Source organism: Rhinoraja longicauda, chromosome 7 (assembly GCF_053455715.1).
Source record: "Rhinoraja longicauda isolate Sanriku21f chromosome 7, sRhiLon1.1, whole genome shotgun sequence".
NCBI classification, from domain to species: domain Eukaryota; kingdom Metazoa; phylum Chordata; class Chondrichthyes; order Rajiformes; family Arhynchobatidae; genus Rhinoraja; species Rhinoraja longicauda.
Window position 1 is genome coordinate 36,235,642 of NC_135959.1, and position 144,179 is coordinate 36,379,820.

The 144,179-nt window shown below is 40.8% G+C and overlaps 1 protein-coding gene and 1 long non-coding RNA gene across 4 annotated transcripts; one reads left to right on the forward strand and one right to left on the reverse strand.

The window, feature by feature from the left end:
* Positions 1–8,343: 8,343 nt before the first annotated feature.
* LOC144595172 (uncharacterized) lies at positions 8,344–101,425 on the reverse strand. The gene is made up of 3 exons (XR_013547463.1): positions 99,778–101,425; positions 96,794–96,954; positions 8,344–8,671 (listed from the first exon to the last, which is right to left on the reverse strand). It is a non-coding gene; the product is annotated as an uncharacterized LOC144595172 (long non-coding RNA).
* On the forward strand, positions 100,022–107,791 carry slitrk5 (SLIT and NTRK like family member 5). 3 transcript variants are annotated; one of them, XM_078402326.1, is made up of 2 exons: positions 100,022–100,874; positions 102,748–107,791. In XM_078402326.1, exon 2 carries the CDS (start codon positions 102,799–102,801, stop codon positions 105,403–105,405), a length of 2,607 nt encoding a protein of 868 aa, XP_078258452.1. In that variant the 5' UTR covers positions 100,022–100,874; positions 102,748–102,798; the 3' UTR covers positions 105,406–107,791. The 3 variants fall into 3 exon arrangements, with proteins under 3 accessions (XP_078258452.1, XP_078258454.1, XP_078258453.1); XM_078402328.1 differs by lacking the exon at positions 100,022–100,874 and adding an exon at positions 101,301–101,508; XM_078402327.1 differs by lacking the exon at positions 100,022–100,874 and adding an exon at positions 101,301–101,504.
* The last annotated feature ends 36,388 nt before the right edge of the window (positions 107,792–144,179 follow it).

The following is a 144,179-nucleotide window of genomic DNA, read 5'->3' on the forward strand; positions in this document are numbered from 1 at the left end:
GCGTCTTTTAAACTGATATCAGAGAAAACTTAATTTAGTGAGGTAGAAAGCAAATCAGCAAAGATGGTCAGAGATAATGAAGACTAATTTCTATATACTGCGGTAACATAAATGATTTGGAAACCAATTCTTGAATTTAAGTAATTAATTTTAACTTTACTTAAAAATAGAGAGAAGGAATAAGCTAAAAAAACGTGTTTCACGGTTTTCCATTCCTACAAGACACATTAACCTATTAATTGTGAACATATGCCCCATGGAACAAATCACACTGCACATATTTGCCAAACATTTGTTTTGCAAAATGGACTCAGTTCGTTCAGTCCCTGTTTGTGCTGTGCATGCTGTTGCCAACAGAAGTGTTAATCAGGGTAACTACAGAGCTCAACACTTCAGGCACAGGATGAATTGACTCTTCTGCACATTTAAAGGTATGACAAGAGAGATGTGACATTATTTGCCAAAATGATCAAGATTTATAGGCTTAAATGAATGTAAGTAGCATATAGTTTAACTTGGTATCATGTTCGGCATAGTGTTTGTGGGCCACAGGACCTGTTTCTCTGCTGTACTGTTCTATAGTACCCTGGACCATATAGTAACAAGCACCAGAGCTGAGTGGGAAGGAACTGCAAATGCCAGTTTACACCGAAAATAGACACAAAATACTGGAGTAAATCAGTGAGTCAGGCAGCATCTCTGGAGAAAAGAAATAGATGATGTTTCAGGTCAAAACCTTTCTTCAGACTGAAAGTCAGGGCTGAGGACTTGGTTGAGACCATTTTTAATGGATTCATTTGGGTCCCACAAAATTAGACTTGCTAACTTTAATTGAAAGATACAGCATAGAAACAGGCCATTCGGCCCACCGAGTCCATGTCAATCATCCATTCACATGAGTTCTATGTTATCCCACTTTCACGTGCACTCCCTACCCACTAGGGGCATTTTATAGAGGCCATTTAACCTACAAGCCTACAAACGGAAACCAGAGCACCCAGAGGAAACCCACGTGGTCACAGGGACAACAAACGCATACCTAAACACACCTACACTTACACATACACCTGAAACCTGCACGCACACACCCAGCACCCAAGGTAAGAGTCAAATCTAGATCTCTGGCGCTGTGAGGCAAGTTCTACCAGATGCGCTGCTGTGCCATGCTTGTTATCATATGCAAAAGGGCTGGTCCCCCTCACTATCTCATGGTTCTGCATTTGTTTTTCAGGTGAAATGGGTGAGAAAATGTGCTTGTCTGACAACATTTAAAGGCAGCCACTACTTTGTGAAGAAGTTAGATATTCTAGGCATACATCACACACCAAAGAAACTTCAAAGTAGATGCCCAGCAATGCAATTAAGGCTATGAGCATAAAACATTCTGATATTGATTCGGAAGGATAGATGGGAAAACTGATATGCCCTGGACACAGATATACTCTCTGCAATCAATACCCTCACATGTTACATTTAAAAAAACCCACTGAGGTTAATTATAGGTGTTTATGTCCAGTTTAATGTCGTTAATGAACTCACCAGGGTTAGCCAAGATCAAAATCTTACTTTTATATCCTCTGCTCATACTCACAGCAGCTACAGCTTAACTACTTATTACATTTTCTTCCCTTCTCTTTACCTTCCTTCAATAAGTGCACCACACTTTGTTCTCTGCCTTCTCCTCTTCACCTATTCTACGTATTGTACTCTCACTCCAGGTTGAGGCTCCTACTTTGTTCTATATTGCAGGGTGAGTGTAAACTGCAGATGAAGATATAAATCACTTTTAAAGTAAAAGTTGGTGGTGATGATGAATGTGGACAGTAGCTGTCTGAAATTAACCTTAAAGGAACATTGGAATGAGTACCCAAGTAAACGTTGCTGCTATAAAAGCTCTGATCATGATTATCTTGGTTAGTAAAGAACTCGGAGTGCTTGGAACCAGGTGAAGAAGGCGGAGGTGGTGTTAGTAGTCAGATGGAGCCAGGTAGGGACGATGGAGCAGAGAGGTTGGGGACAGAGGATGATGGATGATAAGGGGAACCAGATAAGGGAGTGATGATAGGTAGATGGTACTGTGGGTGAAGGGATAGAAAGGATAGTCCAAGGGGGAAAAATCCTTGGTGGACAACAGTGTGGGTGAAGAGCAGATAGAACCAGGTGGGGTAGGGTAACAAACCCAGGTATCCCAGTGCTCTCCCTTCCTTTGTTTACTTTATTACCCCCCTCCCCCCCCCCCCAACCTGGTTCCATCTGCACATCATCACACAAATCAGATGATTCCACCAGTCACCTACCAATCCTAATCTCACCCCCTCCTTCTCATCTCTTTAAATGTGTTACCTTCCCTACATACTCTTCCAATCACACCTTTGCAGGTACACTCCACTGTGTATTAGATCATGAATGGAAGGCAACAAATAAAAATAAAAAGTGAAGCAGTAATAATTAGATTTGAAATTCTGGGAAATTACTGTCATTGGAGATACCTGAGATTGTTTGAATTTACAAATTTCGGGGGAAGAACACAAAAGCAAATTCATCACCAGATTTTTCTTTGATCTGTAGAATATTATTTCATTCTCCTTCCTCTCCTGAATTATTTTCACACGCATATTGAAACCATTGTTTTCAAATGGCTGAGCAGAAAACAGCTCCCAATTCTTACACCAATAATAAAGGGATGCAAAAGAAAAACTTGAATCACCTGATGCACCACTCTACCACTGAATGCAATTGCATTCCATATCTATTCATGGTGCTCAAAGCCGTGCAATTTCCAATAATCTTTTTCTAAATTTGAATATATGTTCTTACTGTAATGTTTGCTGGTTTATTTTCACTATCAAAATGAATACAGGGAATGAACAGTGCATTTTCCTTATGGTGTTTGTTCATTGCTCGGATCAAGAGAAGTTTCTGCATTAAATAGAGTCTCTCACGGAGGCTCTAACAGAGATGTAGAGGAGTAACCCAGTGATTTTCCAACAGACTGCTCTGTATTAATCACCATAGAACATCGTATCAGTACAAGATTACAAGGATTCATTGAGAATTATGGCAGACAATTTAAGTAGAATGAAAGAAAATTGGATACACGCAAGCTCAGCTCAGCTCTGCAGCTGGTGTAGTCTCTGCTGCATCAATTACCTTCTATCACAATGAGCTAAACACATTGTGCTTTTTCAAAAAGGGGCTATCTTCTTCAACTCCTAAATAAATGCTTTAGTAACTTAGTTTCATTGAAAATAAGAAAAATAAGAAAGAAAAGTACATGATCTATTTCAAACATGATCTGCTTTAGTCAAAATGCCATGCCTAAAATGCACTAACTGGATGCTAGCAATGTCTCCATTTGCTTCTTAAATTGTCCCTTGGAGTTGAAGACGACCTTTTGGTGCTCCAGTTATGTTGGTTCTGAGATGGCCGAGGAGGGTAGTATGGGACCTGTAGAGTCTTGCTTGTGAGGTGCATGGTGCATAACAGGTGAGTGCATGGATAAGTTGAAAGATGGTGCACATCTGCGCACATCACAGTTTATGCTGGGCTACTGTGTGATGCCAACATATTGGCGGAGGTTCTCCATTTTATTCTGAATGTTCCTTCTACACTTTGAGTGACCATGGGCCAGTGATTTGCAGGAGTTGGTTGGGATGTTGCACTTCCTCACGAGCTTCTGAAAACATCTTTGACCTTAGCCCTCTGTTCATCTGCTAATCAATATTTTTTTCGCTCCATGACAGACAAAGTCTGGTATGGATGTGAAATGATAAACAAACACTGAAAGAACTCAGCTGATGAGGCAGCATCTGTGGAGTCAAAGGTGGATGTCAAAATTTCTGGTTCAGACCCTTCATCAAGACTGAGAAGGAAGAGGAAGATTACCTGTTTATAGGGGGATTGAGGCTGGTAGGTGATAGATGGAACTACATGAGGAGCAGGAGTGGGTGTGGTGGGTAGATAGAAGCAGGTGGGGTACTGGGAATAGGAAATGTGAAATAAGGGAGAAGAAATCTAGATGGACTTGTATGAGAGAAGAACTCCAGAGGTGTGGAAAACCTAAAGTTGGAAAATGCAATGTTCACAACACTGGACTGTAGGATACCCAAGCAGACTATAAGGTGTGTAGAAAACAACTGTAGATGTTGTTTTATAATGAAGATAGACATAAAGTGCTGGGGTAACTCAAAGGTCTCGACCCGAAACGTCACCCATTCCTTCTCTCCCGAGATGCTGCCTGACCTGCTGAGTTACTCCAGCATTTTGTGAATAAATCAACAGGTCAGGCAGCATCTCTGGAGAAAAAGGATGGGTGATGTTTTGCGAAGGAACCCTTCTTCAGAATATGTGTTCTTCCAGTTAGTGTTTGGCCTCATAACAGTATAACAGTATAACAGAGCTTTATTCGGTACCGAAGTACCGAACGAAACTACATAGCAGTCATAGAAGAAAAAAAAGAACACAAGACACATAACCCCAACACAAACGTCCATCACAGTGACTCCAAACACCCCCTCACTGTGATGGAGGCAACAAAACTTCCACTCTCTTCCCCACGCCCACGGACAGACAGCTCGTCCCCGACCAACCCGCACAGTCCCCGCACCGGGCGCTGAAACGTCTCGCGGCCGAACCGGGCGATGAAAGGCCCGCGACCAAGCCTTGCGCAGCTAAGTCCCGTGGCCGAGCCGCACCAGCGATGTAAAGCCCCGCAGCCGAGCTGCACCGGGCGATGTTAAGTCCTGCAGCCGAGTTGCACCGGGCGGTGTTAAGCCCCGCAGCCGAGCTGCACCGGGCGGTGTTAAGCCCCGCAGCCGAGCTGCACCGGGCGATGTTAAGCCCCGCAGCCGAGCTGCACCGGGATGTAAAGCCCCGCAGCCGAGCTGCACCGGGCGGTGTTAAGCCCCGCAGCCGAGCTGCACCGGGCGATGTTAAGCCCCGCAGCCGAGCTGCACCGGGTGATGTTAAGCCCCGCAGCCGAGCTGCACCGGGATGTAAAGCCCCGCAGCTGAGCTGCACCGGGCGGTGTTAAGCCCCGCAGCCGACCCGCACCAGCGATGTAAAGCCCCGCAGCCGAGCTGCACCGGGCGGTGTTAAGCCCCGCAGCCGAGCTGCACTGGGCACTGTTAAGTCCAGCGGCCAAGCCGCACCGGGATGTAAAGTCCAGCGGCCGAGCCGCACCGGGGGATGTTAGGCCCCGCAGCCGAGCCGCACCCCGCGCCGTGAGGAAGAGAAAAGTCCCCCCCCCCCACACCCACCCACGCCACCACCCCCTCCCACACATACACAACCAAAAAAATATATATAAAAACCATCCCAACACCGACACACAACAAAAAAAGGAGAAAAAAAAGACGGACAGACTGCTAGCAATGGTGAAGGCCAAGGACAGATGGGTCATGTAGGAGTAGGAAGGATAGTTAAGATAGTGTGCAACCAAAACTTTGCATTTGTCCAGATCCTCTGTAAAGCCTTGCCTTCGCTTGGTTTCTTCAAAGCATAAGGGGCCAGGTTGTGACCACCAAATGCATTAGAACACATTGTGGGAGGTACAGGTGAATCTCTGCATCACTTAGAAAAGGCTATTTATACACCTGGATGGTGGTGAGGGAGGAGGTGAAGGGACAAGAGTTACACCTCCCACAGCTGCAAGAAAAGAGCAAGGGGAAGGGGAGTGCTGGGTAGATGGGGATGAGCTGCTAGCAAAGTGCTGGAGTTTGATCAGGATTATGCACAGAGGTGCCCACAGATGGAGGAGGATGTAAGGTGCTGAAAGGAAGCAGTCTGATGAATGTGGGAGGAGATTAGAGGACAGGTGTAGATGAATACATAGAGAAGAGACTCAAGGACAGGGACAATTGAAATTGGGGAAGTCAAGGGTGAGATGGGTGGGTGGGGGAGGGTTGCAATGAGAAAGGATGTTGATGTCTGAGCCCACTGCTCCGGTATGTGTGCATGGGTGCACTTAATGGTATTTATATATATTTGTATTGTGAGCATTCATGCATGTGTGTCTGTGCGATGTGAGTAAATAAGTGTGTATGTGTATGCGTGAATGTATATATACGATTGTACATGGGTCTGCTTCTATGTGCAGATGTGTGTGGTGTGTTTGTGCATATATAGTGTGTGGTGCATTTGTGTTTATGATATGCTTGTGTTTGCGTGTATTCATGCGAGTGAGGTGAGTATTAATACCTTTGCAATTTTTGTCATTGTTCTCTCTGTCAATGGATCAAGACCTTACTCAATTAGTGTTGCAGTCAGTGTGCAACAGCTATCCTACTTTAAAATAAATCATGCACACGTAACCTCCACACCTCAAATTAACAATGTAGCTACCTCAAGAAATATTTACATTAAAAAGATAGGGTGGGTAACTCACGTGATGTTCTGTCTTTAACCTTTCCCATCCAGATATTGTGTTTCTGCTACTTTGTTGTTTGGTCAAATGTAATGGTCAAGATTGGTCAATATCCAAAATGCCTAATACTCGGGTTGAGATTGAAACACTTTATCTTTTGAGACAAATGGAATAACCACAAGCTGGTATTGCTTCCTACTTTCTAGCGATCACAAGTTAGGGTAAATGCATCTGATATCCTTTAAAATTGAATGACGAAAAGAGAAACAGGACACCAATTTCATCGCCCATAGCAGAGAAAGTCATTGTTAAGATGGATAAAAATTACCTAGTGATTTGAATCCCTCTTCTTAAAATAATATCCTACAAATGTTTTACATGGATGTGCAAAGCCAGAGAAGGTGGTGCTTTTTATATAATGCTTCAGTTTCATATAATTACTTATTTGACATTATGTTGCAGACAAAATTGGACCATAAGATTTTCTTTACTGGTCACAATGACATTTGCAGCAAAATGACGACTTTAATGCCTCAATATGAAGGGATGTGTATTACAGGATGGATTTATGAGAGTCATCTTATGATAAATGTAAGCACAAGATTTATAATTTTTTTAAAACTTTGACTCAAACATGCGACAAAATATATGAGCAAAAAATAACGTTTTGGGTGCAAGGAACACATTCAAATGCAAGAATGGTGGCTGCACCTCACTTTACAGAAAACGTGGGGTAAAGCTCATATTGAAATCTGCTGGACCTGCCAGCAACAAAGTCTGTAATTCAGGGAGAATTTTGTTAGTGAGGCAAGTGGATTTTAACTTCTTTCTGTCTATATATTTTGTCAGGTCCTGTTTGATCTTGAAGTTAGTAAATGTCAAAGAGGAGATTGACGGCTGGTGAGCCTGAGGGAAGAATCTTACTAGGTATCAAAACCATTCTCTCAGTGCAACCAGTCAGAAGTGCACTATACTGCACAATCTTGAACATAGTTATGTGTAATATAGTCAGTAATCACCCCATCCTCGCTCAAACGTGGCATCATTAATCCTCCAGCCTCAGCCTTCTGTCTGAAGGACCTAATACTAGGCCTATATTAGTATTCAAATTTGCTGTTGTTCCACATCCCAAAATGCCAAATAGTATCAGAATGCCTAAAGACAGGCCAGTTAGATAAAGCCAGTATTTTCAAAGTTGATGGATACTGGTAGGTGTATTCAGCCAGAGTGTTGTAGCTCAAAAGTTAATCCCACTATTTACTTCAGCCCAGTTAAATTCAGATTACTATGCACATTCAATTTTATGTACATTATATGCTATTGGGTTCCATTCTTCACAGAAAACAAGGAAAGTTCCGTGTTTCTGAAACTATTTGGTCCCTTGAAATTGTAAGCCCGATATTAGCTTTTGCTGAGGATAGTTTTACAATATCTGTTCTTAACTTGTCAACTCTATTGGGGCTGCTATAGATTTTGAAACTTTCTTTTGGCATTTTAGTGTTTTATAGGTCAGCTCATATTTTTATGAGCCGTTAATGTCATTACCAGAAACTGGAACAACAGAAATCTGATGCTACCTTCAGAAAAAAAGCTTAACTTGAATCAGCCAATTTTGCTTATGAAGTTACATGATAAACCACATGATATGACTTTTAAATGAGATTCAGATGTATGTCAGGTATTGTTTTTTATGTGCATTGCACATATACTGTATAGTTCCAGCCTTTGTGGTTTTTTTCTTTATAACACTAAAATCTATGAATAACTGGCCATTAACCTTATTAAATATGCAACATGTTGCCATGTTGTTTATTAAAATTAAATACAGCTTTTGATGGCATCTTTCAGTAGCTGCTTAATTTAGATGACACATATTCTACTGATCACTGATTCACGTATTCTCAGTGGTTGTTCACCACATTGAAAGAACAGGTGCAGAGAAATGCAAAGGAAAAATTGGTTTTAATACTTAGGTTTGGAATCAGGAACAATAAATAAGAACTTTTATTGTGAAGCCAGCTATTATGCTTTTTTTCCTTCTCATTATTAATGCCTCCTTTTTTAATTTTGTCTGAATGGTAAGTTCTGCGTTTTTCACTTCTTTTGACTGGTTACGATTCCAGTCTGAACTATTGGGTGAAAGTAATTTCTCTTTGCTTTTATAATGGGCTTATGTAAATCATGTTCCAGCAGCTGTAGGACATTTATTTTCTTCAATGCACTCTCACTGCGTTATGATAAGTGTTGATTCATAAATGAAGCTCATCATCCTTTTTTTCATTCAATTATCTTCTCTTCATGGGATGCCTGCAAAACAGTAAAACAGGTGCTATTCATCCATCTAAATGAAACTAATACAATTGAAAATCAGAAAACTGTAAATCAACTGAGGCAATAATATGAGTTGAAGCCTTGAAAATTCACTAGTGTTTGAAAACTTTCTCAACGTGGCAAAAATTGGAAGATACAAAAGGACTCGGAATTAGCAAAGGACCCATGTTCAATGAAACCTGGCTTCCATTGTAGCATCCGAGAGACACTGGAACCACTTATTCCAGAAATACCATTAATTTCAGAGTAGCTGGGAAACAGTCTGCAGATATATAAAATGTCTCAGCCCAATATCACAGTAGCTTGATTTGGTGGAAGATTTTCTTTATTCTTGTGTAAGATTTGTCACCCCACTTTAAACAACATTTAATACCAATCACAAATCACACTCAAAAAGGTGCTGCAGAGCTGCCCACAAGAATCACTGCAATGGGTGTGCTGAGGAACTTGACCCAGTCCTCGTGAAGGTATTATGAAAGATTTCAACGACAGCATGGAATGTAGGAGAGGAATTTGCGGATAGAATTGCACTAATATGCCTCTGCTGCTCTTGTCATGCTGGACAATTGTCATAGGTGCAATTGTCATAGGTAGGTGCAAACAAGGAACTCGGCACGGTGGCGCAGCAGTAGAGTTGCTGCCTTACAGCGAATGCAGTGCCGGAGGTTCGATCCTGACTACGGGCGCCGTCTGTACGGAGTTTGTACGTTCAATGAAGGTAATGACATCTGCAGGCAAGAGGTCTTAGCAAAACCAATAGTGACTTTCAATGAACAAACTTCTGATGTTAAATTGCACTTGAAAGCACTGTTGACAACATTTGCCAACACTTTGCTGATGACTGAAAACAGAGTGGGGGAACAGTGATTAGCTTGATATTACCTGACAATTGTCCACATCGCTATGGAAATACAAGAATCGAAGATGTGCTCATGAAACATGTTGATGCACGACGACTTCCAAGGCACTTTTGTTACTACATCCAGAATGTTAGAGCCCATTCATATATTACTCAGCTATTACTGGTGAATGGTGATGGTTAAAAGATAAGATTTTGGGTATGTGAGGCTATTTATTGATAGGTCAATGCAAAAAAACACACAATTTTGGATAATATATTCAAATGCAGAAAAAATCTGATTACCTAAATGAGCCCCTTTAGTTTTAGTTTTAGAGATAGAGTGCGGAAACAGGCTCTTGGGCAAATGGAACCCGCACCATTGAGCGATCCCCTCACACTAATGCCATCCTACACACTGGAACAATTACCACTATACCAAGCCAGTTAACCTACAAACATGCATGTCTTTGGAGTGTGGGAGGAAACCGAAGCACCCAGAGAAGACCCACTCAGGTCAAGGAGTGAACGTACACTCCATACAGACAAGCACCCATAGTCAGACACAGGTCTCTGGCGCTGTAAGGCAGCAACTCTACCGCTGCATCATAGTGCCGCCCAAACTTGAATCATCAAGGTAAGAAGGTTACGGATCAAGTGCTGGTGATTACATAAAATAGATGAATACTGAATGGTTGGCATGGACACGGTGGGCCCATATGATCTATGTCTGTATAAGCTGCTATGCAACCATTCAGAAATCCCATTGCTTTGGCATTTGGCTCACAAGGTTATATATGTCATGTTCCCTTTCACTCACTAAGACCCTGGTTTCAATACCCCCTTTAGCCAAACCTGCTTCACTGGAAAACATCGAAAAACATTTTTTTAATGTGTGTGGTATTAATAGAAATGACATGCAATATTCCAGAGCATCTGCTGGTCTCAAACCTGCCAGTTTTTTCAGAATGCGTAGATGAGACTTGGTTGATTATACTTGTTCATGTCCAGATCCAATGCTTGTTACACCAAGTCAATTCTTCAGGGCTTATTTTATTTCCTTATTTTACCTTTCTGGAGTAGTTTGGACATTTGTTTGTGTAATTAAAAAGAATCACAGGGCCAATTCAAAGTCAAACTCTTTTGCACATAAACTAGGTTAGGTAGTGATGATTGGTTTCCTTCCATAAAGGATATTCGTGAGCTTTAAAAGAACTTCCTACAATATATTAGATGCATGGACATCTTTAATGATCTGATTCCAAATTGCTTTAATTAACTGCAGCAACTGTAGTAAATTTGATCATTTACTACAGTTAGTCCAAGCTTCTGAGATCATGAATCGGGTAACTTAACAGTTGTGCCAAGATTCCCATTAACCGAAAGAAAAGGAATGAAAGAACAGGAATTTATAGCATAGTACACCCTGAAAAATGCTTCACAGTCAGTGAAATACATTTTGTTATGTAATCACTTTTGTAAAGTACAATTGTGCACAGCAAAGTCTGACAAATGATGATAAGATATCAAATGATTTGATTTTTGATAATTTGGGCTAAGAAATATATTCTGCTCAGGACCATGGGGGGAAGTCTCTGCTCTTCATCAAATTAATGTTACAGATCTTTAAATCAATTTTAGAGAATATACCATCTCATCTGTGAGATAATATCCCCAATAGTGCTCTGTAATTCAGTACTATAAATTGCCCGGCTAAAATATTGAACTGCCACTGCGAGGGCCACAGTGGCGCAGCGGTAGAGTTGCTGCCTTACAGCGCTTGCAGCGCCAGAGACCCGGGTTCAATCCCGACTACGGGTACTGTCTGTATGGAGTTTATACGTTCTTCCTGTGAAGGCATGGGTTTTCTCCATGATCTTCAGTTTCCTTCCACACTCCAAAGACATACAGGTATGGAGGTTAATTGGCTGGGCAAAAATGTAAAAAAATTGTCCCTAGTGTGTGTAGGATAGTGCTAATGTTCGGGATCACTGGTCGGTGCGGACTTGGAGGGCCAAAGGGCCTGTTTCCGTGCTGTATCTCTAAACTAAACTAAACTAAACTGAAATGGGGTTTGAATTCACATAGACCAGACTCAAAGGCAAGATTGCCACCATTAAGCATGCCACCTGAGGAGCACAAGGTTAACTAAACATTTGTATTATTGGCACAGCTTTAAAACTCTCGTCTGCCGTTTTAGACCTTTTAGACCTGGATGCCTCAAACTCTTGTAGAACGTGCAGTAACAATTTCAATCATTAAGTAGCTAGCTAATTTTTTCAAAATCTTGACACAGTTAAATCTTTAATTCAGAGCTGATTCATGGAGGGTTCGTCTGAGAAGTAAAATAACACACAGATTTAACAGGCAGCACTCCATTAGACAAGGACTAGTACATGTGCATTGAAAACTAAAGAGCTTCACCTCAAGCTGATGTGACATATTTTATGCTGATACAATCTGTCTCTAATTAATACTTGTGCCATTTTTAGCAATGTCAAATCATGCCCAAATATGCAGGGAAATTCATCATTAAAGGAAATAAGCCACTTTAGGATTTTCGAGCAATAACTTTGTCCATCAGTATTCAAAAAAATATAGTCAAGAGAGACATTGATAGATTTTAAGATATTGAGGGAGTCAATGGATATGGGGTTATTGCAGGTCGAACATCAATCATAATGGTACTAAATGGCAGACCTAATATAAGGGGGGAATGGCCAACTCCTGATTCAATTTGATATGTTGTAATGTAATGTAATTTTGAAATATCATGTTCAATTAGAATGTTAAAGCAATATTCTGGATTTTAAATTTCACACTCAACAACACAGTAACAAAGGTTGCCTTTTTGTAAATTAATTCACCCAAACTGCTTTGGGTTGTCTAATCTGCTTATGTTTACTTGAACACTATGGATGTATTTCCCCAGGTGTTCTCTTGACCATCTGGTGCAATTTCAGCAGAGGATTATAGAAAATGTGATGAGGCGCTATTCATATCATGTCTCCTGGGTTTTGAGTCTATTCTCCTGTTGTTATACTGAATGAGCAGCAGAGGTCATTCATTTATTCTTTCTCAATGTTCAGTATCTCCTTGCCAAAACTGATGACAACATTACTGAACACTTCAGCATTTACTCTCAAAAAAGCTCACATATTTTAAATTGGCACCTTTTTAATTTAGATATGATCAAAAGGACATTGCAATTTAATCTACTTCATTGTTTAGCAAATGATCCAATTCTGTATTTTAATTTTGAAATGTTCTTGCTACTGTTACCAGACTGAGACATCAGATAGGGTTACAATCAAGTGTTCTAGGTAAGGGGAATTGTTTGAGAAGTTGGAGACTTCTCAATAACGACTACAAAGCATATTGAGCCTAAAAACTTTGAACAGTTATTCACGAAATTAGAGCAACAGATTGCCTCTGCTGGCTACTGGAGTGTTAATGAGAATGCACAAAGACGAACAAAATAAGGAAGGATAGAAAAATCAGTACAGAATGATTGTTTGGCAAATATTTTGAAATATCAAATATTAGTAGGAGTAAGAATGAAACTGACAGTTAGGATTTTGTAATTCTAATTACTGATAACGTAGAGAATTGATGGTATCAGTATATTTGCCCTAAATCTTGCTATTCAGGTTTATACCTTTTTCAAACTCAGTGAAAGCATAAATCCAGCACAAAGACAGTTTTGAAAGTCTGATATCAGATGCAAGCTGTGCCATGTCAAACTGATGGAGTGCAGTGAAATCTATTTATCTTTTCAGGCCTAACCCCTGGATGTTAAGATTCAAAAGGTGAAAATGTACAGGGTCATGTGACAAACTACTGACAAGGTGGTAATTCTGAGTACCACATTCACTGAAACATCTTGTGAACTATGGTGTTAAGAGTTACACTGTAATATAACAATCAAACTAGCCAAACATAGATGGACGCAAGAATGATATACATTTCCTTCCATGGCTGATCTTGGTAAAAGAAAATTACCTTGTATTAACATGGTATTTTGAGTTCCCAGTCCTAACTATTTTCTTTCCTTATCCATTTTATTTCTGTCCCATATAAAAAGGCAAAAGCATCACTCTGCTAAATGTAGAAGAGTAGGTTTCTTGACATGGTTTCAAATCTAATTGAAACTTGAGTGAAGAAGAACTTTCAGAAAACAACTCTTTCTGTGGTGGATTTATTTTTCTGTTGTTGGCTAATCTTTTGGAGGCTCTACTTGCAGATTGAAGAACAATGAGCACAACTGAACAATAGTGCAGCTTATTTTCCTGCAAATTCTTTTTATTGTCAGAGTCAGGAACATTTCAATTCTTATGCACAGATCTGATTTATCCATTGAACAAAGATTCTTGCAGGGTGTCTCATTAAGAGATCACATTGCTTCCCCATCAGCAGTATTGATTTATAAAATTGCTGCTAAGGAACATAATCTTGCAAGTATACCTTAAAATATCTTCATGTGAAACTATCTCTCTTCAAAAGTATGGAACAAAAATCAATACAATCCAGTTGAAGTTATTGAAAGCTAATGCTTTTTATCCCGGCTAAACTGGTCCAAGTAATTTTGTGGTCCCAGAAGTTGCCAGCTTTACTTTTATCAGTAATTGCTTCTTCCTACAATTACTAACTGCAAATTTTGATAAAGTTATAAATGAATAATTAAGTCTAATGGCCATTGATTTATCAAAAGAACAAATACCTCGGATGGTATCTGCTTCCCTATTAACAAATCTAAAATAGATTGGAAACAAAGTCTACAGCTTACTTTGTACCACACAAATAAAATGGACATCTGTGGAAGTGATCTCGAACCCGGAAATAACCCATTCACAGAAACCCATATGTCAGGTAAAGAAACATAACTTTCTTTGTGTTCAGGTCCAGAACCAAATTGGTTGAACACTAAAATGTAAAGAAATTAGCAAGATTCTGAAAAATCTATTCTTAAGATTGGTTTTATAATTGTTTCCATCATTTTATAATTGTTGCTCATTAAATAGCTATATTTATTATTCATGTGTATCTTGTTGCAGTATTAAGCAACGAAAGGAAGCATTCTGGTGCTTCTAAAAGCATGAACCTTCGGGTGCCCGTGCATCTATTAACGTGTTCATTCTGTGATACTGATTGGATCGGAGAACCATACAGTTTGCCTTCTCAATAATGCACCAATATAACAGATATTCAATTTGTGCCAACAACTTTGAAGTCTCAACACATAAATAGTTCACATCTATCGCTATCCCTCAAAATCTTTGTGAAGACAATATCCAGTCGGTTACTTTGCCATTCATCTTCCATGCACCCTGTTATTTTTCATTATGATGTTATCAGTTTGCACTTTCACCAATGTGGTTGGCACGTATTTTTTAATTTTGCTTATTCATTCATTGGGTTGTGCCTAATTTATTGGCCATTGCTAATAGTTCTTGAGTAGGTGATGGTGAGCAATGTGACAACTAATATTTGAACAAAGCTTAAATCACCAACCTTCCTCTTAATGTGAACACTTAATGGGAAAACTACATTTACAAGACCATCAAAAATGTTTTACTTGCAGGCCAGCTTGTCTCTGACCTCTAAACCAACATAGAAATCAGAGATTAGCTGGAGGTTGGAGGATAATGCATCCGTCTCCTCACTCTTCCATTGGACTCAATTCAAGGAGCTGAGGGGCCGCCATGTTGAATGTTGTTTGAGTTGTACTCAGAGTGGCGCAGTGGTGCAGCACAATGATTGAGTCACTGCCTTTTCGCACCTAAGGACTGGGTTTGATCACAACTACAGATGCTGACCGTACAGTGTTTATGTATTCCTGTGATTGCATGGGTTTTCTCTGGATGCTCTGGCAGCAACTCTAACGCTGCACCACCGTGGCGCCCCAACGAGTGTGCGGGTGATCGATGCTCGGCATGGTCCCTCCCTTCCCCTCCTCCTTCCCAGATCTCCCTCTATCTTCCTGTCTCCACCTATATCCTTCCTTTGTCCCGCCCACCTGACATCAGTCTGAAGAAGGGTCTCGACCCGAAACGTCACCCATTCCTTCTCTCCCGAGATGCTGCCTGACCTGCTGAGTTACTCCAGCATTTTGTGAATAAATCGATTTGTACCAGCATCTGCAGTTATTGTCTTATACTAGATGCAGGAAATATGTTCCCAATGTTAGGGGAGTCCAGAACCAGGGGACACAATCTAAAAATAAAGGGGAGGCCATTTAATAGTGAGGTGAGAAGAAACTTTTTCACCCAGAGAGTTGTGAACTTGTGGAATTTTCTGCCACAAAAGGCAGTGGAGGCCAATTCACTGGATGAATTTAAAAGAGAGTTAGATAGAGCTCTAGGGGCTAGTGGAATCAAGGGATATTGGGAGAAGGCAGGCACAGGTTACTGATTGTAGATGATCAGTAGACCCAGGATTTTGCCATGTGCCATAAGTGCCTTTTTATGCCTTTTTGGTGATTTCAGCAAGATAATGCCCTTTTCACGATCGAGTGCCTAAATCAGTCTTTTTTTGCCGTCTTAACGTAAGTTACAAGAAAATTTCCACCACCGGGGCAAAACCGTGGGCACCACCATTGGTTGTTCATTCGTGGGTAGTGGACGAGGCCCCAGTCTTTTGCAGTCAGGCTGTAAGTGGGTGTTAAGTGGTGATTGGAGAGGGGTGGGTGGGGAAAAGTCCAGTCAGGCTACGAGTAGGTGTGAATTGTTTGTTGGGGAGGGGGTACCAGTTTCTGTTTATCGAACCTGCAGTAGAACTCGTTCAGGTCGTTGGTCAGTTGACGATTGTCCAAGGAGTGGGAGGGGTTTCCTCTTGGAGCTTGTGATTTCTTGCAAACCCTTCCAAACTGAAGAGGAGTCATTAGCTGAGAACTTGCTCCTCAACCTCTCAGAGTACCTTTCCTTGGCAGCACTGATCCCTCTTCTCAGCTGGTACTTGGCCTGCCTGTGGAGGTTTGCATCCCCGCTTCTGTAGGATCTACCCTTGCAAGCGTCAAAATGCCTAAAGTCAAGTCAACGCGTAAAAAACAGAAAGATTTGGTGAGAGTGTACGGGAGTGATATATTCTCTACAGACAACTGTGTGCTGTTTTGCAAAGCATGTGAGAAAGCAGCAAATCATGATAAGAAATATTTCATCTCCCAGCATGTACAGACAGCTAAACACAAGTCGGCGGCAGAGAAACTGAAGGTGGGAAATACGCACGCTTGTCTCCTCACTACATTTACTGCTGGCTCCAGTCGCAAATCTGAGTTTTTGAATGATCTGTACAAGGCATTCATTGATGCTGGAATTCAACTGTGGAAATTGGAAAACAAATCTCTCAGAGGTTTTTTAGAGAAACACACAGAGGAACATATATCAAGCGGGTCATCATTACGGAAAAATTATGTTGACAGCAATTTCAACATTGTTGTGCAGAAAATTAGAGATGAAGTTGCATGCAACAAAATATGGATTTCAATAGATGAGACAACCTATGCTGGCTGGAGATATGTTGCCAATGTGGTCATCGGTACACTGGAGGCAGGTCAACAATCAAAGGAGTATATCGACATGAATACAGAGTCTGCAGCTTGTTTCGGGTATGCACCAGTGACCTCAGCTGGGGTAGAAAGAAGTTTTTCAGAACTGAAACATATTCTGTCTGGCAGACGGCATAGTTTAATACCAGATAATTTGAAAAAAATGCTAGTAATTATGTGCAACCAGGCAACTTTGGTAATTTAATGTAGTATACCTTTACATTATCATTTTTAACCATATTTTGCTGGTGGAAATACATGCCTTTTATGCCTTTTTTTGTCAATAAATGCCTTTTTCGTGCCTTTGTAATTTTATTATGCCTATTTGCCTGCCTATTTCAGAGATTTTTAGCGCCTAAACATCCTGGCTCTAATGATCAGCCATGATCACAATGATTGGCGGTGCTGACTCGGAGGGCCAAATGGCCTCCTCCTGCACCTATTTTCTATGTTTCTTTCTCTGTTTCTATGTTTCTAAAACTAAACTAAAATATATAAATGGGCAGTGACCAAACCCACAACCTCGTTCATCAAGAGTGAGAAAATAGCAGGCGCTTAGAAACACCTGCATCTGCAGATCTTTAAATCAAACACCATCCTAGTCTGGAAAATACATTACATGTGCTTCATTGCTTCTCGGACTGCAACAGCTGAAGAAAGTGGCTCATCATCACTCCCCAGGGGCAATTAGTAATGGGCAAGAACTTATGGCCTTGCCGCTGGTCCCCACATCCTGAAAGATGAGTATATTAAAAAAAATCCCAAACTTAATTCATAGGATTGTTTGTAAAGTATATCTTTAGCAAAGCTGACCACCTTGGTGCTGCACCAAGCCTGGTGATGGAGCAGCAACCCCAGCCCACTGAAGAGATTGCCTTGTCCATCAGATTAAATGAGAGAAGGTAAGCAATTCTAATTAACTATTTTCCTCACTTTAATTTCCTTTATTTATTTTTTATTATCTCTGTGTATGTAAGGGGTTTACTTAATTATTTTATTAATATTTTTAAAGAGATGTTTCTATTCCATTACTTAAATTAATCTTAAGACCTTTTAAATGCTTTTGAATATCAAACCCATTTTTTAAAACTTTGAAAAATCAGTCTGCTCTGATAGAAACCTGGTCTCGATATGTTTCTACCCTCACTTTACTACCTGTCACAGATTAATCAAGGTTTCAGGAGGCAGATCCTGAGTCCTACACTAGTTCTGAATCTGTGAATGTAAAGCAATCCTCTATCCCCGCAGTTGCAGTGCAGCAGGATATTGGTGTCACATTGGTGTATCTGCAACTGCGTTATGTTGCCAAGAGAATCGGAAACAGGACACTCTTAGGACATGGCCTCTTTCCAAACGAACATTCCAACAAACAATTTGTTCAAACTAATTTTTGTCCATTGATGGTGTAAACAGCAAATCACATGCTGTTGGCTCTGAACTGATTTCTGCTGTTTGCAAGACATTGCATTCTCATTCATTCTCTTCTCCCTCCCCTCTCCCCTCTCCCCTCTCCCCTCTCCCCTCTCCCCTCTCCCCTCTCCCCTCTCCCCTCTCCCCTCTCCCCTCTCCCCTCTCCCCTCTCCCCTCTCCCCTCTCCCCTCTCCCCTCTCCCCTCTCCCCTCTCCCCTCTCCCCACGCTGACTGAAGATGATCAAATTCTACACTCTTAACACATCGCGGTAAAGGCTAGGCAGGTCTCGTGTGGCGGGTGGACTGATGCCCGCCACCGGGAGCCGTGAAAATCCACTTAGACAACGGCCCTGGCAGAAAGAAATACGTGGCCAGAGCGTGCCATCTGGGGGAGGTGCTCTGTGTACACGTACCTCCGCAGAGTCCTGAGACGGAGCAATGGGTTTCTGCAGAATAACAAGGACTGGCCACCCTCCTCTAACGGGAGACTCAGGACTGCTGCAGAGACCCAGTGCTTCCTATCTCCCCAAAATAAATCCACTAGCCTCTTCTGTATTGTGGTTACGAAGATAGACGGCGGGACAAGAGTGGCCAGCCAGTACCATAAGATAGAGGCCACCCACTGATTTATGACCAGGACCCTACCCTGGAAAGAAAGAACTCTAAGCAAGCCTGACCAGCATCTTAGCCGGGCGACAACTTTTGTCTCCAGCTCCTGCTAGTTCGCCGGCCAAGCATCCTCATTGGGTCTCAGGTAGACCCCAAGGTAGAGGAGGTGCGTGGTGCTACACGCATAAACTATCATCTCCTCTGGCAGGGAGTCCACCTGTCACTGGCCCACTAGGAGTCTAGAACACTTACTCCAGTTGATCCTGGCGGATGATGCAGCTGAGCAAACCTGCTGGCATTCACGCATCCTCCGCTGCTCAACAGGGTCAGTGAACATAAGAAGCGCATCATCGGCATAGGCTGAAAGAACCACCTCCACCCCCAGTCCTGGTAGAACCAGGCCTGTCAATCGCCTCCGAAGAAGACACAGGAATGGCTCCCCACAGACCGAGTACAACTGATCAGACATGGGACACCCCTGGCGTACCCCCCTCCCAAAGTGAATGGGAGCCAACAACGCACCGTTAACCTTCACGAGACACTCCACTGCAGTGTACAAAAGCCGGACCTCTTGTACACTGGGTGTACAAAATGCGGTCCAAATCTGAACGCTTGCAGCGTCCCAGAGGTAATCATAATCCACCCTGTCAAAAGCCTTTTCCTGATCGAGGGACAGAAAAGCAGCTGACTAACCAATTCCCTGGAATAGATGAATCAGGTCCCTAACCAGGTGGATGTTATCCTGGAAAGAACCGGCCAGGGACTGTATAGGACTGGTCCGGGTGGATCAGTTGGGACAGCACGGAGCCCAATCAATGAAGGTGGGAATGTAGCTCAGTAGAACCGGTGTCACGATAGACACCCACGGTTCCACCGGTACAAAGGTCCCCCCCACTCTGGGTCCCTTCTCCAAAGCCTGGGCCACATCCTACTGTGACCTTAGGATAAACTGACATTTCCCCCCTCCAACCTCGGAAGAGGCAATTTCGTTCTTCTGGAAAAGTGGAAAAGATCAAGCAGACCCAATTCAATTTCCACTTTGGTCCACCGGTATCGAATTTGGACCGTGATCCCGTGGTTGATCACCCAATCGACATAAGGCTCCCCCTCAAGTGTCCCCGAAGCCGCAGTCGAAACCACAGCTGCGTAACTCCAAACCCGAGCCCGAGCCGCCGCCATCCTGACAGGGGTACAGATCAACATCAGAGACAACAGCAGTCTCAGCTCAAGAGCAATCTCAGAGTCAGCCTCAGTCTCTGTTTAAAAGAGCAGCAGAACCAGTTCTCCCCAGCCGAGCAAGAAAAAACTCCCCCTCTTAACTTCACTGCTGAGAGCAGCAGCGTAAGGTTTTTTCAGGCCTTACGAGCCTCCGGAAACTGCCAGATTCGAAAAGTGCCTTCTCCTTGTTGAAGCCCGGGTGACCTGGTCTGAGCAAAACGGTATGGGATCAGGGTTACGGTGCTAGAAACAACATAAACACCGCCTCTTTGAAACTCCCGGAGTCCAAGTACAATTGGCAATCCGCCAGTCACTGCCGCTCCCACAGCACTCCAGAAAAGCACTGAAATTCCTTATTAAGTGGAGAAATCCTTTAACAAAGGAAAGTTTCCGCAGTCCGACGTTGTCAAACTTTGAAATCTCACTGCCTCTGTCCCTCTTCCTTCGACGAAAATCTTTAAAAGGGTTGCTTTGAAGCTTCTCGCTGTCGGAGCAGAGAGAGACACTCTCTCTCTCTGTCTCTCTCCCTCTCTCTCCCTCTCTCTCCCTCTCTCTCCCTCTCTCTCCCTCCCTCTCTCTCTCTCCCTCTCTCTTTTTCTCTCTCTCTCCCTTTTTCTCTCCCCCTCTCTCTCTCTTTTCTCTCTCTCCCTCAATCTCTTTCTCCCTTTTGCCCACAATCTGTTTACCCTCTTTGTCTCTGTTTTTTGCTGTACCTGCTTCTTTCCCCTTGGTGATCATGATCATATTTGTTTTGTGTTTATTTTTCATCTTTACACAAATTCTTCCCTTTCATTCGCATCAATGATACATTCTATTTTGTAACACCACCATCAAGCTAAGCATTTCAGCACTGAGGTCTCAGTTCAAACTGAGCAGAGATTAGAGGCTGATCTATGCTCAGTTTTGAACTGAATCAGCAATCAGTAATGTCAGGGCATGTCATTTAGCTCACTCTATCATTATTATGAAGCCAATTCTGTTCAATAAGTGCAGAAAATATGCCAGGAGCAGCACCAGATGAACCTAAAAATTAGATGTCAACAAATTGAGGTTGTAAAGAACAAAAGTGGCATGCAATTTCACTGCTCAGTAATCTTATGAAAATGAATCACATCAAAGCGCTTGTGTTTTGCCACATCCAGTCATCACTGGTGGTGGACAATTAAGTAGTCAACAAGAAAGAGCCAACCATCTTTTAATTTTCAATGATACCAGAGAAGGGGCAAGAGAACCCACAACGAGACATATTTACAATCATTTTTAGACAGAAATAATGAGCTAATGAAAAATCTCAACATCCTGTTGAGGTCTCTACATTTGCAAAAGCCAGCATTATCCAATTCTATCCATTCAACGTGATACAAAGATTAGCCACAAGAACGCAGCACACTTAACACTATGGGATCAGATGATGCTGGCTTCAGCACTGAAGAGATGTGCTTGGGACAGACTGTGCCAGCACTTGTAACCTGACAATGATCCAACAGTAACAACCTCAGATCTCAATCAGTATAGATCAGTAAGCCAATTAATCTACAAACTTGCATGTGTCTTTGCAGTGTGGGAGGAAACCGGAGCACCTGGAGAAAACTCCGCGGTCACAGGTAGAATGTACAAACTCCATACAGACAGAACCTGCAGTCAGGATCAAACTCTGGTCTCTGGTGCTATAAGGCACCAACTCCACAGCTGCGCCACAGGAGAGAGATAGATCACCTGGCTGAGCGGTGTTGCAATAGCAACCTTTTCATTCAACATCAACAAAACCAAGAAATTTATGCTGACGTCAGGTTGGGAAAGTCAGGAGACCATGTGCCAGTTTTCATTGGTGAGTCAGCAGTGAAGAGACCTAGAAGCTTCAAATTCGTAGACTTCTACATCTCAGATTGTACATCAGCATCTGCAGTTATTTCCTTTCGAAAAGGGCACTACTTTAAAATCAGACCCGTCAAGAAAGGAATTGTTCCCCTATTTCTTTTCTCAGAATACCTATCTTGGGCCAAGCAAGCATATAGAATCATGAAGAAAGTGCACGAAAGCCTCGATTTGATTGTAAGTTTAAAGAGATTCTGCATGTCACTGAATAATCCAACAATCTTCTACAGATGTACTGAAGAAAGTGTCCTCACTGGTAGCATCGAGGCCTGGTATGGCAATTCTAGTGCATGGGAATGCATGAAGCTGTGGAGATTGGTTAGTTCAGACCAGTCTATTAGTGGCCCAGATCTTCCCTCCATCAAAAGCATGTGCCTGAGGTGCTGCCACAAGAAGGCGGCATCTATCAGCAAGGATCCCTACCATCCAGGCCATGCTCGCTTCTCACTGCTTCACTAGGTGGGAAATACAGAAGCCTGAAGTCCCACATCATCAGGCTCAAGAATATTTAATTTTCTGCGCTCACCACCTGAACAATTCTAATCCTCTCTCAACATTGAGATTCAACGAACCACCACCTCATGGACTTATTTTCTAATTGTGCTTTTGCACCGAAGTCTTATTTTTGCACAGTCTTTTTTCTTTTCACTGTTTTATATAATTTATGATTTGTATGTTGGTTGAATCTAGTACCTGTGTTGCTGCTATATACAGTAGCTGATGTTTCTTCTTCACAAATGCTTGCATATTGGGTGAGTCCGTGAAATGCAAAAAAATGATTATCGATATTGCACAAAATTTATCGTTGTTTCTCAATTGTTCACTATATATATATACATATCAATGATTTAATTAGCACTATAATTATTCACTGACAATAGGTTTGATGTTATAGTTTGTTGTACAGTCATTTGCAGAGGTTAAATGACTGGGCAAAATGGTACAAAGAAATTTCAGTACTGTTGTGTGTTAACGTCAATTAAAGGATACATCTGACTTTTAAAGTGACAAAAAACAATAATTAGCAGAGATTCATAAGTCCACGTACACACATCACAAAAACACAATGATTAGATGTTTAAACATTATCGATAATAAGAAGAAGTTTGATTTTTTTGGTCAATATGTTTGGAATATAAACCAGAATAAATTTGATCTAACTACACTAAACCACAGTTTGCCAATGTCTGCAGTGTGGCCTAGAGTTCTGGACTACATTTTAAATGGGATATATTAACCCTCAATGGCATCCACTGCAGCCGCAACAGAATATTAATAAAACTCGGGATTAAATTATGAGAAAGGATTACAGAAATGGATTTGCATTCCTTCATAAAAAGATGGTGATTTAATTAAAATTATTTGGATTTTGAATGGAATTGCAAGGGAGGCAAATAAAAATACTCTTCCACTGATCACAGATTCTGCGTCAAAAGGGCGCTACTTTAAAATCAGACCCGTCAAGAAAAGAATTGGGAAACACTTCTTCCTGCAAAAACTGATAGAAGAGGGGCATAAACATGACAGAATAATTCAATTATTACTTTTGTTGACAAGAAAATAGCAGAATATGGAGCCAAGGCAATTGAAGAATTAATGGATGAATGTAAAATGGGTATGAAATATAACCTTATTGAATGATGGAATTGCCTAAAGAGGCTGAGTCCTGTTTCTATGGATAAGTATGTGCTCATTTCTCTAACCCAAATAACGATGTGGTGCCAGCAATGTCTGCCTTGCCAACAGTCTGGCTATCCCTTCCTTCTTTTGTTGTTTATTTGACTGTGTTAAATGAATGTTTTTATTGTTCTTTAGCTTGTTTTATGTGGAGGGTGGGTGGGGTGGTGGGTGTTGAGGGAAACTTTTTCTAATCACTTACCTTGAGGGAGATGCGATTTTTTTCCATATTGTATCTCTGTCCGCACTGCAGCCTAACATCGAGGAGTTGGCAGCCTTTGCTGGAGACCAATTTCAAGAGCTCCACCACGGGGAGCCTACGGGACTTTAACATCACGGAGCTCACGGTCTCTGGCTAAAAACCGACTTTGGGAACTCCAAGCCGCAGGAGCTTCGAGCGCCCCGATGCGGGAGCTTCGATCGCCCCGAAGCGGGAACTTCGACCGCCCAGACGTGGGAGCTTCAATCGCCCTGACGCGGGAGCTTCGAGCGCCCTGACACGGGAGCTTTGATTGCACCGATGCAGGGGCTTCGACTGCCCCGACGTGGAAGCTTTGACCGCTGGCTGTGGGAGCTTCACTCGCCCCGACTGCGGATTGTTCAACTGCCTCGAACATAGGAGAATAAAAGAGGAAGCAGATTGGGCTTTATTGCCTTCCATCACAGTAAAGAATGTGGGGAATCCATTGTGGTGGATGTTTTTGTTAACTTTTATGTAATTGCGTGTCCTGCTGCTTTTTTTTAGTATGGCTGAATGGTCATTTGAATTTCACTGTACCTTAATTTGTACATATGACAATAAACTGACCTTGAAACTTGAAACCTTCAGGATGGCTTAGCAGCACAAAAAAATAGATTTGATATAAAATAGCGAGCTGAGCTGATGTCTCACAGTTTCAGTGACCCAGACACAATCCGAACATCCAGTACAGAGTTTGTAAATTCAATCATTGACAGTATGAGTTTCCTCTCACACTCCGAGAATGTGTGGGGTGATAGGTTAATTGGCCACTATAGATTTCAGCTAGTGTGTAGGTGAGTGATAAATTCTGGGATCTGAAAGAACCGTAGGAGAATAAAATAGGATTGGTGTAAATTGGTTCTTGATTGTTAGCATGGACTCAGTGGGCCCTATTTTGTGGTTTATGACTCGATCACTTTATGACAATGCAGAATATATATAGCGAAATGCAAGAAAAAACTCAAGCTACTACCAGAACATGTATGACTGAGTGTTCAACCAACTGACCAAGTATATTGTGCTCATAAACACATTATAAATATGGATGATATATTAATCATTCATTTACAATATGTTACACTATTTCCTTTTTCTGAAAGAAATAAGTAATTCACAGATCTACATTATTTACTATCTATATTAAACTATCACAGTTTTCTTGATTTGCTTTCATTTTCTCAGCGGAATTGTTCAGTTACAGTTATGTCCAATTCTTAAGGAAAGTATCACTTATTGACTCAAGTTAGTCAAATCTTGCATCATTTCTCCACTGGATAAAGTTATGAAATACATAACTTCTTATTTCTTCATATGAACTCCTCACATGGGCATGATATTCTATAAGGATGTGTGGTATCCAATATAATAATCATGCCAAGCAATTAATGAAGCTGACTTTTGTAGGCTCGATGGTTGGGGTGGTTGAATTTGTCATAGAATCATAGAGTCATTCAGCATGGAAACAGGTCCTTTGGCCCAACTTGACATGGATGGCAATGACATGGATATCCATAGATTGTGGTAAGGCTTGCATGCGATTCGTCTCTCCTTTGCCCCATTGTGGATATTGGATTTTGTTTATGGAACTGATGTGCTATAATGGGCTGCAATCCCATTTGCTCTATCGATTGCACTTGAGTTTGAACTGATTGTACCTCTCTGTAGTATATCTGATCTGTATCAATAACATGCAAAACAAAGCTCTTCACTGTACCTCAGAAGGTGTGATAATAATAAACTTAAACCAACATAACCATAACCTGACCAACAGACCCCAATTGGTGAGGACAGGGGACAAATCATCCTCTACAATAATCCTCAATACTGGTGCTCTGCGAGGATGCGTTCTCAGCTCCCTTCTTTATTCCTTGTACACACACGTCTGTGCAACCGCGCAAATTTAATTGTATGTAAAAATTTGCAGACAAACCAACTTTCTAGGCTGGATATCAAATAATGATGAGACGGAATCCTGGAAGGAGAGTGAGAACTTTGTGACCTGGTCTCAAGACAACAACCTTTCTGTCAATGTCAGCAAGACAAAGGAGATAGTGATCCACTTCAGGAGGCAATGCGGTACACATACCCCAGTTTGCATTGAATTGCAGTGTTGAAGTAGAGATGGTTGAAAGTTTCAAATTCCTAGGAGTAAATGTCACCAGCAACATGTCCTGGATCACCCATATTGAAGCAATGACCAAGAATGCATACAAACTCCTCCTCTTCCTAAGAAGGCTTAGGAAGATAGGCATGTCCTTAAAACTTAAGAAGTTAGGCATGTCCCTAACAACTCTCACTAACTTCTACAGATGCACCACAGAAAGCATTTTATTGGGATGCATCACAGCATGGTTTGGGAACAGCTCCATCCTAGACCACAAGAAATTGCTGAGAATTGTGGATGCAACCCAGACCATCACACAAACCAATCTCCCTTCCATTGACTCAATTTACACCTCATGCTGCCTCGGCAAGGCCACTAGCATAATCAAGGATGAGTCGTGTCCCGACCACTCTCTCTTTTTACCTCTCCCATCAGGCAAGAGGTATAAAAGTGTGAAAACTCACACCTCCAGATTCAGGGACAATATCTTCCTGGCTGTTATCAGGCAACTGAATCATCTTACCAGCAACTAAAGAGCAACCCTGAGCTACTATCTACCTTATTGTAGGCCCTCGGACTATCATTAATGGGATTTTACTGGACTTTATCTTGCACTGAACATTATTCATGTTATTCCTTATCATGTATCTGTGCACTGTGGATGGGTCGGGTGTCATCGTGTATTCTCTTTCCACTGACTGGTTAGCACGTAAACAAAGCTTTTCACTGTACTCTGGTACACATGAAAATAAAGTAAACTAAGCTAAACTAACCTAACCTAAATTAGGCTAAACTAAACTAAACTAAACTAAACATAAATTATAGAATCATAGTGAAATAGCATGGAAGCTTGACCTACAGTGGAGTCTGTTGACTATAAAGCAGTCAATTACACTGTCTATTAATCCCATTATATTCTTCCTGTTTCCCCCAGAATGTATCTCCCACATACACATTTTTTACAAGGCATTCCAGCGGCAAAAGCGTGGAAAATAAGAGTGAGGTTTGACTCGTGCAGAATTCAGATATATGGACCACGTGTACTGTAAGTGCTGTAATAGCAGTGTTTACTTCCTCTTCAATGGCTAATAATCTAGTCATACATTTATGGAATGTGAAGACAGAGGATACCTACCAGTCACTGGGAGAATGTGTGCACTCCATGCAAACATCACCGTATCTCTGTGTGTGGTTGATGTTTAAACAAATACCTGCGGGATCTAGGAGTGCAGATACATAGTTCCATGAAGTTGGCGTCACAGGTAGATGGGGTAGTCAAAAAGGCTTTTGGCACATTGGCTTTCATCTGTCAGTCAAAGTATTGAGCATGGGAGTTGGGAGGTCATGTTGCAGTTATATAAGAAGTTGGCGAGGCCGCATTGAGAGTATTTATTTAGTTCTGGGCATCATGTTATAAGAAAAATGGTGTCAAGTTGGAAAGGGTGCAGAGAATATTTACAAGTGTAGCGACCATAGAGAATGGTCCGGGTCGTCGAACCCTCAGATTGGCCAGCGAGGTCACGTGTGAACGTGACCATGAGGATTGGTCCAGAGAGCGACATCGCTGATTGGCCAACGTGGTCATGTGCGCTTTTGGCGCCCGAAATGTTCAGTTCGGCGAAGTCTTCGAAGAAGACAGTAAGTTTTTGATGGTTGTCCTTTACCTTGTTGTTTAACTCTGTATTCGAATATTGCGGCTGCAATAAACTTCTTCTACAACCAACAAGTTTTCGGACTCGCCATATTGGTGACCCCGACGTGATCTGGACGATCACCGACTATGCAGGGACACGACGCCTCGTTGTTGATTGCCGCGCCTGGCACACCGGAGTTAAGCGCGGTAAGCGTTCACCTTCCGTTGTTTTGGACACATTCACCGCAATCTTGGTTTGTCCACACCGAAGCTCAATTTCATATAAAGAAGATATCGGACGACTCGACGATGTATTACTACCTCGTCAGCGCTCTATCACCGGAGACGACCACACGCGTGATGCGGTTCATCGTTAATCCGCCTGCGGAAAGCAAGTACGAGGCCATGAAGAAAGTGTTACTGCGATCCTTCGGGTTTAATAGGCATGATTGCGCTGCAAGACTTCTGCACCTACCGGACCTCGGAGATCGACGGCCTTCCGTTCTCATGGCCGAAATGATGATGCTAGCCGGTGAGCATACGGATTGCCTTATGTTCGAACAGGCATTCCGAGAGAAGCTTCCTGAGGATGTCCGACTGCTGCTCACGGATTGTTCTTTTAAGGACCCCGAAGCATATGCAGCGAAAGCGGACGCGCTCATAGCGGCTAAAAACAAGGCCAGCGGTTCGATCAACAAGGTCTCGACATCAGTGACCACGCCACAGCGACATCAAGATGGCGCCGCGTCTCCCGCCAGTTCTCCGAAAGCCCGCCAAAAAGATCCGCACAAGCGTGGCTGGTGCTATTATCACCTACGATGGGGTAACGAATCCCGCAACTGCCGCTCACCTTGTACCTTCGCGGGAAATGCCTCGGCCGATCGTACATAGGGGCAGTTACGATTGGCCAGAACCGACGCCTCTACGTCCACGATCGATTCACGGACACAGAATTTTTGGTGGACACGGGAGCCATCGTCAGTATAGTGCCGCCGACCGACCTCGAAACCAGAACGGGTAAGACAGGTCCCACCCTCATCGCGGTTAATGGCAGCCCCATTCGCACTTTCGGTATATGGAAGATGTCCCTTGTGTTAGGCCTCCGCACGTACGAATGGCCATTCATCATAGCAGACGTCAGACAAGCGATCCTGGGCGCAGATTTTCTCTGGGCTTTTTCACTGGTCCCTGATGTCCGCGGTAACGACCTCCGACCCTCCGCCGGCGAGGAGCCCGTCGCTCCGACAATCGCCTCCCCGCCCAGCCCTACTGTCCAGGCCGTCGTCGCGGCCCCTGACTCGTATGCTGAGATCCTGGCGCAGTTTCCAGAGCTGCTCATCCAACGTTTTGACATGCCTTCGGCCAAGCACGGCGTGGTCCATCACATCCGCACCGAGGGCCCTCCCGTTTTCGCTCGGGCCAGGAGACTACCGCCAGACAAACTGGTGGTGGCACGGGCGGAATTTAGGAAGATGGAGGAAATGGGAATTGCCCGTCAGTCCGACAGCCCGTGGGCCTCGCCGTTGCATATGGTCTCCAAGGCATCTGGGGGGTGGAGACCATGTGGCGATTATCGGCGTCTCAATGCTGTCACCACGGCTGATCACTACCCCATACCGCACCTACAGGACTTTTCGTCTGGGCTGGAAGGAGCGGTGGTGTTCTCCAAAATCGATTTGGTGCGAGGATACCACCAGATTCCGGTGCGTCCGGAGGACATACAGAAAACTGCAACGATTACTCCGTTCGGGTTGTTTGAATGGTTGCGTATGCCTTTCGGTTTAAAGAACGCGGCACAGGCTTTCCAACGACTGATGGACCGTGTGGGTCGGGGTTTACCCTTTTTGTTTATTTATTTAGACGACATCCTGGTCGCCAGCCCCTCAGTGCAGGAACACCAGGTCCACTTGCGGACTGTGTTCCAGCGGCTCCAAGACCACGGGCTCATTATCCAACCCTCCAAGTGTCAATTCGGCCTCCCTTCTCTTGATTTTCTAGGGCACAGAATTACCCCTGCCGGCGCCTCCCCTTTGCCCGAGAAGGTGGAGGCTATCCGGGCATTTCCCAGGCCCACCACAGTAAAAGGACTACAGGAGTTCGTAGGCATGGTTAACTTCTACCATAGGTTCGTTCCGGCAGCTGCGCGGGTCATGCGCCCGCTTTTCCAGTGCCTTGCGGGAAAACCGGTAGAGTTGATATGGTCCCCGGCCGCAGAGTCGGCTTTTACAGCAGCTAAGGCAGCATTAGCAGACGCCACCATGTTGGTCCACCCGAGCCCCTCCGCCCCCACGGCCCTGACGGTTGATGCCTCTGACGTGGCGGTGGGCGGGGTCTTGGAGCAGCAGGTCGGTGGCTGTTGGCAGCCCTTGGCGTTTTTCAGCCGGCAACTAAATTCGGCTGAGCTGAAGTATAGCGCATTTGACCGAGAGCTTCTGGCCCTCTATTTAGCTGTTCGTCATTTCAGGTATTTCCTTGAGGGCCGCCCATTTGTGGCCTTTAAGGACCACAAACCATTAACATTTGCATTTTTCAAATTGTCTGACCCATGGTCGGCCCGCCAGCAGCGGCACCTGACTGCTATCTCCGAATTTATCACCGATGTCCGTCATGTCGCGGGTAAGCTTAATGCCGTTGCTGACGCCCTGTCTAGACCTGCCTTTTCCCCTATTTCGGCGGTGGACTGCGGGGTGGATCCCCAGGAGCTTGCGGAGGCACAGCTTCTAGCGGATACCACTTCGGCATACCAGTCCACCTCTTCGGGATTGAAGTTGGCTCAGGTAGCCTGCGGGTCGGAAGGCACGAAAGTCTGGTGTGATGTTTCTCTTCCCCGTCCCAGGCCGGTAGTACCGCCCTCCCTTCAGCGCCGGGTTTTTGATGCCATTCATGGGCTGGCGCACCCGTCCATCCGCTCTACCTCTGCTTTGGTAGCAGCTCGGTTTGTCTGGCATGGCCTACGGAAACAGGTAGCGGGTTGGGCGCGTTCCTGCGTTCCCTGTCAGACCGCTAAAGTCCAGCGCCATGTCCAGCCCCCCGTACAGGAGTTCGAGGTCCCAGCAGTTCGTTTTTTCCACATCCACGTGGATTTAGTCGGGCCTTTGCCTTCCTCCCGGGGCTACACCCACCTCCTCACGGTGGTGGATCGGTTCACCCGGTGGCCAGAGGCTTTCCCATTGTCTGATATTTCGTCAGCGTCTTGTGCCAGGACTTTGGCCCTCCATTGGGTAGCTCGTTTCGGGGTCCCGGCAGTTATTACCACTGACAGGGGGCCGCAGTTCACTTCGTCCCTCTGGGCCGCGCTCGCAGAACTGTACGGTTCCAAGTTACAACCCACTACTGCATATCACCCCCAGGCAAATGGACTTGTAGAAAGGTTCCACCGTCAACTTAAGGCGTCCCTCAGTGCAAGGCTTGAAGGCCCGGACTGGGTAGACCAGCTCCCCTGGGTTCTTCTAGGCATCCGGACTGCTCCTAAGCTAGATCTCGGTGCGTCGTCCGCGGAGCTAGTATATGGCTCGACACTTCGAGTACCCGGAGATTTGTTCCCGGACCCTTCAGACCAGCTGCCTACAGTCCCATCAGTGTTAGCATCTCTCCGGGCACGGGTGGGTTCCCTGGCTCCAGTTCCGACTTCACGTCATGGGTGTCCCATGGTACATGAACCGCCTTCCCTGAAGGACTGTGAGTTTGTGTTTCTGCGAAAAGATTCCCATCGCGCCCCGTTGCAGAGGGTCTATCAAGGGCCGTTCCGGGTTTTGCGTAAGGGAACGGCTACCTTCACCTTAGACATGTGCGGCAAGAGTGAGCTCGTCTCGGTGTCCCGGCTCAAACCTGCACACTTGGATCCGGATCAACCAGTCCTGGTCGGCCAAACCCCTAGGAGAGGCCGACCTCCGTTAGTTCCGCTCAGTCCAGGACCCCCCGTTCCGGCAGTTCCTCCAGACCCCCCCGTTCTGGCAGTTCCTCCAGGACCCCCCGTTCCGGCAGTTCCTCCAAGTCCGGAACCCCCGGCTCCTGTGGTTCAGGCTGCCCCTCTCCGTACTCGTTATGGTCGCGAAATCCGGCTCCCTGCTAGGTTCCGTACCTCGGGTTCTGGGGGGGGTCATGTAGCGACCATAGAGAATGGTCCGGGTCGTCGAACCCTCAGATTGGCCAGCGAGGTCACGTGTGAACGCGACCATGGGGATTGGTCCAGAGAGCGACATCGCTGATTGGCCAGCGTGGTCATGTGCGCTTTTGGCGCCCGAAATGTTCAGTTCGGCGAAGTCTTCGAAGAAGACAGTAAGTTTTTGATGGTTGTCCTTTACCTTGTTGTTTAACTCTGTATTCGAATATTGCGGCTGCAATAAACTTCTTCTACAACCAACAAGTTTTCGGACTCGCCATACAAGGATATTAAGAACCAGAAAAGGCAAATCAGGTAAGGAAATAGGGAATACGAAAAGAGGAGGGTGTGTGCTAAATGGCTGCCGCACTTTCTAAAGTATCACAATGGTAATGCTTCATAGTTACTTAATTGGACATAAACTGTAGAGGACTTAGTAAGGAATTTTAGAAATATGATTTTTTTAATTAAACTATTATTTTTTTTATTTCCCAGAAATATAGAACAAGCTAAGTCAATATAACTATCACTAAATATTTAATGTTAGGCTGTAATTCCAATCTTCCAACCTACCTCATAGCAAACCTTGCACTTTTTTCATCTGCACCCTCTCGGTAACTGTAATTTTGCAATACTGTGATGCTATATTCTGCATTTGATATTTTTTCTCTTTGTACTTCCTGTTGCACTTGTGTATGGTTTGATTGTACTCATATATGGATTTGTCTGGATAGCGCACAAACAAAAACTTTTCACTGCAGCTTACTACAAGTGACAATAATAAACCAATACTAAAACAAATACATTTATACAATTAAAGCGAGTGTCATCAATTCTCTCAGTCAAAGTACTAAAGATTGGGCAATCTAATATGAAATCTATGCAAAAAATAATGAAATATATCTGTATTGGAAGGAACTACAGATGCTGGTTTAAACCGAAGATAGGCACAAAATGCTGGAGTAACTCAGTGGGACAGGTACTATCTCTGGACAGAAGGAATGGGTGACGTTTCAGGTTGCGACCCTTCTTCAGTTATGAAAAGCTCTTAATGTTTTTTGTCTTGAATTTTCCATTTTTCAGTCTTAAAACTTACTGTTCATTTTTTTTGTGACTTGTGAACTAAGCCTGAAGCTGAAGCTGGTTGATATAAAAGTTTTCATTCATGCGGAGAAACAAACATTCTATTGAAGATCTTCTCGTTAAAATGTCCCAAACGCAAAGTTCATCCAGTTTTTATAATTCTAAGATCAAAGATAACAGCAGGTGATTCAATTTCAATAGCTTCAACAATTGGTTCTTCCATATTTTGTATCTGATAAAAGGTTGCATTGAATTACACATTTACAATGGGAGCTTACTTTAACTGACAAGACATTTCTGAATGATCAAACACCTTTGCTGGGACAAAGTAATTCATATGGATTGCCAGGAAACTTCTGAGGGCAGAATCCAGACATCCAAAATAAGCCTCTTTTGCGATGGTTAAACGATTTGTTAACACATGAATTGGCAACAATGCTTTCCCTGATCTCTCTCTCTCGCTTTCCCCCCCTCGACCCCTCTCTCCCTCTCTCTTAGTCTTTCGCTCTCTCACTCTCTCTCTCTCTTTCTCCTAATCTAAAAACATTTTTCTCATGAACTTCACTAGGGGTTTGAGATTAATTTCTCATCACACCTTTATTTTCCTATTTCATTTTTTAGTTTTATTATGCTCTATTATTACTTGCTTTTTCAGATTCTTTATTTCTTTTTCTTAGATTCACAACCTTACTTGATGTTATTGCTTAATAATAATCCTTTCCTAACAAAAAATATGCATTTATTCTATTATTTGCCTTTGGATGCTTTCTTTACCCCTCCTCCTTGCATTTCATATTATTATGATACCTAATCTATTTCTGATAATCTCCTTTGTACTTTTATTAATTTTCGAGGTTGTTTCAGAAATTTGTAATTTGTTCCTCTCTGCATCTTCAGTATTATCTCTTTTCTTTATTTATTATTGTGGGTTTTTTTTCTCTCCAAGACATATTGGCTGTTGTGCCTTACAATGCAATCACAGACTTTGGTTTTATTCCATTATTTCAAATGTTTTTACTGGTAGATTTAATATCCTTTTGCTTCTCAGTTCAATTGCACTGGTGGAATAAATATGGTGTATAACTAAACTGTGCCCATAATGCTGCAACCTTTATTAGAAGACACAAATCATTCTTGATAAAATATAAGGGCAAAACATTTGCAACAGAAACAAAGTCAATAGTAAATGGCCAATTCCAAATACATGTTAATTAACAGCAATAGATTGCTTTTGGTGTGAAATTGCCTGGGTTAAATTGTCAAAAAATGAAGAATGAGCCTTTTTTCTCAATGAACCCATTATATATTGGAAATTTAGGGTACAAGCACATGGTAACCCACAGAGCTTTAACCACAAACATTGTTAAAATCTGATATAAATATTGAGACAGCTCTTCTGCTGAGCTGAATTGTCTAGCCTCTTGGCCTTGGGAACAATGATTTTCTACAGCTTGGTCAGTAGGATGTTAGCCCCCAGCACCTGGGTGAGCTCCTGCACAAGGTTTTGTAATTTTGCTTGTAACTGTTCTGCAGGATCTCTGAATTTTGTGAATGTCAACAGACTCACATCACCCTGGCCATGCCTGTACATCACTGCTACCATTGCAAAGACAGTACAAGGGAACCATTACCGCCGGATTCAAAAATAACATTTCATCATCTACCATGCTTTAGAACAACCCCACACAACCCTCATCACAACCTTACCACAGCAGCAAACTGCTATGGACTTTGCATAAGTTTGCACTATGTACTTCGGCTTGCATTATAATGGTCTGGTTACTTAATATAACTGAAAATTTATTGTATTATTGTTTATTATATATTTAGATTTCGGTTTACTATTGTCATGTGTTCCGAAATACAGTGACAAGCTTTGCTTTGCCTGCTATCCAAAGAGATCAGATACACCATACATAAATACAGTCTAGTCACATTCAAATACAATAGATGGAGCAATATAAAAGATACAGAGTGCAGAATATCGTTCTCAACATTTATTTTGGTTTAGAGATACAGTATGGAAACATGCCTTTTGGCCACTGAGTCCACAGTGATCATGGATCACACTAGTTCTATTTATCCCACTTATTCATCCACTCTCTACACATAAGGCACAATTTACATATGCCTATTGACCTATAAATCTGCATGTCTTTGGGTTGAGGGAGAAAACTGAAGGACCAGGGCAAAACCCATGCAGTCACAGGGAGATTGAGGAGCTGTGAGGCAGCAGATCAACCATTGTGCCACCATGCTGCCCTTTGAAGCGCATCAGTTCCAGAGTCAAAGTCCAATGTCCAAAGTTGGATAGAGGTGAACCTAGCTTATAGAAGGAGCATTCAGAAGCCTGATAACAGAGGGAAGAAGCTGTCCCTCAGTCCAGTAATGCACACGTTCAAGCTTCTGTATCTTCTGGCAGACAGGAGCAGGAAGCAGAAGGAATAACCAGGTTGGTGTGTTTATAGATGTAAAATTCTGGAGTAACTCAACAGATCAGGTAGCATCTCCGGAGTAAAAGTGTTTCATGCGTTGTTGCGTTAATATGCCAATAAAGCTGAAGCAAGTAAGAATATAATTGTTATGGTTCCGGTGCACCTGACAATTTAACGCTCTTGACTCCTTAAATAGCAGTGACAGCTTTGCCAGACAGTGAATCTGAAGGCAGGATATAATTGGCTGTCATAACAGTAATGCCATTGTGGTTAGCCATGTCAGCTGGCTTCAGCCAACATGGGAATAGCCCAGACCTGGGCTTAACCAATGACAGATCCCAGTGGAAGATCTGCCCCATTAGATATTGCACTTCTTGAGTTTGGTTAAGTCCAATCCCAATTTTGTCATTAAACTTTGACAAGGGCATTGTCTTGTTGTTGGCAAAATTACATTTATATTGAAGAAGGTTAACATCAACTCATGGACTCCTCCTTAAATCTTCCTCTAATCTATCACCATGCCATCAAATGTCAAGACATAATTTCACAGATGGTGACTGACCTGACCTGCTCTTTGGAAGCTCACTCCACAGCTTTCAAGCTGCCCATTGGAACCCAAATTAGACAATCTCCTTCTACGTTTTCAGTATGATTTACGGGCTGGGGTATTCCAGTAGACTGATCACTTCATTTCAACTTGTTTTCTATCATCAACCTTTCTTACTCCCTTGTCCTATGTTTACTCCCCCACGGTTCCATTTAACCCCACTGGAACATTCAACATAGAAAAATAGGTGCAGGAGGAGGCTCTTTGGCCCTTCGAGCCGGCACCGCCATTCATTCTGATCATCCACAATCAGTAAATCCGTGCCTGCCTTCTCGCCATATCACTTGATTCCGCTAGTCCAGCAAATTATAGGATCATGAACCTTACATCAATGTTATAGGAGCAATTGAAGAGGACTATTAGGGAGAGAATATACTTGCATTTGGAAAGTATGAACTTGGTAGGGATAGTCAGCATGGCTTTGTACAGGACAGGTGATGCCTATTGAACTTGATTGAGTTTTTTGAGGAGGTGACAAAGATGATTAATGTTGTCTACATGGACTTTTGTAAGACATTTGGCAAGGCTTTTCAAGGTAGACTGATCCAGATCATGGTAGGCTGATCCAGAAGATTAAGACACATGAGATCCATAGATTCAAAATTGACTTGGCCATGGATGACAGAATAATGGTGGAGGGAGGGTTTCACTGACTGAGAATTGATGTGTTCTGCAGTAATTAGTGCTGGAAAGCAGCGCAACATAGAAACATAGAAAACAGGTGCAGGAGGAGGCCATTTGGCCCTTTGAGCCAGCACCACCATTCACGGCTGATCATCCAGCTTGTCCAGTCCTTTTATGATTTTATATGTCTCTATAAGATCCCTTCTCATCCTTCTAGACTCCAATGAATACAAGCCCAGTCTTTCCAACAGTTGTTTATGCTATATATATATATAGATATACACACACACACACACACACACACACACACACACACACGTCCACACACACATATATTTATAAATGGATAAAAATGGGATGATTAATAATTTAATATTGTCCATTTTGATGCTGGTCAAAGACTGAATTAAAAGTCCTCTCCATTAGAATTTCTGTTTGGACAGTTGCAATTCACATTTCCAAGCCTTCACCCTGTTTTAGGATTGCAAAAAGTGGTGAATACCCAGTCCATCATGGGCACTGACCTTCCCACCATTGAAGGGATCTACAAGAGTCACTGTCTCAAAAAGGCAGCCTGCATCATCAGAGAACCACACCACCCTGGCCACACTCTCATTTCACTCCTGCCATCAGAAAGAATATATAGGAGCCTGAATAATGTAACATCCATGTTCAGAAGCAGCTTCTTCCCTACAACCATCGGGCTATGAAACACTACAACCTCCAAATAAACTCCAATCTACATAGATTGGGGCATTGTTTTTTTTCTCACTATTATTGTTTGTTTATATGTATTCAGAGGGGGTGAGATTGGAGCAGCTATGGAGAGTAGTAAAGTCAAGATGGTTGGAATCTCACTGGCAGTTAGAAATAAAAAGGTCCAGAGAGAGAAGGCCAGTAGGGGGAGTCCAAGATGAGCAGAGATGTTGGAGATGGGAGTAAAGGTTATCACTGGGCGGAGAGGACTCCTTCCTATGGAAAAAGGTACGTAGTATGTAAAAAGATATGGTATGTAGCCTGTGTGGTGACAAGTGAAACATCTGGGAGAACAACAGATCCCAGCCCTGTTTGGGGGACTTTGGTGTTGGGTGAACAATAAAGATATACCATGTAAAATGATCCAGAACATGGTTTGAAAAGTGAAGTGCATAATGTTTCTTTTGGTAAAATTCAGCCTTGTCTTTTTTTCACATTTGCCTAAAAATTGAAGTTCACCCTCTTTTGGTGTACTGAATATTTATTGTGTTTCGTCCCACACCGATCTCCCAATTTAAAAAAAAATTTGGACAAAAATGTTAAAAACAGCACTGTGGCATTTTAAATAGGCTGAAATTGGAATTTTTCCATTTTGAATCGATTGCATAGTTCAAGCCTGCCATATTGTGGACCACTGGAAAGCAAATTAGCTCTTAAAAGTCCATTCAATATTGCAGCTATTGTAGAGTGATAGGGAAAGCTGCCAATGGAGGGAAATAAAATGCAAGAGGGGAGGGATATGGCACTTTGTTGTAATACCTGAGTGCGTCCCCAAGTATTGAATTGGCCCAATCGATTCCTGTGTCACGTAGCCACAAGTACATCACAACATCTTGTAATAAGGTGCAAAACAAATTCTGCAATCATCATGGGAATTCTGCATGCTTGTGCATATAAATTGGCTATGCTTGTGCATATAAATTTAAACCAGAAAAATGAGTCTGGCAGAGCCTAAGACTGGAACATCAATGATGCCTCAGGGATCGTTTAAATGTTGTTGTTTTGCTGAACCTTGGAACTTTCTCCTTGCATTATTGTATTTAATAAACAAAACTAAAAGGTTGCACCCTAATGCACTGACCTTGTTAAGCAAAATGATTGTTCTGCTCGTGTAATAACCTACCGATGTCATTTGTTGCACAACTGAGGCCGGGAACATTTCAATCACACTACCAGCAATTGTGCCCAGTAATAGCCAATATCCCAATGATCACTAATCAAGCTGGAAATGATTACTGTGACCAATTTGCAAATAGGTTCAATTTCTGAAGAAATATTACTTATACTGTACTTTAACAGAATATTGCATCCACCACTTTTTCATAAGATGAGAGTGCCCTTAGGGAAGAAGTAGATCCTTGGCAAATACATTGTAACATTACTACAAGCTTTAAAGCACTTATTGGCTTACAAACCCACTGGGCGCACCATACCCACCTGGGTGATATTCACAAAAGCAGCTCAGAGAACATTGCTAATAAACCAGTTTGAAATTTTCCATTTTGTACAACAGCCAGCCTTTTATCCTCTCAGTATGAATCCCAATTAAGAATTGGATTGAAACAATCTTGCATAATCATTTTGAACTGGATTCATTATTGGATCCAGGAATGTTTTAATCAGAGGATTAACTTGTTTCCTCTTCCTCCTCCTTCAAATTCTTAAAGATGTTCTGCAGACGGCTTCCTAAAAATATTGGAACATTTGGAATGTGTTGTGTCACTTGGCTTGTTGAAGTTGTCAAATTTTGGTATAGCCTCAGCAAATTAAATGAGGCTACTGTTTTAACCAGCTGATAAAACAATACTTCACACATCATTGAAGTCCCTGGAGAGGCTGGTGCTCGCTCACCTGCGACCCCTGGTTAAACCCTACCTGGACCCCCTGCAGTTCGCTTACCAAACAAAGATGGGGGTTGAGGACGCCATCATCCACCTGCTCCATAGTTCCTATGCCTACCTGGATAAGCTGGGAAGCATTGTGAGAGTTATGTTTTTGACTTCTCCAGTGCTTTTAACACCATCTGGCCTGCACTGCTTAGGGAGAAAACTGACGAAGATGCGTGTGGATGCTCTATTGGTGTCCTGGATCACCAACTTACCTGACTGGATGACCACAATATGTCAGGCTACAGAACTGTGTCTCGGACATGGTAGTGAGCAACACAGGGGCCCCACAGGGGACGGTTCTCTCTCCCTTCCTGTTCACCATCTACACCTCAGACTTAACTCTGCAATTGTGGGCTGCATCAGTGAGGGGAGGGAAGCTGAATACAGAGATGTAGTCAACAACTTTATTGAATGGTGTGGGCGGAAGCACCTGCAGCTCATCACCGACAAGACTAAGGAGTTAGTGGTGGACTTTAGGAGGAGAGGAACACTCCTGTCCCCTGTCTCTATCAATGGTGAGGATATGTAGTTTACCAGGGAGTGCAAATACCTTGGCATGTACCTGGACAGTGAACTGAACTGGTTTGAAGCTATGTACAAGAAGGGACAGAGCCGGCTGTACTTTTTGAGAAGGCTCCGCTCCTTCAACGTCTGCTGTAAGATGCTGCAAAAGCTCTATCAATCGGTGGTAGCCAGTGCCATCTTCTTTGCTGCCAGTGCTGAGGCAGCAAGGCGAAGGCTGCGGACGGCAATAAGATCAACAAACTCATCAGGAAGGCTGGCTCCGTCCTGGGGGCAGAGTTGGACTCATGGGAGGTGGTCTTGGAGGGCAGGATGCTCCTCAAACTGCAGACCATCCTGGACAATACAGCTCAACCCCTCCATGACACACTGGTCATCCTGAGGAGTACCTTCAACAAGGTGCAGGACAGAACACCACAGGAGATCTTTCTTCCCTGTGACTATCAAACTGTACAACTCCTCCCCCCTCTATCACTGAGACTGCCCCCCCCCCCCCCCCAATCTTTGCACATCCCCAATCCTTTCCATTCTTCACTTTAATTTCCATGTTATTCTATTTTGTGTTTGCTATGACTTGGCAGATCAATGGGATAAATAAAGTTCTATCATATCAAATCGTATCGTAAATGATTTTCAGTCTACAGTGCACTCACTAACTAGCATTATAGAAAACAAATACTATTAAATATTATGAAATATAAGTTCAAGATGATTAATTAGTTTCATCCTAATTTTATGTGGCAAAAATGTTCCGCCATGGGCAATGTTAAAATATTTTGCAGGTCATTTTTGATCAACATGCAGAAATGTACAGCTTGAGAAACAAGATTAATGCTTCACTTTTCATGCTTCACTGGTTCATGCTTCACTCTTACAGAACGTTGTGCATTTTGGATACTTAGAAAATGTATAGCCAATGTAATTGCAGATTTGCATCAATTTACATACTGTAGCTCTGTGTCTAGTCTTTGACATGTGCTCAAATTCAGATACCTCCATAACATCATTTTAAAAAAATTAGAAGCCATGGTAAAACCAGGACTTACTTCTCATCCTGAAAATACAGTTGCTTGCCAAAATGACATGCCTGATTCTAATCAACTACATAAGTGTGGGAATGAAATTATACGTGGATCAGTCTGGGAAGCTACCTTTCCTAATGGACATTTCAGAACTATCAGAATTTAAAATAAATATAGCATCTTGATGGTCATTTAGGATTTAAATTAACGATTTTTTTTCAGATTCTGAAAATGAAGGGTCAGATTTGGATTCACTTTATCTGGATTTTTAAAATTAATATTCAGCATTTGGTAGTCATTGACAAGGCCAGCATTTATTATCCATTCCCAATTGTCCTTAGAAAGGTAATGATAAGTTACCTTATTTAACCACTGCAGCCCTTCTGAAGAAGTTATTCCCTCAATTCTGTTATATGAAATTTAGACCCAGTGACAATGATGGACCAGCAATCTTTTTTCCAATTAAGTATAACATTCAAGTTGGAGGAAATCTATAGGTATCAGTATTCCCATATACCTGTTGCCCTTGTTCTTCTTAGTATTTGACTTTACAAGTTTGGAAATGCTGTCAGAGGAGAGTGGGTGAGTAACTGCAGTTCATTATATGGATATTACAGTGTTCCAGAGATCACAAGAATAAATGGTTGGTATTTTTGATGGAAATCTAGTCAAGCATCTTGAATGGTGTTGAGCTTCCTGAGCGTTGTTGATGCTGCATTTACTCAGGCAGTATTCCATCACACTCATGACGTAGCTTATAGATTTCTTTAAATGTCAGGAGGTGTGTAATTTTCCACTAAATACATGCTTTTGATCTGATCTTGAAGATGTGTTATTGTGTGGTCTCTTCAGTTGGGGTTTGGTCATTGATGACTTTAGGATATTGATGCTGGGGGAAATTGTAATTTTTATTACATTGAATGTCAAGCATAATCTCTTTTATTGGAGGTGGCCGTTTTCCATGTCTTCTCTGGTGCAAATGTTACTTGTCAATTATCAGATCATGCCTGCATATTGTGCATAGGCTACCGCATTTAATGAGGAGTATGAATAGAAATGAACATTGCACATGTCAACCGAAAGCTGGAATCAAAACTTTGAATTCATCAGGAATGGCTGCATCGTGAACTTTGATTATGTTGAACGTGTGGGGAAAGGGGTGGAATGTAGGGTGAGGGTGGCAACGCGGAGGCAGGGAGATTAAATGCAAGACAAGAAATCAGCAATAATTGGAGCAGGAATATATTCCCTCAAATCAAAATACCTGACAGCAACAGACAAAGCTTAAAGGAACCTCTAGCCCTGAGGAGACTGATCAGGTTGATTTGTGCTCTGCATGGCATCATATTATTTGTGCTCTGCATGGTACTGTATTGAATTCGATAAGGCATGGGGAAGCTTTTTTTCCTGACAGTATCAGCATTTTGTACATAACATTATTTTATTTTTATCTTTTCATGAACCAGATTTTGAATTTCTTAAATACACACAATACAATGCATAGAGAATAAATTTAAATTATAAAGTTGCAGAAGCTAGAAGTTTGAAATAAATAACAGCTGGAAATTGTTAGAAGCATTAAGCAGATCAGGTGGCATCTGTGGAAAGGGAAATACCACATTAAATACAACCGGCACGGTGGCACAGCGGTAGAGTTGCTGCCTTACAGCGAATGCAGCGCCGGAGACTCAGGTTCGATCCTGACTACGGGCGCCATCTGTACGGAGTTTGTATGTTCTCCCCGTGACCTGTGTGGATTTTCTCCGAGATCTTTGGTTTCCTCCCACACGCCAAAGACGTACAGGTATGTAGGTTAATTGGCTGGGCAAATGTAAAAATTGTCTAGTGGGTGTAGGATAGTGTTAATGTACGAGGATCGCTGGGCGGCGCGGACCCGGTGGGCCGAAGGGCCTGTTTCCGCGCTGTATCTCTAAATCTAAAAAAAAAATCTAAATCTAAAAAGAAATTGCACCAGACAGCAACACAGGCAACTCAGCTATAGTATTTTTTTTAACATCTCTGTGGCAGAGCAGCTGGTTATCTTCATACCCAGCTAATTTAGATTTAGGTTGAGGTTTAGGTTTATTATTGTCAAATGTACAGTGGCACAGTGAAAGAATTTGCTTTGCATGCTATTCAAACAGATCAGATAATACTATACTGATTGTGGAAAAATCACATTTTATGTAATGCCAGATTTTATATGCTTGCTATGCCTGAGGAGATATGTATCCAAGTATTGAACAACATTTATTAACTCTAAGTGTACAGCCATTTTTGACTCTTCATTTTATCTCCTCCAATAGTTCACTTTAGGTTGCTTTTTTTTGTTCTGACTCCTGAAGCTTGCAAGGGAAGCCACTATAAACCAATCAAAAGATGACATTTCATATATAACATTATAATTGATAACATTTGATAAATAAGGAAACATTTTCATTTTTGGGAAACTCCACCTCTGTTAGAATATGTCATGGAAAGTGTACAAATACTGGAACCTGATAGATTCTCCCATGGACTTTGAAAATAAGTGAATAATATGTCCACACAACCCTTTTCATCAATTCAGTGATAATTTGTGAATTATGAAACTATACCAAACCTTTCAATTAAAGTTATTTAAACATTCATAAAAATAGCCTCAAAGAATGTCAATTCAAATCATTAAACACCCTCCATCATCCAACTCTAGACCAGCACTCAACTTATGTGAACAGCTCAAGTATCCTCAATTTCTGAGGATGTCAAATATATTTTCAACTTTGAAGTTTGATAAAAAGAATTGTTTATTGTTTCTCTAATCACAAGTTATCTTATTCTCTGGATAAATTCATTGATCTTGTGCTTACAGTGGAAACAGTTAATTTTGAGATGAGGTGTCAACATATTTCTGATTATATTCTGCAGTCTTCTTCTTCCAGATGGGATCATGGGGATCAATGGTTACTTGCTAATATCATCCTTAAAACAGCCTCACCAGTGTTTTTTATGATATGGAAGTTAATGCATTAACATCATCATCATTCATCCACTTAAATATCCAAAGCACTTGAATTGTCATTCGGTGATTCACCGCATCAACATTTGTGCTGAGTCCAAATTTCCTTCTTATTGTGTCATACCTAAAGGCACCAGAGCTCAAAAATATGCGAACAAGGCGTCTTAGATAACCAATTTCTATCACTACTGATCTTTGGTAATCTTTTGCTTTCAAATAAAATTAGACAATTTTCCACAGATTTACATGAATTGCATCCTTGTTCTTTCCTGATAAATACATTTGCATAGTAAATAAGTTTGCATTGTAAGTTTGCATTGTAAATAAATGATTCCTTCTGTTCATGGATGGCATCTGTAGCTTCAAGGTAAAGTTAGTGGACCAGGCTGCTGTTCCAGAAATGTGAATGCTAATCTCTAAACTGAAGCACTGCTACAATAACGAGTAGGTGCTGCAGCTGTGGTCGGGCGATTGCTCATTTGAACTGTCCTCTCAGGTGCACATAAAATGTCCCACTGTGCAATTCAGAGTAGGGAAAGAATTATCCCTGGAGTGTTTGCCAATGTGTAGTTCTCAGTTAATATTACTAACTGAGAGATATATACAAATTGATTGCTACATTTCCTTCATTATATATCAATGGCACACTTCAAAACTATGTGATTGATTGCAAACATCTTGAAATTTCATAAGAGGAATCAAAGAAAGTGTTTCTTTAAAAAAATATATAGACAGGTGCTTCCTTCAAAAAAAGTAAGATCAAAATAGTTTTAAAACTTTAATATTGAACAATGGCATCATCAGCATTTTTATTGAATCAAATGGTCTCCAGGAGTCAGTAAACAGAAATTACAAACCAAGCAAATGGATTGATTTTGATTTTAGTGTAGCAATGAACATTTGGATTCATAGGACTGCAAAATCTTAACATTATCACACTGGAAAACAATTGGATCAAGCTGACAAAATCATATCTTAAAGAAGACAATTTTAAAGAGAGAAAAAGATTTTCTGCGAGAGCTGACAGATAATTAGAACAGAGGTTTCCCCAATCCTGGTAGAATCCTTTCATTGATTATCAGTAACATAGCAGACATTTAGGTAAAAGTCTATCTGTTCTGAAGTGATGAAACTCTTTTTACAGAGCCTTAGGACAAATTATTTAGGCTGAAGATAATGTAGTTATTGGTTGTTATCTCTGATAATGACAATGGGAATATTGCAGAGAATGTAAACAAATTGGGATCTTCACATGCTGAGATACCAGTAGCAGGTAAATGTAGCTTAGATTCCAATAGTAGCAGATGGGGTCATGCAAGAGTTCATCTGCAGAACACTCCCATGATGACTGTTGTGACTGTGAATGAGCCTCACAGAGAGTGGATCTGCAGATGTAAAATTTCACCAGAAACAGGATTTTAGAGGTCTCTCTCTTGGAGACACCCTGGAAAAGCTCAGGAGATTCTCTCCCATCTCAAATCATATCTTTTTTTTTGTACTCTCAAGCACAAATACATCAGCAAGTATTGGACTACAATTTACATAGTTACAATGACATAGTTTATTTCAATATTTTGGGTGTAGATAAGTAGTTCCCCTAAATTGCATATTTATAAATGGAGCACATCCAAACAGATGAGATATCGCTGAATATTCAAACCTATTTGTTGGAACAAACGAATTCATATGGATGGTCCAAAACTAATTCATATGGCTCTGGAGAACAGAAATTAGTGTAGTGGAGGGCTGACTCTCTGGGAACACAAATATCTGGATGCTCCAGTTTCCTCTGTGAATTGTAAATTTTCCCTCGTGTGTAGGATTGTGTTTAGTGTACACGATGATTGCTGGCTGGCACGGACTTGGTGGGTCAAAGGGCCCGTTTCCACACTGTATCTCTAAAGCCTAAAGTCAAAAGTCTAAATCTGACAGCCTTTTTCTCCTTATCATCTTCAGCCTTTGACTAAGCATCTGTCAATCAAACCCCCTTCTTTAACCTAATGTGTTAATGAGTATCCACCTATTATCTGTCAGACATTGTCCCGCCCTCATCTCTTTTCCATCTTTCTCCCCGCAACTACATTCAGTCTGAAGAAGGGTCCTGAGCTGAAACGACGCTGACTGACTTGCTGAGTTACTCCAGCACCTCAGGTCATACTATTGTAGGGTGCTTATCTTTTTTGCCTAGGCTCTGTATAACTTGAACAATCACCCCCTGCTGGATGGTTCACCAAAGCAGAAGGTGACCTGTCCTAACAACACAGAGCCTCTTCCCACTCCTGCTCTGTCTTCCACAATGTGTAAGGCTAGGAAGGTATAGGTACACAACCCGAATAACCCTCTGCCATTGGCGAAATTGTTGTGGATGGGTAAGGTAAAACATTTTGAGGGACATTCAGGGACAGTTCATTTAGATTCGGGAAAACTTACACAGCTCGAATTGTCTTCACTGAAAATAAGAGCAGATGTTATTTTATTTTTCAGATAAACCATGGATGTCCAACCATGTGATTTGCTTGTTTTGGGCGGTTTTATTCTGGCAATTATACCAGATGATTGAACCAAAGCAAGAACATACCAAAGGTGCAAAAATGAAGGTACTTAGTCTGCTTTGCGTACTGCTGCTGCAGATATGCGCACTGCCAAAGACGCCAAGTGATGATTACTTATTTACAGCAAGAATTAGAATGTATTACATAATTTAGCTGTACACTATTGGTTAGAAATCTTTAAGATATACAGTAGTCCCCCAAGTCAAATGTTGTTCTTACTTTCGTAAATACTCAGGATGAAGACTTATTTTAAACAATCAAGAGCTCACAGGGTGTTAATCCAAATATTTTGCATCAACAATATGAGTCACTTGTTTTGCATGAAATAAATTTATAGGTATACCAATTAGCTAGTTGCTCTAATTAAATTCTGTTGATGAGATAAACAATTTAAAGAACAATGGTTCACAAGGAGAATTTAGATCACAAAGAAAATTACTGCAATATATATTTACCAAAAATGGTACAATTATATTTGCCACATTACAGATTCTAGTTTCGATGCAAATGGTAGTTCAGGTGTACGAAGGAACTGCAGATGCTGGTTTACACCGTAGATAGACACAAAATGCTGGAGTAACTCATTGGGATAGGCAGCATCTCTGGTTTGGAACAGTGTAGTATTATGGATTTTGCTTGTTTTTGGTTTTATACATACTATACAAGTTAAATAATCACATGAGCAAAGTTATGGCAAAAGTAAATTAAAGAAATGTCAGATCAAAAATAGCAGTTGATATTCATTGCACAAACAAAAAATATTCATTAGTAAACTGATGAATGGTGCAGGCAAGAGGAGGTAAAAACAATCTTGCTAATCATTCTTAGCATATGTGAGGATAAATTTATTTTATATAATATCAGCATGAAAAATGAGAGTATTTTTATTTTATTGTTCAGTGACAGGGTGAACAGGTTATATATATGTACATTACAAACAAAAGGGTAACTCGGGAGAAGGTAGGACCATTCAAAGATAAAGGATATAATTTATGCTTGGAGTCAAAGGATGTAGGCAAAGTACCAAATGAACACCATGTACCCGTATTTACCTAGGAGAAGAATGTGGTGGATAATGAGATCACTGCAGAGCATACCAAAATGCTAGAGGAGTTTGAGATCAAAAAGGAGTTTGGTTCTGGGTCTCTTGAAGAGCATGAAAGTGGATAATGACAGGATAAATCCTGGCAACAGATGGCCTAAGGGGGGGGGGGGGGGGGGTTCCCTGATGGGTAGATTGTTCGACAAAGACTAGAGATAAAACCAGGTATGAGCCCAAAAGCGAACAGTAAGCTGGTTGTCTGCCTGTCAGGGAACTCCCTTGCCTGAGGTCATCTGTTGCCAGACCTGATTTGTGCTGCCCCTTCTCTTTTCCAGTTTTTCTTTTCCCACTCCCCCCTGCAATCAGTCTGAGGAAGGGTCCTGACCTGACACGTTACCTGTCTATGTTCTCCAGAGATGCTGTCTGACCCACTGGGCTACTCCAACATGTTGTGTCTATATTTGGTATAAATCAGCATCGGCAGTTCCTTGTTATTACATTCCCTCCCCAGAGGCACATTCAGCGGTTAATATATCCGCATGTGATGCATACGTTTTTTTGTTGTATTTTGGTGGAGTTGAACCAGTGAGGAAGACTGTCTAAGGATTTAGATCAGCTGCAGAAATGGGCAGAGAAATGGCAGATGGAGTGTAATCTGAGCAAGTGTGAGGTGTTGCACTTTAAGAGATTGAATGACAGGGGAATACATACAGTTAATACCCAGTGTTGATATACAGAGAGATCTTGAGGTCCAACTATATAGCTCCCTAAAAATGGCAACACAAGTAGATAGAGTGGTAAAGAAGGTATATGGTATGCATGCCTTCATCTGTCGAGGCATTGAATATAAGAGTCAGGAAGTCACAGCGTCTTTCATCAAGTTGATAATGCAGAAAATATCCTGAGGGGACTGCAGCAGTGCACATTAAGCAGAAGGATTACACTGCTTTTCACAACCCAAGGCTTTTCCAACTCACTTCTCGGAAAGCTCTTTGTTAGATATACCCATTGTTATAACATCAGAATCATGGCAGTCAATTTATGCATCACAAGCTCCCGCAAACAGCAATGTGACAACAACAAAAATATTTTTCATAATGCTAATAGAAGGATAAATTTTGACCAGGAGATTAAAAATAAATTTGCTGAAGTATTTCACTAAATAATGTAATTGGACATGACCTCAATGCAATGTCTAATTGAAAAGATGGCATCTCCAAAAATGTGATGTCTCTCCATACTGCACAGGAATGTCAGCCTAGAACTTTTGAATTCAAAGCTTTGGAATGGGACTTGAATTCACAACCTACAGGTTCTAAATAAGAGCACTGGTAAACAAATCTGCCTGGCACTATTGCAGATTCTCCAATGATTCATGTTATAACTTACATTCACTTTTATGTTCAAGGGAAAGAGTTAAACAAAACAACACTGTACATAAGAGGTTTTACAAATCAGAAGATGTTTTTTTTGGCAAATATTATTTACTGACATGCAATAAATCATTTTTATTACCCAAGTTTAGGATTGCAATAGTAATAGCAAATTAACCAAATAGCAAAGAATAGAAAGCAAAAGATGACAAAGAGTGGAAATGAGCTGATGGAAAGGGAGAATAGGGACCGATCCAGTTGTGTAAGATTTTCATTGCTTTCACAAATGTAATCAGCTTGTATAAATTTTAAGAAAGGATTCACATGAATTTAAACTTCCTTTCCAATTGATGAGACAACTAAAAATGAAAGCACAGGAAGAGTTCTGGAGCAAGTTGCAGAATAACTAAGGAATAGCAAAAAAAAAGCTTAAGAATATATGACATTTGGAAAGCTTAAAGAGTTGGGATAATTAGAATCCATTTTTGGATCAGCTTGACCCCTGTCTTCCTCTTTGCGGCTTTTGTTTCCTGATGGATGTTGAAGGTTAAGGTACAGCCCTCTCTTTTTCTTAAGTAATTAGGGGCAAGGATGCGTTGCACAGAGATGCCACAAAATATAATCTTCAGGGTGTAATTTGCATTTTTGTTGACAAGGTAGATTGTAATAAGTGTTGTTTTAAGGGGTTTTGGATTATGTCTCCATTCCAGAAGAATGGTTTATCATTATCTATCTGCAGGTGGTCCTGGAAAATGCATGCCAATTTTTTTGAACAGATAATGATATGCATTGTGTTCTGGAGGATACATTACATTGACATGGTCAATCTGAAGCACAGTGAATAATAATAATAAATAATAATATATTCCTTTATTTGTCCCACACCGGGGAAATTTGCAGTGTTACTGCAGCAAAGTGGATAGCAAGAGACATTTATTATAAATAAAAATAGAGATAAGGATAATTGTCATCATTTACTGTGTTTTTCCTTTACTTCTTCTTGCATTTGAGGCAGCAGAAGTTATGAAGCTGCTTCTGCTTCTGCTGTCTCTGTTTGTTGTCATTCGCCTGACTGAGGTCAGTTGACAGGGCTCACCACGGGGAGGTCGACAACGTGAGCCCCTTTCCTTTACTGATACTGTTGACTGGTCTGTTGACTGGTCTGCTGGGAGTAGCGCTGGTTGTGCAGTCTCACAGCAGCGGGAAGGAAGGACCTCCGATATCTCTCCTTCACACACTTGGGGTGAAGGAGTCTGTCACTGAAGGAGCTACTCAGTGCAGTGACAGTGTCCTGCATGGGATGGGAATCATTGTCCAGCAGCGATTTTATCTTTGCCATCATCCTCCTCTCTCCCACCGCCTGTACTGAGTCAAGGGGGCAACCCAGGACAGAGCTGGTCTTCCTGACCAGCTTGTCAAGTCTCTTCCCCTCCGCTGCTGAGATGCTGCTGCTCTAGCAGACCATTCCATAGAAAATGGCTGATGCCACCACAGTGTTGTAGAAGGTCCTTAGGAGTGCCCCCTGCACTCCAAAGGACCTAAGTCTCCTCAGCAGGTGAAGTCTGCTCTGGCCCTTTTTGTACAGTGCATTGATATTTTCAGTCCAGTCAAGTTTATTGTTAAGGTAAACACCCAGGTACTTATAAGAGTCCACGCTCCCGATGTCCATTCCCTGGATGTTCACCGGTGTCGGGGGGACGTGGCTGCGCCTGCGGAAATCCACCACCATCTCCCTGGTTTTCCCCGCGCAGATTAGTATCACATATTAGCAGATATTTTCAGTCCTTACAGCCCAGAATGTCAGTATTGTTTCATCATCTGATATGCTGTGACGTTATAACATGATTTCATTTTGGCTGGCTGCTTGTCTCTAATCATTTTCTACATGGTAAATTAACATGTGAACTAAGATGAAATTCATACATTTTAATCACTGCTGATGATTTCATTTCTAGGCTCATAAGTTTATTTATTCATTTTCTGCTACACATTGTATTCTTTTGAAAGTGGAATGGTCCAAAGACAATAGAAATTAGGTCCTTCAAACATTTATTTCTGTCCTCGGTCTCCACCATTGTCAGAAAGAGGCTAAACGCAAATTGGAGGAACAGCATCTCATATTTCGCTTGGGCAGCTTGCAGCCCAGTGGTTTGAATATTGATTTCTCTCACTTCAGGTAGCCCCGGCATTCCCTCTCTCTCTCTATCCCACCCCCACCCAAGTCACACTAGCTTTTCATTTTCACCCTACAAGCAACTTACAATGGCCGGTTTCCTTTATCATCGCTACATTTTTGCATATCTTTCATTCATTATTCTTTATCTCTCTACACGACCATCTATATCTCTCGTTTCCCTTATCCATACCCAGTCTGAAGAAGAGTCTCGACCCGAAATATCACCCATTCCTTCTCTCCAGAGATGCTGCCGGTCCCGCTGAGTTACTCCAGCTTTTTGTGTCTATCTCTCAAACATTACACTTATTTTAGTTAGAATAGACAATAGACAATAGACAATAGGTGCAGGAGTAGGCCACTTGGCCCTTCGGCCATTCGAGCCAGCACCGCCATTCACCGTCCCCATGTCCCTTGTCTCCGCTATCATTAAGAGCTCTATCTCACTCTCTCTTGAAAGCTTCCAGGGAATTGGCCTCCACTGCCTCTGAGGCAGAGAGTTCCACAGCTTCACAACTCTTTGAGTGAAAAAGTTTTTCCTCATCTCTGTTCTAAATGGCCTACCCCTTATTCTTAAACTGTGACCCCTGGTTCGAGACTCCCCCAACATCAGGAACATGTTTCCTGCCTCACGCGTGTCCAACCTCTTAATAATCTTATATGTTTCAATAAGATCCCCTCTCATCCTTCTAAATTCCAGAGTATACAAGCCAAGTCTCTCCAGTCTTTCAACATATGACACTCCCGCCATTCCTGGAATTAACCTTGTGAATCTACGCTGCACTTCTTCAATAACAAGAAAGTCCTTCCTCAAATGTGGAGACCTAAACTGCACACAGTACTCCAGGTGTGGTCTCCTTTATGGTGTGACATGGTGTGACATGTGAAATGGTGTCACACCATTACGGTGTGACATGCCAAGATTTATTTTATACTTTTGTAACATGTCTCAGGTCAAGCCATGATTTTTAATTGTTCTATGTACATGTCATCTGCATTAACTCACCTTTCACTGAGGTATAAAAGTAGACCTTTCTTCCATACTTTAGACATGCAGCGTAGAAACAGGTCCTTTGGCCCACCAAGTCCATCGATCACCCATACACCACTTCTATGTTACCCTATCTCACATCCTACATACTAGGGCAATGCGAGAGAAGCCAATTAACCTATAAACCTGTGTGTCTTTGGAATTGGTTTTCGAATAGATATGGTGTAGGTCACATTGCCCTCCAAAGCCTAGGACAATAGAGTTGAGAACCCTTTTTCCAAAGTCTCTTGCCATTTGATCTCCATCTGTTTTCTCTCATTGCATTAGAAATCTAAGCACCCTCATAACACAATGTAATACTATCAAGTTCAGCAACAGCTATTTTCCTACAACTATCAGGATCTAGAACTAATCTGCACAGCCTTAATCATACCAAAGCAATGGAACACTATGAATTACCACTTGCACTATGGACTTGTTTGTTTTATTTTGTGTTTTGAATTAATGTTATGTTTATTGCACAATATTTATCTTCATCATGCCTTGCAAAACTTATGAGTCATTTATATATCATTTATGTTTATGTGTATCATTTGAGGTATGTGCCAGTGATGCACAAGATGCAAGTAAGATTTTCATAGTACCTGTACCTCATCACAATTGTGCATATAACATCAAACTCGACTTGACTTGACTTGAATTAACTATCTATTAATGCACTTATTTGGTCCTGGTAATGAAAGAGCAAGGGAATACTTTTCACACTTCCTGCTAATAACACCAAATGCTATCATTATGCATAGACAAATGTTAATGGTTGGAGGAAATACATTTCACTCACTTTCAATTAGCAGCCTGTGAGAAATGTGGCTGTGTACTTCAGCTTCTGACAATAATCAGAACCATCTGTGCACTTTCTGTACAAGGTTTCATTAATGCTTGTTTACAATTTGCAGAAAAGAAATGGATTGACATTTAAAGTCCCCAAATGAGTGTAGTTAACTCATTTTATTTATCTTAAACTATCATTATTATTTTCTGTTCAGTATAATCCGAGGTGAAGATTAGTATGTAATGGGAAAAATGATTCACATAATTTGTATGCAAAATTAAGATGAACGTTTGATAAATCAGACTAATGAAGCATAAGCAATTGTCTAATACATTTTTCACCTGTAAATTAAGGCAAGATTTCAATGAAATTTCAGACTATTATCAAAAATCCGCCAAATTATTTTTGGTGTAGACTCATGCAAAAGTCACGGAGTTGTATTACTTCATGAACCAATGGATCAGCATGCAGAAAGCACTCCAGGGAGAACTGCTTCTCCTTGTGCTAATTATTGATTTTAATAAACACACAAATTATATTGTTACTCAAGGATTATTTTGTAATCAAGATGGTTACATTTTATGAAGGAAATAATCAAAATCTTTAAGAAACCTCGTCAGATTTATTTGTGTGATATGTGTGTGTGTCTCTCTCTCTCTATATATATATATGTATATATATATATATATATATAGCTATGATTCTATTAAATCATTCATGAGGTGCAACCATAACTGGCCAAGCTAGCCTTGACGTTAGTGAGCTGTCTTTTTTAACTGCTTTCTTGAACTGCGATCTTTAAGATGAAAACACTCTTATGTTTCCGTTAGGGGTCGGGAATTTCAGGGTTTAGACATGTCTAAAATGTAAGGTTGAAGATTTATGTTTCAGTCAGGATGTTTGGTGTTCTAAAATGTGGCTCATAAGTGTTGAATAATTTTGATATTGCTGGATTGCATCTTGTGGATGGGGAACGGTACATCTTTGGTGATGATGAAACTATACGTTTAATCGTCAGGTAGGTTTCCAATAAGATTGCTTTGTTCTGAATGGTGCTGAACCTCTTCAATGTTGCTGGTATTATGACATCTAGGAGGTGGAGAATATAAACAGGCATCTAGGTTCTGCCCTTTAGATGGCAGAAAGGATATGAGGAGCCAGGCGATATGTGACCTGATGGACCAGAATCTTCCTCTGGACCAGCCACATGAATAATTTAGCTCAAAAGCAAGTCACAGGCTAGGTATCCTATAAAGAGTGATTCACTCCAAGAACTCTAAAGCCTCTCCATGATCGCAAAAGGTCACACAACAGGAATGTGATGGAATACTCTCAACCAGCTTAAATGAGTACAGTTCCAGCATCTCTCAAAAACTTCAATACCATCCAGGACTAAACAGCTTGCTTGTTTGGCATCCCTCCAACTGCCTTAACAATTCATCCACTTTACCACAGGCATGCAGTGGCTGCAGTGTGCACTGTTTTGAGAATGGATTACAATATCTTGCAAGGCTAATCTCACAACACCTTCAAAACTGCAACTCTCAAACTTGAGCAAGGGGAATATGTACGTGGAAACACCACGAGCTATGAGTACCCCTCTAAATCCTGATGTGGAAAGACATCATGATCACGGGGTTAATTTTTGAATCACCTAATGCAAAACAACGTATGAATACATGCATCAAGAGCCATTGCAGTTCAAGAAAGCAGCTCACTATGATTGTATGAAAATAATTTAGAGATACACAACAAATGCAAGAGTTGCCAGAGATGCCGATCCCAGAAAAAGAACAAATAATAAAACAAAATCTCAGATCTGGCCTTAAAATAACAATATTTATGCAGGTGGTGCAATAAATGTTAAATTATAATGCTATTAATTATCGATGTAGTGATTTAAAACTCCGTTTTTTCTAGCTCGTCATTGATTTGCACTTGTGTAATATGCATGTCACTACTTACTAATCACCTCTCCCTGAAATTTGGCCCTGTTTTCTCCATGCACATGGGCATGGAGTACCTCAAACTCTGGAGCAAATTGAACTAAATGCGACAGTCATCATCGAGCATCATAAATCTTGTCTTCTCAAGGGAACATTAGAAGATTATTTAATCATATCATATCATATATATACAGCGCGGAAACAGGCCTTTTCGGCCCACCAAGTCCGCGCCGCCCAGCGATCCCCGTACATTAACACTATCCTACACCCACTAGGGACATTTTTTACATTTACCCAGCCAATTAACCTACATACCTGTACGTCTTTGGAGTGTGGGAGGAAACCGAAGATCTCGGAGAAAACCCACGCAGGTCACGGGGAGAACGTACAAAACTCCTTACAGTGCAGCACCCGTAGTCAGGATCGAACCTGAGTCTCCGGCGCTGCATTCGCTGTAAAGCAGCAACTCTACCGCTGCGCTACCGTGCCACCCTAGAATCTAGAATACAGCCCTGCAGAATGTTTGCAGTAATATCCTGGGGCTGAGATGATTGGCTTTGAATAAGTGTGATTATCTTCCTTTGAGCTTGGTGTGATGGAAGCAGTCATTGGAGCCATTTTGAACTGATTTGTCAAGATTGCAATTGTATCAAAACCCCTGAATGCTACTTGTAAATTCCAACAATTTTCCTCCTTCATCCGTAATTGAACACACGCGTTGCAGATCAGTAAAGTGCAAGCAGCATGCAGCTCCTTTATTGCAGCACGGTAGCTAATGCACATCGTCCAATCTATAGACACTGTGATTACAGGGAAGTACACAGTATTCTCAAAGTGGAAACAATAACTTTACACAACATTAACATAATGGCACTACATCACACTTGGCTAAATTCTGCCTTGATGAAATGAGCAGTCACTCTCACATTACTTCTGGAATTTAGTTCTTTTCACCCTGTTTGGCTAATATAGTAATTATGTTTGAATTTCAGTAATCTTAACGGAACTCAAACTGAGCTTCTATGCTTATGTGTAATTAGAAAGAACTCTTGACCCTTTCCATTAATATCCTGATGAATAAGAGCAGGTTCATGGGAGCATGAAATAACCAAAATAGATTTGTCCTGCTTTCTCTGGATGGAACGTGGCTGGACAATGTTCCACTTTGCCAGTTGCTGCGCCAGTATTGTTGTAATATACCTGGAGCAGCTCAGTTGGAGAGCTTCTAGATCTAAAGCACATGTTTCGAGAACTACTACATATACAGTATATTGTCAGGGCACATGGTCTTATTTATACAGTGAGCTTTGAATGTAAACACATTATCACTGACTTTTTATTTCAGATTGATCTACTTCACAACATTTTCCTCACCTTGCTGCTGTTTTCCTGTTTCAGTTTATTCATCAGAAATTTATTATTTCCTGTCTGCTAGATTAATCAGATAATTTCAAATCTACTATACAAGTATACCTACTTCCTGTTTATTGATATCCTTATTTCTACTCTCATGTCTAGAAATTCTCCCGTAAGTCAAAATATTTCTGAACTACATAATTATATCAAAACTCAATCACCGAACGCAACTGAATATTTTGTGCACTTCCAGAAATGCAAACACATACAAACCACTGGGGAGACATAATATTATCAAATGGCAAAATGTGCTTGATTGACATTGAGTTTATGACGTTCCATGTGGATTCAAGGCATGAGAGCAGTATAGTACAATGAATTGGTCAGTTGGAGATTTGAAGTCTACTTCAGCATTAGTCAATATACCCAGCATTACTGAGCTACTGCCAGAGAGTTCAACTTCCTCCCGGGAGGACTCTACTTTATCCTTTTATCATCAGCAATCACAGCCCACTATTCCCTGCTATCCCAGTTCATTTTCCCATCTCAGACGAGCCAGGTCCCTGACTTACCCAATTCACTTGCCTGTTTGTGTCGCCAACACTGGCCCCAAATATATTTCCATGGAGCTCTACATTCTCTTCCACGCAAAGACATCTTTCCAAGCCTCATTGTTCTCCTTTCTCTGCCTCAAAATATCCCACCACCATCAATGTGGTTTCATCCTTTATAATCTACACATTCTTTCAATTCACTGCCAACCATTTCCCCAGCTCCATCTTCCTCCTTCAATCTTCTCCCAACACCCTTAGCCATCCCCAGTATCCCTTCCCTTTCCATGATCTCAAATCTGTATCTCAATATTTCCTTCTTAAATCTCCGCTTTCTGTGAATGTCTGCTGTATAATTTGCAATATGCATTTATGACTTCATTTTTTTGGACAAAAATGTTTGTTAAATTAAAATTATTGATTAACAAGCCAATAAAAACCGTAAGGAGTCATATTTTCAGAATATTTTACAGTGAACTTGTGTCAAAAATAGTAATGACAATTCAAGCCAAAATATTACCAATACATTCATTCGTCTTTATATAGATTAATGATTCATGCATTGCAACATATCAGGATTTCATTTCTCTTCAATTTTCCATCTTCAGGTCATTATCTCCCAGGCAGTATATGAGACCTCATGATCTCAATGGATCCTCCCTCCAAAAGTCCAGTTTTGGCCTTCCAGCCTTGTTCAGCACGCTTCTTTCTCATGCCCATGATGTATAAACATCACCTTCCTGAAAGACCTTTTGTTCCAACCTGCTCTTGCACCGTCATATTTCTTCCTGCCTTGAATCTCCCCCTTTCGTTCATTATCCTTGAGCAGAGAATCAGCCAATTCGCTTTAATAGACAATAGACAATAGGTGCAGGAGGAGGCCATTCGGCCCTTTGATCCAGCACCGCCATTCAATGTGATCATGGCTGATCATTCTCAATCAGTACCCCATTCCTGCCTTCTCCCCATACCCCCTGACTCTGCTATCCTTAAGAGCTCTATCCAGTTCTCTCTTGAATGCATTCAGAGAATTGGCCTCCACTGCCTTCTGAGGCAGAGAATTCCACAGATTCACAACTCTCTGACTGAAAAAGTTTTTCCTCATCTCAGTTCTAAATGGCCTACCCCTTATTCTTAAACTGTGGCCCCTTGTTCTGGACTCCCCCAACATTGGGAACATGTTTCCTGCCTCTAACGTGTCCAACCCCTTAATAATCTTATACGTTTCGATAAGATCTCCTCTCATCCTTCTAAATTCCAGTGTATACAAGCCTAGTCGCTCCAGTCTTTCAACAAATGATAGTCCCGCCATTCCGGGAATTAACCTAGTAAACCTACGCTGCACGCCCTCAAAAGCAAGAATATCCTTCCTCAAATTTGGAGACCAAAACTGCACACAGTACTCCAGGTGCGGTCTCACTAGGGCCCTGTACAACTGCAGAAGGACCTATTTGTCCTTATTTATCTGGCTGAACTCAAATCTCCCACTGAGAAACCTTCCCTTCAATTCCTCTCATTTTCTCCAGATTAAAGATGTAGCTTTGGGAAATCAAATGGGCCCAATGCTACATCTGTCTTTTTTTGGGGATACATTCACCCACACACTATGGGCAAGTAACAGTGGCCAATTAACCTACCAACCTACATGTCTTTGGAATGTGGGAACAAACTAGAGAACCTAGAAGAAAACCAAATGATCATGGGAGACAGCACGTGAGGTGAAGATTGAACCTGTCTCTGGCACTATGATGCAGCAACTCTCTGATCTGTGCCATGGTATATGGAACAGTTTTCCCTTCAATACTATTTGGGCCTCTTCACATCATATTGAATATAGAAACATAGAAACATAGAAAATAGGTGCAGGAGTAGGCCATTTGGCCCTTCGAGCCTGCGCCGCCACTCAATATGATCATGGCTGATCATCCAACTCAGTATCCCGTACCTGCCTTCTCTCCATACCCCCTGATCCCTTTAGCCACAAGGGCCACATCTAACTCCCTCTTAAATATAGCCAATGAACTGGCCTCAACTACCTTCTGTGGCAGAGAATTGCACAGATTCACCACTCTCTGTGTGAAAAAAAACTTTCTCATCTCGGTCCTAAAAGACTTCCCCCTTATCCTTAAACTGTGACCCCTTGTTCTGGACTTCCCCAACATCGGGAACAATCTTCCTGCATCTAGCCTGTCCAACCCCTTAAGAATTTTGTAAGTTTCTATAAGATCCCCCCTCAATCTTCTAAATTCCAGCGAGTACAAGCCGAGTCTATCCAGTCTTTCTTCATATGAAAGTCCTGCCATCCCAGTCCTGCCTTCACATCTAACTAATCTGGAGGAGTTATTCTGAGCTTTCAGTTGCCTTTTACTTTAATTCTCCATATACTCCCATGCAGATCATTCTTGGCCTCCAGTAATGTTATAGTGAAGCCCAATGTAAGCTTGAGGAACAGCATCATATCATCCATCTGCGCACAAAGCAGCCTTCCAGGTTCAATAATTTACCTACTCTGTCTACATAATAACCACCTGATCATTCATCTGTGATTTCCCTATCCACAGGACACATCTGCAGCCCTGCATTTCATAACTTTTATGTGTTGTGTCTGTTTTTTCTAACTTCACTCATTTCATTGGTTTTATGAATAAAGAACAATGTTCTCTCTCCTTACCTGCTCCTATTAACCATCATCAACCAGATGAACTGACTTATTTTCTCACCTCTCCAGCTTTAACTAAGGGCCTCCAGTTGAAAAGTTAGCTGCTTCACTTTTCACAGATGCTGCCTGACCTTCCGGTGTTTCTGGCATTTTTTGCCTTTATTCCATTTGCCAGCAACCGCCTTAATGAATATCCAGAAGATGTGAGTCATATTTCATTGGGCAAAGTCTGCGAAGTTGAACCAGAGGAAATGACAAGTTAATCTATCTATTCGATTAATTTCATAGATCTTCGTGCATATAAGCAGCCAGAAAAATTTGCATGTCTGAATCAAATTACAGATTCAGATCATCTTGAGTACAAGTATTTAATCTGAGCTGACACTTCTATTATTTGCTGCATTGTGAGAGATATTTCCTTAGAAATTTGAACTTTAAACATTCATTTTAGTGGTAGTCAATGGAAAAATTGACTTTATAAGGAGAGGAAAATGATGGTGTGACATACAGGAAACTGGCCAGCTACCTTTTATCAGGGTTCACACTGACACATCTGACACATTTTCAATGTCAGGCATGCGAGGAATGAAATCAGTTTTTTGCACCTCTCGAATCTGGGAACAAAATTATAATTTGACACTGAAAAAAGTACATTGCTGCATGCTCTACTGGAATGTCATTTAAAAGACTACTCAAATGTAGGATGAGAGGGGATCTTATCGGAACATATAAGATTATTAAACGGTTGGACACGTTAGAGGCAGGAAACATGTTCCTAATGTTGAGGGAGTCCAGAACCAGGGGCCACAGTTTAAGAATAAGGGGTAGGCCATTTAGAACGGAGATGAGGAAAATCTTTTTCGGTCAGAGAGTTGTGAATCTGTGGAATTCTCTGCCTCAGAAGGCAGTGGAGGCCAATTCTCTGAATGTATTCGAGAGAGCTAAATAGAGTCCTTAAGGATAGCAGAGTCAGGGGGTATGGGGAGAAGGCAGAAACGGGGTACTGATTGAGAACGATCAGCCATGATCACATTGAATGGCGGTGCTGGCTCGAAGGGCCGAATGGCCTACTCCTGCACCTATTGTCTATTGTCTATTGTCTATTGTCAAATGACAAGAAGAAACATATAGGCAGCTTCAGATCTATTTGGAGGCTATTTCCACAGCTTCAAGATTGCTTGTAGTCATGACAGATATTTCCACAGAGTTCTATTAAAAAAATACACTTGTTAACTTCTTACTATGAATAAGCTTCAAAGTGCAACCATGGAGGTCTGTGACATTCCAGGCCAAGCACATATCTGGATTGCTTTTCCTATGAATGTCAATCCTACAGTTACTCTCAATTTGCTAGTTTCAATATTATTTCAAGAGGTTGAGGATAATCTATGACATTTCTCTTAAATTGCAGAACATTGAAGTTAGGACTGGGATATATTTGGGGAACCTTTCACAGACATAAGGATGGAAAATGTAACCACACTATTTAGAAAAGAAAGGAGAGAGACGACACAAAACCACAGAGCAGTTAGCCTAACATCAGTAGTAGAGGTTATTAGAAAGGATTAAATAATATGACACTTGGATAATATCAACAGGATTAGGCAAAGTCTATGGATTTCTGGAATGGAAATTATGTTTGACAAACCTTCAAGAGATTTTTTTCTGAGGATGTAACTGGGTAGAGCAGATAAAGGAAAATCCAGTGGATAATATGTACTTACGTTTTCAGAAAACTGATAAAAGTCCACCAAAAAGGTTAGTGTGTAAAATTAAAGTACATATAGACATGGATTGAAAATTGGTTGACAAACAGGTCTTCTTGAATGGCAGGCAATAGTAATACCATAGGGATCCAGCGCTTGGGCCTCACTTCACAATTAGTATATATATATGTATATATATGTATATATAAATAAATTATTTGAGTGATGCAAACCAAGATAATATTTCAAAGTTGTTGACAATACATGGCTATGTGAGATTGTGCATTGTGAAAAGGAGATTTAAAGGCAAGTCGGAGATGCTGAGTGTGTGAGTATAAAGGTAGATCCTATAAATGATCCACCACCAACAAAACCAGGATGGTGGCATGTTATATAAATCCCAAGCAATCTCACCTTTCAGAATAACCAATCATGTGGAATCTTATCAAAGGACTTGCTGAAGGCCACATAGACTATATCCAGCATTGTGTAGTCATGAGCCTTTTTAGTTACTTGAAGTTTAGTCCATAAAACAAGACAACACAGGGACAGGCTCTTTGGCCCGCAGTGTCTGCACCAAACATGATGCCAAGTTAAACTAATCTCCTCTGCCTGTATGTGATTAAAATGTCATCATTCCCTGCATGTTTGTGCTTATCTATAGACCTCTTAAATGCCATTATCATATTAGCCTCCACCATCACGCCTTTAGAGTGTGTTCCAGGCACCTACCACTCTCTCTATCAAAATCCTACACATCTCCTTTACATTTTGCCCCACTCACCTTAAAGGTATGCCCTCCAGTCCTTGGAAAAAAAGATTATGATTGTCTACCCTAACCATGCCTCTCAGAATGTTATATACTTTTATTAGGACTGCTCTCAGCCTTCAGCGATCCAGAGAAATAATCCATTTTTTGTCCATTCTTTCCTTATAGTGAATACCCTCTAATACAGGCAGCATTCTGGTAAACCCCTTCTGCATTCTCTCCAAAGCCTCCACATCTTTCCTGTAATGCTTTATTTAGACCGCGTAAGGCTGTGGGGTTGACCTGATTGAGGTGTATGAATTTATTAGAGGCATGGGTGGAGTAAGGTGTCTAAATCATTTTCCCATGATAGGGTTATAACAAGAAGGTATAAGTTTAAGGTAATAGGAAGGAGTTTAGAAGGGGTTCTGAGGGAAAGGTTTTTACACAGAAAATGGAGCTCGCTGCTAGAGGAGGTGGTGGAATCAAATGTAATCACTAGGTTTAAGAGACATTTGGACAGACACTTAAGCAGATAAGCCATGGAGGAACTGGAAATACAAGCAAATGAGAGTGGGCAAAAATGTTGGCATGGAAGTGATGGATCAAAGGGTTATTTTCGTATACAATATCACTCTGATAATGATGTCTGAGACATAGAGAAAGAAAATATTGTTTTATTGTCAAGCTATTACATCCTTATTTTTGTGGTGGCACAGATGAATATGTGTTAGTTTAGGTGGGAGTAGTTGTGTACTGGAGCAGGTGAACTAATATGGGTTTATTTCGGGCCTTTATCGACGCGCTACAGATTACTCAATATGGAGAGATAGTTGTGAGAATGAAAGTCAGTTTGGGGGAAAAGGAGTATGTGTATGTGAAAAGGTGTTTGTTGACATTACAGGGAATATAATTGAGAAAAGGTTTTTAGTACTCAAGCACTCATCATCTCTTATCTAGAAAGACCATTATACTTTATCCGGTGTTGCTCCATGGTATTGTACTTGGGTAACTGGATATCTGCCACATTTTTAAATGTTTTTCATCAATGTCTGCCTCTGAGGGCTTCTGGCTTCCCTTGTGCATAATACCAGTGCTGGTTTTCATCACCGGTATTTCTTAGTTATAATTTTGACCTGCGTGGGTTTTCTCCGAGATCTTCGGTTTCCTCCCACACTCCAAAGACGTACAGGTATGTAGGTTAATTGGCTGGGTAAATGTAAAAATTGTCCCTAGTGGCTGTAGGATAGTGTTAATGTACGGGGATCACTGGGCGGCATGGACTTGGAGGGCCGAAAAGGCCTGTTTCCGGCTGTATATATATGATATGATATGATAGCAGGACTTGTTTTGACCCTTTATAATAATAATAATAATAAGCATTTATTTTATATAGCGCCTTACCAGAAGCTCAAAGCGCTTTACAAAAACAATCATAACATAAAAACAAACAGACAAACTATCCTAACAGAGAAGCGGCGAATAAACAACGCCAGCGTCCTCTCACGTCAGGGTCCGGCAGTAGACAACAAAAGGCACAGGACACACAGATATAATTTTTACACAAACAGCCATCACAGTGATTGCTCTAGGCAAAGAAAAGTCTTATCTCCTCCTCATTCTTCTCCCGTGGTGCCACGAGGTGATCGAGGCTCCCAACTTTTTGAAGCCCCCACCGGGCGATGGAAAGTCCCAGGGCCAAGCCGAGCAGGCCGATGAAGGTCCTGAGCCCCCACCGGGCGATGGAAAGTCCCAGGGCCGAGCCGAGCCGAGCAGGCTGATGAAGGTCCTGAGCCCCCACCGGGCGATGGAAAGTGCCGCGGCCGAGCCACGCAGGGCGATGAAGGGCCTGCGAGCGTGTCGATCGTACCTCACGCTTCGGGGCGGTCGAAGCTGCTACGGCTGGAGCTCCCAAAAGCCGGTCGCCAGCCAGGGACCTGCGAGCTCCCGATGTTGCGGTCTGCAGGGCCCACGGCCGAAGCCTCCGAGATGGTAAGTCCAGGCCCTGCGACCGGAGTCTTCAAGGTCGATCCCAGCTGGAGGCCGCCGACTCCACGATGTTAGGCCGTAGCGCGAACGGAGATACGACACGGTAAAGGTCGCATCTCCGTTGAGGAGGAGATTAGAAAAAAGGTTTCCCCCACCCCCCCACCACCCCCCCACATACACAGAGTTAAAAATAGAACAAAACGTACATTAAACGATGACAATAGACAAAAAAACAAAAAAAAGACAGAGAGACTGCCGGTGAGCCGCAGCTGCAGAACACAGCCACAGATACTTTTTGTTTCTCAAGTACAACCATAGTTTCTGTCGCTGCTGTTGGCTCATCAGGGAAAGGGTCCCTTTAAGGGCTGAAGCCTTTCAAGAGTCATGCTTGGCTATATACCAACAACTGCTTGAAATTCAAATAGAAAACAACACAGCATGCACTCTTCCCATACACAGAAGTGTTTCTACAAAAGAAATGCATGCGAGCTTTTTTTAACTAGGTGTAGCTCCCTCCAAGCAATCATCTAATAATGCTCCAAAAGCAAAGCAAATTAATTTCAAGACATCAAATGACATCTGTTTAGGAAAATATTTACGACAGTTTATAACTAATAAAATAATAAGTTTTCAACAGCAGATATTGCTTAACAAGCACCAGACAAATTAACTGGTCAGTAATCCAATGAATTGCATGTGGATCAAAGCTGTGTATGAATTAATTACTTTGTTTTCATTTATACCAATCATGCCGAACTTTGTACTGCAGGTTTGCTCTTCCATCAGGTCCAGCGAGCTATGCCGAGGCAGAGCATAGCAGTTAGCCTGGACAATAAGTCTTTATTTTGAACTTGCATCTCTGCCAGCCTTTTCTCACCTTTGTTGATGTCGTTTAACAAAAGAAATGCTGTGGAAAACTGAATGAAATCTCCATTGTATTGCATGTATAGAGCAACAAACCAATGCCACATATAGAGAACTTGGCCTGTGGGTAGTAACATTGATGTACGGTGTTCTTCGACAATAGACAATAGGTGCAGGAGTAGGCCATTCAGCCCTTCGAGCAAGCACCACCATTCAATGTGATCATGGCTGATCATTCTCAATCAGTACCCCGTTCCTGCCTTCTCCCCATACCCCCTGACTCCACTATCCTTAAGAGCTCTATCTAGTTCTCTCTTGAATGCATTCAGAGATTTGGCCTCCACTGCCTTCTGAGGCAGTGAATTCCACAAATTTCCATCTCTCTGACCGAAAAAGTTTTTCCTCATCTCCGTTCTAAATGGCCTATCCCTTATAATCTATGGTATCTCTGGCTTAGCCTCCCAGAACATTTCCATTTATATTGGTAATGAAACAATTAATCGAGTCAACACATCCCATTGAGTGCTTTGGTGCACTAAAAGTACAGAAGCCTGATTTCACAGCTTAAAAATATGGAACTCTAGTCAGGAAACAGCCAATGCTGCAATCTTGACATGACTACTCCATTATCTTGAATCATTATTGCTGTGGATTTTAACAATTCTATCTCCAATACAAACCAAGAATGCATCTTTTTTTTTCCAGTGGACCAGAGTTAGAATGGAGGAACACAACAAATTACAAATATTTCTGGGTTAGCTAAAGAAGTCTTCAATGATCCCAATGGAATTTGTGTTCAAAACATTATTTTCATTTTAACATTGATATTACAAATTATTACTTTAAGGTTAGATTGGCTCATGTTGAATGAGATTGTGGAGGGAGCATGAATTAATTTGTGTGTTAGGTGGTTATGACCAAGTGTTAGCAAAAAAAACCATTTATAGAAAGATTGATCCCTGGAGAATAATATAATTTAAATTGTTCGAATGACCTAAACATACTATTTTGAAAGATTAGCAAGGTCTAAAAACTACAGATGCATGAAACCTTAATATTACTTGATCATGAAGAGAGCCCGGAAAGAATCTAAAAACCTAAAAGAAAACTGTTTCACTTTCCATAATTACTGCCTGACCTAAGTATTTCCAGCATTTTTTTACACTTCATTAAGCATGTCGAAAAGAGCATTGTCCATTCCATGTGAAAGAAAATCTCAAATTGCATGATTTTAACTTTCAAACAATTTGAGTAAGAGTAAGTGTAGTGATCTATTATCAACAAGAAATGTATCTTGTTCAGTGTATTTTGGAAAAAGGGTTTTTAATATTTGCAAAATAAAAGATTAGGGACCCGTAGAAAGTCTAATTCACTATTCTACCTTAAACTGGCTACAGATGGATTGCTGTACTTGGTATTAAAATGTGGTGTTTATTATCAAGCAATGTTCACGATAATGAACACAGTCAGTCATCATAAGAGCCTTGAACCATTCAATCCAGCTTTTTGACACATATATGGAAAATTAATTTATGTAAACCTTCAATAAAATTTGAGCAGATGTACCAAGGTACGGTGAAAAGCTTTGTTTTGCATGCAATGCAATGCAAATAAATCAGATATACCATACATAAATACAATCAGATCAAACAAATACAATAGATGGAGAATTTCTCAGCATTGTAGTGTATCAGTTCCATAGACAACGTCCAATATCCTCAAAGGGTTAGCGGTAAATTGCACAGTTCCCTAGCTTATGGAAGCCTGATATCAGAAGCCTGATAACAAAGGAGAAAAAGCTGTTCCTGAGTCAGGTGGTGCATGCTTTCAAGCTTCTGTACTTTCTGTTGAATGGGAGGGGGAGAAGAAGAAATTACCAGGGCAGAACAAGCATTTGGTTATGTTGGTTGCTTTTCCAAGGCAGCGTGAAGTAGATGGGTCAATGATGAGCCGTCTGGTCTATAGTTTGGACTGGGCTACATCTACAGCTCTCTGCAATTTGAAGGTCTTTATTCATTCAAAGGACTCTAATTTTTAAGATTGTTGTATTCTCATTTTGACTCACTCTCCTTTTCATTTGCACACAACACAGTAGCTTGTAGTGTGTCAGTCATGGCTTATTGTTAGCACACTTAATCCTAATGCAAGTAACCTGTTTAAGTTTCATTCAAGAAAATTCAACAGAAGAGTCAGGCTGACACATCTGCGAAGTACCAAAGCATTTTACTCTATGATATTAACCGGAACTCCTTTGCTTACTTAGAAACATGTTATGAATCCTTGGAGCTATATTAAAATGAGCAGATTATTTCCCATGTCCTGCCTCAGTCAACACTATTTAACCGCTGTCAAAGGGAACTTACTGTATGCAAACAGACTGCCGCATTTACCTTCATAGTTATAATTACACCTCAAAGGCACTTATTTTACAGTGAACTGTTTTATGATATTCCAAGAATTTGAAATATCTCATTACTCTCTCAATTTTGTTAACATTATTCAATACCCATCTATTCCATTAATGCAATCCTGATAGTGCCAGATCACTTAATGTTACTACCTTGGTTCCACACACATTAAGCTCATGGCCTCCTGCTCTATCTGAGAAGTAGCTTTAACCCTTTCACATTGCCCCCAGGAAATGGATAAGCAGCAGAACCTACAGTTATATCCATAATTGAATATCGATCACACTTTAGGCAAAGCAATATTGACTGGTCAAGGCTTTTGAGAATTTCAAAACTAATAACTCCCATTGAATCCAATACAACATTTTTACTCAGTCTTTACTAGTGAGTTCTTAACTTTTCTATTATTTCTTGACATCTTCAACTTCTGGAATGCATCGGTATGTCAAATCTATCCATCTGAAGGGCCTTGACCCGAAATGTCACGCATTCCTTCCCTCCAGAGATGCTCCCTGTCCCGCTGAGTTACTCCAGCATTTTGTGTCATCTATCTATCTATCTATCTATCTATCTATCTATCTATCTATCTATCTATCTATCTATCTATCTATCTATCTATCTATCTATCTATCTATCTATCTATCTATCTATCTATCTATCTATCTATCTATCTATCTATCTATCTATTTATCTATCTATCTATCTATCTATCTATCTACCTACCTATCTATCTATCTATCTATCTATCTATCTATCTATCTATCTATCTATCTATCTATCTATCTATCTATCTATCTATCTATCTATCTATCTATCTATCTATCTATCTGTCTATCTGTCTATCTGTCTATCTGTCTATCTGTCTGACAGGGAGCATCTCTGGAGGGAAGGAATGCGTGACATTTCAGGTCAAGACCCTTCAGATGGATAGATTTGACATACCGATGCATTCCAGAAGTTGAAGATGTCAAGAAATAATAGAAAAGTTAAGAACTCACTAGTAAAGACTGAGTAAAAATGTTGTATTGGATTCAATGAGAGTTATTAGTTTTGAAATTCTCAAAAGCCTTGACCAGTCAATATTGCTTTGCCTAAAGTGTGATCGATATTCAATTATGGATATAACTGTAGGTTCTGCTGCTTATCCATTTCCTGGGGGCAATGTGAAAGGGTTAAAGCTACTTCTCAGATAGAGCAGGAGGCCATGAGCTTAATGTGTGTGGAACCAAGGTAGTCTATCCGTCTATCCGTCTATCCGTCTGTCCGTCTGTCCGTCTGTCCGTCCTTCTGTCTGTCTGTCTGTCTGTCTGTCTGTCTGTCTGTCTGTCTGTCTGTCTGTCTGTCTGTCTGTCTGTCTGTGTCTGTCTGTCTGTCTGTCTGTCTGTCTGTCTGTCTGTCTGTCTGTCTGTCTGTCTGTCTGTCTGTCTGTCTGTCTGTCTGTCTGTCTGTCTGTCTGTCTGTCTGTCTGTCTGTCTGTCTGTCTGCCTGTCTGTCTATCTATCTATCTATCTATCTATCTAATCATTCATTTCTGAGACCAAAATCAGGATAAATACATCTTGTGGGCTTCCTTTGAACTCTGGCTCTGAGGTTACATTTAGTAATTCTGACATTAAGTTCTGAGACTTCTCAATTTACATTGTTGAATGAACAGTCTCTGAAATAATTTTCCAAGTTTCACACTTTTCAGATTCTTCCAAAGCAAACTATCCTTCAGTCTCTGTGTCATTTTCAAGAGTCATTGAGATATAATCGTGTTAAAGAATTCTATCCAAAATTATTTTTTGTGTTGTCTTCCCTTCACACTTGATTAACTTTGGGAGACAAATTATCTTTTCAAATTGCATATATGTTCATTTAATTTCTAACTTTGTGATTATTGATATTTCTGCTACAAATGCCTACAATTACAGTGCCTTCTCTTATCTCTAGCGTTCAAAATGATCATGGTTGATGATGATCATGGAGAGGAATTGTCAATGTTTCCTTTACTCCCAAAGATCTTGCTCAACCCATCGAGTTCCTTCAGTAGCTTGTTTTTCAGTAACTCCTTCATTTGCGTCAATATGGACCTTTTGCACAGAAGTTTCTTTTTTTCTCAGTGGGAAGTGAATTTCTATTTCTCAGACAAAAATGAATTTCTACCGAAAACGATGCTGGCAGTCAGACCATTAGATATACTTAAGGTGGAGATAGATAACGACTTGAAAGATTGGTGACTTGAGGATTATGGAAAACTGGCATAGAAGAGGAATTGAGGACATCCATAGATTACTCAAGAGCCTGATAGCCTACTTCTACTCCGATTTCCTTGTACTCTTGACCTTTGACTTTTCACTTTCCATTTCCATAATGCTCTGTGGCCATTAGGTGATAGTCTTTATCTTAGAACCAGGAGGGCTACAATGCCGGACACCTCATGATCTCCTGAGCTAGGTTTCTACATACTTTGATATTTTATTTTCAACTGCTAGTGCAATGGACATCCCCTCTGAATACACAGTCCTCCAATACTCAACAACAATCCCAACATCTTCTCACCTCATCTACAGCAACCAGTATTCCTGATGTGGCCTCATTTACATCAGTGAGATCAAGTATAGATTATGCAAGGGTTTGGCCAAACACCCGTCAGAGACCCGGGTTTGATCATGACCACGTGTACTGTCTGTATAGAGTTTGTGCTTTCTCTCTGTGACCACATGGGTTTACTCTGTGTGCTCTGGTTTCAAAAAAGCATAAAATCATAAGTGCCAGGAGCAGACTTAGGCCATTTTGCCCATCAAGACTACTCTGCCATTCAATCATGGCTGATCTATTTCTCCCCCCAAACCCCATTAGACAATAGATAATAGACAATAGGTGCAGGAGTAGGCCATCTGGCCCTTCGCGCTAGCACTGCCATTCAGTGATCATGGCTGATCATTCACAATCAGTAACGCATTCCTACCTTCTCCCCATATCCCTTGACTCCGCTATCTTTAAGAGCTCTATCTAACTCTCTCTTCAAAGCATCCAGAGAATTGGCCTCCACTGGCTTCTGAGGCAGAGAATTCCACAGATCCACAACTCTCTGGGTGAAAAAGTTCTTCCTCCTCCATTCTAAATGGCCTATCCCTTATTCTTAAACTGAGGCCCCTGACCTACAACTTGTGCACACCATACGCAAGAAGAAGAATCCCTTCATCTAAGTCATTAATGTATATTGTAAATAGCTGCGGTCTCAGCACCAAGCCTTGCAGTATCCCACACGTCACTGCCTGCCATTCTGAAAGGGACCTGTTAATCCCTACTCTTTGTTTCCTGTCTGCCAAACAATTTTCTATCCTTGTCAGTACCCTACCCCCAATACCATGTGTGCTAATTTTGCCCACTAATCTCCAATGTGGGACCTTATCAAAGGCTTTTTGAAAGTCCAGGTACACTACATCCACTGGCACTCCCTTGTCCATTTTCCTAGTTACCTCTCCCCCCCCCGCCCATCCCCTGCAGAGCTAGAGCATTCAAGGCAGAGCTAGAGCATTCAAGAGAGAGCTAGATAGAGCTCTTAAGGATAGCGGAGTCAGGGGGTATGGGAAGAAGGCAGGAATGGGGTACTGATTGAGAATGATCAGCCATGATCTCATTGAATGGTGGTGCTGGCTCGAAGGGCAGAATGGCCTACTCGTGCTATTGTTTATTGACTTGCACCCATTTCTCCCCTACCTCTTCCTTTCTACCTACATTCCTTCCTCTAGCTTCACAATTTGCTAATCTTCAATTCTTTTTTGCTAACACTGACTGTCTTTTAATTTCTGGCTTTTGTCCAACCATCTGTGTATCAAAACCCCCCTCACCTGTCTCAACCTTGTACTTGCCAGGTTTCCGCTATGGCTACACTCGACCGGGAAATGTTTTCCTCATCAATATTCAGAAATTAATCCTGGTTAAGTGGTCCCTTGTATTATTTGCCTGCTCTTTGTTTTATCTGTCTGGCTGTCCCCCAGACTACTTGTTGAAATGAGCTATCCTTGAAACACAGTCTTGCTAATGGAACACAATGGCCTAGTTCCAAAACCTGGAACTCGAACTCCTCCAGCCGATGACACCCCTGTACCATTTGTTATCCAGGGCATAGGACCATTCCCACGGAGCAGAGAGTGCACATTGCACATGCCTGAGATGGTCCCTCAGATTAACGTAAAAGCAGATATAAACATAATTTAAAACTCCTTGGTGATAAAGCACCAGTCTCATGGAACATCTCTTTGAGACATTGGCAGATGATGAGTGAACGGAGAAATATATAACATTTTGAGACACACAGACAAAGTATAAAGTCAGTATAAAGTCAGAGTCTTTCCCACTGTGGAAATGTCAAATATTAGCAAGCATATTTGAAGTTGAGAGGAGGAAATTTTAAAGGAGATGTACAAGGCAATATTTTTTTATCATGAGAGTGGTAGGTGGATGGAATACATTGCCAAAGTAAGTGGTGGAACAGATATTGTATGATAGCAAAATTTAGGGGGCATTTAGACAGCCAAGACATTGAGGGATATAGCCTATGGCAGGCAGATGTAAAATTTTAATTAGCACCATCGTTGGCACCGATATGGGGAAATAAGAGCCTGTTCCTGTGCTGCACTTTTTTTATGTTCCGTCTCTTTTCTAAGTTGCTTTTAAACTCATTGAGCCTCACACATTTCTGCTGTTTTTGAACACAGAACGTCCTTCATCATGCCCTATTTCTTGTCTCAATTAATATCTTTCTCCCATACTGATTTCAGAGTCTTATATATTTAAATTCAAAGAGCCTTTTTCTTGCATCCTGTTTTCATAGAAAGGAAGTCATATTTTGAACACTTGTTCTGTTAGAGGAGCATTGAACATATTTAATTGAAATCTCCTCTTTCCTCTTCCCATGATTTTATTTTAGACATATAAATGTCATGGCAACTTGGTAACAGACTAATAGTCCTGTGTGATCTCCCGGACTAGTTTCGATCGCCTAGCTTGGGGTCGGAGAGGAATTTCCCGGATTTTTTCCCAAATTGGCCTGGGTTTTTTATCCGGTTTTTCGCCTCTCCCAGGAGATCACTCAGTTCTTTTGGGTGGGCGGTTGGAGCGGTTGGAGTAGCGGCCGGGCGGTAGGTTTAGTAACCGAGCGCGGGGCTTTGTTTGGAGAGTATGACTGCCAGGGCAGTTTTTTGTTCTGGGTGTCAGATGTGGGGAATCTGGGAGTCTGATAGTCTTCCAGACATCCACATCTGCGCCAGGTGTGACGAGATGGGGCTCCTAAGGGACCGTATTAGGAACCTGGAGCGGCAGATTGATGACCTCCGTCTGATCAGGGAGAGTGAGGAGGTTATAGATAGGAGTTACAGGGAGGTGGTCACTCCTAGACCACGGGAGGTAGACAAGTGGGTCACTGTTAGGGGGGGCAAGGAACAGAGGCAGGGACTAGGGAGTACCCCGGTGGCTGTACCCCTTGGAAATAAGTACTCCTGTTTAAGTACTGTTGGGGGGGACAGCCTACCTGGGGGCAACGACGGTGCCCGGGCCTCTGGCAAGGAGTCCGGCCCTGTTGCTCAGAAGGGTAGGGAAAGGAAGAGGAGAGCAGTAGTAATAGGGGACTCTATAGTGAGGGGGTCAGATAGGCGTTTCTGTGGACGCAGTCGGGAGACCCGGATGGTGGTTTGCCTCCCTGGTGCCGGTGTCCGGGATGTGTCTGAGCGTGTCCAGGATATCCTGAAAGGGGAGGGAGAGGAGCCAGAGGTCGTGGTACATATAGGTACCAACAATATAGGTAGGATAAGGGAAGAGGTCCTGAAAGGAGAATTCAGGGGGCTAGGGAGAGAGTTAAAAAAAAGGACTTCCAAAGTAATAATCTCAGGCTTACTGCCTGTGCCACGCGATAGTGAGAATAGGAATGGAGTGAGGTGGAGGATAAATACGTGGCTGAGGAACTGGTGCAGGGAGCAGGGTTTCAAGTTTCTGGATCATTGGGACCTCTTCTGGGGGAAGTATGACCTGTACAAAAAGGACGGGTTGCATCTGAACCCGAGGGGAACCAATATCCTGGCGGGGAGATTTGCTAAAATAACTGCGGAGACTTTAAACTAGTACGGTTGGGGGGAGGGACTCAAACACAGATAGCTAATAGGCAGTGTGTGAGGCAGGAGGCAGAAAAGGGAAACACTCAGACCCAATATGTAGGAGAGAAAGAAGGGAAAAGAAATAAACTGAGAATAAGAAATGATGGGTCCCTTAAATGTGTATATTTTAATGCTAGGAGCATTGTAAGAAAGGTGGATGAGCTTAGAGCCTGGATTGACATCTGGAAGTATGATGTTGTGGCGATCAGTGAAACATGGTTGCAGCAGGGTTGCGATTGGCAATTAAATATTCCAGGATTTCATTGTTTCAGATGTGATAGAATCGGAGGGGCAAGAGGTGGGGGTGTTGCATTGCTTGTCAGGGAGGATATCACAGCAGTGCTTTGGCAGGACAGACTAGAAGGCTCGATTAAGGAGGCTGTTTGGGTGGAACTCAGAAATGAGAAAGGTTTAGCAACACTTATAGGGGTGTATTATAGACCGCCAAATAGGGAACGAGAATTGGAAGAGCAAATATGTAAGGAGATAGCAGATATTAGTAGTAAGCACAGAGTGGTGATTGTGGGTGATTTCAATTTTCCGTATATAGACTGGGAATCACATTCTGTTAAAGGGCTGGATGGTTTGGAGTTTGTAAAATGTGTGCAGGATAGTTTTTTGCAACAATACGTAGAGGTGCCTACCAGAGAAGGGGCAGTGTTGGACCTCCTGTTAGGAAATGAGATGGGTCAGGTGACGGAGGTATGTGTTGAGGAGCACTTTGGGTCTAGTGATCATAATGCCATTAGTTTCAATATCATTATGGAGAAGGTCAAATCTGGACCAAGGGTTGAGATTTTGGATTGGAGAAAGGCTAATTTTGAGGAGATGAGAAAGGATTTAAAAGGAGTGAAATGGAAATTGTTGTTTTATGAAAAGGATATAATAGAGAAATGGAGGATATTTAAAGGTGAAATTTTGAGAGTACAGAGTCTTTATGTCCCTGTTCGGTGGAAAGGAAAGAATAATAATTTGAATGAGCCGTGGTTTTCCAGGGAAATTGGACACTTGGTTCGGAAAAAGAGGGAGATATACAATAAATATAAGCGGCAGGGAGTAAATGAGGTTCTTGAGGAATATAAAGAATGTAAAAGGAATCTTAAGAAGGAAATTAGAAAAGCGAAAAAAAGATATGAGGCTGCTTTGGCAAGTAATGTAAAAGTAAACCCCAAGGGGTTCTACAGATATGTCAATAGCAAAAGGATAGTGAGGGATAAAATTGGTCCATTAGAGAGTCAGAGTGGACAGCTATGTGCTGAGCCGGAAGAAATGGGGGAGATATTAAACAATTTCTTTTCTTCGGTATTTACCGAGGAGAAGGATATTGAATTATGTGAGGTAAGCGAAACAAGTAGAGTAGTGATGGAAATTATGAGGATTAAAGAAGAGGAGGTACGGACACTTTTGAAGAATATAAAAGTGGATAAGTCTCCAGGTCCTGATAGGATATTCCCTAGGACATTGAGGGAAGTTAGTGCAGAAATAGCAGGGGCTATGACGGAAATATTTCAAACGTCATTAGAAACAGGGATGGTGCCGGAAGATTGGCGCATTGCGCATGTTGTGCCGTTGTTTAAAAAAGGTTCTAAAAGTAAACCTAGCAATTATAGACCTATTAGTTTGACGTCTGTGGTGGGAAAATTAATGGAAAAGATACTTAGGGACAATATATATAATTATTTGGATAATCAAGGCCTGATTAGAAACAGTCAACATGGATTTGTGCCTGGAAGGTCATGTTTGACTAATCTTCTTGAATTTTTTGAAGAGGTTACCAGGGAAATTGATAAGGGCAAGGCTGTGGATGTTGTCTATATGGACTTCAGTAAGGCATTTGACAAGGTTCCACATGGAAGGTTGATTAAGAAGGTTAAATCGTTGGGTATTAATAGTGAGGTTGCAAGATGGATTCAACAATGGCTGAATGGGAGATACCAGAGGGTAACGGTTGACAATTGTATGTCAGGTTGGAGGCCAGTGTCTAGTGGAGTGCCCCAAGGATCTGTGTTGGGTCCACTGTTGTTTGTCATTTACATTAATGATCTGGATGATGGTGTGGCAAATTGGATTAGTAAATATGCAGATGATACTAAGATAGGTGGAGTAGTTGATAGTGAGGTAGATTTTCAAAGTCTACAGAGAGACTTGGGCCTTTTGGAAGGGTGGGCTGAAAGATGGCAGATGGAGTTTAATGCTGATAAGTGTGAGGTGCTGCATTTTGGTAGGACAAATCAAAATAGGACGTACAGGGTAAATGGTAGGGAATTGAGGAATGCAGTGGAACAGAGGGATCTGGGAATAACTGTGCATTGTTCCCTGAAGGTGGAATCTCATGTGGATAGGGTGGTGAAGAAGGCGTTTGGTATGCTTGCCTTTATAAATCAGAGCATCGAGTATAGAAGTTGGGATGTAATGTTGAAATTGTACAGGGCATTGGTGAGGCCGAATCTGGAGTATGGTGTGCAGTTCTGGTCGCCAAATTATAGGAAGGATGTCGACAAAATGGAGAGGGTACAGAGGAGATTTACTAGAATGTTGCCTGGGTTTCAGCACTTAGGCTACAGAGAGAGGTTGAACAGGTTGGGTCTTTATTCTTTGGAGCGTAGAAGGTTGAGGGGGGACTTGATAGAGGTTTTTAAAATTTTGAGAGGGACGGACAGAGTTGACGTGGGTAGGCTTTTCCCTTTGAGAGTGGGGAAGATTCCAACAAGGGGACATAGCTTCAGAATTGAGGGACAAAGGTTTAGGGGTAACATGAGGGGGAATTTCTTTACTCAGAGGGTTGTGGCTGTATGGAATGGACTTCCGGTGGAAGTGGTGGAGGCTGGCTCGATTTTATTATTTAAGAGTAAATTGGATAGGTATATGGATAGGAGGGGATTGGAGGGTTATGGTCTGAGTGCAGGTAGATGAGACTAGGTCAGGGAGAATGGTCGGCGTGGACTGGTAGGGCCGGACAGGCCTGTTTCCATGCTGTAGTTGTTATATGTTATATGTTATATGTTACCTTGATGAATAATCTGGGCATTTATACTCACATTGTAAACCAACAGCTCAACAAGAAAGAGCCAGGCAAAACTTATTATAAGTTATAAAAATAATATAAAAAAAGAAAATGTGAAGGACAAATATATGACACGTTGCCAAATCTTGTGCTCTCAGAATGAATACTTCTCATGGCCAGGAAATGCTCATCATTTCTCCCAATATGTCACACTTGCTTACTTCTGAATTCAATCAGAGGTGAAGTTCAGGAAGATTTTTTATCTTCAGGCCGTTTGTGTCCTACATTAAAGTCGATGCCATGTTTGTAAAAGTAGGTCTTGAGGCCACTGCTTTGCGGTTAGTTGTAATTGGTCTCTTGCATGAAAAGAATGTATTTAAATGTTCGAGGAAAATCTGAGCTGTCAAGGAAAAGGAACACAAGTGCAGCACCATGATGTAGTTGCTGACCCTGGCTCGATTCTGACCTCCAGTTCGGTCAGCATGGAATTTACACATTCTCCCTGTGGTTGTGTGGCTCTCCCTGCATGATCCAGTTTCCTCCAATGTCCCAAATTTTATGATGCAAATGTATTATTAATTTGACTGAGTGTAGGTGGGTGGAAGGAAAATTAGGAAGAGTTAATGGATATGTGCGAAAGAGCAGGTTTCAGGGCAATCATTAAAGAATGGGATTCAGGGGTGTTCTCTGAGTGCAACCATAGACCCAATGGGCTGAATGACTGCTTTCTGCATTGTGAGGAAACACTGCCATAATTCATAAAAGGAGATTTTCCAACCCAATCATTCAATACTCATAGATATTGAACAATCCTATCAGTTCAATGTGACTTCAACTACACAGATTCCTATCAACTTCCTCCCGGGTTCTACCATTCACCTATACTCTAGCAGCAACTTATAGTGGCCAATTAACCTGCAGACCTGCACTTTAGAAAAGTGGGAGAAAACTGAAACACTCTAAAAAATGATTCTAAAAGAAATGGCACAGTGATGCAGACTCTGCACAATTTACATGTTGCCCTTTGAACACATGAGTTTCCCTTGGAGGCTCTGATTTCATCTCACAAGTTGATTTACAAAGACATGCTGGTGGAACTTTAACATACAACTGTAAATTGCTTCTAGTGTGTCGGTACAATGAATCAAAGGGCCTGTTTCGTTTTTATATGACTCTCTGATTAGGACAATACAATACAATATATCTTTATTGTCATTGTACAGGGGTACAACGAGATTGGGAATGCGCCTCCCATACGATGCAATAATTTAATTAATTTAAACAGCAACAACCCAACGAAACAAATTGTAACAGTTTTAAGACAGAATAAAGTGCAAGTAGATCTGTGCCGGATCACTGTGCGTTTTGACCTTCCGGCTCAGCAGGACCGGTTCATAGCAGCTATGGCCCTGGGGATGAAGCTGTTCCTGAGTCTGGAGGTGCGGGCGTAGAAGGCCTTGTATCATCTGCCCGATGGAAGGAGTTCGAACAGACTGTTGCAGGGGTGTGAAGAGTCTTTGTGGATGCTGGTGGCTTTTCTGAGGCATCGTGTGTTGTAGATGCCCTCCAAGGCTGGTAGCTGTTTTCCGATGGTCCTCTGAGCTCTATGGACTACCCGCTGAAGAGCTTTCCTTTCTGCCTCCGTGCAGCTGAGGTACCACACAGGGATGCCATGTGTTAGGATGCTCTCTATGGTGCAGCGGTAGAATGTCGTCAGCAGCTGTTGGGGTAGACCAGACTTCTTCAGTGTTCTTAGGTAGAACAGTCGTTGCTGTGCCTTCTTGACCAGCTCAGCATTGTTATTGGACCATGTTAGGTCCTCCGAAATGTGAGTGCCCAGAAAATTGAAGCTGGACACTCTCTCCACACTGTCCCCTTGATAAAGATTGGGGCGTATTCCCCGTTATGTGACCTACGGATGTTGATGATTAACTCCTTGGTCTTGGTGGTATTTAGGGACAGGTTGTTATCAGAGCACCAGTCCGCCAGGTTCTGCACCTCCGCTCTGTATTTTGTTTCATCATCGTTGGTGATCAGCCCGATCACCGTTGTGTCGTCTGCAAACTTGACAATGGTGTTGGTGTCGAATGCAGGAACACAGTCGTGTGTGAAGAGGGAGTAGAGCATGGGGCTCAGAACACAGCCCTGTGGTGTGCCGGTACTCAGGGTGATAGTGGAGGACAGGTGCGGGCCCATTCTCACTGCCTGCGGTCGCTCCAGCAGGAAGTCCAGGATCCAGTCGCATAATGACGAGCTGAGGCCTAGCTGGTGGAGTTTGGTGGTGAGCTTGGTGGGGATGACCATGTTGAAGGCAGAGCTATAGTCAATGAATAGCATCCTCACGTACGTGCCATGTCTCTCCAGGTGAGTCAGGACAGTGTGAAGAGCCAGAGAGATGGCGTCCTCTGTGGATCTATTTGACCTGTATGCAAATTGATGTGGGTCCAGTGAGTCAGGGATGCTGGATTTGATGTGTGAGAGGACCAGCCTTTCAAAGCACTTCATGACTGTAGGAGTTAGGGCAACCGGACGGTAGTTGTTCAGGTTGGTGATCTTTGCTTTTTTCGGCACCGGCACTATGATAGCCGACTTCAGGCACTTGGGAACCGTACCCAGAGATAGTGACAGGTTAAAGATCCTGGTGAATACCTCAGCCAACTGTTCAGCACAGTCCCTAAGTACCCTTCCCTGAACTCCATCCGGGCCTGCAGCCTTGCGTGGGTTGGCCCTTTGCAGAGCGCGTTGTACCTCCTGTGTGCTCAGTTGTAAGACCAGTCACTCCGCCTCGGCTGGGGTTCTTCCACTCAAGGTGGTGTTGCCAGTTTCGAAGCGGGCAAAAAAGATGTTTAGCTCGTTGGTTAGTGTCATATCGCTGTGGGGGCAGGCAGGGCTGCTCTTGTAGCCAGTGATGTCCCTGACACCCTGCCACATGCTTCTGGTGTCCGTGGTGTTGAAGTGATCTTCCACCCGTTGCTGTGGGTGTCTTTGGCCCTTTTAATACCTCTGTTCCGGTTTGATCTGGCAACACTGTATGCTGAAGTGTCACCAGATTTCAAGGCATTGTTGCGTGCCCTCAGCAGGTTCTGTACCTCCTGATTCATCCAGGGTTTCCGGTTTGGGAACATCTTTATTTCCTTGTCCTCTGTGACATTCTCCACACAGCAGTTGATGTAGGAGAGCACAGTGGATGTGTATTCCTCCAGGTCTACCTCTGAACCGCAGGTCGCCTGCTGTGCAAACAGGTCCCAGTCGGTGCGATCAAAGCAGTCCTGGAGTTGTAGGGTGGCGTCCTCGTGCCATATTTTGACCGTCTTTATTGTGGGTTTGGTCTTGCGGATGAGGGGTTTGTATGCGGGCAGTAGAAACAGTGAGAGGTGATCGGATTGTCCCAGGGGTGGGCAGGGGAGAGCTCTGTAGGCGTCCTTTATGTTGGTATACACCTTATCCAGCATGTTTGAGCCCCTGGTAGGGCACTGCACATGCTGGTGGAATTTGTGGAGCGCGGCTCGTAGGTCGACCTGATTGAAGTCCCCTGCAACAATGTAGGCACCGTTGGGGTGGGCATCCTGCTGCTTACTGATGGCCGAGTGTAGCTGTGCTAGCGCTAGGTTAGCATTAGCCTGTGGGGGAATGTATGCGGCCGTGATGATGACCACAGTAAACTCCCGCGGCAGATAGAATGGCCTACATTTGAGCAGTAGGTACTCCAGGTCTGGGGAACAGTAGCTCTCTATTGCGGAGTGGTTGGTGCACCAGTCATTGTTGATGTAGATGCAGAGCCCACCGCCCTTACTCTTACCGGAGTCCTTTGTTCTATCAGCACGATGTAGTGACCGGTTCACTAGCTCCACAGCCCCGTCTGGAACCAGCGCATTGATCCACGTCTCCGTGAAGATCAGCGCGCAGCAGTCTTTCAGGGATCGCTGGGTGTTGATCCATAGCCGTACCTCATCCAGCTTGTTGGAGAGTGACCGGACATTGGCGAGAAAGATGCTTGGTGGGGATGGTCTTTGTGGGGCCCTCCATAGTCTGGCCTGCACCCCCGCTCTCCGGCCACGTTTTTGCTTCCTCTCCCTGCGCTGGCTCCGTCTCCATCCCTCCGGTGTGGTGGTCCAGGGGGCTGTTCTACCGAGCTCCGTCGGGACATTGGTGAGGGTTTTGTGGTACTCACCAGCCGGTCTCTCGCAGCCGTGTCCGATGTTGAGCAGCTCGGTGCGGCTCCATGTGCGATCCGCCTTCCGGGAGCTGCAGTGCCTTGGGGGACGCTCTGCCGCTGCCGTTGCCGTTGGCCTTGCCGCTGCCGTTGCCATTGGCCCTGCCGCTGCCGCTGCCGTTGGACCTGCCGCTGGGTCCGGACTCACCGCCACGGGCTCCGACTGGATTCCGGTGCAGGTAAGGTTTTTCGCACCGCTGCTGGGCTGCTCTGTGCGTGGTTTGCAGCACTTTGGAGAGCGCGATGTTGCTGTGCCCAGACGTGCTGCCGCCCGCACCATCGGGATTTCAGTGCTGGATTTCTTCGTGATGTAGGTAATGTAGGTAAGTTCTTTACGTTTTCTGGGTGTAATTTCTTCGGTTTTCTCGCAGCCGCGTTCGGTGCTGGGCTGCTCTGGATTGCATTGGATGGGGGAGCGCAAAGCTGCTGCGTCTGGACGCGCCGCCATTTTTTTTAATGAGTTTTGTGGCATCAGCGGCAGAATTCTATTCAATCACAATCCTTAACCTCATTCTCTAACATATTGCTGACTCGACCTCGATCATCAAATTGGTGGCTCAGTGTTCAGTAAAGGATCTGAAAGAGTAGGGATAATTGATAATTATTGTGCATTGTTCACTCCAATTGGAAATGGCCTCCAATATTGACCGAGCAAAAGCTGGGCAACTGTGACATCAAGCTTAATATTCAGCAACGCTAGATTTGTTGAATTCTGCACCAACAGATGGGAAATATAACTCTTTGAGGGAAGATGGCCCTTCTTATTATTAACATATTTTCAAATTACCATTCCCATAGGTAAATTCAAATATTCCAAAAATGGCTGCCATGTGATTAACTAGATAATGATTTACCAGAATAGACAGAAAAAAAATAGAACAATCTCAGAAGTCAAATGCACTAGTTCTTTAAGAATATTGGCTTTGTATAAGGAATATTTTGTGGTTTTAAGTAAACTTATGTAAAGAAAGGAAATGGTCTGCATCTATATTATTATCACTAATGACCTTGGACAGTCTAAAGTGTTCTACAACTAAATAATTATATATGAATGTAGTCAAAAATACTTAATTTCCCACCACTTAAAAGTAACTTGTTTCTCTCTTTCCCAGTACATTTCTTTTTTAATTTTAGAGATACAGCGTGCAAACAGGCTCTTCAGCCCACCGAGTCCACACTGATCAGCTATCCCCACACATTAACACAAGCCTACACACACCAGGGACAATTTATACTTATACCAAGTACACAAACCCAAGCCAATAAATCTACAAACCTGTACGTCTTTGGAGTGTGGGAGGAAACCAAAGATCTCGGAGAAAACCCATGCAGTCACAAGGAGAATGTATAAATTCTGTACAGATAACACCCGTAGTTGGGGTTGAACCCGGGTCTCCGGTGCTGCAAGTGCTGAAAGGCAGCAACTCTACCGCTGCACAACCATGCCGCCCTACTGATGAAGTGATTGAAGCATCATTCCCTGTTATCACCACTCATTCCCCTTCACTGCAACTTAAACCATAGTTATTTTCTCATATGTCCAGATCTTGTGAAAGGTCATCAACCTGAAATTTTAACTCTGTTTCTTATTTTCATGGATCCTGCTTGACATGTTGAGTGGTGAGTCTTTTCAGTTTTATTTCCGATTTCCAGATTTGCAGGTTTTTTAAAGTATTTTCTGTAATTGTCTAACTTAGCAAGTAGCAGTGGAAAATGAAGACTGTGAAAGAAAGTGAGCAAGTAACTACCAGAGGATTACTACAGATTGGAGGTTAATGGAGGACATGTCATACAAACCTGGTGACAATAAATTAACACCAGCTCATGTTAAACTGTGTCTAAAGTCAGCTTCTTCAAAGCGTAGAAGAAAAATATTCATGAAGATTAATGGCTTGCATTAAAGACATATTTCTGAGTCTTTTCTGGACTTTCAGATGAGCTGTGATATTAATTGCAACATAGATATTTAAAATACAAATAAAAAATAATTTAAAATATTGTCTTTGGATTAGTTTTGATAAACACATAAATACATTATGTTTTGCACTCTGCTTCTGCAATTCTACTTAATTGAATTCAATGAAACTGGAGTTTGGAAATGAGGTAAAGTACAAATTTGCTTTCATTTATTCAAACTACTGAGCAAAACAAAATCTCCCTATCTTGAATGTGAAGTAGCTGGGTAAATAGGGACTCAAATGAGACAAGGAATATTGGATGGAAAGTAAAAATCATGTTCATAATCACTGAAAAGTGAAATCCTAAAAGTAAAAATAATATATTGATCTTTAATTTCTGGCAGTGGAATAGAAAGAAATTAAACATGGACAATCTGACCTAATAAAGTGGAGAAACAGAGGTAAAGAAGTCTAATTGGTCCTGGGAGGAATTAATTGCACAGATTTTCAGGGCTTCTTTGCCTTTAGCTCTGCTGCCTGTGTAACAAGATGCTGTAAGGAAAGCAATGAGCCCAACCAATAAGTTCACCAAGGGGCCCCAAAGCCCAGGTAACTTTCATAAATCACCAGAGGATTTAGATCAAGTCCAAAGACATTCCCTATATGATACACAAACCATCAGTATTATAAAAAAATAGCTTTGTAATGAGTTAAGGAAAGAAAATTGAGAACCCTGAGAACATAGATTATCTAAAACCATTTTCCAAGATTCAACATCAAAATATGAATGATTTCCTAGCATGCAAAGGAACTCATTCATGGAGGATTTTATAGGATACTCTGATGATTATTATCCACTGCACAATGTTTCTGAAGAGTGATTGTTCTTGTTAAACCAAAAACACAACTTAGTTAATTTGTTTGAGCAAGTGATAAATGTTGCAAATGTGGCAAAATAGCAACATGTTTATTTGAAGCATTGTGCATCCTTCAGCAAAACCACATTCAAATTCAACATTCAATTCTACACTTAAACCAAGCATTCAAACCACATAAAATAAACTCACTGATGAATTTGATTTAATAAGGAACTGCAAAATGCAATCTTACCAGGCATTACATCTGAGCTGTGATTTAACTGAAAGATTGATATTTGTATTTGTTACCTCTGGTGCAGATATTTTGCTTCAAAGAAATGTTATATTCAACTGCACAAATATCTTTATAACCCATAAACTTCTATGGTAGCTCCTAGGTCCATTCATGTTTCACATCACTAACAACTTGATTAGTTGAAAAATGCGTTTTGAGCTATTCACTTGAAGCCATTGAATTTCCTGATGTGATGGTATGGCAGTAGGTCTACAAGAGGCCTGTACTTAAAGTAATCAAACAATTGCCAGTATTTACCTTGAATCACCTTGTAGGTTGGCTGATTAGCTTTGAAAGTTGTGACATAGTGCCTGTATTTGCATAGTTAAGACAAAATAAAATTTTGACATAACCTGGATCAGTTTGAGCAGTTTTATTCTTGACGAAATTGCCAGAGATGCAAAAGTGGCCCAGGCTTTCTGTGCACTGGTCATTTGAATGCACATGATATTTTTCCAACACCAGGCACTTACTAAATGAGTATGAACACTTGCTGATCACATAATACTTCTTTCTGCCCTCACAGATATAAACTGGGGCAGAAAGCTCAATGCACAGCCATCATTGAAGAGTTGGAATGGAACTGGGTGCATATCACATAATTTAGTTTTCTCATTAGTTAAAGGGACATATTGCTAACATTGCGAGACTTATCTGGCATATGTATAACTGTTTCACACTTAGATGGGCAGTCAAAGCCAAGCTATGTAGTAAGAGAATAATAAGTGTCAGGTCATTAAACCCGAATGGAGAATGCTACCACTTATCAGGTTCATTTGAGTGGAAGGAAAAATAAAAGTTGATCTCGCTTTGACAGCCTGTTAGACTAATCAGCAAGGTTTGAATGTTTAAGTTATAGACATGTTGGCATAAAATAGTCTCCTGATTTCCAAGAATTAAATTATTCATATCCCCTTGACTCTGGAATATGGATGGAATGCAATTCTGTCATTTTGAGGTAGTGTTTAGTTTAGTTTAGTTTAGTTTAGAGATACAGTGCGGACCGACCAGCGATCCCCGCATATTAACACTATCCTACACCCACTAGGGACAATTTTTACATTTACCAAGCCAATTAACCTACATACCTGCACGTCTTTGGAGTGTGGGAGGAAATCGAAGATCTCGGAGAAAACCCACAGAGGTCATGGGGAGAACATACAAACTCCGTACAAACAGCACCCATAGTCGGGATTGAACCCGGGTCTCTGGAGCTACATTCGCTGTAAGAGAGCAGCTCTACTGCTGCTCCACCCTGCTATATGCCTGGACCTGCTCTGTGACATCCATTTATGGGACAGGATGGGGAGAGGCAAGGAGAGTTGGTGGAAGTTTATTTGATGGGATCGAGATTGAGTTGTTTCCAAATTAATCCTTTATGGAAATATAACCTCTGGCTATATTGTTCCTAAGTCAGAGTAAAATTATTCATCAGGGTCCACACCTATTGATTGGCAGGACAAGACAGCAATAAATGTATTTTTTGTTACCATCCTCCTTCCTTTCTTATTGTTCTTTTGTTTGAATCTCAACCCTATTCAACTTGAAAGCATGGAGTAATACATAGCATTTACTATTCAAACGGGGAGCATCATGGTGTTGCAGTTTGTATAGCTGTCCCACAACTTCAGCGACCAAGTTTCAACCAACCAAAAAACAAGCTCTCCCTGTGATAGTGTGTTTTCCCCAGGTACTCCATTTTTCGCCCACATCCCCAAGGTCTGCTAGTTGGAGTTAACTGGCAAATCTAATTCCCACAAGATGGGTGGCAAGAGAATGGGGAAGTGGGGGAGTGCAGAGTTTCATGGGCATGTGAGAGAGAATAGATTACAAGGTAATAAGTGGAGAATGATATTGTTCTGAGAGCTGGTATGAACTTAAAGGGTTGAATGGTCTCTTTCAATGTGATTATGAAATTTGAAACAAATGCATCAGTCCATCACTAATAGTAATAGAAGTTGAAAAGTATAGAATTAACTGAAAACAAATCTAACATTCTAAATACGGACTAGTGAACTTCATTTAAAAAGCACATTTCACAAGTTTTTTCGCAGGTTCCAAATTCATTGCCAACTATTGACAAGTACTAATGTGTTTTTTGTGCAGAATGACTGGGTGGTGCCTTTTTCATTTCAGCTTTGTTTATAGCAGATAAAGTTGCTTTTTACAAGAGAACATGTAACTCTGTTATATTCTTTTGGTTTCAATATGCTTACTGAGTACTTCAATGCAACTTCGTCACTTCTGCTAGTAGCTTGAACTTGTAAAATAAAATGATTGGCTACATATTTTCCATAATTTTTTTCTGAATCACAATTTACTTACTCTATGCTAAAATATTGGAGAAGAATAGACTGAGTGATTAAGTCTTTCTATTTCAGTCCTGTGATATTTAGTATTCAATGCAGGAAATTTCTGTTTATTATATATTTTGACTTCATATTTCTCAATTTCAATTAGCTGCCACTCTATTGTTTTACTACCACTCGATTCAATATTAAAACCCAACTCCCTTATAAGTGTCCATCTAAATTAAGTCATGAATTTGCCATTTTTTTTCTAAACATAAACTGAGAGTATTATGGGATCACCATTGTGCAGTCCCTTTGGATTAAAGATGATTTTCTTCCACTGTAGATTTTGAGGGGTTTTCGGATGACTGATTAAGCCAATGTGAGATGGACAATCTCTTCCAGAGATTGGGCAGAAGTTGCTTAATGGGTTAGATGGGTAGTCTGTGAAGGTGGGATGGAGTGACTCCCCTTCCCCCTCCCCAATTTCTGTGCCTCCCCTATCCTGGACTTTCCATTTGTCACTTTAATTTCATGTTTCATGTATCTTAGTGTGTTTTATGACTGTTGACAGACCAATTTCCCTCCTGGGATAAATACAGTTCTATCGTATCGTATCATAACCTTTCATATTGTAATGTGCATTTTCTGCCACTTGATTAGGGCTCCTGTTCACTCCCAAAATGAATGTGGACGAGGTTTTATATACCATTTTGAATGCTGCATCTCTTTAACAAGTCATAGACAATAGACAATAGACAATAGGTGCAGGAGTAGGCCATTCAGCCCTTCGAGCCAGCACCGCCATTCAATGCGATCATGGCTGATCACTCTCAATCAGTACCCCGTTCCTGCCTTCTCCCCATACCCCCTCACTCCGCTATCCTTAAGAGCTCTAACCAGCTCTCTCTTGAAAGCATCCAACGAACTGGCCTCCACTGCCTTCTGAGGCAGAGAATTCCACACCTTCACCACTCTCTGACTGAAAAAGTTCTTCCTCATCTCCGTTCTAAATGGCCTACCCCTTATTCTTAAACTGTGGCCCCTTGTTCTGGACTCCCCCAACATTGGGAACATGTTTCCTGCCTCTAATGTGTCCAATCCCCTAATTATCTTATATGTTTCAATAAGATCCCCCCTCATCCTTCTAAATTCCAGTGTATACAAGCCTAATTGCTCCAGCCTTTCAACATACGACAGTCCTGCCATTCCGGGAATTAACCTAGTGAAACTACGCTGCACGCCCTCAATAGCAAGAATATCCTTCCTCAAATTTGGAGACCAAAACTGCACACAGTACTCCAGGTGCGGTCTCACCAGGGCCCGGTACAACTGTAGAAGGACCTCTTTGCTCCTATACTCAACTCCTCTTGTTATGAAGGCCAAAATTCCATTGGCTTTCTTCACTGCCTGCTGTACCTGCATGCTTCCATTCAGTGACTGATGCACTAGGACACCCAGATCTCGTTGAACGTCCCCTCTTCCTAACTTGACACCATTCAGATAATAATCTGCCTTTCTATTCTTATTCCAAAGTGAATAACCTCACACTTATCTACATTAAACTGCATCTGCCATGTATCCGCCCACTCACACAACGTCCAAGTCACCCTGCAGCCTTATTGCATCTTCCTCACAATTCACACTACCCCCCAGCTTAGTATCATCTGCAAATTTGCTAATGGTACTTTTAATCCCTTCATCTAAGTCATTAATGTATATCGTAAATAGCTGGGGTCCCAGCACCGAACCTTGCGGTTCTCCACTGGTCACTGCCTGCCATTCCGAAACGGACCCATTTATCCCCACTCTGCTTTCTGTCTGTCAACCAATTTTCTATCCATGTCAGTACCCTACCCCCAATACCATGTGCTCTAATTTTGCCCACTAATCTCCTATGTGGGACCTTGTCGAAGGCTTTCTGAAAGTCAAGGTACACCACATCCACTGACTCTCCCCTGTCAATTTTCCTAGTTACATCCTCAAAAAATTCCAGTAGATTTGTCAAGCATGATTTCCCCTTCGTAAATCCATGCTGACTCGGAATGATCCTGTTACTGCTATCCAAATGTTCAGCAATTTCGTCTTTTATAATTGACTCCAGCATCTTCCCCACCACTGATGTCAGATTAACTGGTCTATAATTACCCGTTTTCTCTCTCCCTCCTTTCTTAAAAAGTGGGATAACATTTGCTATCCTCCAATCCACAGGAACTGATCCTGAATCTATAGAACATTGAAAAATGATCTCCAATGCTTCCACTATTTCTAGAGCCACCTCCTTAAGTACCCTGGGATGCAGACCATCAGGCCCTGGGGATTTATCAGCCTTCAGTCCCATCAGTCTACCCAAAACCATTTCCTGCCTAATGTGGATTTCCTTCAGTTCCTCCATCACCCTAGGTTCTCCGGCCCCTAGAACATTTGGGAGATTGTGTGTATCTTCCTCAGTGAAGACAGATCCAAAGTAACGGTTTAACTCGTCTGCCATTTCTTTGTTCCCCATAATAAATTCCCCTGCTTCTGTCTTCAAGGGACCCACATTTGCCTTGACTATTTTTTTCCTCTTCACGTACCTAAAAAAACTTTTGCTATCCTCCTTTATATTATTGGCTAGTTTACCCTCGTACCTCATCTTTTCTCCCCGTATTGCCTTTTTTGTTAACTTTTGTTGCTCTTTAAAAGAGTCCCAATCCTCTGTCTTCCCACTCTTCTTTGCTATGTTATATTTCCTCTCCTTAATTTTTATGCTGTCCTTGACTTCCCTTGTCAGCCACAGGTGTCTCTTACTCCCCTTAGAGTCTTTCCGCCTCTTTGGGATAAATTGATCCTGCAACCTCTGCATTATTCCCAGAGATTCACAAGAATCAGTGAGGATTGAAATATTTTCAAATATTTTTCAAGGAATAATACAGGAACAGGACTTCATCTATTGGGTGCACTGTGGTCTTGAGGTCAAAGCCTGCTTCATACATAAATCATATATCATATCAACAAAGTATGAAATGAACAAAATTGCACACTGATCCCACTGTGCACAGCAAACGAACATACAGTATATAAGATTGTTGTAAGCACAAAGATTCATACAATAATTTCTAGATGCAACCTGTGCACACACAAAATACAATTGGGTTTTTATATGAAGTTCCACTATTTATTCAATAAAAATGTTGCCTTTCGTAACAGAATTTCTGGTGAGCCTCAGCACATCATCATCACATAAACCTCACTCTCACTGTAGCTACAATCTTCTTTCTACCTTTGTTGTTTCCAATCTTCTTTTCTCCAATACCAGTCTTGTTCAATTTTCAAGATGAACCCTCCATATAATCCCATAAATGCTTCAATCAACATTCTCTTTATGATATATCTTATTTGTGCTGACCATACTACATTGTCTTTAGACCATGACTGTCATTTATAAATCCCTCGATACCTAACCTCAACTAATCTTCATTGTTTCCTCCATCACTATTGCATGCTCTTTCCCAAATGCTTTATTCTGTGTATTTCACCTCCAACATTCATGCTCCAGTCTGCTCAGTAAATTCTTCCCAAGCTCTTTCATTTCACTCCGTTTGTCCCCATTGGTACATCTCAAAATGTTTCTGTGCAACCATGCCTTCAATTGCATCTCCTTAGTGAAGGGGTGGTGGGGAGAGGGAGTGGTGGGGGTGCAGTATCCATTTTATCTCTGCAAACCTTAGACTTTAATATTATCATCTGTTTTGGGCTGATGTTAGCAAAAGACAATTTTATGATTGAGTAGGTGATAAATGGTGAACTGTAAAAAAAGATTAGGTTTACTTAAGGACAATATTTTTTTAAACAGAGGAGAAGGGATCATACATGAAAACAAGCCATAAAATTAATTAAAAGACAACTAAATCACGCCTACCTTTGTTCACCACTTATAAACCTTACTATTTGAATATAAATAGTCAATATATAGTGAAAACATTGAAATGTACATTTTTTAGGAATATTCAGGAAGTCCAAAACATGCGTTACTTAGAAACATAAAATCTTATTTAGAAAATTGAAAGACACCAACCAACAATCATCACAAAGTTGTCTCTTAATATTGGACCAAAATATGGAAATTAATCTATATAATATTAAAGAAAGCAGAAACAATAGTTTTTTATATGCTAAAAAGTCATTATGCACACCATTTCAACACTTAACTAGAAATTTAAAAATAAAAATGCACAAGAAAGTTTATCAAACTAATTGTTTATCTAACTGAATTAGATAGAGCTCTAGGGGCTAGTGGAATCAAGGGATATGGGGAGAAGGCAGGCACAGGTTACTGATTGTGGATGATCAACCATGATCACAATGAATTGCGGTGCTGGCTCGAAGGGCCAAATGGCCTCCTCCTGCACCTATTTTCTATGTTTCTATGTTTTCAATTGAAGGATGGAAAACATGAAATTTATTTCATGGCTTACCTAAGAAAAAAATGTTTTTTTTACTATTTTATTCGGAGCATTCTGTAATATTTTGGGGAGCCTATTATAATACTTATTTTGCAGAAAGATTAATAGAATTATGCCTAAACCTTTATCTGGGACTTTCCAATGGCAGACTGGTGGATGCACTATAGAAATGGTTTCTTCTTCTCTTCATTGGCAGTCAATCAGGATCTTGTTTCCAGTCCATTTGGGGGGGGGGGTCTGAAATGACTGATCAAGCAAATGTCTCCACAGTCTCTTTTACAGATGGGGCAGCAAGTAACAAATGTAGCAGGCAGTTTCTGAGGTGGTGCACAGTCTCTGCTGTTTATGCATGAACTCGGATCTTCTGTGTAGTTCTTCTGCAAAGACTGAAGGTTTTCAATACCATTCTGAATGCTCTTTTCTCACTTTGAGCTGTCCTGTGTAAATGTTTTCAAGATCCAGTGGCATGCATGGTGTACACTGGCCAATAAAATTATTTATATATAATTGCTAAGGTTCAAAGTTGGATCTAATCGCGACCTTTTCTCATGTGTATATCAAACTTACATGAGAGGAATAAATTGGGTAGACACACAGAGTGTTGAGCCCAGAGTATGGGATTCGAGAACCAGAGAGAAACATGGTTTAAGGTGAAAGGGGAAAGATTTAATAGGAATCTGAGGGGTAACTTTTTCACACAAAAGGTGGTGGGTGTATGGAACAAACTGCCAGATGAGGTAGTTGAGACAGGGACTATTGCAATGTTTAAGAAGCAATTAGACAGGTACATAATAAGGACAGGTTTGGAGGGATATAGGCCAAACGCAGGCAGGTGGGACCAGTGTAGCTGGGACATGTTGGTTGATGTGGGCAAGTTGGGCCAAAGGGCCTGGTTTCACTCTGTATGACTCTGTGACTATGACCATGACTATGACTCTACTTATGCCTCAAGTTATTTTGAATACTTGGCTTCCACCACATTAAAAAAAAACCTGTCTCATTACTATCTTAGGTGGATGAGAACATCCTCCCTCCTTTCACACTATTATGATCCTTCAGAAATATGCATGTTTCAATTGTCCCTCTTCCTCCCTCTGCTAAAATACATCAGATAAAATCCTAATCTGTCCATACTTTCTTTCTAAAGCAGTTTTAATCCAAGAAATGTTTATTCTAATTTGAATCCAATGCATTTATCTATTTCCTATTTACTTACTTACTCTATCTTCATAGTACTCTTTTTCAAACAATGCACTGGAACAGCCAGATCTCTCTGCAGCTCAAAGCTCCACAGTTTGTCATCATTTAGATAATGTGATTCTTTTTTTTTCTTGCCAAGAAGGACAAATTTGCATTACCTGTGTTTTACTCCATTTGCCAGAACTTTGTCCAATCACTTATCTCATTATTTATATCCCTTTGAAGCCTCTTATATCCTTTTCGCCATTGACTTTCTCATCTGTCTTTGTATTATCAGAAAATACATCCAAGTCATTTATATAAATTGTAAAATGTTGAGACTCCAGCATCAATCACTGCACCACACAATGCCTCACAATTTTTCAACTAGCAAAAGACCCATTTGTGCCTAATCCCTGTCTTTTATTAGCCTACCTGTGTTCTATCCATGGCAATATACCACATTCTACAACACAAGGTTTTATTTTCTACAATAATTGTTAATGTGATATAAATGAAGTGCTGTCAGGAAATGCGAGTATATATAAGTTTTCCTTCATCCACAGCACATGTTGATTCTTCAAAGAACAACAAGTTGGTCAAACATAAATTTCCTCTCATGTTGGCATTGCCTGATTGCATTAAAATTTTCCACATGCTATGCTCTAACATCTTTAATAACAGCTTCCAATATTTTTCCATGGACAGATGTTAAACTGTCTGATGTGAAATGTTCCATTTTCTTTTTCCATTGCTTATTAAATAATGGGTTATATGTAGAAAGTAAACTAAAGCATCAATTATATCTCTTGTCAGAACACAGTTGCAACAATTGGTAAAGGGTAATTCTTCCAGAGATTGTTTGTTTTCTGAGTTCCTCTCACTTTAAATTTCCAATTTATAGCTCTGGGATATAATCTGTATCCTTGAAAGCCTTTTTATATCCTTCTTGTTTTTAATGATTAATATATCTTAAGAAAGTATTACTGTCTATTTTGAAATTTCTAACTGACTTTTTCTTGTTCAGTGGATCAGTGTTCATTCTCATCAGTCTTTTAAACAATGCTTTAAAAAATATCATTCATTGTTCTGACCTATCATGTATTTTTGTATAATTATATGGGGTATTTTTAAACAACGTTTAAACAATGTTTTCTTCCTCTTTTTTTTATTAACCGTGGATGGAAATGCACCTCTTGAGATTTTTATTTCCTATTGAAATATATCTATATTTTTGGAAATTTCATTGTCATTGGATTTATACCTTGGAATTCATTATTTACCCATATACTTAGTAGTTCATTCATCAAAGGGACAACAAGGATTCTGCAAAACAGGATATCACCAAATTGTCAATGTTTAATAGGGAAGGCACGAAATGTTGGTCTTGTCAACCATAGTCACACCCCATATGTGGATAAAAAATAAAGTGAAGCAGTTTGCACTCATTACAGTAGCAAAGGAATGCAAGTCTAAACAATATTACTACAATTTCCCTATCAAAATAGTAACATTTTGCATTAACATAGTATATAAAAGTTTAGAATTAATTCTTTTTTATATTCAATCCCCCCGATCACAAGACTGTACCACATATCCATGTACTTTCTCAGATACCTTATCATTTTGTCCTCCCTCATTCAAATGTTTATGAATTTGCACTCTGTGTTTGAACCTATTCAGCACTGCACCATTAAAATTATATTGCCTCTGCGTGTTGCTCATTCCAATGCATTAGCTTTCGTGTTCAAACATTAAATTAGATCTCCTAGGATTCTTTCCGTTTCATCGGTTGATCCATGTTTTCCTGAAATTTAATGCCAGATATTGAACCATCTGCAAACTTTGAGGTTTTATTCCTTATACCAAAATCCATGTTATTATCTTCTAACAGTAAAAAGAATAGTCCCTCTGCCGACAGCTGTAAATCACTTTGCATAAGTTGTTATATTCAAAACAGCTGTATTCCAAAAATATTTGGTTGTCCCATAGTCAAATATCAAACAAATCTACCACAGTCGTTTTAATATCAACTTTTAAAACTACTTAAATCAACTACATCACCTTCATCAATTCTCATTTATTTCATCAAAGATGGTTAGGTTCTTTGCATGCAATTTTCTTTTAACAAGTCCATGCTGGTATACCATATTAATGCCTGCTTTTCCAAATGAGAATTAATATTCTATCTGATAATGGCCTTTGCAGCTTTTCCAATCAATGAATTTTGATTAATATATTTACTCATCAGTGCCACCTCTTCACATTTTTCAAACAGGCTAGAGGGTTGGATGACTGTTATTTGCAGTCCTCTAATCATCTGACACTATTCCAATAAACAAGGAGGATTTAGAGACAGTCAGAGCTTCTGGAAGCTCTGTATTAGCATTATTCAATAAGCTTATTTTGATCTGATAACTTATTTACTTTAGGTGATGCCAAACCATTTTTTAACCTCCTTCATTCCATTTTGTAGCTGATCCAATAACATTGGCAACTACCAATTTCCCTCCTGCTCTTAAATATACTTGGACTATCTCCGACATCTCCCTACCGTTTCTGGACCTCACCATCTCCATCACTGGAGACAGACTAGTGAATGACATCCACTATAAACCCACTGACTCACATAGCTATTTGGACTACACTTCTTCACACCCTGTCTCCTGCAAAAAGTCTATCCCTTACTCCCAATTCCTCCGTCTACGCCGCATCTGCGCCCGGGGTGAGGTGTTTCACACTAGGGCATCAGAGATGTCCTCATTCTTCAGGAAACGGGGCTTTCCCTCTTCCATTATAGATGAGGCCTCACTAGGACCTCTTCTATATCCCGCAGCTCCACTCTTGCTCCCCTTCCCCCATTCGTAACAAGAACAGAATCCCCTTCATTCTCACCTTCCACCCCATCAGCCAGCGTATCCAACAAATCATCCTCCAACATTTCCGTCACCTCTAACGGGCCCCCACTACTGGCCACATCTTCCCATCCCCTCCCCTCTCTGCGTTCCCTTCGTAACTCCCTGGTCCACTCGTCCCTTCCAACCCAAACCACCCCATCCCCAGGCACTTTCCCCTGCAACCGCAGGAGATGCAACACCTGTCCCTTTACCTCCCACGTCAACTCCATCCAAGGACCCAAACAGTCTTTCTAGGTGAGACGGAGGTTCACCTGCACCTCCTCCAACCTCATCTATTGTATCCGCTGCTCCAGATGTCAACTTCTTTACATCAGCGAAACCTAACGCAGACTAGGCGATCGTTTCGCTCAACACCATCGCTCAGTCCGCCTTAACCAACCTGATCTCCCGTTGGCTGAGCACTTCAACTCCCTCTCCCATTCCCAGTCTGACCTTTCTGTCATGGGCCTCCTCCAGTGCCATAGCAAAAATTGGAGGAACAACACCTCATATTTCGCTTGGGCAGCTTGCAGCCTAGCGGTATAAACATTGACTTCTCCAACTTTAGATAGTTCCTCTGTCCCTCTATTTCCCTCCCCCTTCCCAGTTCTCCCTCTATCTTCCTGTCTCCACCTATATCCTTCCTTTGTCCCGCCCCCTGACATCAGTCTGAAGAAGGGTCTCGACCCGAAACGTCACCCATTCCTTCTCTCCTGAGATGCTGCCTGACCTGCTGAGTTACTCCAGCATTTTGTGAAGAAATATGATCCAATAACATGACTGCTACTTCCATCACAACACTGCATCAAATGTTACCATTCAGATGGCAGCAAAATTTGCATTTGTTTATCATTGTGTGACAAAAAGAAATTCTGTGACTTTCTCACGGCTGTAGATTCAACTTCGAAATATCACAATCCCTGTGTGTGATTCAGTCCTGCATAATAGGCCATGCTCTTTCTGCAGCCAGGCTCTCCTTGGGATCCAGGGAAGACCAGCTGACTGGATACATAATTGGCTTCATGGTAGGAAGCAGAAGGTGGTGGTGTAAAGTTGTTTTTGAGACTGGAGGCCTGTAACTGGTTCTGTGCATCAGGGATCGGGACTAGGCCCTGGCTGTTTGTCATCTTTATCAATTATTGGTAATATACAAGGCATGATAGCAATTTTTCAGATGATAATAAATTAGGCAGTATTGTAGACAAGGAAGATAGTTATCAAGAATTACAGCAAGATCTTGATCAGCTGGTTAAGTAGGTTAAGCAGTGGCAAATGGAATTTAATTCAGATAAGTGTGAGGTGTTGTACATTGAACAGTGGACTGGATGGTTCATATTTCCAAACTATTCCCATTTCAATTTGGTCTCAGAATCTGCTGATTTAAAATAAATATATAACATTGCTACTATTTTATGGTGCTTTATGAAAATTTAGTATTTCCAAAGTAGAAGTATTGCAACAATTTCCTGGTAAATTGTGCTTCTCGAATAATAACCAAGAATTTCTTGATATTAATGATGCTTGTGTCAATGACATGAATTCCATGTCAAACACATATGGAGTTATGGAATTTCCTGGATCATACTCAATTAGACTATTTCCAGGAAATTAGATCACATTGTTCAGTGCCAAAACTGTGGTTGGATACTCTCAGAATGAATTGATTTGTTCCCTGAGCAAATATCAGCTCAGGGATGAAAATCCTACTCAAATATATTTTCTTCCTTACTTTCTATCCTTTGAGAAATTTTGCCCCTTACCCAAGTTACAAACCTTGAACAGGTTAGTAATGTGAACCCTCACCGCAACCACAACTGTGGACTAAAAGCCTGGCTCCCACACTATGTCTCAAACCACTTTCCAATCCAGGATGTTCCTGAAGCATGTCTTGCACATAATAAAAACTATCAGTTAGTACCAGTCGCATACAACCTAAATAACATTTAACACACTTCACTAATATGAATAAATGCCCAGGCCATTAGGAGTGAAAAGATTTTAATTACATACTTGGGTGTTTTTGACCTTTCCCACTGCAGGCCCAAGACCAAAACAATCTTTGGTGTGCTGTGCAGAGACCTTTTAGCAGGCTGCCCTGAGCCCTAATAAATTCCTAGGTCATTATGTCTTCCAACATGAGATATGAGGTTAGCCATAATTAGCCATAATTATGCCTTTGAGCATGAAATGAAAGCATGATGACTCATAATTACTGCATGGTAAAATTTGAAGAGATTATTTTATGTAACTGGAATACAACTCTTTAATAAATAATTCAAAGTAAAATGAATTTTGAAGTAATATTATTTTTATTTTTCAAACATTTTATTTGTATTTCATATTCTAACTCAAACCTATTTGTATATGTCTCAATCTTAATTTCATACTCTTTAAATGTTTCAAATATTTGGGAAAATAGTGCATTCTTTCCATCCTATTTTGCTATCTATGCAACTTCTTCACTAGGATTGACTGATTAGGCAGATCAATGATATTTTACCATTACCGGATTCCAAGGATCCTGACAGTCCGCAGTATCAGAAAAGATGAAGCTCATACTGAAAAGATTGCTAGATCGTTGTCAGCAGGTTTCTTCGTGGTTAGCAATGAGCACTGTCACTTTTCACTTGGCCACAAATTGAAGACCATCACCATCAATCTATTCTCCTGTGAAGACAGATCCAAAACATTCATTTGGTAATGCACTGATGCCCTCTGCCTCCACAAAAAGGTTTCCTTTTTTGTAAACTGAAATGGCTCTCTATGCTTGCACTTATAATGCAAATAAAGTTTAAAAAGTATATCATTTAATGCTCTCAGAGTCTAGAGAACTTATGACTCAACCGTATATTTACAATCTATTTTACTACTATTGTGTATTAATTTAAGTCTGTACATTACCCATTAAATAAGCATTCTAATGCACAGGGGTATTTCTCTCTTGTTACTGCACAGCAACAAAAACCTTCAAATAAACAATTTTCTAAATTACAGAGCAGTAAAAGGCATTAGAACACATACACACAAGTGAATGGTTAATGTTAAAAAGTACACCGCATTTACATTTTTATTTAAATAAATTGCACTGAAACTCCTGTAACTAACTAGGAATAATTACTTTTCCATATACTTATCCTGGTCTATTTCCAAATGATCATAGGTCACTAATAAATGCAGCAACAGACATTCTGAATTAAAATCACTTGACGTGTACAGTAAGTGGATCTACTTTAGGAAACACCCTCCTTGCCTCAACTATAAAGGAAAATCATTTTTTATAGAAAAAAGATAGCTATGCAGGTGCTTAGATGTTCCTCTGAAGAAAATGTAGTAGCTATATGTCTTGTACAAACATTTTGAGGCCCAAGTATTAAATAAGCACTCCTTTAACTATCAATTCATTTAATATGAGAAAGAAGCATTTGTAACTGTCTTTGATTCTGTCTCCAACTTATCTAATTTAGTTGCCGATATATTATTGAAATGTTAAGGCCATCCTAAAAACTTAATGGTAGGCATATATGTTTAAAGCAAATATTATATTCCTTCTGCTGTTTTCAAACATTGTTTACAATTATTGTAAGTTAATTTAAAACCTTGGTAATGAGTCCTAATTTGGCCCATTACAATTTTCCTAGTATATTTTTGTTTTAGATTCCTATTTCTTTGCCCTTACTTTGTTGAGTGTTCATCTTGCCGCCCTGAGATCCAAAACCTAACAATATCAAATGTAATTCCCCAATCTGGTACAGGCATTGATATGCTAAAGGTGCCATGTGTGGTTGAATAAAGTTATAATTATTTATATCTGGATCAATTTTCCTAAAATTGAGCTTGAGGTATTGGTTAAGAATAGAAATGCCAAAGCTTTGGTGAGACATAAAGTTTTGATTTTTGCAAGAGCTCTGATATCAGATAAACAGGAACACATAAAGCTAAGAAAAGATTAGGTCATGTGTACTTCAGCCACATGGGAGAGAAAAGGCTTTAATGGACTGTTAAGGTTACTGCAGACTCTAGTTTAAAAGCTAAGGCTGCCAAGGCCAAAATCTCAAAATAACTCAGAGACTGAGGGTTACAGCAGAACAAAACATTTTGATGTTTGAAGGCAAAGGTAGGCCAAAGATCTCAATGTAAGACAAGCCATATGAAAAGTTAAAACAGCAGTAATTTAAAGACCTGCATTTTTTTGGAGAAAATGTGTTATACAAACAGGCTATAATATATGTTTTTTCTCTGAAAATTAAACCACTGCATGCAGTCTACTGTACAAGTGAGGCTCCCACTGTTGTCGCCAGAAGCTTGCGCCCTTTTCAGGATGGACGATGACAGTGATGCAACATTTGAATGATGGACACGAAAGAAGACGTCCTTTATCATTCAGTTAAAATCTCCATCTAAACAATAACACAGCTGGATTTCCATATCGTGAACTCCCTGCTAGTGGGGAACCTGAAGCATCAGAAACCTCACTGCCATTATGTCCTTAGCACAAACAGATTTTAAAACAATCTATGAAATTTAATAATGTTAGTTTCAGCAGAGATGTGAGATAATCGTGGTAAACTGGGAATGTTGTGCATATCTTAACACTGAAGAATAAATAGTCCTGATGTAATTTACAGCAACGATAATACGACCTCAATAACACCGGCAAGTGCCAACTAAGACTTACATTTATATGTTGTATTTCATGGGATCAGCATGTCTTTTGTAAAGACCTTTAGAGCCAAAGTAGTATTGGAATACAATAATGGTTCTTACATAATAATGAGCAGATTTCTTTTTCGCTGGAAGTGATTCAGGTTAAAGATTGGCTTGGCATAATGAGTGTATTCTTTGAAGCATTACATGTTGCCCAAAGCCCAAATAGTAACTCAGCAGGTCAGGCAGCATCAGTCGAGACAGCAACACAGTTAATGTTTTAGTTAAGAGATCTTTATGAGTTCTCATGCAAGGCCATCAGCTTCAAGTATTAACTCAGTTAGACTCACCATAAATGCTACCTTACCTACTGAGTACCATCAGAAATTTGTGTTTTTATTTCAGATTTCCACCATCTGCGGGGTTTTTTTTGGGTGGGGGGGGTTTGTCTACAGATTTGTCCTAATAGTTCAACTGTATCTTGTACAGCTACGTGAGAGTGCAGATGGTGGTTGGTTTAACATTGCATGTGTCAGAAGTCAAATATTGTAGCACCCTCTCAGTACTGAAATATCAGTGAGATAGACTTTAAGCCTTTGGAATGACTTGAACCCAAAACTTTCTGATTCTGAACTAGGAATATTGCCAACAGAGCAAGAATCACAAACATTCTTCTGTTCTGCCATTGCAGTGGTATCTCTTTAAAAAAAATTAAAAATATTTGCTGGTTGTGAGATATTGTTTGTGCGAGGGGTTGTTAGGTGATTATTAATATAGTGATTTAAAGTACAATTTCGGCAACCTCACGGCCAATTACAATGACTGGTACATAATGAAATATCACACCTGTGGTCGTCCAGTGGGAAATAGGAGCCAGAGCGAATACCACCAGGTCTTCCGAAATCAACTGTTTCCACACAATGTAGGTTCTTCTTGCCACGATATCGACAAAGTCAAACAGAGGGAATTTTCTGTGTCAGTATCTATTTGTGTCACCCTGCACTGCCATCTATTGGCCATTACAATGCTATCCTCAGCCGAACAGCTTCTTTTTTTTGCTGGTTGTTGCCTGTTATTTGGGAAATGGCTGGAATGACAAACAACTAAATACTGACGCTCCTGCAAATGGTTTGTTAGCGCTGATTTATTACCCCCTTAAAAATATGGACTGGATCAGCCTAGGTGGAATGTAAAACAACACACATCGTCGTACAAAACCGAATGAAGGAAGAGTGCTTTTCAAAACTAGTGGAAGATTCTGGCTTTAAGATTTATTTCCCAGCTATTATTTGCGCAACATGCATCTTCCATTGCAAATTTAATATATTTTGTCCCTCAAATTACAGCGAGGATTCGTACTGTTGACAGCGGCGATAGGCTTTCAATGGCTCTGGAAAATGGAAAAGTAAGGCAACATGATAAGGAGTTCGAGCGACATCCTTCCGCATTCCCCGAGGGTTGATTTAAGCCCACATTAATACGACCGTGGATTTCTCTAGTCAAGTACACTTCACAGCTTCATCACCCGACTTTCCACTTTAAGGCACAGCCAGTGGATGAGATCGCCACTGCCATATTTTACAGATCGCGATTAAAGGAAGCGCTGTCATCATGGAAGGATGAGATTTTTTTTTTTTTGTTAGCGCCGAAATGAAGGACAAGAAGGCGGTGTGTTGGGCTGGTGATTTTTATTTTTCTGTTAGCCATGGTAATCGCAGGGTAAAGTTGCTGTAAGTGAAGTGAGCGAAGTCTCACATCGGCTCGCCGTCGCGTTGATAATCTGAAGCAGTCTGTGAAAACCTCGCAACGGCAGCACACAACAGACCGAGAGGCAGAAGAACCACTTTAAGCATTCCTAATCACACATCCAACAGTTTAACTCGGATCCTGGCCGGAAACGCACCACCTCCTGTAATATTATGATCTCGCAGGAGCCGAGCCGGGTAAGTAAATTCTAATTTCATTGTAACTGGATTTGGCGAGCGTTCCCTCTCGGTTCTAGAAGTAAGAAAGGTTCTTATTTGCGATTCTATTTCTTGATGCTAGACGTAGCGGATGGAAAGTGTTGGCCATAAGCAAAATAATGAAAAGAAACAAATCTTCCGGCATTAAAACATGAAACACAGATAGCTGTGATCCGGAGAGACGCGTTGTCGGGCATTCCTTGAATACCACTGATTCCTTGTACGTATTGTGCTAATCCTGAAGTTTAACGTTTTCCATCTTTGCATTCTATGCTGATAGATTTGATAAAATCGTGAACTTTCTTTTATTTGGGGAGGTGGGGTGATCGGGGTGGGAGGTGCGTGGGTGGACGAAGTAACATTTGCCCATGCACACAGCATCGAGGGAAACGATGGGAGACGCTGTTGATAAAGGGGAAAAGAGCACGGTTCTCATTCGTCCATAATGGGATGGGGGGTTCCTAATAATCGTGTTCAAATGCCTAAATGTTTAATTGCGCTTTGTTTAAATGCTGTGCTGCAACCTTGTGCATTCGTATCCTTGAGGTTGCAAAAGATTGAGACTAGCAAAAAGCAACCATGCTCGAAACGAAGTGATTTTCAGCATCAGTAGGTAGAAATTTACATGTCTTTTTGCAAAGCCTGTGCGATGCAGTGGTTGAATGAAAAAAATAGCGGCAGGAAATCGGATTTGTTTCAGCTAGATGAAATTTGGGTATTAAATCGCTGTCGGAGATTATTGGCTTGCCCTTAATCAACTTGTGTGCCTTTTACCCTGAGGGATGATAGGTCTGCGACAGTTCTCACCGATTATAACCAGCAGTTCCTGCGTTGTAACGTTGGCGATAGGCTTTAGCCGTGGCAAATTTTCCGATCTAACTACTGTACTTTCACGAGGCTGCTTTTGCGAAATTTCGCATGGAAACGCGACGTCAGATATGGCTGAATGTGCCGAGCTGTTCTTCAAACCCGCCACTGTTTGGAGGGATGGGGTAACTCGGTTGGGGGAAGAAATCAGTATTCAGTTCGAATGAGAGCGAGGGAGAAAAAAATAATAAAATCACGCTCATCATTACTTTGTCATCTTCTGTGAAGAATATGAACCGCAATTGCTTCTGAAAGCATTCAGCTGCGTTTTACTGGAAGCGTGGGCTACGTTGTACAGTGATTTATGTGAAAGCAAATGAACATCTTATTTGGAATTATTTGCAAATGTGCATATGTTTGGTGAGAGCTATTTTTAGTCAAGGGTTCTTTTACGAAAGGTCACGATTTTCTATTAATAAAAAACTTAGAAGTATTCTACTTACCAACCTAACGGGCTTTATTGTTGCAAAAAAACGTTTAACTGAAGACATATTTATGAAATCTAGTCAAAGACATGTTGATGGTGGAGTGATGTTAACGCAATGTGTGATAAGCGACGCTAACACAAAATGCAACTTCCTATCACAACTAACAGAGACTCCAATCATTCCTTGTCCACCGAATACATCTCCTCGCCCAATGCATTGAATGAGTGCATTGAACTGTCGCCACTGAAGGAACTGGCCTGGAACTGAGGAGCGATCAGATTCCTGAAATTATACCGGGGATGTCATTTTAACTTTTGATGACCTCGACGTCATTGCAGCGATCAGTCGAGAAGCTGATGGCAATTTCACCAAACGAATCTGTCCTCAGAAAATAGCCCACTCCCTTGAAAGTGGTGATGGTGGCGGGGGGTGTATGTTTGTGTGTGTTGGAGGCGGGGGTGTTGGAAGGGGAGGGGGGGGGGGAGGGCAGTTATTTTGGTGACGTTAGTCGATCGCTTGCAATGGAAAGTATTTACACTCTTTCTTATCTTCTGAAGGTAATAAACTGTAACAGAGCACTTGACTGAACACGGATCCGCGCTCGGACCATGAAAATGTATGCCTGGATAACGCAGACCATCGCTTTTGCATCCTTCGTCCTATCTTGGGCTGAAACCATCGAAAGCTACGGAGAGATTTGTGAAAATCTCTGCTCCTGCGAAGAGAAAGACGAAGTGCTGGTCGTGGGTTGTGAGAACAGCGAGATCATCAGCCTGCTGCAGATCAGTCCGCCGCGGTTTTCTGTCTACCATCTCTTTCTCACCGGGAATCTGCTCCATCGACTGTACTCGAACGAGTTTATTAATTTCACTGGGGTTGCTATACTGCATCTGGGTGGCAACGAGATACAGGACATCGAAGCGGGCGCTTTCAGAGGGCTGCGGGCGACTCGGAGGCTGCACCTCAATAACAATAAATTGGAAGGGATACGAGATGATACTTTTTCTGGACTGGAAAATTTGGAATATCTCCAGCTAGATTATAACTACATCAGCTCGATCGAAGGCGGTTCCCTCAGTAAACTACACATGCTGCAAGTCCTGATACTGAACGACAATCTCCTCAGCGCCTTGCCCAGCAACATCTTCAAACACGTCCCTCTCACCCACCTTGACCTGCGGGGGAACAGGCTCAAGATGTTGCCCTACGCGGGGCTTCTGGAGCACATGGACAGGGTGGTGGAGCTGCAGCTGGAGGAAAACCCCTGGAACTGCACCTGCGATCTCATAGCCCTCAAGGCTTGGCTGGAGAGCATATCTTACACTGCCTTGGTCGGGGAGGTTGTTTGTGAGACGCCTTTTCGGCTCCACGGCAGGGACCTGGACGAGGTCGCCAAGCAGGAGCTGTGTCCCAGGAGATTGAACATGGACTCGGATTGGAAACCCGTGCCCCCTTTGACCACACGCGGTTATTTCTACACCACTCCAGCGCCGGCGACCCCCTTCATTACTTCTCCTGTATCCAAGTTCCCAGCCAAGGCCCCTAAAGGCACTCGCCTCCCCAAAGTACCACGTGTGCGCGACACCTCCAAGGGCCCCTCCTTAAAAGAAGGATACAACTATGGTCCAATTTTCGCCTATCAGACCAAGCCTCCTGTGCCTTTAGTGTGCCCTCGCCAATGTACGTGCAACATGCAGATCTCCGACCTCGGTCTCAACGTTAATTGCCAGGAAAGAAAAATCGAAAGAATATCGGAGCTGGAGCCAAAGCCCTATAATCCCAAAAAGATGTACCTCACTGGGAATTACATCCTGACCGTGCGACGCTCCGATTTCTTTGACACGCCCGGATTAGATTTATTGCACCTTGGTAACAATAAAATAACCGTGGTTCAGGACCGTGCTTTTATGAACCTGACACATTTGCGCCGACTTTATCTCAATGGTAATTACATCGAAAGACTGACTTCAGAGCTATTTTACGGGCTGCGAAGCTTGCAGTATCTCTACCTAGAGTACAATGCCATCAAAGAGATAGTGCACGGCACCTTTCGGCCGGTGCCCAGTTTGCAGCTGCTCTTTATAAATAACAACCTGCTGAGGGTTTTTCCCGGGGATATCTTTCTTGGTTTGAATTTGACCAGGCTCAGTTTGCGGAGCAACCGTTTCACCTCCCTGCCTGTGGTTGGAGTCCTCGAGCAACTTAAATCCTTAATACAGATCGAGCTGTACGAAAACCCCTGGGATTGTACGTGTGATATAGTGGGCATGAAGCTTTGGCTGGAAAAGTTCAACACTGGGACGCTTATAAACGACGTGATCTGTGAATCGCCCAAAGGGTTCTCAGGAAAAGACCTGCGAACGATTAAATCCGATGTAATCTGCCCCGAGTACTCAAATGTAGTGGTGTCGACTCCCAGTCCTTCGGTTACCCAGTCCACGGAAATACCCACCACCGCGGCCACCCCGTTTCAGTACATCTCAGACACCGGCTCGGTGCCGCTCTCCGTCCTCATCCTGAGCTTGCTTTTGGTTTTCATCACATCCGTGTTCGTTGCCGCTGGGCTCTTCGTGGTGGTGATGAAACGTCGGAAAAAGGCCCAGAGCGATCGGGCCAGCACCAACAACTCGGACGTGAGCTCCTTCAACCTACAGTACAGTGTTTACAGCCACCGGGCGGCCCCCAAAGCCAAGGATCCAGTCAGTCAGGTGTACGAGTACATCCCCCAGCCTCTGGGCCACATGTGCAAGAACCCCATCTACAGATCCAGGGAAGGCAATTCAGTGGACGACTACAGGGATTTACACGAGCTGAAGGTCGCCTACAGAAACCACCCAGAGGAGGAGAGGGAGAACCAGCTGAGTAGCCCCACATACAGCATCAGCGTCATAGAGCCTCATGAAGAAATCTCCACAGTGCAAGATGTAGATCATTTCTACCGTGGGATTTTAGAGACCGAGAAGGTGTCGCCCAGTGGGAACAGTGTTGACTATAAATATGGGAGCCCACCAAACTATAATTACTCACCAAACTATGAAGTTGGACATCAATATTTACATCCAGAAAGGATGAGGGAGACGGTGCTGTATGGGGCACCCAGTAATTTATATGCTGAGCAAATTAGAAATGACTATCTGGAACTCAAGGCAAAGTTTCTTGTTGAGCCAGACTACCTCGAAGTTCTCGAAAAACAGACCACGTGCAGTCAGTTCTGAGTCAGAGAGTTGTTTATATCAGTATTTATTTATAATTATCTGGGTTTTTTTTTTCTCTGGTTAGCATCAATGTTTGAGGTGAAAGTGCCTTGGCACCAGATTATCACCTTGAACTGATATTTAAACAAGGGGTGTGCAGCACAAACACATGTCCACTGAAACATTTGAATTTGCTAGGATCAAGGGAATTCAACTGAAGGTTATCCTGGTGTTATGATGACAGTAGGCATAAGTAATCGTTTTGGGTGTTATTGCTTCTAAAGGGACGTTGCGGTCTTATTATCTTTTGGCCAACAGTACAGTTTTTAACTAAAGTGGCATTACATCTAAGTGTGCTGGTAAGATTGTTGTTTCTTCACAACAGATTTATTCAAGTTGAACATTTTAGTTACAAAATGGACCCGGTGAACTGCTTCTCATCACAGAAAAAAAAATCCCAGGAGTTAACTCCAACCAAAGCATTTTGCTTATTCCTAGATGACATCAAAAATAGTGCATGATGTTCAGAAATCCATCAGTACATTGCAGCTTTGCTGCAGGACATAATATACCTGTTGCAGTGATCTCTGTGTGTTTTAGATGATGTACAATGCACAGTTTCAGTTTGGTTCTAGCTTCAGCCGTCTTTATAATTAGGATCAAATTGGCCTTCCAGCAAACCTTCGAGGGACTAGCACACCCCTAATTTTATTATGAAGCTCTTATACTTTAAGTGGATGTCTTTGTATGCATTCTGCACTTTTAAATTAGAAAGAGACCTCAGTGTCTTTAATATTCATCTCAGAGTTGCACAAATCAGTGACTGCACTGGGGCCACGCAGGGCTATATGATGGATTGTACAAAACTGTATGTATTGTCTGTACACATAAAGGAAAAAAAAGAACTGAAAGGGGTAGTTATATTACACCAGCAGGTGTTCAAACTGGCTATTTGTGTGACATTTTTTTTACATACAATATATAGTTTAACAAAATAGAAATTATAAAGGCAGTTGAATTTTAAAAAATAGCAAATTGTTTTAAGTGGCTATTAATTAAACAAAGCCAAATAAAACAAAAATACAATTAAAAACATTTGTCAGAGAGCGGCATTTTAACAGGGTTTACCATTATTCATTTTAACCATTTGTTATCATGGAGTTGCAGTTTTTCAATGAACCAGATTTTTATCAAGATTTCTGGTATTCTGCAACCAGAATATGAATTATGGGTCAGCAGAATGGTGCATTGATCAAGCAATTTTAGTAAAAGATGCAGTCAATATGAGACCTGGAATACTGTTTGAACAGTTTGCATTAACATCCCCAGTAGAGGTCTCTACAAATACATGCCATTAGCTGGTCAGTATTTATTCAGTAATTTTCAATATCAATTGGTCTTACTCTTTAAAAGTCATCAGCTTGCATTCATATGGGATTCAAATAGTTAGGCATTCCACAATATTCCACTCCATATTTGTTTGAATTGATTGAAAATCTTGATTTTCATAACACTGCTGCGGTATTGAAATGTTGTTTCACAGTTCACCACAATTTTCCCACATATATGTGTGAGAATTGATACTGAATTCATTTAATTCACGAGATGGTACAGAGTATCTTCATGAACTGCAGTAAAACAGGTTTTTCATTTTGGTATAGTTTACATTTATTTATTTAAAATACTTTCCTGAGAGATTTGGCTAAAAGCAGATATACCTCAAGTATTTCAGCCAGAAAACATAAGCAGATGAAATACTCATTGAAATCTGTCAGATACATTTAAAATTGTTTCTCATGGAAGTTTCTTATGAAAACAAAATTTAAGTCTATGACAAATCACAGCCACCAATGGTATTGGAATTGTGAAAGTTATTTCATTAAAATGACATCTGATTTTTTTTTAATGTCATGCATATTACATGTCTCTGATTAAATTATCTTAATGATTCAGTAAACCTTTCTCACACTTGCTTTTTATAGATAATTAACTATCATGGCTAAGCTTAAGGATCCAGGCCTATGCTTGCGGGAATTAAATGTCAGGATAATAGAAATTTATTGTTACTCATTATGATTTATATTTTTTTACTGCACATTTGAAGAATAAAATGTAGGCAGAAGTTCCTTAGAAATAATAATTTTGTTGCAAATTAACAGATGCATTCTCTTTGCTCGGCCCACGTGAAATACAGCAGCATATGATGGAAATTCAGACGTTTCTCTTTCCTGAAAATATTAACACATTTTATTGAGGCACTAATTGTATCTCAAATATAAAAAAATCACAGTATTTATTCTATTTTCTTGGTTGGTTTTATTAACTTTGGTGCAATAAAACACAACATATTTATCGCATCCTCACCAGAGATATTGTTAAGATTAATAAATCATAATGTATGTTTGTTAAAGGAGGAAGAGTTTTGAATGTTCTTTTTTTATTTACTTGAACATAACCGTAGAATTACCTTGCACATTAAAATTATTTCTGGGAAACCTATTTACATAACTCAGATAGGATGGAGCATCTGAATTATTGAACCAGCATACAACAGTCAGAGTACTTATTTGGTGTATGCACCAGGTATGAAATGGAACAGTGAATTCCTTGTTTGCTGCAGCTTTACAGGCAATTTCTTAGCAGCAGAAAGAATGCTTTGAATGCCAGGTTGCATGCATTGTCATTTCTATTTTACATTCATAAGACATGTTATTATTTAAAATAACACTTTAATTATGTTCCAAATATTGCTAGTGCATGCTGTGTGCCATTAGACCTACTCGCTTCCTCAAGCTCAGAAGATTTTTTAAACCATGTTTGTTGGAACTATGATCTGACAATGCTGCAGCAAGATCAGAGGTATCAGGAACCGCAATAACAATGGGATTATTATCTCACTTATTAACAAATCAAATGTAAGGATTGATAAAGTATCAAGAATATATGAGAGAGGAAAGAAACTGTATCAGTAGTAGTCAAGTCAGGTACCAAAAATGAAATGAAGTTTGTGAGGAAAGATTGAATTTAGAGGAAGAGACAAAGCAATAAAAAAGGAAAAATTATTTACATTTTTAATAATCCTTTAAAGCAAACTGCCAAATATTACTGGAACAAAAAATTATAAAACATTTGTCTTCTGCCAAATAGATTAATCGATATTGCCTTAAGATTTGTCGTTAATACAATGTTCTTATGTTGGATCTTAATGAACCATAACTTGCCATGGCATATTTAACAGATAATTTATCAGCAATTAATGCAAATTCATCAAAATAATGGACAATTTAAAGGTAAGATCCTATTTGTATGAAGCAAACCAAAGAGTGCTATTGATCAACCCACAAATTATGAAGTATTGCCACTGATTGAGAATGTTGTGGCATGATTGTAGCATTATTAATGATATGCTTTATTAACACACATACTTTTCCAGCCATGCCTTTCCTTGCCACACCATCCTGGTGAAATGGGAAAAACAGGACACAAGAAACTGTTTTAAGTCAACATTTGAATTTACTAGGAAATGTTTTGAACACACTGCTTTCACCACACTTACATTTTCTGAAAACTACATGCACAGTACTGCATCTTTGAACTCCATGCGAGCCAAGTGAGGCACAGAATTGGGCTTCAGGTTGGGGTAGGCCAGTAACTTCAAGGACAACGCTTATTTGTTAAAGAAACATGGTTTCCTACCACATAGCCTACTTTTTCCACTGATTAGCTTCAAGGAACTCTTTAACGAACATCATGGCATAATTTGCTTTTCCCCACAATACATTTGATAATATTTATTTCAAAATCTTTGAAAATAAATAATAAATCACAGCTCTGTATATTTATTTGATATAGCAAAGTTTTACTTATTAAATCTGATACAAGATTGCTTTGTCCTAAATTGAAATGAGTATTTTTCTTAACATTGTTACAAAGACATTTTTTTAAATCTTTACCAAAAAACAAGTAAATTGTCTTGTGCTACAGTTGGGAACTTGTTTTGTGCTATCAGAATAAAAACTTTGCAAACAATTAAAAAAATAGAAATCAGATGAAAATTATACAGTACAACATAGCTGTTACTTTATTGAAACTTGGATTACAGCATTGTCTATTTATGTAGTCAAAGGCCAAAAGGTGGGCAGACTAAGATTGCAGCAGAAATAGAATCAACCATTAAGGTAAGAGCAGATGGTATAATTTAACTAAGTTGTGAAAAGTTGAAATCAACACTGACATGTACATGTACATATTCCATAGATAGACACAAAATGCTGGAGTAACTCACTGGGACAGGCAGCATCTTTGGATAGAAGGAATGGATGACGTTTCAGGTCGAGACCATTCTTCAGAGCAGCATCTGCAGTTTCCTCCTACAGATCCTGTATATATTCCATACTGTGTACATATAGTAATGTTTCACTGAGATCATTTACTATTTTAAATAGGTCTTAAACTCAAAAGTTCACAACATAATCAATTATTTTTATTTCCAAAGGAAAGCTGTTTTGGATAACATAAGAATTTATGCTGGACTTTGCAAAATTTGACTTGCTGAGTCAGTGTGCAACACAAATAACAAGTCATAAGATAAGTAACCATTTCATAGTCAGGTCCCCATTTTCTTATTTTCTTTCATTCTGAGTAAAAAAACAAGTGTTTAAAACTAGATAACTATGGTTCATTTCATCTGGTGATTATCATCTCAATTTATTACACAACATTGATTATAATAACCACAATTACATTGCTGATATCAATGAAAGATACAAAGGTAGTGAAACAAATCAGGCAAACCTACTCTCTGGGATAATTGTGATATTTTGGATATCTTACTATCAGTTTGAAGAAGAATTCAGACCTGAAACGTCACCTGTCCATTCTCTCCCCAGATGCTGCCTCACCCAACAAATTACTCCATCACTTTGTGTTTTACTCGCTAGGATATTTGTGGAACAGTTATTTGTTCAGTGTGTTCTTAAAGTTACATGGTACAATGAATCTACTTTTTTTTTAGTAAAGAACAAATCTATTACTTAACACTAAATTATATAGAAATTTAAGTTATGTATGTGCAGAATTCCTTGTTTCAATGATTGGTTTTATGAATATATTTTACACATGTTGACAAACTAAAGAAAATCCCTACATAGGCCAGTAATTAATCAAGCAGGCACACCAAAACATAACGTAATGCGATTCCTACGAATATCAAATACTCTCAATAAGTCTATACTAATGAACTGAGCACAAGCAATGGATATAATAAAAAAATGGCAATTAAAAGAAATGGTCAGCTTTTGTATCCCCCATTATATATCACACTATATATTTTAATGCTTAATTTAAGTACTTATTCCATTGCAAAGCATCCAGGGTTCTTTCAATTATAGAAAGGTTTAGGCTTTAGGTTTATTATTGCCAGGTGTACCAGGTGTACCAAGGCACAGTGAAAGGCTTTACTTTGCATGTTATCCAAACAGATCAGATATACCATTCCCAAATACAATCAAGTCAAGTATAATCAATAGCAATGGGGAAGATACAGTACATCAGTTCCATAGACTAAGGTGAATGTCCACAATGGGGTAGAGCTGAATCGGACAGTACCCTTCCAAAGCCTGAAAACAGAGGGGAAGTGGTGTGCACTTTCAAGCGTCTGTATCTTATGCCAAAAGGATGCAGGGAGAAGAAAGAATAACCAGGATGGGCCAAGTTTTTGATGTGTTGGCTGTGTTATGAGGCAGCATGCTGTAATGTTTAGGACAAAAAGCATCTTAAATAGATCTTTCCCATGTTCATTTATTTTGATGGAGAAATAAGTGGTTATTTTGTATCCTGTAAAGTAAATTGCATTGCCATTTTTATTTTTTTGTGGAGGGGTGGAATTTAACCTGAAAATCATGGACAGACAAAGCACAAGCATAACTCAGCATTTTCCAGAGATGTATTATCAATACATGAAATAACCACCAAACAAAAATCTTAACTTAGTAGAGGAAGGTATTATTAATTTGGATTTGAAGCCAAGCACCTTTCCATTCCTTCTCCCCCGAGATGCTGCCTGACCCATTGAGTTACTCCAGCATTTTGTGTCTGCCTTATTAATATATGTGGTAAATTGGAACAAAGAAGATGAAGCCACTCTGTTATTCTACTACACTTGGTTATTTTTTTGTAGGATTTTGAGTTGAAGTTTTGTGTAGTTTTTTTTGCGTATTGAGTCAGTTCAAGTTCTTGTGGAGTATATTAATGAAATCAGCATATTTATTTCAAACAGATCAATCATTTTATTTGATTGACAGACTAACATTTGTTGCAACTGTATTAGTCAGTGCGTATAAATTGAATGCTGAGGTAATTTTGGCTCTTATGTTCATTTGTGAGGTTGAAAAATTCTTAAATTTTTTTTTTTTTTGCTGCATGAAGCTAACCACTCAGATTCATTACTGCATTTTGATGATATTGAACGGTTAACCTCCCAACCTTCAGGAAGGTAATTTTGTTGCCCAGTGTGGTGAGACTGACAAGGCCACATACCACATGATATGGCAGTGACAGAGTGTCTAAATTACCAGACTTGTAATTTTGGATGAATTGTTGAGAAACTTGAATTCCAAACAAACCATGGATGCTATGAAATTTAAATGAATTTAATAATGTGAAATTTGTGGAAACACTAGTAAAACTGTCAAAGCTACAGGATTGTTGTGAAATCCTAACTGGATCACTAATATTATTCAGAGAAAGACTGAGATAAGTAAATCATCTTTGCTTGGTTTTGATCTCTAATTGACTCCACAGTCATCCATGTAACTGAGTCTTAATAACAATCTCTGAAAAGGTCTGGAACGACACCCACTTGGGATGAGCAATTAATGCCGATGACATCCAGGTTCTGAAAAAATAAATTAAAAAAATCGCAGGACACACGGATAAGGCAGGACAAGCCCTGTCTGTAAAACTGGTGAAAAAGCACCTTTGCTGTCTGTCAAAGCTGCCAAGCATTTCTATTTCTCTACGGGATTCAGCGCAGAATCCAGCAGCAGAATGTAGCGCAGCAATCACTGATGGAGCTTGAGCAGTAAATTTTGGGCTTCCACACTCAAGATGGCTGGCACTGACACTGACAATAACAGGCACAATCCAAGTCAATGTTCCTATTAATGTTTCTGTCCTGGGCCTCCTCCATTGTCAGGAACAGCAAATTGGAGGAACAGCACCTCATATTTTGCTTGGGTAGTTTACACCCCAGTGATATGAACATTGACTTCTCTAACTTCAGATAGCCTTTGCTTTCCCTCTATCCCCTCCCCTTCCCAGTTCTCCCACTAGTCTTACTGTCTCCGACTACATTCTATCTTTGTCCCGCCCCCTCCCCTGACATCAGTCTGAAGAAGGGTCTCAACCCCTAATGTCACCCATTCCTTCTCTCCAGAGGTGCTGCCTGACCCGCTGAGTCACTCCAGCATTTTGTGTCTACCTACCTTCCAAATAATAAACATGATCAACTATGTTGGTATATTAGTCAAGAATACAAATAAAGCCTCTTCTTAGAAACATTAACCAGATATAAATAATGATAATCCAAAAATAGTAAAGCAGTGTGAATTGTTTGTCAGAAACTAATGAGCGTATGGAAATCTAATGTCAAATAGAAATTAGGACAAGGATTTTTGCTTGAGAGTAAAAAGATGGATGTGCTTAATATTTTACTTTACCCAAAGCCTGCTTTTAGGAATAAAAGACACGTAAAGGTGAAATTTAATGGAATTTCCAAATCTTTCCAAGCATAGGATTTAATATTTTCTAATTTTTCTCAAAAATACAATGAAAATAATATTTCATTCTGAGGAAAAGGTGATTTATCCCCTTTGACCATAAATATATTTTAAAATTTAATAACATCTGAGAAATACATCATCAGGACATCCCAAATTCCGCAAGGCCATGTTTGGCTTTGCAATTTATTTAAATACCAGTCCTCCAGGACCTCACCACACATTTTGGGTTGAACCATGTTAGATCTGCAATATGCACTACACTCTGGAATTTTGCTTGCATGAGTAGAAGCCTGAAATCTTTCTGGATTAGTCTTTGGGTAGGTTTTACAGTATTACAATTGACAAGGTCCAATAAAATTAGTAGATAATTTTCTCATTTTTAATATTGTTCAATATTGGGTGGTCTACTAAGAATACTTTACTTGCTCTTCTCTAAATAGTGCAATTAGATTTTCTAAATTAATCTGTGAAGGCAGGTGGTGCTTAGATTTAACATCTCACATATTGGATGACACAGTTTACTGTGCCACACCTTTTTTCTTATGCATTGGTATGTCAGCCTGCTTTATGTACTGACATCACTGAATTGCTCCACATTTCTTCACTTTCATTTGATCATTGTATTTATATTATTGGGTTCAATTATATTTCCATTGTAAGTCTGCTAATTTTATTTTACTTTGTTGCCTTATATTTCCTGCTCAATTGGATACTTTTATGCTTGCCAACTTTAATTATGCGAGTTACTATCACTACCAGTGTGCCTTTTTTTACAGGCCATTTACTGTAACACAATGACTTTGTTTCCTTACCTCAAACCCATAAAACAAGAATAAAGCCATGCATCAGCTGAATGGTTCTAATGAAGCAGACCAATAATATCTTGTGTATGAAGGAACTCAGATGTCGGTTTAAACCAAAGATAGACACCAAATGCTGAAGTAATTCAGCGGGACGGGCAACATCTCTGGAGAGAAGGAATCGGTGACATTTCGGGTCGATACCTTTCTTCAGACTGACCTTCAGACTTCAGTCAGTCCAAAGAAGGGTCTCGACCTGAAACGTCACCCATTCCTCTCTCCAGAGATGCTGCCTGTCCTGCTGAGTTACTCCAGCATATTGTGTCTACCAATAATATCTTTGTTCATTTTGCAGAATCAACCCTGCATTGTATAAATTCAATTAAGTTACAACTTTAAAAAGAATACATATAGTGGTGATTTATCATGTTATATAAAAATGTTACATTCTGTCCTTTAGAACACAATCACTATAATAACTTGGTACAGGTTCTTTAAATTTCACATTAACGGTATGTCAAAAACAAGATTCTTGGTGGGAAGTTCTGATCTAGGGGCATGGTCTTTGGATAAATGATTGCCTATATTGAACTGAGATGAGAAAATTATCTACTCAGAAGTTGTAAATTGTTGCAGTTCTCTATCTTTGGAGAGCTGTGTTTGCCAACTCATTTAATATATTCAAGACTAAGATTTATAGTTTTTTTTAGACAGCAAATTGATCAGATTATGTGATAAGGTGAAAAAGTGGTGTTTGTGTTGGCATTGGTTTATTATTATCATGCATGTACCAAGATTAATGAACATTTTGTTTTGCATGCTATCCAGGCAGAACATACCATAAGATAGACACAAAATGCTGCAGTAACACAGTGGGACAGGCAGCATCTCTGGATAGAAGGAATGGTATGTCTATCCAGAGATGCTGCCTGTCCCACCGAGTTATTCCAGCATTTTGTGTCTATCTTCGATGTAAACCAGCATCTGCAGTTCCTTCTAGAACATACCATATACAATTCAACAGGTTGTGCAAAAGAGGAAATAAACAGACTACAGAATATAATGTTTCAGTTACATAGAATTTAAAAAAAATGCAAGGGCCACTGTAAGGAAAATTGGGTTATCAGGAATATGTACAAAGCTGATGAGAGATACATTCGAGAGTCTGATAACAGCAGTAAAGAAGCTGTTTTGAATCTGGCAGTATGTAGTTTCATGCTTTTGTATCTTCTGCCTGATGAAAGAATGGAGGAGAGAGAATGAATGGGGTACAAGTGGTGCAGAATAATGTTGCCGGCTTTCTCAAGGCAAATAAGCATCATCTATGACATTGAATGCGAGAGTGGGTTTGAAAGATGTGGCATCGGAATGATACCGCAGTTCACCAGCAACCACATCGACACTTGTATTAGAATAAACTCACATGGTTCATTCTATTTACAGTGGTAAGAAAATCCAGGACCACATGGGGGCACTGTCTCTCACCGTCACAGCACATGTGCAATGATGCTGGCGATCTCAGATTTGTCCCAGCAGATTAGCCCTGGTCTTCAAAGGAGGAGGCATGGCAATTTTTAGTCTAAGGACACAGCGTGTAAACAAGCCATTCACCCCAACACGTCCACGCCAACCAGCAATCCCTGTACACTAGCACTATCTGACACACTAGGGACAATTTACAATCTTTACCAAAGCCAATTAATCTACAAACCTCCACATCTTTGAAGTGCAAGAGGAAACCAGAGCACCCAGGGAAAACAGTCTCAGGGAGAACGTACAAACTCCATACAGACAGCACCCAGAGTCAGGGTCAAACTCAGATCTCTGGCACTGCAAGGCAGCAACTCTACCACTGCATTACTGTACAACCCCAATCTCAGGCTTCTTCCTGCAGTTCACCCCTGCCTCAAGAGTGGCTGGCAGTACAGGTTTCTTCCTGGCAGTTCAGCTTCAAGCTTGGAGAGGCAACACTGGCAGTCTCTGGATTATCCTGGTAGCCACTCTTTGCCCATGTGTGTGTGCATAGGCACAGTCCTTCATTGGCTGGGATAAGAAGTTCCAGCATCTCAGACTTGCCCCAGTCACTCAGACTTAACCTCCAGTAGAGGCACTGACTGTCTAGGGCTTCTTTCCCAGCAGTCCATCCATGACCACACAGTGCTCTCTGGTCCCAGATGCTCAGTCTTCCTCATGCCTACAACAGAGGAGCACAATTACGAGGGAGGCAGTCCACTTTGTCTCACCTCTTCACTCTCTTCTTTCTTCCACTCCTGCTTCTTCTCTTGTCTCCTCCTAGTCGCAAATGCCTGTGTTTTATAGAGAGTAGGCTGACAAGGTTCGTGGCCAATCAATAGCAATAATGCGGGGAATTAGCCTCTCCTGACCTGTCAGCCAATTAAAGTGATCAGAGCAACATCAAAAGGGAGAGGGTGCTGTCACAAAGACAATGTGGCCTACTTGCTCCTTTTTCTATAGTTTTAATAAAAAATACCTGACCTAATGCAAAATTACATTGCCAACAAGAGCATGATTAGATTTATATAAATTAATTAATGAACTTTTTTATTTCTAATAAGAGATTTGCACCTCCACACTAACATTAATAAATCAAAAATTTGAGCCCTTCTAGAAATAAACTTTCTACCTATTGTCATGAGATCCTGTGTAGTGAGGGATATTGATTTATTTTTATTTTTAGTGTATATTGTAGTAGAACCTTCAATAGACAATAGACAATAGACAATAGGTGCAGGAGTAGGCCATTCAGCCCTTCGAGCCAGCACCGCCATTCAATGCGATCATGGCTGATCACTATCAATCAGTACCCCGTTCCTGCCTTCTCCCCATACCCCCTCACTCCGCTATCCTTAAGAGCTCTATCCAGCTCTCTCTTGAAAGCATCCAACGAACTGGCCTCCACTGCCTTCTGAGGCAGAGAATTCCACACCTTCACCACCCTCTGACTGAAAAAGTTCTTCCTCATCTCCGTTCTAAATGGCCTACCCCTTATTCTCAAACTGTGGCCCCTTGTTCTGGACTCCCCCAACATTGGGAACATGTTATCTGCCTCTAATGTGTCCAATCCCCTAATTATCTTATATGTTTCAATAAGATCCCCCCTCATCCTTCTAAATTCCAGTGTATACAAGCCCAATCGCTCCAGCCTTTCAACATACGACAGTCCCGCCATTCCGGGAATTAATCTAGTGAACCTACGCTGCACGCCCTCCATAGCAAGAATATCCTTCCTCAAATTTGGAGACCAAAACTGCACACAGTACTCCAGGTGCGGTCTCACCAGGGCCCGGTACAACTGTAGAAGGACCTCTTTGCTCCTATACTCAACTCCTCTTGTTACGAAGGCCAACATTCCATTGGCTTTCTTCACTGCCTGCTGAACCTGCATGCTTCCTTTCATTGACTGATGCACTAGGACACCCAGATCTCGTTGAACTCCCCCTCCTCCTTCATTAAATTATCTCTCAAAGACACAAAACTATTCCAAGCAAATATTCTGTTCGATTACATATAAGTCAGTGATGAAGTTATGATACTGTCAGCCAAGACCCACTTCTTAATTTTCTGTGGTTATTGATCTTAATATTCACTGCATACTTCCATCTGCTCATCACAGAATCATGAATAGACCATTCCCCAATGTGAATTTGTTTCATCAAACATTGAGATCAGGACTGATGTGTTCCTCAGTTTGTTTACCAGCCTTGTTCATGACAGGTCTTACTTAGTTATGTATCACACCACAGAATGATGCTGTTTGTACTTTCAAGTGCATGCTAGTTCCTCACTGGGAATTACAACAGACCCATTATCTGCTTCTTATTTCTAAGTAGTCCAGCAAGCCTATTCTCACCACGTGTTCACCAATTTCAATTTGATTCCCTGTCTATATTGAAGGATGGTCAATTTACTCATTTAACCTATCAGCACATCCTTGGGATGTAGTAGAAAACCAGAAACCTGGTGATAACTCACATGGTCATTGAGAAAACATGCTACCCCATAGCATCTGACATCAGGATCGAAACTGGCTTCCTGGAGCTGTGGGTCAGTAACACTAACTGTTACTTTGATACCCTTATGGAATATTTAAACTGCCCAATGATCACCAAACAGAATTCATGCTTAACATGCATCAATTCCTCTAGTGTGAATCCATGTTTCAGAACAAACGAATTCCTTGTGGGGAGACTTTGTACATTAGCAATACTCCAGTTGACAAGATATCTTGTCTGTCCCATGTGTGAGTCACATGTTCTTATAATCTTTGGGAAGAGGTCTTTGGAAAGTTGACCAGGATAGGGAGCAACTCGTCATGTTCTCATTTAGAATCTGTTGATGTCAGGTGGTCCATTCAGCTTCATCTTGTTTATTAAACCTGAGATAGAAGAGATCAACATCCTGCACAAACTGCAGTTTTGCCCATTTATTTAAATCTTTCAAACTCCATAGTACATGCAGAAATGCTAAGAATGTCAAGTCTACATCTTTCCCTTTCTGGAGAAATTGATTTGTGTTTCATTTGCAGTTCCATTAGCAGTTGAACTGTAAGTATGTAAGAATGTATTGTAAGTATGTCCCCTAACATTTTGCTGCATATTTGATAGCGAACTAATGTGCAAATGAAACATTCTTAAAAAATATGGAAAGGCCGGGTGAGAGATGACATTTGAAAATGTGGCTCAGAGCAGAGTTTAAAATGGTCAACAACCTCTGCACATTCAATAGTTTGTGCATTTCTTATTCCCTTGAACTCTCTAGTCAATGTGCATATTAATAATAATGCACATGATGAAGTATCCATTCTTTCTCCAGAATAGTTACCCTTTTGTTTTGTGTCACTCACTCCTCCTCTCGAGTGATCTCTTGAGGTTTCACACAATTGTATGAATGACAGCAATTTCATATGAGCTAAGCGCAGCACTTTTCAAAGATAATGTAAGAATTCCAGAGGGATGACAGCAAAACCTAATCTGAAGTAATGAGAATGAGTGATCAGTGTGCAATAATAGAAGGATGTGACTAAATTCTCTTTTGTTCCAAATAGGATTAGATGAAATTTTAAAGGCTAACAAAACTATATCAGCTCAGATCTTGCAGGGAAATATTGGCATTAACCTTTGTGAAAGGAGAAACCCCAGAGTTGTAGTCAGAACTATTGCTTTTCTTCCAAAAGCCCCCATAGCTAAAGACCAGCAAGGGGGTATGTTGATGCTATTAGGAATCAGCAAATTATGACTTTGGCCAGATGCCACTGTTTACTGTCACTCATTCCCTAAAGTGAAATCTAAAAACCAAGCCCTCCTGAATATTTTAACAGTTTCATTGGAAGCAAGTCAAAAACACAAGCAAGCACAAGGGAAATGCACATTATTGATCAGTTGATGATTGTTTGAAATTTCAGACATTTTCATTTAAAAATGTGCATTACAATGTTTATTTTGTGTTGACTTTTACTTCATCATTGTAGTCAAGTGGGTGTCACAGCAGCAGAACGCTATATGTGGGATGGTGATGTGGGTGGTTAATTCTGGAGCCTGGATTAAAGATCTGGAAAGATGATTTCAAAACCTAGCCACGGCATCTAAGAATTTAAATTCAAATTCTGGAAAGTCTGAATAAAGGTAGTTCTTTTCATGATGCGACCCGGTTGTCATAAAAACACATTTACTGGACTGATATCCTTCCAGGTGGGAAATTATCCAGCCTGCCAAATGAAATATCTTAGCCGGCTACTCAGTTGTGGTAAATTACAATAAGGATAAAACTGGATGAATTACTAAGCATTGACCTCAATACTAAATTTAGAAGTTGTAGCTTGGGCAGAGATTGGGCAGATAACAAACAAAAGAGAATGACTTAAAGGAAGACTTAATTGGATGGCTTGGCTCCCCATCAGTAAAGCATATAAGAATAGACCCCCTTTGACTAATGTCAAACCAGGTCTTAACCCTCCAGTTAACTACTTTGGTGTGTGAATAGCAGGTTGTGTGTACTCAGAAGAATATTGCACAAGTCATGTCAAATCACAAATAACATGTTACTTGGTATCATCATATATCTCCACTGGCCCTCCTGCACATCCATATCAAATGCACCGAGAATCTGGAACAAATTTCTGCATGAATGATTTTGAGAGCAAGTGAATTGAGGAATGCACAGAAATGCTGGGCTATGTTATCGAATTTCTAAGGCGCAATTTCTCTGACAATTAAAAAATGAACATGGCTGAATGACACACATTGTAAATATGAAACAACATGCTATACTAGTGAACATGTGTGTCCATGAAACAGAAAACCACACCTTTCACTACAAAATATTAGAATTTCTTAATGTCTTCAACATAAATGGCTGATCCATTCTGTTTTATTTTATGTATTCAGGTTTAACTGTACTCTTCCTAGAGCATTAAACTTACACAGTCCTGTGCATTTTAAAGATTAGTACAATACTTTTCTCCCTATGTTGTATATTTTCCTAAATCTTTGTAATTTAGTTGCAATGTTATGTACCTGAACTATAAAAACAAGAGCTATCTTTTTCATCGGCTTCTGTCAATAATTGTGAAAATAGGGGATTAGAAATATGGATGGGTGACAAGTCACGTGTCACCTGTATTGTCACATGTACCGAGTGGAAAGCTTTTGTTGAGTGCTAACCAGTCAGTGGAAAGACAATACATGATTGCAACCAAGCCATCCCCAGTGTACAGATACATGATAAAGGGAATAATGTGAATAACGTTTAGCGAATGATAAAGCCAGTAAAATCCAACCGGAGAAGGGATAGATCTAAGAAGAGATTAAGAAGAGCATAGTTAAAGCAAGAAATGTTGCTGACGGAGTAGCAATTTAAAAGAGTGGAGCAAATGTAATGTGTGATTGCAGATCCACTTTTGTGGCTAACACACAAAGAGTCGCCTGGGTTGGGTGCCATCTTGGAACAAGATCCTGGGACCTTTATTGTTCATCATATATATATTAATGATTAGGAAGAGAGTCAGTGACATGATTAGTATGTTGTAGATGAAACCAAAATTCCTGGTGTAATGGACAGTGAAAAGGCTGTCTAAGGTTACAACATGATAACTGGCAAGGTGGGCAAGGGAATGGCTGGTGGACTTTAACTCATTTAGTGTAGTGATTAATTTTTATGTTAAATCAGTCCAGAAAACACACTATGAATGCCATGGCCATGGGAGGTGTTATTCAACAGTGAAACCTTGGGGCACAAGTACAACATTTCTTCAAATTGACTACACAGGTAGACAGAGTAGTGAAGAAGGTGTATGATGATACGCTTACCATTATTGACTGAGGAAATGGTTATTTAAATTTGGATGATAGCCATGATCCATTGCAGTTTGCATATAATTGCAACATTTTCACAACAAATGCTATATCCCTGCCCCAACACTTAATTCACGAACATCTATTGTTTCAATTCCTCACAAAACAATGCCATATAAATCTTCCAAATTATTTTTTGCACCAGCATGACAGATTTGTATAATGCAAGCCCTTGACATGTTGTGATCTTACGACATCTCAGAGCCCTGCGATCGATCACCACTAAGATGAAAAGGTTAATTTCTATTTTCCCTGCCAATATCTCCCTGCCAAACTGGAAACATTTGTGTTTTCACACATCATGCTTGATAGACTAGATTTTTATTCACTTACTTAATCCAGCTATATCTTTGGGTAGTCTTGTTTATGTCTGCTTCATTACTTACTTTTCTATCTAACTTTGTATCATCAGCAAAATTAGCAACTGTACCTTTTGTGCCATCTAGGTTAGACAATAGACAATGGACAATAGGTGCAGGAGTAGGCTATTCGGCCATTTGGCCATTCGGCTCTTCGAGTCAGCACCACCGTTCAATGTGATCATGGCTGATCATTCTCAATCAGTACCCTGTTCCTGCCTTCTCCCCATACACCCTTAGTTGTAGAAAATCAAAGCATAACACTCCTGACACCTTGTTGACTCTTGATTTTTGTTGCCAGTCAATACTCTATTAATGTCAATGCCATTCATTTCTGCAATAACCTTTGAAGTGGCACCTTATCAAATCTCTTCTGGAAATCAAAATGTAGTCAATTCATCAACAGCTCCAATAGTTTTTTTTTCCATTTCATAAAATCGATATAGATTTATTTTGTTATAATATTCCAATTAAAACAGTTTAAAATATAATAATAAACAGTACATCAAAGACAAATAAATGGTAATTAAACCTGTTTGTCCCTTTCTTCCCTGCAACTCAACAATTTCCTTAAATGAATGCACTTGTGGATGTTGTGCCAAGTCCGAGCAGGAGTTGAGCCTAAGGACGAGTTCTCTAGTGTATGTTCTGCAGAATCTTAGCAAGCCTTTGCACCACAGTTGGACTTCATGAAGAGGACAGCGATAGAGAACAAACTGCATCTTGCTGATGCCAACTCAGCCAGCACGTTCCAGGCATGAATGAGAGTCTACAAACTTACTGCTACTTATGTTGAGAAATATCAGCAATTATATGCAGAAATGTAGATACAAACAGCAAAAGATGTGCCCCAAAACATACGGTAGAAACTACAACAGTATGCACCATCAGGCTTTCGAAGTACGTCTGTACTCCTGCATTTGCATTCAGTGGCAAAAATAGCAATAACTTAATTGACCTTCAGAGATTTCTAACTGCAAGAATGCCAACCCATGTTTTTTTTGTATTTGACAATAATTGAGAGGGTTTATTTTTTTCTCAAGTCAGATGTTGACATGTCTTATGTACATAAATGTCCAATAACTGACTCTTTCAGCATAATAATTGAAACTAATAATTGCTCAGATACTAATTAAATGACTCACTTGACATCTAGAATTGTACCAAAAAGGTTTATAGTACCTCTATTTCAATTTGAGGAAAGAAGCAACTGCATTAGCTATCTACTGTGCAAAAGCATATATTTAAAGCATAAGTATATGAAAATTATGTTTGTAGTGTGATTTAAATAAGTTATTTGTATTTTCTTTCATACCAATGTTATCTAAATGCAAGATTTTTGGAACATATGTACTTATTTACATTTATGGTTGGAGTTTACAGTAAAGCCAACCTAGATATTTTAAACATATTCAGTTATTTATATTTTTAGATAGCACATATATTTCTTGGTTAACACAATGTTTGTGTTTGAATATATTCTTACACATTTAATAAATATGGGTCTCTGTTAATTTTCTTGAAGATTTGGACACAAACAAGCAAGCTGCAAATCCCCATAGGAAATAGTTTCATCCCTTGCTTAAATATATTCATGGGAATGAAAGAAAAACCTTTTGTTCTTGTTTTTTTTAAAACCAAGAGGCTAATTCTGGGGACATCATTGCAAAAGTGTGCAACAGGAGAGAAAGAAAGGTTGAGATAATAAAAAAATAACTGATTAAACTGTGGGTAATGTTAGATGAAAGGACATTTCAGATTTGAAGTAAGGGAACAGCAGCCATTGATAAGTATCTCCCAGTTATAGAAACAGGAGGAAGGTGACCTGATAAAGCAAGGCGTGGATGGAATAGAACTGCTTGCAGGACAATAGTAATAATATCTTACATTTGTCATTGCAATCTGACACTACACAATTCATAAGAGCATAATCAAACATATTTTGACACTGACACATATGGGGATATTAAAGGGCATGGAATATCTTAAAAAAGCAAGAAAAGTTTGAGGACCCAAATGAAAGATAATTTTTGAAATATATTTATGAACCTTTTTTTTAACCAACATTTGGTTGCCATTGAGAGCAATGCTTGGGAAATATAGGTTAATATTAAGTATTAAAAGTGCCGTATCTACGAGAGGGGAAAAAATGTAGGAATATATATCTGCTGCTTAGCAACCAACAGATAAGGAAATGTTTTCACAGACAGCTGCAGGGAGCACATTTCCACAAAGTGAGTAAGAATGAGTTTATTGATAGAAGAAATGAAAATGTGCCAAGATTTATCTGAGGGGTAAAACATGTTTTTCACTCTATTTGGCTTGTCTCAGGATGAATATTTAGGTATAAATTTATGGTAAAAATACATTTATTTTCTGATCAGGAATCTATGTAATTTGGGAGGGGTGATAATGCAGGCTGGAGTTTAACCTTGACTTCAGATCAAGGCAAGATTCAAATCGCCTAAAGTCTAATCTCTCTTTTTCAGTCTCACATGGAAGAGGCGACTCTTGGTCAGGCTCAGTCTGGATATCCAGACAAATCTGTGTACAGAAATATTTTCTCACCAGATTTTACATCATTTACCTAAATCAGAATTTAGTAGCAAAGTAATAATATGGGAGCAATATTTATTAATAATGAAGCAGGTATTGCAGCATATTACTACATCAGAATTTAGTAATATGCTACAATATCTGATTTATCGTTGATGAATTTTGCTCTAATATCACTTTGCATGAATATTCTATGAATAAATAAAATTAACTACTCTAAACCAAATTAGTGGAGTGAAACAGTCTGGCCCAGGCCAGGTGGCTAATCGTCTCACCGAAATGGAAAATCTGTTCCATTGTCACCGAATAAATACAGGATGACATGTGTTCAGGACTTTGTGGGAGATGACTTTGCCAGAGATGTGAGAGAAAAGTAATGCATGAGTTTAACATTCTGGAGAGGTGTAACATTGATTCTCACCACAACTCCATGGGAACAGGGATTTCTGTAGGTAACAAAGTCAAAGATAAACGATACAGCAGCACATCTGTTAATAGTGAAATAGAGTTGAACAATACTATGGAATGCGGAGGTAAGCAAGCTTAATGATAGAATCAGAAGCTTATCTCAGATTTAACGAGTTCACAGAAACCATAATTAGTGTAATACAACCCGTGGACAATCTTGTATCAGACTTCACTGGACTTTATTTTGCACTGATTGTTATTCCCTTATCCAGGATCTGTATACTGTGGAAGGCGTGATTGTAATCATGCAGTCTTTTTGCTGACTGCTTTTCACTGTACCTCTATACACACGACAATAATTAACTAAACTAAAAAATGAAACAACCTCAGGCACTATCGCATTTTCTCTTCTCCACTCTCCCATCAGGCAAAGATGCAAAAGTATGAGCCAGTACTGCAAAATTCATCTGCATATGCATCAGTGTCAAGAATTTTATTTTCACTTTACACTAGGCACATTAATTTCAGAAATCTTGTCTGCATTTGATGATGTAAAAGCGCTAATAACATAATGACATAAGAAATAGAAGCACAAATGGATTGTTAGGGCGTCAAACATTAAACGAGACCATTGTTGATCTTTCAACTTGGTGCCATTTTACTGAACTAAGTCCCATATTTGTGGATTCCCTAACTATCTAAGGATAAACAACTGAAAAATATACCAATAATGATCTATGCAGGGCATTGAGACATGTTGTTGCTAGCCTGTTATCAATGAGCTTAGATTACTCAAACTCTTTTGGTCTTCATAATGTTTAGACTCTTGCATGTTTCAGATCTGTAAGAAAATAATTCCTCAACCGCTGCTTGGGATATGAGCCACAGAATATCAATTTCGGCCAAGGAACCAATGTGAAAGATGCCCTTTTCATTATCTAACCTGTCCATGTGGCTTCATATTCACAGCAAGTGAACCATGCTGACTTTCACTGCAACGGGCAATTTTTCTTCAGCTACTAGATTCTCTACATTCCCTTTGCACACTTCTGCTAACAGCACATTGTGAAGCTGCAGGAGATGGGCAAGGTCCTCAATGAGTATTTCTCCTCTGTTTTTACCATACAAAATGACGTGGAGACTGGGAAACTCCATGGGTGCAATGGGACTTGGGAGTGCTGGTGCAGGATTCCCAAAAAGTTAATCTGCAACTTGAATCGGTAATAAAGAAAGCAAACATAATGCTAGCATTTATTTCCAGAGGGCTTGTATGCAAAAACAGGGATGCAATGCTGAGGCTCTATAAGGTGTTGGTCAGGCCACATTTGGAATATTGTGAGCAATTATTGGCACCATTTCTGAGGAAGGATGTGTTGGCTCTGGAGAGGGCCCAGAGGAGTTTTACAAGAATGATTCCAGGAATGAGTTGGTTAACATATGATGAGCGTTTGACGACACTGGACCTGTACTTGCTGGGGTTTAGAAGAATGAGGGGGAACCCCACATGAAACGTAGAGAATAGTGAAAGGCGTGGATAGAGTGGATGTGGAGAGGATGTTTCCACTAGTGGGACAGTCTAGGACTAGAGGTCATAGCCTCAGAATTAAAGGATGTTATTTTAGGAAGGAGATGAGGAGGAATTTCTTTAGTCAGAGGGTGGTGAATCGGTGGAATTCTTCACCACAGAAGGCTGTGGAGGCCAAGTCAGTGGATGTATTTAAGGCAGAGATGGATAGATTCTTGATTAATACAGGTGTCAGATGTTATGAGGAGAAGACAGGAGAATGGGGTTAGGAGGAAAAGATAGATCAGCCATGATTGAATAGCATTGTATACTTGATGGGCCGGATGTCCTAATTCTGCTCCTATCACTTGTGAATTTATGAAACTTGGGACAGTTAATGGAAATGTCTTGGGGACAGTCCAGATGATGGTCAAGGAAGTGCTGAATGTTCTAAGCCATATGAAGGTAGATAAATCTCCCAGGTCTGATCAATTATCCAAGGATAGTGTGAGAATCTAGAGAAGAAAGCTACATGAGCTATATGGATCATAATTAAAGATGGGTGCCGTGCCAGAAGACTAGAGGGTGGCTAATGTTGTGCCTCTATTTAAGAAGAGCTTCAAGGAAAAGCCTGGGGAACTATTGACCAGTGAGCCTAACATCTGTGGCAGGCAGGTTACTGGAGAGTATTCCGAGGGATATATGCATTTGGATAAACAGGGGCTGATTAGGGATAGTCAGCAATATTTTGTACATGGAAACTCATGTCTTGCAATGTGATTGAGATTTTTGAAGAAAAAAGGTGAGGGGGGAAAGATTTAATAGGGATCCGAGTGATAACATTTTTGCCAAAGGGTGGTGGGTATATGGAACAAACTGCCGAAGGAGGTTTTAAGAGACATTTGGACAGATACATGGATAGGATAGGTTTGGAGGGTTATGGGCCATGAGCGGGCAGGTAGGATTAGTGCAGATGGAGCATGTTGGACGGCATGTGCAAGTTGGGCAAAAGGCCCATTTCCACTCTATATGACTCTGTGACTCTCAGACTAAGTAACCAAAAAGGCTGATGTGGGTAAAATCATAGATGTTGTCTATATGGACTTCAGCAAGGCATTTGATAAGGTTCCGCATGGCAGACTGCTTTGGAAAGTTAGATCACATGGGATCCAGGGAGAATTAGATGACTGGACAGAGAATTGGTATTTTGGACGGAAGCAGAGGGCGATGGTGGAAGGTTGTTTTTCAGACCAGAGTCCTGTGACAAGTGATCTCAGTGATCTCAGGGATCAATGCTGGGATCATTGCTGTTTGTGGTTTATATCAACAATTTGGATGAGAATAGTTATTGTTATAGTTTAGTTTATTTGTCATTCCACTCCTTACAGATCATGCAACGAATGGGACGAAGCAGAGTGCCTCCGGGGGCCATAATGCAATACAAATGCAAAACATATAGACAGGATGACAGTGCAGTACAATACGATACAGTACAATACAATTAGACAGTGCAGTACAATACAATACATATAAACAGGGGATTAAAGCATGTAAACAGTAAAAGGTAAAGCATTTAACCGAGCGTTTAAAGCATGTAAACGGTGAATATAAAACCATCAATGAGAGCAGGTAAATTATTGATTGCACATTAAATGAGATTATAAAGTGCAGAGTGCTAGGTGAGGTGCTAGGTTGGTCATGAGCCCCACGGCTGTGGTGTCATCCGCGTATTTGATGATGTGGTTGGTCTGGTGTATGGCGGCACAGTCATCGGTCAGCAGTGTAAACAGAAGTGGGCTCAGCACACAGCCCTGGGGGGCTCCAGTGTTCACGGTGGCACTGAAAGATGTCCGAGTGTGGACTCTGACCACCTGTGTCCCGTTACTTAGGAAATCCAAAATCCAATTGCACATTGAGGTGCTCAGACCAAGAGAGCTCAGCTTACTTATCAGGGTATGGGGGATGATGGTGTTAAATGCTGAGCTAAAGTCGATGAACAGCAGATGTGCATAGGTGTTTTTATTCTCTAGGTGAGACAGGACAAGATGGGTGGCAGAAGCGATTGCATCCTCAGTGGAGCGGTTCTGCCTGTATGCATATTGGTGGGGGTCCAGTGTGTTTGGGATGGAGGCGTTAATGTATGCTTTGACCAGCCACTCAAAATACTTCATAACGACTTGGTCAGTGCCACGGGGCGGTAGTCATTGAGGCATGTTAACTGGGGATTTCTTGGGTACTGGGATGATGGTAGCAGATTTGAAGCATGAAGGAACAACAGCTTGGGTCAGAGAGATGTTGAAGATGTCCGTTAGCACGTCTGTCAGCTGTTGGGCACACTCTTGGAGCACGCGAATGGGGATGTTATCTGGGCCACCAGCTTTGTGTGGGTTCACCCTCAGCAGGGTTCTCCTCACAGCATTTGTTATAACAGACAGTACCTGGTCACCTGGGGGGGGGGGGGGGGGGGGGTCTTCAGGGCTGGCTTCTTGTTGGTGGCTTCAAAGCATGTGTAGAAATAATTCAGTGTGTCTGGCAGGGTTATCGTCATCTGTACAGGCATCAGGGCTATTTTTCTTATAGTTGGAAATTGTTTGAATGCCCGGCCACATGCGTCGGGGGTCATCCTGCGGAAAATGATCTTGTACTTTCAGAGCGTAGGAAGCTTTAGCTCTTTTTACACTGGTAGTGAGGCTATTCCTATCTGCTTTTTGCACCGTCTTGTCCCCAGATCTGAAAACAGCATCACAGGCTTTGAGCAATGAGCAGACCTCAGAGTTCAGACAGGGCTTCTGGTTGGGTTGTATTTTCATAGTTTTGGTGGTTGCAACTTCACCTGCACATTTGCTGATGTAGCTGCTGACGGTCGTTGCATACTCCTCCAGGTCCGTGTGGCCTCTGCATGTAGCTGCCTCTTTGAAAACCGACCAGTCAGTGGTCTCAAAACAGTCTTGCAATGCTGAAGTTGCTCCCTCCTGCAACACAGTGATGTTCCTGGTGGCTGTTTTTTTCCTTTTTGAACCGTGGTTGGTAAGCTGGGGTTAACAGTAAAGAGATGTATTCAGAGTGACCCAGATGGGGGCGTGAGACCACTTTGTATGCACCTTTAATGTTGGTGCATATGTGATCCAGTGTGTTCTCTCCCCTTGTTGGAATGGAAACATGCTGGTGAAATTTAGGTAGGATGTTCTTGAGGTTGGCGTAGTTAAAATCACCTGCAATGATGAAGAAGCCCTCAGGATGTTTATTCTGTAGCTGATTGGTGGCATCGTACAGCTCCTCCAGTGCATCATTTGCATTTGCGTTAGGTGGTATATACACGGCTGTGATGATGATGGTTATAATCTCTCTCAATAAGTAGTGAGGACGGCACAGTAACGTTAAATATTCCACCGCTGCAGAGCAGTGGCTGTAAATGACAGAAATATTCGTGCACCAACCTTTGTTCACATAGACTCCCTATCCACCACCCCTAATTTTCCAAGAGAGTGAATTCCTGTCAGCCCGGAAAAAAGCTAGTCCTTCCAGTTGTAATACCGAGTCAGGTATATTGCCGTTAAGCTATGTCTCAGTAAAAATTAAAAGGCAGCAGTCCCTCATCTCCCATTGTGCAGTCATTCTTAGCCGTAGCAAGTCCATTTTATTGTCCAATGATCGTACATTTGCCAGCCAAAATCATTGGTACAGCCGGTCTGTACGGGTTCACTTTTAGTCTCTCATGTGTACCGCTTCTCTTACCACGCTTCTGCTTCCGCTCATACCACTTTCGGTGCCTCCAGTGCCGGGTAGGTCGACTCAGGGAGTGCGTGTTCTTCCGTAGCAGGTTGTGTCTGCGCAGCTTCTCCATTAGCGATTGTGTTCAATGTTCTTCCTTGATTTTAGCTTTAATGTTCAGCAGTACGCAGTGGCTGTATGCATATCTCCGCTCAGATTGCTTGGTTCAAACACAGAACGAACAAAAAACAGACAAACAAAGCACTATTGATCCGGAACTGGAGAAGCCGCTGCGACCGTGCGCGCCGCCATTTTTTTGTTTTTTGTAGAATGTAGAAGGCATGATTAGTAAGTTTGTAGATGACACTAAAGTGGATGATATCATAGTGAAGATGGTTATTAATAATTACAGTAGAATCTTTATCAGAGATAAATATCATGTGGGATTAGGAATGGTTAATAGAGCAATGCAGATATGTATGAGGTATTGCATTTTGGGAAGTCAAACCAGGTCAGGACCTTCACAGTGGATGGTAGGGGTCTGGGGAATGTTGTAGAGCAGATGGATCTAGGAATGCAGGTACATAGTTCCTTGAAAGTGGCATCACATGTAGATAGTGTGATCAAGAATGTTTTTGGTATATGCACCTTAATCATTCAGGGTATTGACTATTGAAGTTGAGATGCCATGTTACAGTTATACAAGACGTTGGTGAGGCTGCATTTGGAATATTGTGTTCAGTTTTGGTTATCCTGCCATAGGAAAGATATCGTTAAGCTGGAAAGAGTACAGAGAAAATTTACAAGAATGTTACCAAAGGGCCTGAGGCATATGGAGAGATTGGTCATGCTGGGACTTTATGCTAGGCATTGGTGAGGCCACACCTGGAGTATTGCGTACAGTTTTGGTCTTCTAATCTGAGGAAAGACATTCTTGCCATAGAGGGAGTACAGAGAAGGTTCACCAGATTGATTCCTGGGATGGCAGGACTTTCATATGAAGAAAGACTGGATAGACTTGGCTTGTACTCGCTAGAATTTAGAAAATTGAGGGGGGATCTTATAGAAACTTACAAAATTCTTAAGGGGTTGGACAGGCTAGATGCAGGAAGATTGTTCCCCATGTTGGGGAAGTCCAGAACAAGGGGTCACAGTTTAAGGATAAGGGGGAAGTCTTTTAGGACCGAGATGAGAAAGTTTTTTTTCACACAGAGAGTGGTGAATCTGTGGAATTCTCTGTCACAGAAGGTAGTTGAGGCCAGTTCATTGGCTATATTTAAGAGGGAGTTAGATGTGGCACTTGTGGCTAAAGGGATCAGGGGGTATGGAGAGAAGGCAGGTATGGAATACTGAGTTGGATGATCAGCCATGATCATATTGAATGGCGGTGCAGGCTCGAAGGGCCGAATGGCCTACTCCTGCACCTATTTTCTATGTTTCTATGTTTATTCCTTGGAATGCAGGATGCATGAGGCGTGATCTTATAGTGGTTTATAAGATCATGAGAGGAATAGATAAAGTAAATGCACAGTCTTTTACCTGGAGTTGAGGAACCATGAGACTTTAATTTAAGGTGAGAGAGAAAAGATTTAATCGGAACCAGAGGGGCAACCTTTTTGCACCTTGAGCAGTGGGTATATGAATTGAGCTGCCAGAGGCAGGTACTATAACAACATTTAAAAGGCATTTGAACAGGTTGATGGATAGGAAGCTTTTGGAGGGATATGGGACAAACACATGCATGTAGAAGTAGTGTGTGGTGCACTTTGATCGACATAAGCAAGTTGGGCCGAAGGGCTTGTCTTTGTGCTGTATGACTCCATGACCATGATATGTTTACCAGTAGCTTGTGCTCACCATTATCTCTGCACAGTCACAGTGTGGTGTTGAAATGTATTCAACTGTGTGCTTTATCATCCACATTCTTAAATAAATGTCACAAGCTATCTGTCTCTATATTATTTTTTATATCAAGTCTGTAATAATGATAAGTGCTTTGTTGACTGTTCCTATATGACTGCACAAATAACACTTAATCTTCTTAGATCTGCAGAAATAGCATATTATGGGACCAATGATGTAGCATCAGTACAATTGTTCTGCACCTGCAGGAAAATAAATTGATTGTACATGACATTCCAAGGTTATTTAACTTATGTTTATCCATTAGTCCATTCTGTTGTGAAGTCCAAGAGGATGGAAAGTCAGCCACAAAGGTGATGAAGTAGATGGTACTGTATCACAATTACACAGTAGAGCTTAAAGCTCCAATTGAAATATTGGCAATGGTCACATGGGGAAAGCCAATCTGTAATAAATGTGATCACACAAAGGGCCACACTTAACCTTATTTAAATCATCCTTAACTTCAACGGCCATTGGAAACAGTTTCATTGACTTCATTGACTCAGATATTTGAGTCATACAATGAAGTGAAAGTCTGATTTGAATATTTTCTGTATATTAATATGAACCTGCAGGGCTCAACTTGGAATTAAACAATGTCACACAATCAGCCAATCCAATTTTAGATTTCACATTCCTGGTATTCACTTTTCTTTCTCTCTCCTCTTTGGTATTTTTGTTTCATTTATTTCTGCCTACTTACACCTCCTCAAAACAAAGCTGTTGATATTCAATAGCTTTTAATACCCTCTTTCAGTTGATGCTTCCATAACTGGTGTCATTCAATCTCGGTTGTAAACCTTCCCTTTTATTCTTGCTGTTGATCCACTTTTTCTGAAAAGTCAAACTTGCTTGATTATTAACATTTCATTGTTCAGATAAAAGGCTACCGATCTGAAATGTTAACTTTGTCTCTCTCTACAAATGGGCGGCACGGTGATGTAGCGGTAGAGCTATTGCCTTACAGTGCCAGAGACACAGGTCCAATCCTGACTGCAGAAGCTTGTCTGTATGGAGTTTGTACGTTCTCCCCATGACCTGCGTGGGTTTTCTCCAAGATCTTCTGTTTCGTCCCACACTCCAAAGAGGTATAGGTTTTTAGGTTAATTTGCTTGGTATAAATGTATAAATGTAAAATTGTTCCTAGTGTGTGTAGGGTGGTGTTAATGAATGGAGATCGCTGGTCAGTGCAGACTTGATGGGCCGAAGGACCTTGTTTCCGTGCTGTATCTCTAAAACTAAAACTAAAACTAAATGGTTGTGGTTAAAGGGAATCAGTCATCTCAGCACTAAGATATCAATGCTGTTTCTTTGGCCCACCTATATTCAGCCATTTCATCAATGACCTTCCCTTCCACCATAAGGTCAGAAATGGCTGCAGGCACTCAACAAAGTTAACAGCTCACAGTGGCATCCAGCAAGGCATGAGCTCAAAACTGGTGCTATTATTTGTGCTAAAATTTCTAAGCGATGAACATCTCCAACAAGAGCGAATTTACCCACACACCTACGTAGTTCAATGGCCTTACTGCAGCCAAGCCCCTTTGTATCAATGTCCTGAGGGTTATTGCTGATCAAATATTCCACTGGACCAACCATATAAAAACTTGTGGTTGTAAGAGCCAGTCAGAAGATGGGTATATGTTGCAAGGAACCCCAAAGGAGAGTTTTAGAATACTCACCATTTGCCTGGAGTAATGGTTCAACAATACCCGGGAAAACTGACACCCCATCCAGAATAAATCAGCCCATTTGAATGGTACACGATTCATCATCCTGAACACACAGCCCACCAGGACACAACGGCCGCAGATGGAACAATTCACATAATGCACAACCACTACTCAATGAGGCTATACCAATTGCTCCTCTCCCGCTACAACTTTACAAGCAAGAAGAGATGCATGACAACCCATCTACTGAATGTTAACGGTGCCCATGCTCCCCCCTTCCCCCCATACTGCCCCCTTCGCCCCCCCCCCCCTGCCAGGTCATCCTGAAGTGGAAATATATCACTATTCTTTCATCATCACTGGGGTTAAACCTGGGGAATTCCTCCCTAAATCATCTCAATTTAGCTCTCAGCAATTCTCCATGTGGAGATCCTATAAAAAAAGAATAAATACAATGAATATAATGACTAACCCGCCGACTATTTCCAGAGGAAAGAAGGAATTGCAAGTGCTAGTTTACAACAAAAAAAACAGTGCTGGAGAACCTCAGTGGTGTTTGAAGAAGAACCCAAAACTTCACCTATCCATGTTCTCCAGAGATGTCGCCTGGCCTGCTGAGTTACTCCAACACTTTGGTTATTTCCAGTGCATCAGTTTCTATCACTGACTACTGACACCTTTTGAAAAGATGAGACTTGGAATAATTTCAGACAACTGGTCCTGGTACATTGGTGATTTCTGCAATAAGTGACTACCAGATTCAACACATTTAAATGTATATAATTTCATTAAACCAGAACAGAAATGTAATACTGATTTTGATATTAGGTAATAAAATTGTAAGCACTTGTGCACATTTTATATTTAAATGTTGAAGTACTGCACAAATCGCAGAACATGATTTATTTAATTATTTCCAGAGATGAGTTTTAATGGCACAGCCACTATTTATTGCAATTAAATTGCAGTGTTAGGCAACTGGCTGAGTTTGATATGACTTGAATCAACAGAATGGCTTACAAGCCAATATCAGAGAATGAAGTTGCACATGGATCAAAGGTTGTCAAGGCACTTTTACGTAAAAGAATAAATGAGCCAAATTAGTTGTTCGGATATGTTAGCCTCTGCTTTTTTTTAAATTGATACTGTTATTTGTGATTTCTTTAAGTTTATAGTATTAGCACTCAGGGTAAAGTCAAAGTAGTTGGATGAAGAGTCTGCTGGAATATGTAACAAATAAAGGAGAGCAGCTGGAGGAACTCAGCATCTGGGGAGATAATGGGTTGTTGGCATTTCGGGTTGAAACGCTTTATTGAGACTGAAAGCGTAGACAATAAAAAGAGTTGGGAGGAGGGGGCCACGAGCTAGCAAGTGATAAATGGATACAGTTGTGGAGCGCTTGAATAGCTGCTAACAATCACTTGGGGGGAGGAAGAGCGGAGATAGCAACAGACTCTGAGATGATAAGTAGAGAACTGCGGATACTGGTTTAAACCAAAGATAGGTACAAAAAGCTGGAGTAACTCAGTGGGTCAGACAACATCTCTGGAGAAAAGGAATAGGGGACGTTTTGGATCGAGATCCTCCTTCAGACCATGTACTGTGTAGCTTAAACGCTTTCACATTTACACACATTCTCCTCTGCCTGGTAGAACTTGTTCTCACCCTTTACAACTTCTCTTTTGATTCCAGAGAAAAAAACAAAGTACTGGAAGAATTCAGTGGATCAAGCAGTTCCTGTGGAAGGAAATGGACTGATGCTGTCCTGGGTCTGAAGAGGTAACGACCCGAAACATCGTTTGTCCATTTCCCACCACAAAAACTGCCTGAACTGCTGAATTCCTGACTCAGGATCTCTGCAACTGCAGTCTTTTGTGTGTCTCTCTTTTGATTGCTGCTACTTTCTTCAAATTAAAGGTGTAGCCACAGGCACCTCTATGGGGCCCTAGCTGTTCTTGCCTCATCATTGGCACAATTCTTTTTCCACTACATTGCCAACTGGATTGTGCCTCCTCCTGTATCCATGCAAAACCTGTCAATTTCATCAAATTTGCAACTAATTTCCATCTTGTCCTCAAATTCATTAGACTATATCCAACATTTCTCTCCTTTCCCTTAATCTCTTTGTTTTTATCTCAGGAGACAAAGTATCTACTGACATCTGCTAAAAACCTATCATCTATCACAGCTACCTAGTTTACCATCTTTCACCCTGTCTCATGTAAGGATGCACGGCATTTTCATTTTCCACTTGTTAGAAGTATTTGTATTCAGCACCTGCAGTTAGATAGGTGGTGAGATATCCAGAATCATTGCGAGCTCCAAAGAAATATCACATTCCACCTCATACTGTTCCTCTGGCAGTATTTATGGAGGGAAACCAGTTCCATTAGTCATGGTGACTCTTTTTACATTTTCTAATTATATAACGGCACTGTGGTGGTGGTGGTGGTGGGTAGAGGGGGGGGGGGGGGGAGGTCATTCCTAAGGAAGGCACATTCGATGCTATTATGCATTTATATCATGAGGACTGGAATACAAAAACAGAGATGTAATGCTGAGGCTTTATAAAGCGCTGGTCAGGCTGCATTTGGAGTACTGTGAGCAAATTTGTGCCCCATATCTGAGGAAGGATGGTGGACACAAAAAGTTGGAGTAACTGAAAAAAGTTGGGACAGGCAGCATGCTTCTCTAGAGAGAAGGAATGGGTAACGTTTTAGGGTCGAGACCCTTCTTAGGATGTGCTGGCTCTGGAGAGGGTCCACAAAAGCTTTACAAGAATTATTCCAGGAATAAGTGGGTGAGCATATGATGAGTGTTTGACAGCACTGGGCCTCTACTCACTGGCGCTTAGAAGGTTGACGGGGGACCTCATTGAAATTTGCAGAATAATGAAATGCATGGATAGAGTGGATGTGGAAAGGATGTTTCCACTGGTGGGAGAGTCTAGGACCAGAGGTCATAGCCTCAGAATTAAAGGGCACTCTTTTAGATAGGTGATGAAGAGGAACTTCTTTAGTCAGGGGGTAGTTAATCAGTGGAACCACAGAGGGCTGTCGAGGCCACGTCAGTGGATATTTTGTAAGGCAGAGATAGACAAATTCTTGATTAGAACGGGTTTCAAGGGTAATGGGGAGAAGGCAAGAAAATGGGATTAGGAGGCTGAGATCAGCCATGATTAAATGATGGAGTGGATTCGTTGGGCCAAATGGCCTAATTCTACTATAACTTGTAAAAATAGCTTAATAAAATCATTGATAGCCAGCTTTGAATACAATGGTCATTAAGAAACATTTAAAAATTATTGAAAACATTTAACCTAATCATTGTTAAAAATAAATAAATACACTAAATCAATTAAAGAATGCTTAGAAAGATTGAAATAATAGACAATTAAAAGAAAAACAAATCAAAAGAGATCTCGCATCATCTTTCCCCTTCATAATGTGTGTTGAAACTACCCTTGAGGCAGGTCCACCTTGGAGTAGTTTGTTTGAGCAGATACCCCATTGTAATTGTCTTGGAGAATTGTCACAGCTTCTTGCTCCCCGAGGAGTACATTGCCAGAGCACAGTTGGTAAACTAATTTGAGCAGCTGACAGCAATTCCGGGACCTGTGTTCATATAGAAATCCCAGAGTTGCAGACAATTAAACAGGGAAATGATAACAGATGTACGGCAAAGTGCCAACCCTGCCCTGAAAACTGCAGAACATTATGATCAGCATGGATAAGTTAAATCCATTTAAGAGCTCGTGCACTTTCCATTATGTGGTTAAAGCTTCCTCCAACAAAATTGTAACAATGTTTTTCTTACTTTTTTTCCTCACATTAATAATGTTTAAAGACAATGCGTTCCCAGTGATCTGTTTCTTAATTACACATTAAAACTCATATTGTTGATCTATGCCATGTTTATTTTCAGACAACTGGCCAAGTGTTGTCAAGGAATACATTTTGCTGCATATTTAGGGAGGGAAGAGTCAATGGAGAAGTGGAAAATTCAGCTCCGAATGTTAAAACTGAGCCTTTGCTGAACTGGCTGTCAGACTGTGTCGAACTGAATGGTGAACAGGCATCAGTGAACGTTATGATATGGGTGACAAACTCTGAGTAAGATAAGTGTACATCAAGTCAAGGATCAAGAATCAATCAAGAAACCATATGAATAATCGTATTTAATGCTAATAAAGGCAGAGGTCATGGAATAATGAGCAGATATAATCATGTCTCTGAAAGTGCAATCCAATTATTTTTGCCTTCTGGCTCTTTCATCATTGTCCTGCATTTTCTTCCCTTTTCAATGATTTACTCTTTCAAGATATCAGTGAATCTTCTTCCGCCATTCTTTCAAGCAGTGCATTTGAAATCATAACAACCCACTGCTAAATTATCTTCCTTGTTTTGCCTCCAGCTCTTTCACAATTCATTTTTACAAGCCAATTTCCATTTTTTATTTTCTCAAATTCTTTATGTCTTTGAGTACTCTCAAATCTTCCTTTAACCTACACTTTCCCAAGGAAAATAACCCCAGTTTCATTTTTCCACATAGCTTAAAGCTTTCATCGTTGGTACCATTTTAGTGACTTTTCTTGACATTGATTTAAAAGTTTAGCTATCTTCCTGAGTGTGGGGCGTAACATTGTATTACCATATTCTCTATTTGTGAAGGTTACCCAGGGTCGATTCAGTGTAATGTTCACCAAAACTTTCACAGTTTTACACATCGTATCTCCATTCATAATGCCAAATAATCTAAATGACTGTTACTAAACCTTCTCAATTGGTCGCCTCATCTACAAAATTTGCTTAAGTACCTAGATTTCAGATCCTGCATCTCTTTTTAAATTGTACCTTTTGATTATAATGCACCTTCATCAATTCTTCCATTAATGAAGCTTATTTATGTTGTCCTGAAGTTTGTTACATTCCTCAGTAATTGATTCTCTTTCTGAACTTGCTGTCATCTGCTGGCTTTGAAATGATGTTCTGCATATCTAACTTCAAATCATTAGGTCATTGAAACATAGAAACATAGAAAATAGGTGCAGGAGTAGGCCATTCGGCCCTTTGAGCCTGCACCGCCATTCAATATGATCATGGCTGATCATGGTCATATCTCAAAGAGCAATATTCCATCACTAATGTAGAGAAGGATATGAAACTCTTCCTTATATACTGATTAACAATTGTTTTCTTCTTCACTGAGTTTTTCATATCCCAACCAATTTTGCATTCACACAAGTGATTGTTTAATATCATGAGTTTCAATTGACTAAAGGATCTGTTATCTGGTACAATCTTAAGCACTTTTGAAAGTCCATATTCACAAATTCAATCCCATGTCTTCTCCTTTCTGAAATTAATTTAATCATATTAATTATACATGATTTGTCTTTATCAGATCTATACTGGGTATTAACTTATTTTTTTGAAATGCCAATTAATTCTACAGTATGTGGGATTAAAGTTTCTATAAATGTCGACATCACAAATGCAGGTCTCATTTGTCTGCAATTCTTGGGCCTAACTCTTTTGAATGTTTTAAGACTGCTGCTCTCCAGTCCTGTTCATAATTCCACCTTCACATCCCATAGGAATCTGAGATGTATGTATCTAGTCCAGACCTGTCATTATATCCACTTTGAGCATTATTGATCATTATCTTCTAAAATCTTTGAGTAATTTTAAGCCAGAAAATAGATTCCTGATATGTAAGGAGGTGAAAGGATTTTGTATGTGTTTCGAAATAATGTTATTATCAGATTAAGCATGATCTAATTAAATGGTGGTCCAGGTTTAAGGACTGGGCAACCTCCTCCTGTTCTTAATTTATATGTTTGTTTGTATGTTTGTTACATACCTCTTCTTTTTCCTTTCCTTTATTACAACAGATTTGTAGTTTTATTAGTGAAGACAGATGAAGAAAAATCATTCAGTTCCACCTCAGCCATCAACATAACTTTAGAAAAACAATTGCTTCTTAGAGCTCTATCCGACCTGTCCTTCATTTGACCACTTATACATTTCTAAAAGACTTGTAGACTCTATTTTTCATTACCTCCTTTTTTTAAAATATTGTTTTATTATTATCCTATTTCCATAATGAAGCTGACATTTATTGTGTCTCATTTTAATTTTAATTTTATTCGTCACCACGGAAGCTCAATTTTTGGATATCTTCGAAGTATAGAGTCCCTATCCAGAGTGCAGTAGTTTTGAGGTTCAGAATGCTGCTAGGCAACTGTAGGTCAGCCTGGCCAGGAGATGGTGTTGGTTTCTTCCACCACTGCTCCGCCTCTCCATGCCATGAGAGGTGCCATCCAATTTGTATAGTTAATGTCTTGGAGCGGCACCTGATCCAGTCGAACTCCAGGCCACTGCAGGGCCTCCAGTGGCCTACTCCACTGTCACCTTGATCCACACATGTGCGTCCCTCACTTTATGTGGCCACTTTTCAGCCTCTGTGCCACCGGTGCACCTCCTACAGCTGACCTTGGAGCATCCAGAGAGTTTTTATGGGCATGGGAGCTAAGACCCGAGCCCGCACACCGGCATCCATAATATCAGTGCCAAAACAGAGAAAGGTGACATGCTTCAACACTAACAAACTGGTGGCAGACACATCATTGTGAGGAAGTGCTTCAAGAGTTCGGTTATGGTACAAATCAACTCCTAACTCTCTAATGACCAAGGCCCACTTCAATTCCCCTACTTCCATAACTACCTGACAGTGAATTCAATCTCACTGGCTATCCACTCAGTGCTGGACCACTTGGACAATAGGAACAGGTCAAACTGCTCTTCATTGACTACTGCTCGGCGTTCAATGCTATCATCCTTTCCACACTCATCGTCAATCTCAGGGAATTTGGCCTTTATTCTTCTCTTTGCAACCGGATCCCCTATTACCTCATCAGCAGACCTCAGTCAGTATGGATTGGCAACAACATCTCCTCACTGACCATCAGTACAATTGAAAAGGTTTTGGAACTGAAAGGGTTAAGGGTGTATGTGCAGAGGGAATGACTCATGCAATAAATATGTGGAAACAAGATAAAAATGCTGTGATTAGCTGAAATTGCGATGTCGTGCATGACAAAAAAAACAGATTCAAGGCGTGACTAAAAGGATAAGATGCCCGATTGCTAAGTAAAACCACACAGAAAGACAAGTCTGATCCAGACAAGATAATAACTGGTGCTAGAAAAGATAATAACTGGTAGAGGAATGTGCTGAGGATGTACTGACTGTGTGATTAACTACCTGTGAATACTCAGGTATAAATGTACTGTCTGTGCACGTCAGGTGAGTGGGACCACGAGGGACAACGAGTATGTAGCCATACTCGGGGTTGCTCTCCCACTCCCGCATGCGTGAATAAAAAGGTATGTTTCATTCTTAAGGTGACTAATGTGGTTTGTTGTCTGATAGTGCGGATAGAAATTTAATCGCACTTCAATGCTCTGTGATCAGTACTCTCTCTGCTCTCTCTATATATCCATGATTGTGTAGCCAGACACAGCTCCAAACCCATCTTTACATTTGCCACCATCATTGGATGAATAATGGATAATGACAAGTCAGAGTTTAGAAGGGAGATTAATAATCTGGTTGAGTGGGGCCAGAACAACAATCTTGCTCTCTCAGTTTTTGTACTATCATGGTTCAGTTTACTTAGAATAACTGATGATTTATTGTATATTTATTGCCGTTGTTGTGTGTAAAGTGCCTGTAAACCTGCAGCAAGTAAGAATTGTATTGTTCCAATTTATGTCAGGTACACTCTTGACTCTTGAATCATTTCTAAAATGTCTTATGCACTTTACAGCAGGGTTCCCAATTTTAACCATTGAATGAATGTGTCTACTGAAAGTTGTTATAAATAATTATTTTCACATCTGTGCTATAATTGATTTGATTTAGGTCACTCAACCTTGAAAAAGACTGTTTTACAAAACATTTAGCAAAATAATTTGAGCTTCCTGCTATGATTATTGGTCATTATAAACAGTACAAAAGGGATATCTGAATAAACTTTTTGAAACATAAGAAAATTCCCAATAGCACTTTGATTAATACCCATCCACATTTTTGTGTCTAATTGATGTATAGGTTTTGAGAAAAAAAGTAAACTTTGAATATGCTAACACCACCATTTCTACAATAATATATAACCATATAACAACTACAGCACGGAAACAGGCCCGTTCGGCCCTACCAGTCCACGCGGACCACTCTCTCTGACCTAGTCTCATCTACCTGCTCTCAGACCATAACCCTCCAATCCTCTCTCATCCATATACCTATCCAATAATATCTGCTAAGCACTGTCAAATGGTTGATAACCAACACACATGAACACCGTGTAATGTTTATAGCTGCCTTGGGTCTTCTAGTAATGATAATGGCAGAAGCAATTTAGCATTTTATGAAGACTATTAAATGCTACTAAACACAGGTCAATATTAACCTTGGTCTCACTCAGAGAATTGCTGAAATCTAACTTAAGTTCATTGGCGGATTGCCAGGTACCATCAGTAAAATGATGGCTCATCGCGGTGTTTTGTAAATAACTTGAACATGAACAATCCAATATCAACTAAATTAAAAATTGGTTTCCGGCCAAAGAGTAAAAAAAATGCAAATGATGCACATTGTCATCAAATGCAAATGCAACCTTCTGTCATGGAAATGTAACCACAATGTAGAGAGATTGGAGGAATTGCTTTCAATGACACATCTTGTGCTTATTTCCTTGTTATTCCTCAACCATTTGTTTTCACATTAACTGACAAGGATGGATGCGCAGTCATTACTAGATTATATTTCTGTATTGTCATATATTGCATTCAGGTTATTAATGTTTGGCTATTTCTGCTGCATAACATATTACTAATTTAACCTGATATTTCATTGGTTTCAACTAGTCATATAATTGTTTCACGTTAAGTGGAAAGCTTCTCTTATTGTTATGACAAGCAACTAAGTTGAAAAAACTTAAAAATAAAAATATTACAAACACATTTTAAAATTACTAAATGTGATATCTGGCATTTTATTCTTATCAACCAACTGTAATGTATTTTTAAAATGAAAAGGAAATAACATTTTTGTTGTTAGGTTATTACTTTGCCAAGTCGAGGCTATTACATTCTTAAACATACATTGTGGATCAGATTTTATTGTTGAAATAATGGTGTGGCTTTTAGGACCCCCACTTAAAAGTGAGCAAACTGCACAGTGACTTCTGCAGAGGACAAAATCATGGTTAAATGTGAGAATCCAGAGTTTATTGTCTGAGGTGCTTTATTCCACTATTAGCTTTGTGACTCAACTTGTTTTCTGATACATCAAACAAATGCATTGTATGAAGTGGGGTTCTTGTATTTGCACTGCAGATACAAATTAAGCCTGTGAAATTGGGGTTGTATATTTCTAAGGATGTAATGTCTCTATTACTGATAAACGATCATCAGGTACTGAAAATAAATTAATACAAATTGTTGAGGCTCACTTATTTGGCTTTTGGCTGTTGTGGTACATTTCAAATAAGTTAAATTAGATCAAGTTATACAATTTTATTTACTTCTCTTTTTTATCTCTTCTAATCCAGTAATTATTTTCCCGACTAATTTTGTTTTCTAATCTCAATGTTGACATTATATTTAAATATCAAACTTGCAGTTAATCTGAATGTGATTTGTTTTCTTTCTCACTCTTGACTAGTTAATGAGATGCGTTAAAGCATTGTGTGTACTAAAGTGCCTCCAATTTGCTGAGCAAAAAGTAAATATACAATTTTTAGCTGATCATTGCATGTAATTTGACCTGATGTCATGTACAGATACCAGAAAAACACAGGATTAAATTGTGAAATTAATTCTTATGCATTGTTAATTTTATACAGCTATATCAATACATTTGATGCACCACAGAATGCATGCATGAAATACCTGACAGTCAACATTGGAGCAGTCACTGGTAGTGTCTTGGGAGCAGTCAGGGTTACTGTCGAAGAAGTACTGAAGGTACTGTCGTGTTTGAAGGTAGACAAATCTCAAGGGCCTGATCTGATCTATCCGAGGATATTGTGGGAAACTAGAGATGAAATTGCGGGAGCCCTGGTTGAAATTTATGAGTCGTCCTTAAATACAGGAGAGGTTCCGGAAGACTGGAGAGTGGCAAATGGTGTACCTCTTTTCAAGAAGGGGTGCAGTAAAATGCTGGGAACTATAGGCCGGTGAGCTGAACATCTGTAGTTGGTAAGTTACTGGAGAGTTTCTGAGGGATATGATATACAGGCATTTGGATGGACAAGGGCTGATTAGGGATAGTCAGCATAGTTTTGTACGTGGGAGGTCATGTCTCACAAATCTGATTGATTTTTTTGAAGACGTAACGGAAAAGGTTGATGAGGGCAGAGCTGTAGATGTTGTGTACATTGACTTCAGCAAGGCGTTCGACAAGGTTCCGCATGGTAGGCTGGTCTGGAAGGTTAGATCGCAAGAGGTCCAAGGAGAGATAGCTGATTGATAGCAAGTTGGAAGGAAGAGAGTCAAGAGTCAAGAGTGTTTTATTGTCATATGTCCCAGATAGAACAATGAAATTCCTACTAGCTGCAGCACAACAGAATATGTAAACATAGTACACTGTAAACATAGTACACATATACACTATATATATATATATACTGTGTGTGTATATATATATATATATATATATACAC

Coding starts and splice junctions, on each gene's coding strand:
- slitrk5 (XM_078402326.1), top strand. CDS start 102,799: ATGAAAATGTATGCCTGGATAACGCAGACCATCGCTTTTGCATCCTTC.